Here is a 144,179-nt window from a genome sequence, read left to right on the forward strand (position 1 = left end):
TCTTCCCATGGCCCTAGGACAACTCAACCTGACGGACTTGCTCTGGCCATTTTGCTGTGGCTGACTCACCCCAGCCAACTCACCCCAGGACACCTTGCCACAGCTAACTTGCCACAGGATAACTTGCAATGGGACAATTCAGTGTGGAAAAACCCAAGAAAGGAGCAAGTCAATTGCAGCTGGCTTTGTCTTGCTTTCGGTTGGAACCTTCTCAAGTTAAAAGTCCTTGAGATTGGAGTGAGTCAGAGTGTGGAGTCCCAGTGGCCAAGCCATGGAGCAAGCGTGGGATGCCTGGGTAGTCCCTTAATGGATCGAGGCTGAGGGCACAGTGCCTCTGTGAGAGCAGGCCCACTACCACTGCCTGGACAGCTTGCCACGGAAAAATTCAATGCAGGATAACGCAAGAGAGGGACAAGAATTCCTAATTGGTACAGTGGTATTTTCCTATCTGGTCAATGAAGGATTCCTGGCTTATTTGTTCCCACTCTGCCACAAGGAATCAAATGTGTAAAAAATATCTGACAGCAGCAGCCTTTGGGGTGAGCGCCAGCACATCTGCTTTTTCTCTCTTTCATGACCCTCCTCTCCTCTTTTGGTCTCAGCTCCAACTCTGCCCTTTCCCTTTTTGTGCAAACAAGTTAATCAGCTGGGAAAATACCACTGGACTGATTGGGAATTCTTGTTCCTCTCGTGAGTTATCCTGCACTGAATTGTCCTATGGCAAGTTGGCTGAGGTGAGTTGGTTGGGGTGAATTGGCCGGGGTGAGTTGGCCAGGATGAGATGTTCCACTCTAACTGCTCTGCAATCTAGATCAGCAAACTACATGTTATGGAACATAAGAATGACACTGGAAGACAGGGGGAGGTGGGGGTAGAGATGTTGCCCAGGGAACTATCAGGTAAAAGTGAGAGGATCTGAAACTGAGTAATAGGCAGAGAAAAAAGTTTAGAAAGGATCCACTCTAACTAATCAGGTGGTAAAAAGAAACAGTGGGAGATTTATACTTTAGGACTTACAAGATTCTATTAATATAATCTTTTTTTAAAAAAAGTAGAATTAGCTCATTTGATTGTGTTTTTTGCCTCATCTACCTGGAAAGATTGACACTATCCAACTATCCAGTGGTGGGCTGGGTGGTGGACAGTAAACTCATCTTTACAGGTAACTTTCCACCTAGCTGGCACAAATTTTCATTAGTGTGAAAATCTGACATAGTGTTCCTTTACTATGCATTTTGGATCATGTGGCTGGGCCCATCTATTTCCTCTCCAGAAAGCCAAGATGGGCAGAAGATAGGTGAAGAAGGGCTGACCAGCACTGTGTCAAAACTCACTTTGTCCTCTGTGGGTCACCACACTATGCTGCCACCAACATGAATGATGAAGGATTGCCGATTATCTTTAATTCTTTAATTTCTATTAGTTGCTTTTGACTTAAGGGCAAACAACCACCTTAAAACTGGAACAATTAAAGATGACATAAACCTATCATAGACTAAGAACAAAATCAAGGCTATGTTCTGGGTTGCAATGGAATCAAGAGTTTGAGCTAAATATGTTTGTGCTATCCTTAGATCAGGGGTGGGTTCCACTTATCTTTACTACCAGTTCGCAGTGGGATCGCACATACGTGCTTGCTTGCTTCTGCACATACGCAGAAGCTTCCTGATGACGTCGGGATTGGTGGGTGGAGTCTCCGGTTTTACTACCGGTTCGCAAGAACTGGTCTGAACCGGGGGCAACCCACCACTGCCTTAGATAAAAACTGGGTCTTGATTCTTTTCTATTCTCTCCATGATCAACCAATTCTCCTGAAGTTGGCACTTCCCTTCAGAAGGCATAGTCTATAACACCTTAGCATCTTAAAGCATACATGCCAATTGTGCTGTGTTTTTCTATGTAAGCAATGTTATGAAAAGCATAAAAAGAGGTAAAATTGTATGCAAAGTAAGTAAAGATATGAAGGTTATTCTTCATAGTTTTATTGGCTTTTAATGTTGTAAACTGCCCAGTTGCCTTGAGATGAGATGGGTAGCAAACAAATCTAACAAATGAAATGAAATGAAAAAAGGAAATGTAATTAAAGATAACATTAACACCATTCATTTTACCTCTTCATATCTTCTAATTCTTATGTAATCATAATATGTGACAATTAGATGGGATCTTGGAAATCATTTGTCTCCCACCCAGTATAGAGATACAATTTTACGTCTCTGGTAAATGACCCTATTCTTGTTGTTGTTGTTAGTTGCAGTTGTGTCTGACCCATCGTGACCCCATGGACAACATTCCTCCAGGCCTTCCTATCCTCTACCATCCTCTGGAGTCCATTTAAGATCATGCCTACTGCTTCAGTGGCTCAATTCAGCCACCTCATTCTCTGTTGTCCCATTCTTTTTTTGCCCTCAATCTTTCCCAGCATTAGGCTCTTCTCCAGTGAGTCATTCAATCTCATTAGGTGGCCAAAGTATTTGAGTTTCATCTTCAGGATCTGGCCTTCTAAAGAGCAGTCAGGGTTGATCTCCTCTAGGACTGATCGATTTGATCGCCTTGCAGTCCAAGGGACTCGCAGGAGTCTTCTCCAGGACCATAGTTCAAAGGCTTCAATTCTTTGACGCTCAGCTTTTCTTATTGTCCAACTTTCACAGCCATAGATTGCAACTGGGAAAACCACAGCCTTGACTAGACGCACATTTGTTGGCAGGGAAATATCTAACAACAATGCCTTTCAGCAGATGTTATCACACACTAAAAGTATATATCATTTCTTAATCCAATTATTATTTAGATATTTGGAAACCTCAAACAACCTCTTGCCAACTCATGTCTTGATTGATGTATACTTATTTCATTCATTTTAAGGCATATTCTGCCTGAATTGGGTATAGTACAGTTTTTGTTTCATACTAACTCATATTTTAATTATGATTTATGGAATAATCAAAAATTAGTTGAATTTTATCTGCATTTCGACTTGCTTTACTGTTTTCTGTTTCTTAAGTTTACTCCTGTTTCTTTCTTTATAGTCCCCAACTTTCTGCTATCTTTCTTTCCCTAGCCATAGTCTTTGCATTTTTATCGCTAGCTATATTTTCATTCCTGTTCCTAGTGCTTCTTTTTCTATTTACTCCTTCTCACTTCAAAAAACACTCTGCCTGCTTACTTTTCAGGCCTCCGTTTTTTTATTTCTTTCTATCCTTTTCTGTCCCCAAAGCCTGTTTTATCTGGTTCTCCTGTATGCCATTAGTACATAAGCTTCTAAGTCTACCAGCAGTTTACTATAGTCTACAGTTTATTGTGAACAAAGCTACTGTAGGTGAAAAGACATAAGGAGATGATAACAAACCCATAATCAGCTAATTTCATTTCATTACAATATATTAGTATTCTTTTACCTTTGGTTTTACTTCTGCTGATCTTGGGCCATCCTTAGCTATTCCTGTAAGAACATGAGAATGTTTTTGAATTTTTCCACAAATAGTCAGGGAAGAGGCCATTTTATTATTTTTCTTCTTCTTCTTCTTTTACAAAAAGTATAGCTGAATTATTTAATGGCTTATCATTTTATAGGCATCTCATTTTAGAACTTATAGATACATATCAGGAAAAATGAGGCTGTTTTCAGGAAAAATACACAGTTTTCTGCGAATTAGACTTATTTAACATGACTCATTACAGATAGTTGGCGCTTACTGGCTGCTTCTTTAGTGATTATTTATGATTTCAATAAGTAATTAAAGGATTTGCAAGCCCATCCTTACATTTACAACTGTTGCAGCACCCCATAGTCACATGATCACGTTTGCACTCTTCATAACTGACTTGTGACAACAAAGTTAATATGCAGAAATAAAATTGTATGTTGCAGTCATGTGATGTTTCACTTAGTTGATTGCAGTGCTTTGCTTAATGACTAAAGAGGGAGTAAGATGGTAAGCCTTGCTTTTCCACTTAGTAACTGCATTACTGTTCCCAGTTGTAGGAGTTAAGCCAGGGCAATAGGCATTCAGACTGTTATCTTATAGTGAAGTAGAATTTGGAATTGTGCCATTTTATACTAAAGATTAGGTATGTTGCATTTGCAAATGCTCTTCTGTGTGAAAAGCTTCCTGACTCATTTTCTTACTAGGATTTCTAATGGGAAATTGCAATGTACCTCCCAGCTTGATGTACTGGAAATTTTATATGGGCTCATTAAAAACCAATGAGCCTCCATCTCTTTCTTTCTGAAATATATCTGCAGTTTCAAAAGATACAATCCTGCATTTTGGTGTAAAAATGCTACATTTTGAAAGATTTTCCATTTGTTTTCTGTAAAAACACATATTGCAACTTCTTTGTTATGAAATAGCTATAGCAAAATTAAATTCATCCCTGCTGCAGACTTCACACTGTTATGAATGTTTGGGGATTAGCCAGCTGTGGTAGTATCTGTGCTGACTTTCACTGTATCGTTTATTCTGATCAGCTTTCAGTCTTTTGCTCTTTTGGTGATTCAGATTTTTCCATGATATAATAGTAGTTGCTTACTACATTGTGGTCTTTGTAATCACTGTAGGAAGGAAACCATAGGAAATTAATTGATCTAACATGCATCACCTGAGTCCATGTTGGTTTCAGTAATGATTATGATGTCAGAACTTGCTTTCATATGAGGCATTTATTGTAAGTTCATCTATGAATCATTTACTCACATTTTATACGAGATAGGGAATTGTAACAAAAACATATTTGTAATCATTTTGCTAATGTTAGAAACTGTCTAGAAATTTCCCTTTATCAATAGTTACTATTAGCAGTATGATGAAGCAATGCAACCCTGCTGCAGCCCTCAGAATATTTTTACCATTTGCAGAATATTTTAGAATTAGGCTCACTCGTTAATCTTCCCTATTCTTTTCATCTTTACTTACTTTTGGGCAGGCATGTGTTTAATGCCTGAATTTGTAGGGTATGGGCAAAAAACAACGTATAAGGCTACCAATCAATAGATCAATCAATCAATCAATCAATCAATCTATTATTTACTTGTTCCTCATTTAAGGCAGATAGAAAAGAACACTACTACTACTACTACCACCACCACCACATAGCTAAAGGCAAACTGCTAAGCATTTAGTCTGTATGGAAATTGTGCAGAACCAAAATTTGATTAGCAGGGCTAATTTGATCTAAACTCCTTCAAGTCAAATCTGTCTTTTAAAGCCTTATGTAGCAAACCGTCAGACAGTCTGATTTTAGAAAAAAACAGTGATTTGGAGTGAGCATGGATATGCATGCCACATTTATCTAGAATTCTTTAAGGTAATTGCATATTCTCCTGAACTACTTGTGTGGTGGCATGAATCAGAAGAAGACACATTTGATTTAAGGAAGTGCCAGTAGATGCAATATATGTCCACATGAGTGCTTCAAATCATCTTTCCCCTTTGCGTTCTTATTATTGTTTGAAACTAGTGTGCGTACGTGTGTGTGTGTGTGTGTGTGTGTGAAGAAAAAATAGGAAAAAATGCAAAATTAATTGGAATTTCAATGCTTAAAAAAAGATTTATTCTGAAGAAAAAACATTGAAGTGGCCTTTAAAAATTATCCTATTTTCCTATTAAATCTCAGACTAGTTTCCAATAAAATAAGAAAAGCACTTTCAGCACAAAGGAGAAAGTTGTTTTGGTCACAGACAAGTATCAGGAATATTGATAATTTGGAGTAAATATTTAAGTATAACATTCTAGCTAGTTTTGTGAGGCCAAGGCTTATTTGAAGATAGCTGAAATAAGTTCATTTTGGGGAGGTTGTTTTGTGGTACACAGTATGGATTCAATAATGTCAGTGATGAGGGTTTATGAGTGAGAATGGATAGAGTGGGAGACAGTAACTTGGCTTTCCAGCTCAGTGATTCTGAGATGAGCAAAACAATTTATATTTTAGAGTCTTAGTGGCTGATTTTCTTTGAGATCAGTTACTGCTGAATAATTTCAACCAAATGTGGAAACAACTAGGAAGTGTACTGTTGCCTGATATTTAATCCTATTCTAGCTCTTCCCACTCTGCAATATATTACCATTTTTAGTTTTTCTAAAATTAAATTAACTCTTGCCCTAACTTTAGTTTTGCTTGGTTTCTGTTTGTATTCAGGATTCAATTCTAAATTTGAGTTTTCATCCTTACTGCAGATTCTTCATCCAAGGGAATGTAGAGGGAGACTTCTATAAACCCAATACAAATAGTCCTTGATTTACAACTGATTTAATTCTGAGGCCAAAATTACTGTAATAAGTTGTTGCAGCTGTAAGGGGTAATCATGTGACCAGACTCAATTTTACGGGATTATTTGTGGCTGTCATTAAGTGAATCCATTATACCCAATGGGAAGTTTTTGCTGGAAACCAGAAGTGAATTTTGTAAACTGGCAAAAGTAGTAAAAAATTGTGGCCATCTGATCACAGAATGGTGCAAGTGACCATAAAAGTTTGATCAAAAACTTGGTTTGCCAAGTGTCCAAAATGCAATCATGTGACCTTAGGGCAGTCATAACTTTGAAATAGGGTTGTAAGTAGCTTTTTTGGGGGGGGCATTGTAACTTTGAATGGTCACTAAATGATCAAACATAAATGGAGAACTATCTGTATTTTTTTTAAAAAAAATATAAATTGTATGTTTTGGTAAATAATTTCTTTTGCCTTTGTTTTCAAAACAAAGAATATAATGGTCTACTACAAGAGACCATTCTCCAAGATTTCATTGGCCTTAGACAAAATGTATTTTTATGTGGGGGGGAAATATGTGTATGCAAATTATGATATTATCTGAGTATTGTGGGTGCTTCATGTACCTTGCACTTGGCTCTGTTTTTGGTAACATGGTTATGTAACATGTGTTGATGCTTGAATAAAAACCAATTTACTGCCATCTGGAGATGATCCTAAAATTTGTTAAATTGTTAATTAATATAGTATATTGAATAATGTAATTATCACCATTTTAGAATAATTTAATTGTGAATCGTCACAGAATACATTTATTTATTTCATGCCATTCAATTCTATCTATGTGTATGTGATAATTGTGGATAATGTACTGTATTCATCTAAGGCAGGGATCTGCAAACTTGGCTCTTTTAAGACTTGTGGACTTCAACTCCCAGAGATCCTCAGCCAGCTTTGCTGGCTGAGGAACTCTGGGAGTTGAAGCAGGGGTGAAATGCTCCCAGTTCGGACCAGCTCGCGCAATCCGGTAGCGATGGCGGCTGCTGGTTTGGAGGACCGGTAGCAAAAATCCCTGGCCCCGCCCCCCGCCTCTGCTGAGCCGCACCATCAGCAGAGGTTTTTTTTTTACTTTTAAAAGCCAGTTTTGCTTCAGCCTAAACATGCCTTTAAAAGTAAAAAAAAAGCCTTTGAGGATCCCACCCCTCAGCTGAGATCGGCAGAGCCTTTAAACTTAAAAAATAATAGTTAAAGTCTCCTCTGGCGATCTCACCTGAGTTCCTCATCATCAGAACCTTACTTGTACTCTTACTTGTAGAAAACATGTTTTCTACAAGTAATAGTAGAGATTCTAAGGAACTTACCTGATTACTGATGAACACATGGCTTTTTTTCCCGAAAACCACAGTTTCACTTTCAGCCAGACAGAATCAATTGCTTAGCTAATCTATTTCCTCATGATCAACTAATGCTGGCTGGCTTTGCTGGCTGAGAAACTCTGGGAATTGAAGTCCACACTAAAATAAAATAAAATAAAATAAAATAAAATAATAAAATAAAATAAAATAAAATAAAATAAAATAAAATAAAATAAAATAAAATAAAATAAAATAATAAAATAAAATAAAATAAAATAAAATAAAATATTTGTGCAGCTTTCTGAGATTTGGTGTGTTTCTGTAGTGTTTCACTCTAACTACACAAACACACAAAATCTCAGAAAGCTGTATGTGGCATTTTGTGTGTGTGTGTGTGTGTGTGTGTGTGTCAGTTGTGGTGTGTGTGTGTAAAGTGTGAAAGTTGGTTTTTGAGCTTTTTGCGGCTGTGTGAAGTGCGAAGTGCAGCTGCTTTTACATTGTGTGTGAGTCAGTTGTGTTGTATTGTGTTGTGTGTGTGTAAAGTGTGAAAGTTGGTTTTTGGTACCTCTTATTGTTTTTTATACTTTGTTTATTATTTTTATTATTTATTGTTATTGGCCACGCCCACCCAGTCATCTGACCACCAAGCCACACCCACCAATTAAGCCACGCCCACAGAGCCGGTAGGGAAAATTTTTAGATTTCACCCCTGAGTTGAAGTCCACAAGTCTTAAAAGAGCCAAGTTTGCAGACCCCTGATTTAGAATAGAATAGAATAGAATAGAATTTTTATTGGCCAAGTGTGATTGGACACACAAGGAATTTGTCTTGGTGCATATGCTCTCAGTGTACATAAAAGAAAAGATACGTTCATCAAGGTACAACATTTACAACACAATTGATGATCAATATATCAATATAAATCATAAGGATTGCCAGCAACAAGTTATAGTCATACAGTCATAAGTGGAAAGAGATTGGTGATGGGAACTATGAAACGATTAATAGTAGTGCAGATTCAGTAAATAGTCTGACAGTGTTGAGGGAATTATTTGTTTAGCAGAGTGATGGCCTTCGGGAAAAAACTGTTCTTGTGTCTAGTTGTTCTGGTGTGCAGTGCTCTATAGCGTCGTTTTGAGGGTAGGAGTTGAAACAGTTTATGTCCAGGATGCGAGGGATCTGCAAATATTTTCACGGCCCTCTTCTTGATTCGTGCAGTATACAGGTCCTCAATGGAAGGCAAGTTGGTAGCAATTATTTTTCTGCAGTTCTAATTATCCTCTGAAGTCTGTGTTTTTCTTGTTGGGTTGCAGAACCGAACCAGACAGTTATAGAGGTGCAAATGACAGACTCAATAATTCCTCTGTAGAATTGGATCAGCAGCTCCTTGGGCAGTTTGAGCTTACTGAGTTGGCGAGAAAGAACATTCTTTGTTGTCCTTTTTAATGATGTTTTGATGTTAGCTGTCCATTTGAGATCTGATATGATAGAACCCAGAAATTTGAAGGTTTCTACTGTTGATACTGTGTTGTCAAGTATTGTGAGAGGTGGAAGTATGGAAGGGTTTTTCCTAAAGTCTACCACCATTTCTACGGTTTTGAGTGTGTTCAGTTCCAGATTGTTTTGGTTGCACCACAAGGCTAGTCGTTCGACCTCTCGTCTATATGCGGATTCGTCATTGTCTCGAATGAGACCAATCACTGTTGTGTCATCTGCGAACTTCAGTAGCTTAACAAATGGATCATTGGAGATGCAGTCATTGGTATACAGAGAGAAGAGAAGTGGGGAGCACACAGCCTTGGGGGCCCTGTGCTAATTGTACAGGTATTTGATGTGATCTTGCTTAGCTTCACCTGCTGCTTCCTGTTTGTTAGGAAGCTTGTGATCCACTTACAAGTCTGTTCCGTACCTGTAGCTGGTTTAGCTTAGTTAGAAGAATGTCTGGAATGATGGTATTGAATGCTGAACTAAAGTCTACAAAAGGACCCTTGCATAGGTCTTTGGAGACTCAAGATGTTGTAGGATGTAGTGCAGAGCCATATTAACAGCATCATCTGTTGATCTATTTGCTCGGTATGCAAATTGCAAGGGGTCTAACAGCGGATCCGTGATGGTTTTCAGGTAGGAAAGCACTAGCCTTTCAAAGGTTTTCATGACTACAGATGTTAGAGCAACTGGTCTGTAGTCATTCAGTTCCTTGATGGTGGGCTTCTTCGCACTGGGATGATGGTAGAGCGTTTGAAGCAAGAAGGAACATAGCACATCTCTAGTGATTTATTGAAAATATGGGTGAAGATGGGGCCAATTGGTCAGCACAGACTTTTAAGCAAGAAGGAGTTATCTTGTCTGGGCCTGGAGCTTTTCCTGGCTTTTGTCTGTGAAATAGGTCCTGCACTTCCTTTTCTGTGATCACTAGGGGTTGTGAACCCAATGAAATGGGGTCAGTTGTAGGAGGCTTGGCTGTTGTTGGTGTGTCTGAGATGGGGTTGTGGAGATAGGTGGCTGTAGTTTCCTTTCAAACCTGCAGTAAAACTCATTCAGGTCATCTGCCAGTTGTTGATTACCTTCAGCCTGGGAAGGAGGTTTGCCATAGCCGTGATATTTTTAAGAGTTTTCCACATGTTTGCTGGTTCATTTGCTGAAAATTGATTCTTTAGCTTTTCAGAGTAGCTTCTTTTGCTGCTCTTATCTCCTTGTTAGTGCATTTCTGGCCTGATTGTACAGCATTTTATCACCTTTTCTGTAGGCTTCCTCTTTGGAATGTCGAGCTGCTTAAGTTTAGGTGTAAACCAAGGTTTGTTATTACTGTGTATTCGCAAGTTCCTTGTAGGTACACATAGGTCTTCACAGAAGCTGACATATGATGTTACAGTATCTGTGAGTTCATCCAGGTCTGCAGAGGTATCTTTAAAATATTCCAATCAGTGCAGTCAAAACATGCCTGTAGCTTTAATTCTGATTCCTCCGTCCAGGTTTTCACTGATTTAATTATTGGTTTTATGGCTTTAAGTCTTTGCCTGTAAGCAGGTACAAGGTGAATCATGCAATGATCAGAGTGTCCTACAGCTGCACGTGGTAAAGACCGATAGGCATCTTTTAGTGTTGTGTAGCAGTGGTCTAGAGTATTCTTGCCTCTGGTGGGACAATTGACATGCTGAAAGTATTTTGGTAGTTCTTTCCTTAAGTTTGCCTTGTTTAGATCTCCCAAAACAATGGCCAGTGAATCAGGGTGTTTGGCTTCAGCCTCCATGATTTGGTCAGCTAGAGTTCGTAATGCCTCGTTTACACAGGCTTGTGGTGGGACATAAACAGCAATTAGAAGAAATGAGGAAAATTCACGAGGCGAATAGTAGGGTTTGCAATTGATAATTAGAGTCTCTAAATTGTTGTCACAGAATTTGTAAATTATGTTAAAATCTTGACACCAGGTTGAATTAATATATAGGCATAAGCCTCCTCCTTTCTTTTTACCAGATGTTTCTGGAACCCTGTCTGATCGTTCAATTTGAAATCCTGGAATGTTCAGGCTGCTATTTTCAATGGATTCATTTAACCAGGTTTCAGAGAAGCATAGGACTGCTGAATTGCGAAAATCAGAATAGTATTTGTTTAAGAGGAGTATTTCATCCATCTTATTTGCAAGTGAGCGTATATTTGTTAGGAAAATTGAAGGCAGAGGAGTTTTAGTGCGAGTTCTTAGCTTGATTAAGATCCCAGATCGTTTACCTCGTTTCCTTCGTTTCCGCTGCTTGGTTTTTAGTAATCCATGGCTCCGTGGGAATTGCCTCCTCCTGTGTTAGAATCTCCTCCGTGTTTGTAAAGACAGGCGGGGGTGAGATTAAAGAAAGCTGCTCCTTAAAGAAATGTTCCTTAATTTTTAGCAGATGGTCTCGTGAGTAGGAAATCCGTAGTGAGTCACAGAGAACAATTAGAAATAAACAATTAGAGAGCATTTCACCGAGGCAGCCTTCGTCGGCGCCATCTTAGGTAAAGGACATTTAAGGAAATGAATGGCGATGGAAAGGTATAGTATAATAAAAATTAGTATTTAAAACATTCTTTGTTGCAGTTAGTGGGAATTTATTTATATATACTTATCCTGCCTTTAATATTTTTATAAACTCAGTGTGGCCCTGGACAGCTAGTAACGTGGCCCTACTGGATTGTAAATATTATATGATTTATATACAGTAGGTCTATTATATATTTTATAAGCAGCCTAAGACAGTTCTTTGTTTAATGTGGCTGAGGCTAAAAGGTTGGACATCCACCCACTAAACCAAATTGGGTATCATAGACTCTCTCTGTATAAGATATACTGCATACTAGCTCCCTGATTCCACTGTCCAAACACTTCAGTTTAATGATCTATGATTTTACTACAATATTTATGCTACAAATAATGTAATATTTTAATTTTTGACATTGTTCTAGAATGGGTGTTTCAACAACAAATTGTTTCAAAACATTTTTGAGTAGAACAGATTTGTATGCTACGACCAATATGGGAAAGACAAATAACATTTGGAAGAGAAAGCAGAATTTGGTTACTGGCTGGAAGGAAAAAGTTACATCCACCCAGATTTTTAGGGAATTAACCTGAGTGCCTCATTTTTTTTTCTAGTGTAATATTTTATTATTTAGTATTTATTTATTAGCTCTGTAATTGTAATGCTTTACAATTTAAGCTTCAGGAGTATAAACTAGCTTTAAGGAGAAGAAATATTGTTTTTCTAATATACTGAATGTTAAGGATATAAAACACAAATGTGGTTCATAGAAAGCATGAATATAGCTGAAATGTTCTATCATGAAGGCTCAGAATAATATGCAAATTGACCTGAAGCTATTATACGGCAAGCATTATTTCTCTGAGAGTGAAAATCTCACAGAAATTAAATGGCACAATGAAGAACATATTCAACAATATAGTAAGCACCATGGTAGACAACCATGTTGTTCATGAACTATGTATCTGTCAGCACCGTAATAACTTCAGAGTTAGTAGCTGTAGTTTGTTTCTTGTTCCATTGAAATTCCACCTGCTCTTTTCCACTCACACCATTGCTTGTTGATGTATCTTCTTTGTTTGAAATCAGTTTATTTAATTAAGAAAGAAAAAAAGAATATAAGATGAGTGGTCCCCCCCACACTTCATCCTTTCAATCTTACAAATGTTCGGAAGGATAGTAAAACTCAATGTGCCAATAAGAAGCAGCAAGACCAAAAATTTTTAGGGGAGTATAGGTAGGCTTTTTCTTATATCTCATTTTTGGTCAAATGAGATATAATGCTGGCTTCTGCCTACAGTTCTGTATCTATTAATTGTGAGGTATGGATCCAAATTGATGCAAACTTATTGGGGAGTAAATACATTAGGATGGAATTTATTTCATACCATACAGACTCAGGATAATATTTTATATCAATGAATAGATTATTTAAACCTGCATAAATCTGTGTTTCATAACCAGCAATCTAAAATTAGCCTGTTTGCTCTACCCAGTAGTAATTTTTATATAGGAAATGATGCTTTGACAGTTATAAGCTTTGTGGAGTGCAAGGCCCTTTCGTCCTGGGAGATAATTTTTGTGTGTGTTTGTATGTGCTGGATTAGCATCCGGAAGGTTTGCTTTTCTAAAAAAAGAGGTGAAATAATACCCATTTCTTCTTGGATTATTTTTCAAAATAGCAATTATGAATTGTATCATCTCTCAGCAAAGTCACTGTTTTGAAAATTGAATTAGTATTTTTTCAAAATGCAAGGAAAACAAATTCCCCTAACCAAAATGTCAAATAATCCCACATTTTCTCATTGAAAATCTTAATTTTTTCCCTGTTTGGCCGGAGAATGAAATTCAAATAAACAGAGGGGAGAAGAATTTTCAGCATCTCTTAAAAAATCTTTGTTTTTAAATAATGCAAATATATACCAAAACATGTGTTTTCTTAAATGAGATATCTTTTCTGTCACACTCAAAAAAGTAATAACATTTTTGTGATAGGGCTATCAGCACTTTTTGTTAAAACAGTGAACATATTTCTATACTATATGACTGACAAATTCCATAAGAGCTCATTTTTAAATGAGTTTAAGAGCTGTGGTGGCACAGTGGTTAGAATGTAGTATTGCTGGCTATTCCTGCTGACTGCCAGCTACCAGCAATTTGGCAGGTTGATTCTCAGCGGCTCAAGGTTGACTCAGCCTTCCATCCTTCCAAGGTCTGTAAAATAAGGACCCAGATTGTTTGGAGGCAGTATGCTGAGTCTGTAAACCGCTTAGAAAATTTGGCTATAAAGCACTGTGAAGTGGTAAATAATTCTAAGTTATTACTAAATAAAACAAATATTTTTAAAGTTACTGATAGTGCCATGGACCGGTACTGGTCCGTGGCCTTTTAGGAATTGGGCCGCACAGTTGGAGGTGAGCAGTGGGTGTACAAATGAAACCTAAACCATTCCCCCCGGTCTGTGTCTTCCACAAAACTGGAACCTATGCCAAAAAGGGGACCACTGTTTTACAGGTTATCCGTGACAGTTTCCATTCTATGCTATGTATGCAGCCAAATTGCTGTGGATCCACTTAATCCATTTTCTTCAGAATTTTTTTAGCACTTCCATTTTTTGTTACTGAAATATAAATTTACAGTACATTGACTGTTTGCTGTGTTTTCCGTATCTCCTTACATATAGGAACTTATCATTTAACTGCATCATCTTGCAAAGTTTTAAACAGTTTGGCTGGTGTTCATCAACATCTCCATTGTTGGCAATATTTTCTAGGATCTATTTTATTTCACTTTTTGTAATGTTTAGCTCCAGCTCATTATTCAATGTTTTATCTGACTCCTCAGTTTTCAAGTCTTTTTTGTACAATTCTTCTATATATTATTATACAGTTTTCCCACATAATCATGTAATTTCTTATTAATATCTTCTTTTCCCAGGAGACATTTACCTTACTTGACCTTAAACATGCTCATTGCATATAAGGTTCTCCTGATATTTTTTTTAACTTTAGTAAATTTCATAGCCTTTTCCTTCAGTTGTTATCCTCATTTTTACTTTATTGCTCAGTTAGATATATATCCCCTCGGTTTCCTTGCTCTTCTTTGTAACTCAGGGATTCCTCAGGCCATTTTTTCATCTGTCTGTTGTCTTTAGTTTTCTGAGTTTTTTCAGCAATATCAGATATCAAAGACAACCATTTATCCTTTGATTTTACTTCTTTCATTTTGAGATGTTTTTATTTGGGCAGAATTTTTTTTTCATCATTCAAGTTGAGGCAGAGTTCTTCAGATAAAATCTGATCATTTTAAATCTTTAACTTCAAAATTATGTGGAATATTATTCAGATTATATGTTGTTACACTGATAGGGTCCCCCTCCCCTTAATTTAAGTTATAAATTGAAAGAAAAAGCTCGTGCTCTGAGCTACAACTGAAACAAGGTGTCACACACACCCCCTCCCGCTGATTAATGCTTCTCTACCTTTGTTTACATAGTATTTATTCAATTTGATCTCAGTGTTGACCATCCAGCAAAGTCCAGGTGTAGAAAGATTTTTTAGATTGTGGAAAAGGTGTTTGCCACAAACACTGAATTATCTTGGGAAAATTCTATAGTTTATCTCTTGATTTGTGTCATACAACAAAACTAAATTTCCTGCTATTTCAGATGCTGTTTCTAACTCTAGCATTCTAGCCTCATAATTAACAGTTTCCTTACAAGCAGGGGTGAAGTGAAATTCAGCAGGTTCTGACAGGTTCTGGAGAACCGGTAGTGGAAATTTTGAGTAGTTTGAAGAACCAGCAAATACCACCTGTGGCTGTGGGGTGGGAATGGAGATTTTGCAATATCCTTCCCCTGGAGTGGGGTGGAAATGGAGATTTTGCAGTATCCTTCTCCTGCCATGCCCACCAAGCCATGCCCACAGAACTGGTAGTAAAAAAATTTGAATTCCACCATTGCTTACAGGAGCTAAATATGACTGAAACTAGAAGGTGTTGCTTCTCAGTAATAGCATTAGACCTTGGGAACAACCTTCTAATGGAGATTAGATCGGTCTTCTCCTGATTGAATTTAGGTAAATATTAGAACTTAACTGCTTGTAATCCAGTATTAGCTGAGATGACTATATTGAATGTTTTTTGCTTTGTAAGTATAATTATTTTGATTTATTTACTTTTGATTGCTTTATAGCTTTATTGATTTTACACATTTTTAGTCACGTTTACCATGACCTCCTTAGTTATTTTCAGTATATTGTACAGTCATATTTGATTGTAGTGGGATAAGGGAGGAGGGAGGGCGGGAGGGAGGGCGGGAGGGAGGAAGGTGCCCCCCCCCCTATTGTAGTTATTAGAATGTATTAGAATGTATTTGTCTTGGGATTGAGGTCTTTCATTTTGTAAGATATATCCAAACATTCACTTTGATATCCTTTTGTTTTAAAGATTCCTACTGTTTCTTCTATAATTTTTCTGTCTGCAGTTGTCTGTCCTTGCAGGTAAACCATACAGAGAACAAGACTAGATGAACTAATTGTACTTTATTGAAAGACTAGTGGCAGTTAAGAAGCAAAAAGAAAACAACAGATAATATTAACAGAATCTTATAAGTCTGAAGATTCAAACTTCCTGCTGCCACTTTTAATGCTTGATTCATTATGGAAGGTCCTTCCTAAATTTCTTTCTGTGACTGACAATCCACTGATGGCTCCTGATTGTTTCCTAGGCATCATCTTTTCCTCAGCTTCCCAATGGTCATCCACACACATTCCATCAGAGTAGTAGATGGTCTGATGCCAATGGGACACAGCTCATTCACTTCCATTTCAGTTCATTGATTATCTTTGTGTGTGTGTATGTGTGTGTGTGGGTGTGGGTGGGTGAGTGTAACCCTAACCCTAACCAAACCTATTTCAAATTTAATGCAAGGATGAATATATATGCTAAAGGAGATGCTTTTTTGTCGAACACTCTAGGTGTTTGAAAGCAACATATAGTACATCAGCTTCTACCTCAACCTTTGTTCCCACATCAGCCAATTTACAGTATATGCTTGTTGTTCATGCTTGATATCTCTTCTACTGTGCTTTAAAATTGTTCCCCCTTGTTGTGTATTTGTTCTTTCTGCAATTTGCTGCCTCACTGCAATATATCTCATCACTTGTGTGTTCTCTCTTCTGTTAGGAAATACCACAGCCAAATTTTTGAATCTAGGAGATATATGTTCCAATTCTAACTCTTAATACACCTGAAGGAATATTGGAATTAGTTTCAAAATTAGTCAAACCCATATCCAGTATTTTTATTACAGAGCTAGGAAACAATAGGAAAACAATTCTCCAAGTCTTCTATTGGCTTCAGTTTTAATTGCTTTAACTTTTTTTTGGTAATCGTCCTGCCTCATTTAACATAATTTACAGGGCCCTAGACATTGTTTTTTGTTCTTACTCTCCTGTTTTTACAATAAAAATGCACTAATGGAAAAATATGAGATAGTTGTTTGGGGGCATAAACTGATGATTTATATTGAAATGTTGTTCATTACAGTATGTTAATCTAAGCTAGTCCAATTTCAGTCAATAAGCATAAAGCAGTTATGTTGAAAGATATTAACGCAGATTTTAATTAGTCAAAATGCTGATTTTTTTCATGCTATACTATACTTGTTCAATTGTTTATGAATGCCCCAGCTGACATCACAGGGTTATTGTTGCAGAGAAAAAAAGGAGTAGGAAGGATTATTAGGCACATCCGCAGCCATAATTTATTTATAAAAATAATAAAGTAGAATAAAGATCAATAAATTTTAAAAATGACATGTAAAATAGAGTATGCAGTAAAGCCACCATTGTACCATAGTTAGCTTGTGTTTTTCCCCCCCAAAGGGATACCACAACAGAAAATCTGACTTAATGAAACACTTTAGTTTATCTTGGCCATCCTGCCCTTAATGCCTTCCAGAAAAGTTGCACATTTCCATTATGTAGTGCAATGGGCCATGCTGATTATGGAAAATGAGAGTTGTAATTGAAAAACCCCTAAGCAAATTCTTTGAAAAATCTTTCAGGACCAGCTCTCTTCTCAAACTATGGTCACTAGCCATGGTCATCCCTGTTTTCAAAAAAGGAGATCCCAGCCTAGTTGAAAATTACAGACCAATTTCTTTATGCTGCGTCACCTGCAAAGTAATGGAACCAATCATCAACCAATCCATCACCCTCCACCTAGAAACAAACAACCTACTCTCTAATAAACAATTTTGTTTGAGAAAAAATTATCCTGTAATTTATAACTTCTTCACTGCAAAAATATATGGACTACAAATCTTGATCAGGGCAAAGCAATAGATGCAATTTACATAGACTTCTGTAAAGCTTTTGACTCACTGGTACATGACAAACTTCTTCTAAAACTAAAATCCTACAGCATCTCTGGACCCCTCCATAATTGGATAACAGCGTTCCTGTCAAATAGACAACAAGTGGTCAAAATAGGCAGTGCTCTATCAAATCAAGCGCTCCTGTCAATAGTGGTGTTCCCCAAGGCAGCGTTCTAGGACCAACACTCTTCTTATTATAAAATAACGACCTCTGTGACCATATTATAAGTAATTGTGTTCTCTTCGCCGATGATGTTAAACTATTTAACACTACCAACAATGCGGCTACCCTTCAAAAAGACCTTGACTTTGTGTCGGAATGGTCAAAAATTTGGCAACTCCAAATCTCAACCAGCAAATGCTCAGTCTTGCACATTGGAAAAAAGAACCAGAATACTAATACAAGCTTGATGAACATTACCTTGTAGATGACCCTCACCCCATCAAAGACCTTGGAGTTTTCATATCAAACGATCTAAGTGCCAAAGCCCACTGCAACTACATCGCCAAAAAGGCTTTAAGAGTTGTAAACTTAATCTTGCGTAGCTTCTTCTCCAGAAAGTTTACACTACTAACCGGAGCATACAAAACATTTGCTAGACCAATTCTCGATTACAACTCGCCTGTCTGGAACCCGCACCTCATTTCGGACATTAATACAATTGAGCGTGTCCAGAAATATTTTACAAGAAGAGTTCTCCACTCCTCTGATCACAACCAAATACCTTATGCCACCAGACTTTAAATCCTGGGTTTAGAAAATTTAGAACTCCATTGCCTTCAGCATGACCTGAGTATAACTCATAAAATCATCTGCTACAATGTCCTTTCTGTCGAAGACTACTTCAGCTTCAACCACAACAATACACAAGCACACAATAGATTTAAACTTAATGTGAACTGCTCCAATCTTGATTGTAGAAAATATGACTTCAGTAACAGAGTTGTTAATGCCTGGAATGCACTACCTGACTCTGTGGTCTCTTCCCAAAATCCCCAAAGCTTTAACCAAAGACTGTCTACTATTGACCTCACCCCTTTCCTAAGAGGTCTGTAAGGGGCGTGCATAAGAGACCAGCGTGCCTACCGTTCCTGTCCTAATGTTCCCTTTGATTGTATACAATTCATATGGTTATTTCATGCTTATGCTTATATATACTGTTGCGTTTGACAAATAAATAATAAAACAATTGAAGAGTACTTGGGAAAGGCTGGTAAGCTGGTTGGATAGTTTATTTTTTTAATATAGTTTTTTATAGTGTACCCAGATTAAAGACTCTGACAGGTTACAGCACATTAAAGAATTTTAAAAACTAAGTCAATGATAAATCAGTCCTCCTCCAAGACAGATGCCAGTAAATTTAACTAAGATTGAAGGTTCAGTAAAATAACACTGACTTTGAATGATGCTCTACATCAGGGGACCCCAAACGTGGCAGCTTTAAGACTTGTGGCTGGAGAATTCTGGGAGTTGAAGTCCACAAGTCTTAAAGCTGCTGAATTTGAAGACCTCTGCTCTACATTAATGCAAATGAATGCTTTATGAATCCCTCAGAATAGAGAGTTCCAGTGTGGGGCTGCCACAGAGAAGGCCTGCCAGGTCATTTATGCTCACCTATTTCAGAAGGGGATGTCATTTATTCTTAGGAGTTAATTAGGCAAAATATTGCATGCAAGATATTTCTTATGGATTATTTCAGTGGGTCTATTTATTCCTCCTATTACAAGGATAAAAATTTTTCCCATGAGATTGACTCTTGAAGCTAGAAAATTTTGCAAGGGGCAAAGGTAATGCATAACAACAGAGTTCAGCTCCTCCTTCTGGCATCTGCCTTCCAAGAAGATTGGAATGTAGTGAATTCCTAATGGCCTATTTGCTCTACCATTTCAAGATTAACTGTCTCCTAGCCTGTAATATAGTATTGTTTCTGCTAATATAACAGTATGCTTATCCTAAGTTGTAGCTAATAGCGTAGCTGTGATTAATTCCCCGAAGAGTAAATCAAGGACATCAATTAAAACTAACTTGCCCATGCCTTACAGTTACTTCAACCCCTATGTTCTTTTCAGTGATTTCTCCCTCTGGAAATTTGCACCAGATAAACACGCCACATCTTTCTCCTACCTACATAGCAATTTCTATTCCACCTGCCCTCCAGTGATCTTGAATTTCCTCAAACCTGCATCTCTTCACAATTCAAGTGCACAATCCCATCTTTGTTTTCTTGCCATTTTTCTTCTTCTCTCGGTCTATGTCCAACAGTACAAATTTCCTACCAGTTATTCTGACTATTTCTAAACCCTATGAGAGCCTCTGCTTGGGTGAAAAAACATTTTCTATTTTTTTCTACTGGCCCTTTCCTAGCTTCATGTTATCACCCACAAGGACAATTTATATGTCTGGGAGATCACATGGCAGGAAGGCAAATGGTGTTTACTTTCTCTAACAGGCTTTCTTGACTTGTTCTCACTGGACAGACAGATTCCGTTCTATAAAGTAATGCCTGACATAACCAGTGCTATGCTAAGTAGAGCGCTGTAGGACATTACCCACACTTTGATTTGGATAGTTAGGCAATCAGTACACCAGCATATCCTTATGGTCCTGTTGTATGTAAAAGCACTTGCAACCAGTTGTTTCCAAGCAATATTACTATCACTAATATCTCACAAACCATCACAACCATCCTCCATTTCCAATCAAGGTGATATTATGTATTGACATTTGTGCCTATTGGAATGAAACATGCTGCATTCTAATGAAATCTATCATGCTTCCCTAATCTCATAGTTCACTTCTACATTTTCATAGAAGTAATTGAAACTATAATCTGTAGTATAATACGTGTGTGTGTGTGTAAGAATTTTTAAAAGTCTGTACTACAACCTCTGTCAAAAGCAAAATATATACTGATTTGTCATGGATTTTATTCAAATAATGGCAGAAAATAATAAGAGCAAATGCTTCAGATAATTCAACTCAGTATTCACCAATTTGTCGCAGAAGATCACAATCCAAAATAAATTATTGCTTACCCATAAATGAGTGTTCCACTTAACCTACAAATTTTTCCACATCAGTTGATCACTTTAGTTTTTTGGTTTCTGGGATCACTCTGGAGATAATCAGAATCATAGAAACAACAGGAAATTGCAACTAAGTGGTGGCAGAAAAAAAATCTGAGTTTTGAATATTCCTAACATACATACATACATACATACATACATACATACATACATACATACATACCCAGTGTGAATTCATAGCTGAGCATTCAGAGTTTCATTAACAGATAAGTAACCAGCATTTTTAATGGCTTTCAGAATTTTGAAGTAAAGTTTGGATATAGCTGTAACTAGTTCAAAGGACTAAATTGTAGTCTATAGTATATCTTTATTTCTTCTACAATCAGCTTTGTTTTATTCCTAGCCCTGATTAGTAAGGAAGTTTGGAAGTTATTTTTTTGCCAGCTTCAACCTGACACATGCACTTTCCTGGTTCTCCTTTGTAGTATTTCAGTTTTTCTTTGTTGTCACTGAAGACCAAATAACATGGATTATCAATTCTTGAGATAGCGAACTGTTTAATCACAGTTAACTAAGATATCTTGACATACAACAACATTGCTTTTGTTTTTTGAAAACTTTTGTTTATGCTTATTTCATTCAGAATCCACATAAAAATATTTGCTTATAATTTTGCCTGGGTGTCTCAATATGTTATACTGTGGGAAAGTGTGAAGATTTAATCAAGAAAGGAAATTTTAATTATTTGAAAGATATTTGTTTGTTTCCAGCCTTTAGTAGTGAAACTCCCAGTGAAAATACCTAATACTCCTTCCTCCTCTTATTTTCCCCATAACAAACAACTTGTGAAATGAGTTGAACTGGGAGAGAGTGACTGGCTCAAAGTTATCCAGACAGCTTTCATGCCTAAGGCAGAGCACAATCTCCCAGTTTCTAGCATTCTGTTTTAACCATTAAACCCTACTAGACCAGTAAAATAATTAAAATTAAGGAACTGGTCACTAGATCAAACTAGTGACCAGTTTCTTAATTTTAATGTTTTTAATGATGTATATAGTACAGTAAGGGTTTTTTTTTAGCGAAATTTAGAAATGTTCCTCCATATACTGAAAAAAACAGTGTAATTCCTTTATTTATGAAGACCTTTAACAAGTATCCACAGACTAAAACACTAGAAGGTTTTTAATTGCTTGCTGAGGTCCCTGTGCTCATATTTTTTAATCTATAATTTTTTTCTATAAAATCCTTTAAATAGGTCGAGAAAAAAGCGCAATAGATTAGCATATACATTACTACTGAATCAATATAGAAAACCCTTGAATTCCAAGAGAATGAAAGCAAAGGGGAGTATACATTCCTTTTTCCTCTGAACAATACTTTGTCAAATGGGCCAGTGTCAGACAAATTAGAAGGTTATAGTTCAGAAGGAATATTTTTCATTTTGCCTGTATGTCTGTAATGCAGTTGCTCCAGCGTATGAGTAAGGAATCATATTACATGTTGATCATGAAGGATGTGCAACTTAAATATTATGACCTAATTCACAGGAAATGCTAAACTGTAGCATGGCTAGATTAACCATGGTTTCGTGTACTACTCATCTCTTTTGGCCAATGGACAAAGAGAAGAGAAGGAAAGCAGGCATGAAAGTATACAATCTGGATTGCTTCTTGCATGCACAAACATACACATACACACACATACACATATATACACCATACACCCCTCTTTATAGGCATGTGGGATTGTATATATGAACTGAGAACGGAATAGCAAAAACAGATAGACTTATATACCACCCTGTAGTGCTTTACACCATTCACTAAACAGTTTACAGAATCAGCATATTGTCCCCAATAATCTGAGTCCTCATTTTACCGACCTCGGAAGGATGATAGACTGACTCAACCTTGAGCCGGACAGGATCGAACTGTTGGCAGTTGGCAGAATTAGTCTGCAATACTGCATTCTAACCACTGCTTCATGATGACTCATGAAACCAGGATATGACCGTGGCTTGGGATTTATAAAAATAAAAAATAAAAGTGGTATTAAAAAAATCAAAGAAATAAATTTGCCAGCCTTTATACCCAGTGGCTTTAGAGCTACTGAACACTTCTTTCAAAAAATATGCAGGAAATATTGGCCAGCAAAAGCAGCAGATGTGATTGAATTACTGCCAATATTGAAAACAATTAGAAAATCACTGCTGAGTATAAGCTGCTGGGTCTTCTTATACAGTATCGCAGGAAATAAATGTACTCTAGTTCCAAACATGGCTTAATTTGTCATGTGCACACATGCAGTATTGTTGAACTTATTATCAATTTATTTTTTTAATGGAAAATCTATTTCTAGGCAGTTTGCAACGTATCAATAAAGCCATGAAAACACCATTACTTTTATTATTGAATTGAAATGCCTTGTTAAAATCAAACCTTTAGACTTTACAGACCATTTTCCGTGGTGATCCTTTTTTCAGAACAAGTCTGAAAACTGAGTACTAATCATATTAAATTGCACACCTTTATTAGTTTGGTGAGATTCCTTAATAGCAATAGCACTTATATACTGCTTCACAGTGCTTTTACAGCCCTCTCTAAGCGGTTTACAGAGTCTGCATATTGCCCCCAACAATCTGGGTCCTCATTTTACCCACCTCAGAAGGATGGAAGGCTGAGTCAACCTTGAGCCTGATGGGATTCGACCTGCCAAATTACAGGCAGATTGTCACATTGTAATTCCACTTCAAACAGTACATGTTAACTCCTCCAAAGTTCTTTCATACTAACTTTATAGCCACAGTATGTTTCTTCCCCCCATTCCCAATTTTTTTTCTAAAGGTGCTTCAGATGTTGCGTGTGAAACACCTTTAAAGCATTTTACTACAGAAACTCTCCATACTATTAGACTATTAGGCTTCCTCTGGTGATATTGCTGTATTGTGTCTACTATAGAAAGGCTGCAGATACTGAAACTTTTCTCAGTTATGTTTTATTCTATCAGGAACAATAGTATGTTATATTTTACTATTGGAAAAGGTTGACAGAGGCGCTTCAGAACTTGCAGGAATGTGTGTATAAAATACCTTTTTTATAATTATTAGAACAGACACATCATGTACAAAGCTTGTGCAACTGTTGCTGCTTTGGAAATTGCCCCAGGCTGTTTCCATATATACGTATTCATGCATGACCACTACACTTTCTATACTCATACATTCAGAAAAAGCCAAGAGCAGCTTCTAAAGAAATCCTGCAGATCCTGAACACAGCTGTTTTAATTATTTAAAAATACTATTTTGTTAGACCTCTTTAGAATACTTTGCCTAAATATCATGGAATATATATTGCAGTACATGTCTATATGGCTTTTGGGCTAGGGCAGACTTGCGAAGAGGTAGAAGGCTTTTCCTATATTCTGCTTCCTACTCAAATTTCTTTCCTATTCTGCTTTCACCTCTAGCTGTTCATGTTTTTTTCCAATATGGGAAAAGGACAGTTGAGGGAACTGGACTAGGAAAATGGTCGGAAGGGATTGGGTTAAATGATAGCTCTTCTTACAGGACAAATATATGGAAAATCTGATGTGCTGATGGATTTAAAAACTAGAATTATTAGGACGATAGGTATGAAAAGGATTGAATATTGCAGAGTACAACGAAATGGTAAGCTGTTATCTCATGTTAATAATATTTAATTAGCTAGCACCTAAAGATCTAAACAACTGATGATGAATTTAATGCATCTCAGTTCTTATGTGCAATGCTATGTCAGTACTAATGGGGTTTCTGGAAATAATAGCCTTATTTTAGTAAAAGAAATTGGATTTTTGTATTATTTGCAATAGGTAATTGTTTATTGATGCTCAATTTAAGTCATTGGCAGTGGCTGCTAAAAACCCAAATAGACTAGGATCTTTCCATCTGAGCCTGGTTCTCAGCATTCTACCTGTCAAGCAGCAATTTAGTTTAGCTGAGATGTACTACTGTTTGTTCCTATGGTGAAATCTTTCAGTATGGATTTCTTGTATGAGAATCTCTGCCTTGGGAATTCATTTTCCTCAGGCAGTTGCTACAGCAGATTCCCACAGCTGACAAGGGTGAATACCAACAGAAGTTCAAAAAAGAGACAAGTGTTGTAACATCTTTTAGGAGCATCCAAATATAAGGACAATATAGAAGATAATAAGAAAAAAAACAAATAATAGATTTATTTAGACCACTGTCTGAAGTAGTTTAATCCTAAAGGAAAAAGATAGTTCTGGTATGTGTGTGTGTCAGAGAACACTGGACAAAAGAAGCATGGGTCAATATCAATAGAGTATGTACTTTTGATTCAAAACTAAAGAGTTGCCTTCATTTTAAGCAACAGTGACATGAAAATTAGGCTTCAAAAAGCAAGAAATATAATAAATACATCAGTGCAACTCCTTCCCTCCTAACAAATAATTCGTCTGGAAAATCAGGCAAGACTGTGTCATATGGAAAGGAAAATATTATTATGGGATTATTCTGCAGAAAGCTGTGGTTCTGTTTTTTCATTCCCCACCCCCACCCACAATCTTATGACCTCATAAAATATCCCTCTTCTGAGGCTCATGCCAATCTTGGAGAATGATTTTTAATGGAATTTCACTGGGTAAAAAAGATGAATAAAATTATGCTACGTGCATTCATCCCAGTCCTGCTTTCCCACACACAGCTGATACTGCTGAAGAAAAAATACGTTACATTCAAACATTTATTGTTAGACCATATTTATATACATCTTTTCCATTTAACTCCTAGCTTTCCTGCTGGTGGTAAAATAAATAAATAAAATATACTTATCACCATCTGCTTATACCTTTAAAACAAGGGTCTACATATGTCCAGCCCTCATTTCTGGCTACAAAAGTCCAGATGACCACAGGGTAGAAGCAGATATTTTTCTGGATCTCTTTGCTGCCATAGGTCAAGTATAATACCTACATTATAGCTGTGGTGGGATCCACCCAGTTTAACAACTGGTTCGGTGATCGTGAGCACCCACGCTTAACGTGTGCTGCGTGCACATGCACGCTTTGAAGAAATCTTCATTTCCTGATTTCTTTGGAGGAGTAGCACAGCTGATTCGTGCAGCAATTCGCTCTACCATGCGAATCAGCTGAGAAGCTAAAGATAGGAAAATAGCACGGGTGGGTGAGTGGGCCCATCTGATCGTTGGGCGTGAACCAGTTCGCTCCCAACTGATGATCGGAGTTACCGGTTCACCTGAACTGGTCCAAACTGGTAGAATCCTACCCGATTATAGGTAAATTTAGAATAACAATTGAATTCAGATACTATTGAGATAGCTTATCTAACTATGGTTTAACTAAACTAAAATTGACTGAGATGACCTAGCAAACCATAAATAATATTACAAGCTATAATACTTATTTTTGTTTTTAATATTTTTTATGAATGTAAACTACTTTGGCTGATAAAGCTGCAAAGAGATTGAGGAGGAGATTAAGACAGAACCCATGCTTTCTCTTTCCGACATCACTGATAAGCACAACTAATGTTGTCCCCACTCTATATCCCAGCATAAAATCTGGTTGAAGTGGGTCCAGATATTCTATTTCCAAAGTCCTCTGTGATTGTTGCCTAACAACTTCCTCCCTAGAAAGGGAAGGTTGAAGTTGATAGTTATCTTGAATTTTTTACAATTAAATATTCATGCCCTTTTGTATGTTATAATTACTTCTTTGCATAAAAGAACATCCACGTATTTATGAAAAGCTCAGGTCTATAAGATAATATTAAAAGTAATGATCTGGTACTTTACAGTATTTTTTGTCTATGAGCTGGATTTCTAAAATAAGCAAAGACGTTACATGTACATTTTTCAATTCAATTCTTCTGGGAAACTCAAGACTAGTTTTTGCTTTGTTTTCTGAATCATCGGCAGTTCCATCTGTCAAATATTAGCATATAGTATTTGGGACATTATCCAGGAGTGGATTTCCCCTCATTCCTATACTCTAAAATAGGTTTTGGGCTTGGCTTTAGTAGTTCATTTGATTTAAATGTTCTTCATATGTTATGTGTGAACTAGGGAGATCTAGGACATCATCAGGAAAATATGGTTTTCACAGTTTAGTAACCATGGGTCTGAGAACATCTAGTATCAGAAAGCAGTGGAATTTCAATGCCCAATTTCATTCTCAACTTTTTTGCTAATCTTATTTTTTAATCTTGGGTTTGATAAAAGAATTTATAATGTTTTTCTTACCAAGTAGACAGTGATCCCAATTCCTTAATAGTTTAGTAATTGTTTTAAGTAATTATGTCATCTTTCTGAAAGGTATTTGTCATCCACTTTGCACATGGTATAAACCTCAAAATTTTATTTTATTGCAGGATTCTGGGTTCCAATAAAAAGTAGGATTGAAGTTTCATACTATTGAACAAGCTCCGAGTGCATAAAATTAGGATTTTTCACTGAATGTTGCTTTACAATTCCATGAAAAGTAGCAAATGGATAGAAGACTGAAATTTTTATAAAGTGAATTGTTCTTAAGAGGGAGTTTTTAGCTCATGCTACTAAAAGGATTATTCTAAATTTTCATCTTTTATTTTCCTTAGAGTCTTCCTCATATTCAAGTAAGCTAGGATGAGCGCGCTTGGATTATTGTAATGCTCTCTACATGGGGCTCCCCTTGAAGTGCACTCGGAGGCTTCAGCTAGTCCAGAATGCAGCTGCGCGGGTGATAGAGGGAGCTACGCGTAGCTCCCACGTAACACCGCTCCTGCGCAGACTGCACTGGCTACCTGTGGCCTTTCGAGTGCACTTTAAAGTGTTGGTTATGACCTTTAAAGCGCTCCATGGCTTAGGGCCTGGGTACTTACGGGACCGCCTGCTGTTACCACATGCCTCCCACCGACCCGTACGCTCTCACAGAGAGGGACTTCTCAGGGTGCCGTCCGCCAAACAATGTCGGCTGGCGGCCCCCAGGGAAAGGGCCTTCTCTGTGGGGGCTCCCACACTCTGGAACGAGCTTCCCCCGGGTTTATGCCAAATACCTGACCTTCGGACTTTCCGTCGCGAACTGAAGACACATCTTTTTATTCGCGCGGGGCTGGCTTGAATTGAATTTTATTAATTTTAAATTTTTATTAATTAATTTTAAATGGGGTTTTTTAGCCTAGTATATTTTAACCTATCAGGCTAATTTTAAAATAAGTTTTTTAATCTGCTTTTTAAATTGTATATTGTATTATCTGTTTTATTTTTGCCTGTACACCGCCCTGAGTCCTTCGGGAGAAGGGCGGTATAAAAATCAAATAAATAATAAAATAATAATAATAATAATAAGTAATAGCATAAATATACTGTTTCCATTAAAGCTTACAAAAATAATTAAGAGCTTGGTCCAAACTATTATTGCACTGAGCCATTAGCTGTGTTTGCATTACATGTGGTAATGGGCTGTGAGAATGATTTTGAGGAACATGAAGAAGAGCTGTAGCCAAGACAAAGATCATATAAAAGAGTCCAAAGCAGAAATATAATTTGAGAAATTATACTTGACCCTTTCTAGTTTTCTTGGAAATGAAGGCTGGCAGGAGGAAGACTTTTTCAGACTTGCAAAGATTCTGTTAACTGTAACTGTATAATAAAATTAGTTTTAGTATTCATAACTTTGATTTCCAAGTCTGGTCAACCTTTAATGGCTGACAACAATTTTGCAAATCTGAAAGCATCTTTATCTACAAGAGAATTAGGGAAGGTAAAATCTGAGACATTTTCTTAAATTACATTTCTGCTTTGGACGCAGATTTCTTTTATCTGACCATTGTTTTGGTTGCAGCTCCTTCCTCTTCTTTGTCAAGGTTTTCCTACCAACACATTGCACATGCTTACTAATAGTAACATATTAATGGATGATTCAGTTAAACATATTTTATGGGATAGCACAACATATTGAACTAATTAATTATATAGACTAGGGCTAACACAAGACCATAAGTTAAAATGTGCTTTCTGGGTTGTGGTTTAATGCATTGTACAATACAATGATAATGAGATTTGGTTATTTTACTTTGGTACTAAGTACCAACTCACCTGGCCAAAGTAATCTGGGGTGACTTAAACTCTCTAATCTATATATATAAAAGTGAAAACCACTCACGCCATAATCATGAAATCTCCAGAACTGTAAAGCTTACAAACTTATGCTGCATATGTTCCTTACAAACTTATGCCACATATGTTCCTCTTGGCTTCTAGGTGCTCACTAAGAAAGGATTTTTCGAAATGACCATCAGAGCATTTGTATTTCATATATTATGATTAACACACACTGATGCTAAGGAGTTCGACTCCCCCTCCCCACCTGAAAAGAAATCTGTTCCAAATGCAAAACAAATAGAGGAGTTTCACTTTCAGTTTTACTTTCACAGCAGCAACCAGGGGATAGGATAGGGGAAGCTTCTGTAGGGCAAGGCTGAGGGAGAGAAGGGGATAGGATAGGGGAGGCTTCTGTGGGGCAAGGCTGAGGGAGAGAAGGGGACAGGATAGGAGATGTTTCTGTGGGGCAAGGCTGAGGGAGAGAAGGGGGATATGATAGGGATCTGTGGGGCAAAGCTGAGGGAAAGAAGGGGAGAGGAGAGGCCAATCGTAACTACTTATTAATTTTCAAGCTGTAAGTGTCGATTTATCAAGCCGGATCACATAGTTTCGTAGCGAAGCACAGATATCCAGCTAGTTGGTACAATAACTTGGATTCATCAGCCTGTAGATAAAAAAAGATTAAGATTCAATTATATTGAGTATATTAAGTATAAGCAAGATTGTATCCTGAAACGAAGTAGCAAATAAAATTAAAAAGACAGGAATTGTGTCTTTTTCTTTGGCTGTCTTCTCACAACTTATGAAAGTGAGAAGTGCCAACACAATTCCTCTTGCCAGGCCCTAAGTGCGAAAGATCAAGAGATATGAATATATGCATCTGAAGTTAGATAAATGAAACAGATTAGGAATTTTGTTGGTAGATTGGATACTTCCTATTCATCTCCTATCTAGTGATGAAATCTCTAGTTTATTGATACTTAGAGAGTTCAATATTCATGCTGAGCCTAATTTTTATAGCCTCCATAACTTCTGTAGAACTCTTGTAATTGAAATCTTGTTCCATTCAACAGGCTTCAGCATATCTTGTATTTGGATGGTTTGTGAGCGAGTCAGAATCCTCTACATCAGGGGTGTCCAAACTTGGCCCCTTGAAGAGTGGTGGACTTCAACTCCCAGAATTCCCCAACCAGCATGAGCTATAAATATGAGCAAGTTGCTGGCTAGGGAATTCTGGGAGTTGAAGTCCACCACTCTTCAAAGGGCCAAGTTTGGACATCCCTGCTCTACATGGATAGATCACTACATGATTAGGATAACGTCCTCCTATTCCTCCATTCTGTGGTGCAGCAGTTTATGGATCCGAGACAATTCCAAAATGTGGAAATTTGTAGTTATGGTTTTCCATTAATTTGAAACAATGAAATGCAGGTGGTGGAAATTTCAAAACAAACAATTAATTGGTAATTGCATTTTCTGTATAGATATAATTAGAATTGAAGAACCCCATAAATTTTTCTAAACAGTTTATTTTCTGAAAATATTTTTCAGATATTTGAACAAGAACACTTCTCAAGCTTTTTAAATTAATAATTAAAAACAAAAATCCAGAGACTTCTCATTCTTAAAAAAAGATATTAAAAGTTCTCCTTTTTCTTCTGTTCCACCTCAGTTTTAGTGCAATGTTTTCCATCTATTCTCTGTGTCTCTCTCCCCACCCCCCATTTTCTAAGTTCTTGTTTTGGACTCTTCCAAATTTATAACATTAAAATTTTCAGAGCCCCACTTTCATGTCAGACCCTGGAATCAAGAAATCCTTCTAGTCTGTGGCCATTTTGTAAACAAGTGTTTGTTTATCTTATTTTATAGACAAGTAATATCTGCATTTTTATTCCTTGTGTCACAGTTCTTTGTCTTTTATTTATTGCCTCTGCTTTATAGAGGCAATTTGTTTGTTTATTGCTGTTTTATAAAATTGCTCTGTCACACTACCATACAATTTGATATCAAACTTTCTGATATCAGCTTGCTTCCCTACATTCTTGCATGACAAATTCATGTTCTCTATATTATCCTGCCCATCATATGCACTTTAACGATTTTTATCACCCAATATCTACTCTTTCCTTATAGGTTTGGTTTATGCTCTGTGGCTAATTTTTGTATAGAATAAATGCAAAGGTTAACTTCCCTTGATATGCCTTAGTTTTAAACCAAATGTTTAAAAAAATGTCATATAGAAATTATGGATAGTGAGGGCATAGAAATATTGTAAAATAAGTAATTAAATGATATACAACAAACTTCAGGTTGAAATCAAGAGTAAGCTGATAAAATTGGGAGGTACCACAGAAGTCACCGAGTGCAAATTCTATTTTATGTTTTATTATGGTTTTGTTAGAGACTGAGATCAAGGTAGATTTTGTCTCCAGTATTAAAGAATAAGTCTGGCAAAGAAAAAAGTTAAGTTTAGACTGATACAATTTGCCAGAAATGCATGCTAGCTCATAGTAGGTAGAACATTCTTATCCAAGTGCTCATACTTAACAATCTATATAAGGACTATGAGGGATGGTGCCTAAGGAGTGAGAGGTAATGTCAGTGGTAGGTTTCAATTTTTTTTACTACCGGTTCTGTGGGCGTGGCTTGGCATGGCAATGCTTGGTGGGTGTGGCAGGGGAAGTATACTGTAAAATCTCCCTTCCATCCCCACTCCAGGGGAAGGTTACTGCAAAATCCCCATTTCCTCCCGATCAGCTGGGACTTGGGAGGCAGAGAATAGATGGGGGCAAGGCCAGTCAGAGTGGTATTTACCAGTTCTCTGAACTACTCAAAATTTCTGCTACCGATTCTCCAGAACTAGTCAGAATCTGCTGAATACCACCTCTGGGTAATGTGATGGACTGCAGCGAACTGGCAGTTTCCCAGGAGGGAATAGATTCCAAGGGGAGGGCCCAGAGATAACGTATTCCAGAGCTGGATAGGAGACAGAGGAACAGAGTTATAACAGCCCCTCCCCAGAATCTCCCAGGGCACATCTGTTGGGGTGAGAGTAGGTTTAGCCTGGCAAGAGTCTGTCTATTGGATGTAAACAAATAAGAATTGAACTTTGACTGGATTATTCTATGCTATTCTTGGACCTGACATCATGCCTAGCGTAAAGCAGATATCTAATAGACAAGGCTATAATTTTCCAAGTCTTCCTTCCTCCCTTTTTGAGGAGGTCAGTCTGAAAATCCCCCTCTAAGACCTTCTCAGGAAAAATCAAAATATATGCAAACGCATGTTGAAAAATAATATTAAAATCCCACCAAACAGCTGTGAGAAGCATTAGTGGCACTGAATGTGTCAGATTTAAATTTTAGCATGGTAAATATTGATAAATATAATCCATACAACAAAAGCTGTTTTGGGATCCTCAATATTTTTTAAAAGAGGAAGAGGTCCTGAAAGAAACACTAGGAACACTAATATAGGTGATACTTTCTCTCCCCCAGACTTCTATGGCATCTCAATCCCTCAGAGTTCTCAAAGATTATGAGAATACAGGTAGTCCCATTCATTTATTGACTGTTCAAAGTTGCTTAGCAACTAATATGAATTTAACACTTATTGCATCCTGGATTCACATGATTGCCATTTGCAACCTTCCCAGCTGGCTTCTGACAAGTAAAATAGTAGGGGAAACCAGATTCGCCGAGTGACTGCATGCTTAACTGCAGTGATTCACTTAACAGCCATGGTAAAAAAAGGTTGCAAAATTGGGCGTGCCTCATTTAACAACTGGCTTGCTTAGCAGCTGAGATTCTGGTTTCAATTGTGGCTGTAACTGCATATCCCTGCAGGTACCTATGCTAGTGCTTTCAGTATCTTGGGTGATAGTCTACCTAGCCTGGAATCTCTAATTAATTAAAATTAGCTAAGGGTAAATTCTTTCTTATCATCTTCTTATCCATCCAAAGCTGCAGTTCCTTCCTTCCCCTAGTGGTATAATCTTCGTCTTCAAAATAGGTTTGCCTTTTTACTTTTCTTTGCTTCATCATGTTTTCCTAGTAGTACATCTATACTTCCTATGGCTTTCCTTCTATTTCTAACATAACTTAAGAACCCTGTTGTTATTATTGTTGCTAGTTTTGATATTTCTTGCAAGCCTCAGCTCATTCTTTGCTTTAGCTTTTCTGTCAGAGATCCTACAGAATATGTTTTTTTCAGTTATGTTCCCCTTCCTTTATTTCCCAACCATATTCCTTTTTCCCTTAAAAGTTTAAAAATCTTTTTCTGTATTCATGCTGGGCTCTTTATATTCCTCCCAATTGTGCCTTCAAAATCTCATTTTGTAGAATCTCTCATCCTGTATCTGTTTTGTTTTTCCTATTCTTACCCAAATACTTTCAATAAGATTTTCATGTTCTGATTATTATCTTTGTAAGTTTGCAAGAAATATAAATATTTCTTTATATCTAATACAATATCTGTCAGGGTTCCAAGTAACACCTCCAATGAAATCAAACTCCAAAGCTTTAAGTTCTTCAAAGCCATCTTTTATTAGAGATGTCATATTGGCGCATCTGGGAAAACATGAATCTGGAAGCTTCCGGGTTTTCCACACCCAAAAAAAAGTTCAAGACCTTGCTCACATCTCCCACATGTCCACCACAGCTCCAATCAGTTCTTTCCTGAACAGAAGACATCCTCCAATTTCTTCTTTGCACAGCTGCCGGACACCATGGCCTTGAACTTCTACAGAGAATTTTGTTATGGCTAAATCTACTTCACTCTTGCCATCCCCCCTCCCAGCTTCCCAGGGTAGGATTGTGGCAGGCTGAAGGCACAAATTAATATGGCTTCCAGGTGTGGCAATATCCCTCACTTTCTCTTTTTTTCCTTGTGAATAAATTATAGCCTTCTAGTGCTGTGTGTGAGAGCATCATTCCACCAAATTTCCTTTCTCCACCATATTTGTCTTCCTGATTTAGGATCTCTAATTCTTAGGGCATGTTAGAAATAAAATGAAATCGAAGGGGGAAAGAAGAAACACCTGAGATTTTGATTACCACCAGAATGTATCTTGTACTGTCCTGCAAAATTTTGAAGCCCCTTTCTGGCCTCCTGCTTCTTGTTTTGGGTCCTACTTTTTGGTCCTACTCTTGGATCCATATTTGATCCTGAGCTTTTACTCCCTTCCCTATTTAGTTCTAGTTTAACATTCTGCCAAAAAGATTGGTGAAATACTTGCCATCATTTCCTTCCCAGTTTTTATAACATATATCCAATCTCTTGCCAGGAAATCTTTGGGAAGGTAGTATAGGTCAGTTATCAAATCCAAGTCACTTCTCAATGATACCATTTACGGTAAATAGCCAATTACTGACTTTCAGGATCCTCTTTTTTCTTCTTGCACCATGACCCTCAACTAGTAGGATGAAAACATTTTGCTTCCATTTTCTTTATCTTTTTGCCAACACCTCTTACAATGCAGTAATTCTTTCATGATCAGTTTCTGATTAGGTTCATTTATCCACACATAGGTCAAGAGGAGAGGATATCTGTTTGGTGACTGTCTAATGTTGGCAGTATCTGTCATATCTGAATTTTTCCTGTATATAGAAGATAGTACATGTCCTGAAGGGTCATACTGAGTCTGCACACAACTGCTTTGGTTTTTCTTAACAGAGAATTACTTACTACACCATAGCATGCCTCTCTTTTTTCTTTTTTTCCTAATTTACTCTTATAGGACTTCAATCCATTGAAGTTTGTTCTACACTGATGACATGATTGATTCAAGATGGCTGTCTAATGTCCTTTACAATGAGAACCTAGTATCAATTCCAGAATTCTATTGTTACTGAATGTCTCCTCACTTTTTTGCTTCTTTTGGGCACATTGTTCCACAAATCTGCATCTGCCAAAGATTTTTTTTTCTCCTGATGTTTTCTTTACTTCTCTCCTTTCTTGGAAAATACTTATGATTTATTAGGAAATATATTAATAAAACTTGCTACTATTTAACAAAGGGACAAATCCCTAGTTTCTGAACATAACATAAAAGAGGAAAATGATATAGAATAGGTAACATTATTCAACAATAAAAAGATACACAAAATATAGGTAGTCTTCAACTTTCAATAGTTCGTTTAATGACCATTCGAAGTTACAACAGCACTTGTAACATGACCGTTTTTCACATTTATGAGTGTTGCAGCATCCCTATTGTCAAGTGATTAAAATTTGGATGCTTGGCAATTGGTTCACATTAATGATGGTTGCAGTGTCTCAGGGTCATGACATCACCTTCTGTCAAGCAAAGTCAATGGAGAAATCAGATTCACTAAACAACGATGTTATTAATTTAACAACTGCAGTGGTTCACATAACTATGGCAAGAAAGGTTGTAAAATAGAGCAAAACTCAATTGTCTTGCTTAGCAACTGAAATTTTGGCCTCAATTGTGGTCATCCATTGAGGACTATCTATCTATTTATTTACTTTATAAACTAAATATATCTGAGTTTATTCTTTCTGCCTTCTAATTGGCAAAAGAAGCTTGGCACCTTAAACAGGTTCTCTGAATGGCATTTGTGGTAGGACAGCAATAGTTCTGCACCATTTTTATCTCTGTAGGGTGGGCTCAAACATGGCTTCTTGTGAATAGTCATTCAAAGAGTCCCAACTCTTTTTTATATCATTCTTGTTGTAAACATATATTTGATTACTTCCTTCTCCAGAATTCCTTGGTTTGAAAGACTGTTCAGGGTCCATCACATCCAACATCTAGTTGACTTAATTCCAGAGGTCAATGAGGCATATGATGAAACTGCCCATCAGTCTGTTAGGTAAATCTGACTGGATCCATAGCTACCTGAACAGACCATTCTAACTGGTACCACTCCTCTGTGGAGGTTAAAGAGTTAAGTTCCATAGCAACATGAAAATTATTGAATGATGACATAAGATTGGAGAATCTGAAAATGGATGACATTCCCACCTAACTAAAAACTAGTCTGAGACCATATGTCTGATTCAGGCTGGAGAATCTGATACTATTATGATGGCTGTGAACACCATTCTTGAACTTACTCCCAAAATACAGAGATTGGGAGCCTTCAGCACCTGTAACTGGGTAAGAATCAACCCCAGCCTGGCTACAAGATTGAGAAGCCTGGGAAATATACTTTCAGGTATCATCATCTTATAATTGTACTGAAGAAGTATGCATATATTTACCAAAAAATATGCCCTTCTGATATTTTAAATCAAATCTTATCAGCACAGGATGGGAGAAGTTGCCCAAGTCATTTGGAGCAGGGGTCTCCAACCTTGGCAACTTTAAGACTTGTGGACTTCAATTCCCAGAGTTCTGGGAGTTGAAGTCCACAAGTCTTAAAGTTGCCAAGATTGGAGACCCCTGATTTGGAGGATACTTATATTTGCAAATCCTACCCTCAAAATTATACTGTGGGTTATGGGCAAATGTAAAGAGGAAAATTACCATTAGAAGATGAAAGTGAGACAAGGAATTAAGGAAATATATAATAAAGTGTTTTCCAATCAGGGACCAGCAAATGTATTGGATAATAATCCCTGCTAACTTGATGGAGAGCAAACAGCCCAGATAATAGTTAATGGTAGTTTGACAGAAGTTTTTAAGATTGCAAAAGAAACAAGACAGGGGTGCCCCTTATCACCATTATTGTTTATTTTAACTCTGGAGCCATTATTGGATAAAATAAGAGAGGTAAAGGAGATAGAGAGAATTAAAATTAGACAACGAGTATAAAGTGAAAGCGTTTGCTGATGATTTGGTGATTATTTTGTCAAATCCTATAAATTCAAGTGTATGTTTGTTGGAAATAATTGATTAATATGGAAAAGTTTCAGGGTTTAAAGTAAATCAGAATAAAACAAAAGTGCTAACAAAAAATATGACTAGACAACAGAAAGAAAAATTAGAGGAAACAACAGAATTTGAAATTGTAAAAAAGGTCAAATACCTAGGGGTGTATATTACTTCTTCAAATGTGAAATTGTATAAGAATAACTTTGAGGTATTATGGCAAAAAGTTCAGAAGGAAATGTTCAGTTGGAAAAAAATTACAATTATCATTATTGGGGAGAATAGCAGCCATTAAAATGAATGTTTTACCTAGATTTTTATTTTTGTTTCAGATAATACCAATAATTAAGAAAGATAAAAATTTGGAAGAATGGCAGATTGGAATTAATAAATTTATATGGGAAGGTAAAAAAGCGAGAGTTAAAATGAAAATAATTCAAGACATACGGGAAAGAGGAGGTTTAAAAATGCCCAATTTTAAATTATATTATGAAGCAGCTGCTCTTTTGGTAATAAGTGATTGGTTTAACTTAACAGAGGAAAGGATTTTGAATATAGAAGGTTGTGATTTATTATATGGATGGCATGCATATTTATTGTATGATAAAAAAGTGGATAGAGCCTTTAAGAACCATGTGTTAAGAATTGCTCTTCTGCTTGTCTGGAAGAAATACTATTACAAGTTGAATTATAAAATTCCTATTTGGGCAAACTCCAGGCATGCAATAGAAAATATCTAGACCCGTTCCAGTCTGGCTTCAGACCTGGATACAGCACTGAGACGACTTTGGTCGCGTTGGTGGATGACCTCTGGAGGGCTCGGGACAGGGGATGTTCCTCTGACCTGGTTCTTTTAGATCTCTCGGTGGCTTTTGATACCATCAACCATGGGATCCTGCTGCGGCGGTTGGAGGGATTGGGGGTGGGGGGCACCATTTATCGGTGGTTTTCCTCCTATCTCTCGGACCGTTCGCAAACGGTGTTGGCAGGGGGCAGAGATCGACCTCAAGGTGCCTCACTTGTGGGGTGCCTCAGGGATCGGTTCTCTTGCCTCTCCTGTTCAACAGCTACATGAAGCCGCTGGGTGAGGTTATCCGTGGTTTCGGAGTGGAATACCATCTGTACGCTGATGATACTCAGCTGTACATTTCCACCCCGAACCACCCCAACAAAGCCGTCGAGGTGATGGTCCGGTGTCAAAGCCGTGCGGGTCTGGATGGGGAGGAACAGGCTCCAGCTCAACCCCTCCAAGACAGAGTGGCTGTGGGTTCCGGCATCCCGGTACAGTCAGCTTACGCCTTCGCTGACTGTTGGGGGTGAAGTATTGGCCCCCAGGGGGAGGGTGCGCAACTTAGGCGTTCTCCTGGACGATCGGCTGTCTTTAGAAGAACATTTGACGGCCGTCGCCAGGGAAGCATTTTATCAGGTTTGCCTGATTCGCCAGTTGCGCCCCTTCCTTGACCGGGACTCCTTACGCATGGTCACTCACGCCCTCGTTACTTCCCGCCTGGACTATTGCAATGCTCTCTACATGGGGCTCCCCTTGAAGAGCACCAGGAGGCTCCAGCTGGTCCAGAATGTGACTGTGCGGGTGATAGAGGGAGCACCGCGTTGCTCCCATATAACACCTATCCTACGTGGCCTGCACTGGCTGCTGGTAGCCTTCCAGGTGCACTTCAAGGTGTTAATGACCACCTTTAAAGCGCTCCATGGCTTAGGACCGGGCTATTTACGAGACCGCCTTCTGCCACCGACAGCCTCCCAACGACCTGTGCGCTCCCACAGAGTGGGCCTTCTCAGGGTGCCGTCAACCAAACAATGTCGGTTGGTGGCCCACAGGGGGAGAGCCTTCTCTGTGGCAGCACCGGCCCTTTGGAATGAGTTGCCTCCGGGGTTACGCCAACTCCTCGAACTCCGGACCTTCAAACGGGAACTGAAGACTTTATTATTTCATTGAGCGGGACTAGCCTAAGTGTATTTTAATTGTAAATTTTAAGGGGTTTTATGTTGGTCTAAGACCGTTTTACTTGATTTGGCCTACTCAATCTCAGCCTTTTTGAAAGACATTACACAAGAAAAATATCTAACTGATTGGAAAAAATGGATTGAATATACGCAAAATAGATATCAGATTAAGAGATATCAGATTACTTTTGAATGATTAGGATGTATTTATCTTTGATTTGTATGGGGGAAGTTAGGATTTGAGAAGAAGGGGAGGATTATAATTTGTGGTAGGGAAAATTTAGCAAATGATTGTTTTGTCTTTTGAACTATACCTTGTGTTTGTTCTGGGAAGTCGGGGGAGGGAGGAGGGTGGTTTTGGAGGGAGGGGGGAGGGGATGAAGAGGGGGGGGAAAGGGGGGTGAATTTTTTTGTAAAAACTTTTTCAATTAAAAAAAAAATCTCTGCTAACTTCAGCCAGCATGGCCTTTTGCAAACCTAGCTAGATTTAGTAACTCAGGGAAATGACCTTGAGCAAACTAGGCAAGGACCATTATATAAGCCAAAGGGCTGAAACATTCCCTAACTGCTGGAAAACAAGGTAATATTCAGAAGACACTCAGGAACCTTCTCTCTGATTAACTGATTTTTTTTTTTTTTTGAATTTATATCCCGCTCTTCTCTGAAGACTCAGGGCGGCTTACATTGTGTTAAGCAATAGTTTTCATCCATTTGTATATTATATACAAAGTCAACTTTTATTGCCCCCAACAATCTGGGTCCTCATTTTACCTACCTTATAAAGGATGGAAGGCTGAGTCAACCTTGGGCCTGATGGGACTTGAACTTGCAGTAATTGCAAGCAGCTGTGTTAATAACAGACTGCTTAGTCTGTTGAGCCACCAGAGGCCCTGATGACAAACCTTTGGCATGCGTGCCCGAAGTAGCACATGGAGCCATGTTGCCTGGCATGCATGGCGGCCCCTGTTCCTCTTCCGGGTTTCTGGTGTGCATGCACGCATGATGATCAGCTGGCCTTTGTGCTTGCGTCAGAGCTGGTCTTCATTTTCCGGCGTATGTGTGCTGGCTAGCTGATTGGCGTGCGTGCATGTGTGGCAGTAACCTGAAGATTTGCCGGCCAGTGCACATGCGTACACCGGAAACAAGAAGTACATTTTCCAGTGTGGTCTCGCTAGTTGATTGGTGCTTGCGCATACGCAGCAGTAATCTGAAGACTTGCCAGCAGTAAAGAAGAAACCTGAAGAAACTACAAGTACATTGTCTGGTGCGCGCACGCCCCTGGGCAAATCCTGTTCCTGATCTTGGCCCAGATGCGTGCAAAATGCTCCCTTTTTGCCATTTGGTGCCAAAAAGGTTTGCCATCATTGGAATATAGTATAATGGGAGGAAAGATAAAGCCCAGTCAAACTTGCAAAATTTTGTTGTTATGGCGAATCACAATAAATTATAGTTCTAATCTTCCTGTAGTCTGTTTCTTGATTTGGTCTGCCTAAAAGGGCTGACAGTAATTGTAGTCTTGCATATACCGTAGGCATTCAAGTTAGGCTGGAGAGTTGAACAACATTTCAGTGGCAGATGCACAAAAATATAAAGGATGAAAGGTACCTCTTGAAAATTCATTTTGACCATTGTAGTTTATGGATCACTGTAGCTATATTCAATTAACAGGCTAGAAGCTGGTGTATTAAATCAATGTGAACAGGGTCCCTCCCCCACCTTTCAGTTTTTCTGTAGTGGTTTCACTTATAGTAACAATGGGTGAGGTCGACATGTCTATCGAAACGAACATAATTTTAAAAGGACTGAGTGAAGCTCTTGACATGAACATTTTAAAGATTTGTATGTCGCAGGATTATGCGGTAGGTTGGCGAGTGTACCAGAGGGTGAGGACGGTGCAAGAGAAGGGAAACCGATTCGGAAATGGGAGTAGTGGGAGGGGAGGGATCCAACATATGGGAAGTAAGTCCGGAGTGAAGCCAGGGGCGGATGCTTTTTCCCTTTAGGCAGCCACAGCTTTTCAGATTCTGTAAATTCCAGTCTGTACTGCCGTTGAGATAAGTGACGCGCGCACCGTTTTTCATTCAGGTTTGCTTTATTGAGGCGGGGGAAATCCAGAAGGAGAAGAACGCGTGCTCACATTGTGCCGCACTGCTATGTTCTGCTGGTTCTTTAGGAATCCTCTCTTTTTGCGGTAGCAATCACAGATGGGGTTGTCTTACCTGGGAGTTGGGAGGCCTTGAGGTGTGGGAACCGGGCATGCTGTGTGTGCCCGGGCTGGGTGTGGTTTAGGCTGGGGAGGTGCTCCTCAACCTCGCATGCCTCTCCTAGCAAAGGAGCTTTCGGCTTGGGAGGTGTTAGCCAGCCCGCCTGCCCGCCCGCCCGCCTGGGGTCCTTCTACCGAGAGAACCAGGAACTCTTACTGAAAAATCTGCTATGGGTCTCACACGAGACTTTTATGGCTTTCGATCGGTTACAGCGAACGTGCTGCATTCAGGGTGATGGTGAGGAGTTCCAGGAGGAGATTGGCGGCGGGCGAGAGGAATAGCAAAGGCTGTGTGTCGCTTTAAAGAACGCGATTGGGTGGTTGTATCTTTAAAAGGAAGAGGCGGTGGAACGAAAACTACCTTGAAGTATGGGGTTGGTCTATGCTAATTGGAGAGGCGGTGCCAGGATGAATGGAGGGAGGTAAGGGCGGTACAGCTTACAGCCAAGGAAGGACCCGTGTCTTCTGCTCTGTCTCTTTAAAAAACCAGTTGATACCATTACCGGGGGGGAAAAAAAGGGGGGGGGTGGAGCAGATCTTTTCCCGTTTTCCTCCTTTGAGACAATACCATTCCCACTGCTGGGAGAAGAGGCCCTATGGGTTGACGAGTGAAAGCGAGTGAGTAAGAAGGGGACGTTCCATTGATTGGGTACGGCGGGGGAGTGACGAGAGGCGGTTTCATTCGATGAGGGGGGGGGAGGTAGAGGGGAGATGGGCGGTACCATGTGGAAGAGGAGGAGGGAGACTGACTGGCGGACAATGGAGCCTGTGTGTGTTTATGGGAAGGGAGCGAATTCACCCTCGCCGGGGAGAGTCACAGCGCCGCCCCCTCCTGCCCGGGGGTGAGGGGTGCCCCCTGGCCGGGCCAGGCCAGGCCACCTCCGCCCTTGTTCAGGAGAGCAGTGAGTGTGAGAAGGAGAAGCAGAGGAGGCTCTGCATGGTGCCAGCTCCCCTGGAAACTGTGGGCCATGGGAGGTGAGAAGGGAGGGGGCAACGCGGTAATAACGGGTGGGTGGGTGAGTGGCTGGGGGTGGGGGGAGGCACGGAATAACTGCGGGCCTGTTCGGGGGAAAGTTTCGGAGTTCGGGGGGCTGGTCAAAAAACCCGGGGCGGGCTGGCGAGCTAGCGCGGAAAGCGCGTGGGGGATGGAAGAAAGAAGACTCCATAAGGCGGGAGGGTCGATCTTAGGTAAAGCGAGGCTGGGGGGCAATTCCGATTACTCTCCCAGAGCCTTGTTGTGGGGGGGGGAGGAGGAGAGGAAGGAAGGAAGGAAGGAAAACAGGCTTTGGAGGAGGCCGAAGGGAGAAGGCGTGACCACTGGCTGTGAGGGAAGAACAAACGGGCGGGTGTGGGGGGGAGTGAACGTTAATCCTGGGAAAGGGGGGGTTGTCTGTGTTTTGAGTTTGTGTGTGTTTAGGAGACTGGCAGGGGATCTGGGTAGTTAAAAGACGGGAAGGTATCGGTGATGGGGCTACAAAAGGGAGGAGGCGATTATTGGCGGAAAAGTGCAAGAAACTAAGCCTACCTGAAGTGTGCCTGGGACCGGGATCCTCTCTGCATTCCGGTCTCCTCTTCCCTTCTTAACCATCACTGGACGGGGGTGATTTGTGGTTGTGGAATAAAGGAATGGAGACCATCTAATGGATGGTTTGGAAGTGAGGAGCTCCATAATTCTGGGGTGGAGAGGAATGTCTGTTTTAATCTACTGTCAACTGCAAACCAGTTGGAAGAATTACCGATATAGGAGTGTATGAATATGTTTTGAGTTTTATGGGTAAGGATAAAAATGTTGAATTATTTGATGCCACTCTATTGATTTCTTAGGAAAACAAATTCTGTGTTTGTTTCCCCCCTCCCAATGCAGGTCATAGTATTGGCATAAGAGGAGGCATATACCGGTATATGGTGAATAGTCACTATAGTGCTAAAGAGAGTAATGTATTTTATCATCATTATATTTATAACTATCTTTTCATTCAAGGGCTCAAAAAACTAACCATGTGAGGTAGTTGGCCTAAGAGAAACATCCATCAAAAGTCATTTGGTTAGACTGGTTGAAAGTAGACTAGAACCTGGGTCTCCCCTAGAACATTGGCAGATTGCATTCATTATTCAACGTTTGTGGTTAATATCTATTATATCTATGGCATAAATCTTTGGATATATAGATATATTGTAGATTTGGATAATGTTTAATTCTACAATTAATGCACTAGTACTACATCACAATTGTTTTTAAGGTAATATGTTCATTCCTGCATTAACAAGTTTTGTGAAAGAAACTAAAATTGCTTCTAAGTTTTGGCCTGTAAGCAGTCACTTTTTTATAGAGTAACTAGTTTTAATGCTTCATTATGTAGAAGAGATTTCATATAAAATAATGTAGGTTTTTTTACTTGGCTATTCTGAATACAATATGCTCTACATGGATGGTATAAAATGGAAGGATAAAATACACAATTTTGATTTTTTTTGAAGTGTTGGATACTTCAGATTAATCAAACTTTACATAGATTGGCAGGCCCTTTTCTGTTCCACTGACAAATATGGGATTAAAAGACAGAGCAACATGTCTAACATTCATTAGATGTTTTAAGATTGTAATTTAGTTACAAAATAGAGAACATGTAATGTAGCAATAGTTTAGAAAGTGTATTGGGTGAATTGGTAGATAGCTGGGACATATCACATTGTCCCATTTGTTTTCAGTTTTAATTTATATAATTCTTTAAGTGTCTACTGTTTACAATTTTTACTGCAATTTTGAGAGGAAACTCAATATCTTCCATTAAGGAGAATTTCAGGGTGGTAATCAAATGATACAAAGAATGGTCTTACATGTCATTCTGAATATTGTTGTCTATGCTTAAAATCTTAATACAAAGCAAATTTGTGTATTAAAAGGCAATATTTTATAATTAGAATCTTCCATTTACTATGCAGTTATATAAACGTAAGATCATTTAAAAATGAATTGTGTTCATACCTATCAGATAAATTTAATAGAGTTGGAATATAGCATGCCATCCACAAGGTTACACATATTCTGTATTTCTGTTTAGGTTAACTAGTATGATGGAAAATCCATTGCTGGGCTGTCTGTGCCATGTATCAAAAAGTTTGCATTTAATTATCTGTGTTAGTTAAATGTGATCAGTGTAATTTGTCATGTAACTTAGGTGTAAAGTCAAAGTCAGCTATGTTACATTTTTTCTGCACTGATACAGACAGAATAAGACCACAGATCCAGAAAGCTATTTGAATGAGCTTTTATGACCTAAAAACAATAGGTACTGATAAGAGGAGATTGGGTGGTGGGTGGGGGAGAAAAACAGATAGTGATTCTTTTTTTTCTTAGCTGAAGACCAGTATATCTATATTAAAATATGGGAATGTTGATTAAACATATAAGTCCGTATGATCAGCATGAATTTCTCTAGGTATCTTGGGACTTTATTTCACACAATTCCCTATCATGCAATCTACTAAGCACACAGGTTTTTGTTTGTTTGTTTTTTACATTCTATGCTTATGAAAACTGGAGTCACTGTAGAGATATTTTGTCTAAGAAAGCTGCTTAGTTGGCTAAAGAGCCTCTGATAAACTGTGGAAGTAGACCTGACAAGGACTACTCAAGTCCTTTCTCCTGGCTGTGGTAGTTTATGGGGAAGCAAAAATTATGAGTGGAGATTTTACAAACTCGTCTATTTTTATGTAATTTGCTGATACATGGATCAGGCATTAGGATGGTCCCAGGCCATGTTTTGGTCACTTTAATAAAGTTTATGACATATTATAGTGCGGGAATATACAATTTATATCACTGCAACATCTTCAGTAGTTGTACATATTGAAACTAGAAAATAATTAGATTTGTAGAGAAATTTGGCATAAATATATTAATATACTTTTAGTTCAACTTCATAATTCGTTTTTGACTTCTTGTGGACATTTTCCTAATATAACATCAAAAAACCAACTGTGGATTTTGACATCATGTTTCAAACTGAGTGCAACATTAAAGTGCCTTGTTCTCCTTGGAGCTGAGAAAGGAAGCATTTCTAGAAACTGCAGTGCAAGAACAATTCATTGTTACCTCTTCTCTCTCTTGAACGAGGGACATGCTTTGTGTCTGCAATATTTATTAATTTAGAAAATTCATATCTTACTTTTCAGCTGGAGAAGCTTGCCATTTGACTTAAGAGATAGATTACAAATTTATGCAATAATATTACAATATAAAAATTGTAGTTATTAGCAAACAGCTACACTAAGCCATGTGTAAATTTATGGAATGGGGGAAAGCGACAGATGATATACAGCTATTGTAGTAATTAACTTGAAAATTAAGTGAGGAAATCAGCTGAGGTCTAAAGGACTAGAATTCTAAAATGTTGAAATTGCAACTAAAAAGAACCTTCCTGGTATTTAAGATACATAATCCTCTGCAGATCAGGGATGTGGTATGCAACTACTGTCAATTATTATTGAAAATTTTATCCAAACAGATTAAAGGATGATGATTGCCAAACAGATTTATGAAGAATCATTGAGATATTTATAGGTAATTATAACACCTTATGCCTAGAAACAAGAGACATCTAGTGAATTTGAGTTAAGGTAAGGACTTCCACTGTTTGCAAGGTTAGTTTTTGAACATGTAGGATCACAATAAAGTGGAGTTGAAGAAAACAAATGTGACTGTAGTCAAAGCATTTATGAGGCATATAGAAAATTGCAAGTGGGTCCAGAATGCAATAATACACAGTAATGGTTCACCCATTTAAACCTTTATTGTGCAAACTGCACTGGCTCCAGATTTCTTCCAGCTGCAATTCAAAGTGCTGGTTATCACATTTAAAGCATTAAGAGAACACATCCATTCCACTAGACCAGATAGGGTGGGCATGCTCCAGATCCGCTCCCTGGAATCTTGCGTTCTGCTGTAGTGGGGTTTTAGAATCATGCCATTTCTGTGACTTCCCCTAACTTGTATAACAACCTCCTACTGGTGATTTGACAGATGTCCACTCTTAGCCTTTTGGAAGACTGTTAAGACCCAAGATCCAGCTTTTTACTGAGATATTGGGATTGTATAGGCTTAGGGTTGTGTGCAGTCCAAAGGGAACAATTACTGCAAATGGAATTTTGTTTATTGTTTCATTGCTTTTATTGTTTTTAACTTGGTTTTATTTATTGGTTTTACTGTTATTGTGAGCTGCCCAGAGTTGTTTAATATGGATGGGCTACATAAGTCTGAGAAACAAACAAACAAAACAATGGAGATACTTATTTTGTCCCTTTTCAGCTCTTCAGAAGAATGTGGTATTTACCTTACTTACCTCAAGGTATGGGAGATTGGAATTTTACAACACAATGTTAATTTCTGAAAAGTACTCTACTGAAAAGAGTTTATTTAAATTTGCAAATCACTGTTATCCTTATCTCTTATCTTAAAAAATGGAAGTAAATCCAATTAATAGCAACTGCTGGACTCAACCATTTGCAAGAATTTTATTCTAAATATTCAGCAGACCAATTGTTTTAAGCTTAAAAGCCATATGGAATATTGACAACATTTGTGTTAAGAGACTATCATCAGTAAGAGAAGGTTTTATACATTCATTTGCAGGATATTTGAGAGAAAACATGGATTTTGGCTGTACTTCCCTTTTCTTCAAAGGAAGAGGATGTTGGATAATTTGGATGAGAAAAATAAAGCTGATTTATTTGGTTTTGTAAAAGAGAAAATTGATTTGTGAGTCATAATTACAATTACTTTGAGGGGGAGGAGATGGGTAGACTGCATACGAAGGAAGAAAGATTAGGCTGTATCTTCTTCTGCCACCCCAATTCACAAAAAATAATGATTTCCAATTTCCTATTCTTACATATTTATTAATGGTAATATCGTTTCAATATAATGTCTGTAGGAACTGGATGAATTAGTTATGATGGCTTATATTGCCAATATGACTCAATGAAGCAACAGTTTGTGAATTGCTGAGTACCTATAATTGAGAGAAGATGGAATTCATGAAGAAGCAGAATTACTTGATACCACTTTTTTTCACCCTGTGACTTATTTGAGAAATTTTGCATTAGATTCACACAATATCCTGAGAAAATAGGATTTGTTTTTTTGTCACCTATTTGGGTGAACCTAGCTATGAGCAACAGCTTAAGACCACTGAACATAGGCAAATACAGGTGTGTTTTTTTAGCTAACCACAAATTTGCATATTGTGTGATTACAGCTTGCATAAGTAAAGTTTTCTTCCAAGGACAGGTTAAAGATAACCTCTTGTTGGGCTGGTCTTGATTATATCAGCCCTAGCCAGCATGGCTAGTGACAAGAAATTGTAGGCTTTGTAGGAGAAAACATTTATATATCATTAGATTGCCTATTGCTGGATTAGGGATTCTATTAATAAATTACCTCCTGACTGTTTTATTGATTGCTCAGCTAAATATACAAAGGGTTCCGTGTCCAACACAATTGTACTCTGAACTGGTTTTATATTATTATTAAAATCCCAGTGTATTTTATTCTAAATATTTTGGCCTACCGTTCGTATTTGTTATAATCTTGTATTCCTTGTCATCTGAAGATCTATAGAGCTTCAACTACTAAATTTGAAACCAGAGGTAGTGACTAGTTAGAGGAGAGCTTTATTTGCAGGTTCCAATTAATGGAGTAGTTTTCCTGAAAAACTTAATTGATACAAGTTTTTAATGTTATTATAATGGGCTAGGCTTTAAGAATTAATGTTGTCAACACCCGCCACCCCCATGCAGCAAGCATGCTGCTATTTTTTCTTGCAAAAAATACCAGTGGAGGTCCTGTACAAGTTTGTTACTCAGAAAGATAACCTGGAACCATAATAAATCACACATCTTTCTTTTTTGAAAAACTGACCAGATCTAGAATCTGCTTAGAATCAGCAATTTGGTTGTATCCTGAGCTTTCAGATCTATTTTCTGAGCAAGAGGTCATATTCTTATGTGGTATATTTCATTGAATGAGAAGAAAGTTCACAAGTTATTTTGCCCACTATTTCCAGTTAAAGTGAAAACAGACGCTATTAATACTATGGGCTTTCACTTTAGCTTTCAGATTTTTATATTTACTTACGTTATTGCTTTGGTTACTTCCTAGAAAAAAACCCAAACATGTGACATGATTTTTATTGGATATATTTACTCATTAGATAAGAAGCAATTCTGATCTTCTAGAGAGTTGGCACAAGTCAGATAATTAAAAACCTGATGGGAAAAAAAAGTCCAGAATAAATCTGAGTTGCCTCCTTCAACAATTGGTAACCACCTATTTGATTCTATATAGAGGTCTGGTCACAGGATGATCCTAGCAGATTTAAAGGAGGCAGTGCAAGACAGTGGGGCATGGAAAGTGCTTATCCATAGAGTGGCCAAGGACTGAATGGCTGACAACCATGATGAGCGGTGTGAAATGATAGAAAGTCGTCTGATCAAATATGGTTTATATATGAATAACAGCAGTGGCAATAGCAATGAAAATCTAAGTTCTTTGCTAAAACTACATTTGTGCAGCAAGTAAAATCTGTCCAAATCCTTCAACTTACACTTTGCACAAAATCACCTACCCTAGATCATGGCCAACCTTGTTACCATGTTTGTAGGAATTATCCTGATATTTCCTTGGCCTTCTGAATTTGGACTTTGTGGATGAATCTTCCTTAATATTTCCTGAAACTGCTGACAAAATATTTGGAGAAATCTGAAACATTGCTGAAAAAAATAGATTATTTGATGGGCAACTTACAACCCAGGGTAAATTGTGTGCAGTATTTATTTGTTCATTTGTTTGAATTTATTAGCTTTGTATCCAGTGTGGATATTCTTTCTTTGTTATTGGCCATTTTTTTCCTGAATTCATATGACCACATGTGCTCAAGAAACCCCATTCAGTAAACAAGATGGCAGTAGGCTGCAGCTGTGTGCAAATGTGTGTCTGACATCCTATCGCTAACACCTAAATTTAAAAAAAAATCTAAATCTATGGGTGCTGGTAGCAGGGGGGAGAATCTCTGCTTATTGAAGGAATAGGTGACAGAGTGAATGATTTCCAAACTAGATCCAAAGCACCTTGCTCTTTTTTAAAAGGAATCTGAATATTACACACTACTACTAAAGATGGCTTCTGGATTTTTATGTAGAAGTTGTAGCCTCTAGTAATGTTCATAAGCATCCATAGTTTTGTAGTTATTTTACTTATTCCCGCATAGGAAGTTTCTGATTAAATTATTAGAATGTTTGTCCAATTATTAATGGAAATTATTTATTTATTATATTTATAAACTGCCTGACTCCAGAATGATTCTGGGTGGCTTACCCTTAAAGTAGGAGAACAGAGAAGCTAAGGAACAGATAAACTACAGAATAACCCAGGGCTGTACAAAATTTTATCTCAAATCCTAGGAGAACAGTCAGATTTTAAAGACCTGTTGAACACCGTTAAGTAAAGAGCTAAATCATTTTAGTAATGATTTAATTTAATTTAAAAGTTAAAGAGGCATCATTTCAGGTGGCAGGTGATCACAACAATGAAAGGAGGCTTCCTGGGCATGATAGATGGTATTGTTGGATCCTGGTGACAAAAATGCACCAATTTTCTCTGATCTTGCCAGACTACATAAGATGGATGGTCCATCAAATAGTCTGGCTGTATGCCATTAAAATTGCTCCAAATAGTTCATCAATTTTACTATGATTTAAACATGTTAATATTTATTCATTTAGTAAGCATTTACTGTAAATCCTAAGTGTTTGGTGTCTTAAATACTTTCTTCACTTTGAAATATGTCAGCAAGATTGTATTTCATGCTTAATCCTTGCTAGATTAAAGATTAGTATTAATCTTTGATTTGCAAAAATTCTGGCATCAGTTGCATTGGTTGCCCACTTTTCTTGTGAAATATTATTGTTAGACTGACCTTAGAAGAAACATACTTAAAAAGAAATACTGAAGTTACTTTTGTTTAAGAAGTAGGGCATGTATGGTATGTCTTGGATTAGAGAAGATACCTTGAAAGCTCTAGTGTACTGTGCCTTTGAAGGGAAATACAAATAATATGTATGATTAGACAAAATGTTATCAGCCTCAGCTAATTAATGTTATGCTGTTTATGTACAACTACCCTACAAAAAGTTCAAGGACAAATATCTGAATATGTTTTCACTGCCTTTTTTTCTTGTGTTAAGAAAGATTAGCCTGGGAAATGTTATCATCTGTTGAACTCAGGGTTGAGTAAGGAGTTAAGCCGCTATCTGCCTATTTTACTATCACTCTAACCAAACTTTCATTGTCTTTCAGAAGGGAACATTGTTATTCTACAAAACATGTTAAATTTTTAGAATACTTTATATATCTCTGAAGTCAGTGCCATTCTGAACTTCAATTGTTCAGAAATTACTAGCTTCAAAGTATTTCTCTTAAAAATAGGTTTAGAAATATACATATTGTTTTGTAAGGCAGCTGAGATATTTGTTACTAGAAATTAAAAATGCTTGCTGGTTTTAACTATTCAAATTTGCTATGAAGAAAAAATCCATTTCTTTTCGTACATGTGAAAAACTAATCTTACTTTTCTTAACCTGTTCAAATTGACCTTAAAACTTTTCTAAACATAAAACAACAAGCAAAATATGTTGCTTCAGAAGACTTTGTATCCATTGTTCCTAGACTTATAAACAACCAACAAACCAAACAAAAGCCCCTACATTGGTGCATCTTTTTCCTCATAGACTACTGAATTCTGGAATTTGTCAGATGAACTATCCAAAGAAATCCAGAACTGATGCTGTCACTTGTCTAATACTCTGATCATGGTAAGAGCACTTTTTTTTGTTTTTCAATATATACTGTTCATTAGCATGTTTAACATTATGAGTAGTATGTCAGTATTATCTATTAGATTAATAATTCATTTTTCATTAGTTGCTCAAGCAGGTATACATAGTTTTTCCCCACCCTGTTTTTCCATTTAGCAATAACCCCGTGAGATACCTTGAGTTGACAGAGAATAACTGGCTCAAAGTCACTGAATGATTTTTAACTAGTGCTCCCTATTCCTAGTCTAATACCTTAGCCGCTATAGCTTGTAAATCCCTAGATAGTATCAAAGATAGTTGAACTATGCATTTTGTTCGTCTTTTTGTTAGTAGAATTATATTATGTTCACTGGTGGAGAGCATGTATCAGGAATACACTGTAAAACAAGAAAAACTTAAAAACACATTTTAAGTCTTCTGGCTGGAAAAGGTGTTCTAAGAATATGAAAAAAAATGTAACACCATATCAATATAACTAGTTATCTCTGCTATAGAAGAGTATGTGTTTGTGTGTGTGATAAGAATTTTTATATTGTGATTTAGATAAAAGTACACAACAATGCTTCCAGTACTTTTTATTTTAATACCAAATCTTATTTATATCTAAGAATACTCAAGAGTGTATCAAATGTTTCAAATTTAAAATATTTCTGGTTTCAAGCAGGTTATTCTAATTGTATTGGAAGTGTTTTAACACTGTTTTGAATTTGAAACAGATGTTTAGAGTTTGAAAGAGGATTGTTTTTAGCTCCAGATACTTCTGAAATGTTTGGAACAGCACAGAACATTTCAGAACCAGACAGAATGGAGCATTTGAAACATTGAAGAGAGGTATTTTAATTCAAATATTTCAAATTCAAGATGTTTTGTGCTCCATCGACTCAAAATACGTTCACATCTTTCAGTAACTCATTCTAAGTATTATCTATTTCAGTTGAACCATTTCTAATGGTGAACATTTAATAACTTCTAAAATAAAGTTTAATCTACTACCAGAATCATGAACTAAGGTACTCTTCAAATATTTAAAAGACTAAAATGGCTTCTGATCAAGTTAGGATTAATTCATAGACTAAGGAATCTATTGGTTCCAGATCAGATATACTGATTTGCATATAAAGCATGCTACAGTAAGTGATGTTGCATTCAACTATTATTCATGCATCATGTAGTGAGTATTACTAGAAATTGTTGCACTAGTCCTCAAAGCTGACTTCTCAGCTACCAGATTAAGTTTCCCAGTGTACATATGGATATTGTCAGAGTCTTTCCAGAATTCATGACTGGAAAAGTATATAAAATGTTATGTCATTTACATATTTCTGAATACACCATCCATATTACTAGATCTCTTCTTCATTGTACAAACTTTGTAGAATATTTAGGATTAGCTTAATTATAATTTGGTAATGATAAAAGAAGGACAAGAACATTCCTAAATTAAGGCCAGAAAAATATGATTGTGGACTGAAAGGCAGCTACTCTCTCGAAATAAATTAATTAAGAGTCTTGAAATGGTCATTTCCCTCCCTATCTCTTGTCTTATTTTCTGTTTCTAAATAGAGCAGGCTTATAAACTGAAAACATGTATCTTCAAATACAGTCTTATCCATAGGTATCTGCAAATGCAGATTAGATGGCAGTGGCAAAAGTTAATAAAAGTGCAAATGGCTCAATCTAGTACTTGCAAAAATACTGCCTGATAGACAAAGTTCTGTTTTTTTTATTAAAGTAATTGATTAAACCTCCAATGACTTGATAATACTTCATAACTAAAAATTTCAAAAGTAGTCAAAGTTAGTATTTTCTTTAGCAAATATTTTGCTTGTTAGTATCTCCCACAAGATTAGTTGTATGTGGTTTCATCTTTTATTAATTTAATCTTTGGTATTGATATCATATTATTAATTCACAGTTTGGCCCTCTAACAGTTTACCCTGAAAGTTACCTTTCTGAAAAACATGAAGCCTAAAGTGGCCAGGAAAAATTAGATTTTTTAAAAAAAGTCTGAATATTGAATCTCCAGTTGGAGATAGGAAATAGCAATACTGACTGTCAAATAACACTTGTTCAAATATAGCTTGGGCAAATTTCATTTTCCTTTTCCAATTTCTGTAAATTGTATAAATGACATACAAAACAAAACTGATGCATATGTTGCATCTACACATATTACTGTCGGAAAATTAATTTGCTTCCAATTCCTTTGTCTTATTCTTTGTTGTCAGCCATGCTGATTAAGTGTATCAAATTCCCACAAACAACAACAAGAACTATGTTAGTAAATTCAAACGTAAGCTGGGAATTGGTAATATTGGTACATCGGTCAGGTTTCACCTATAGTTTCACAAATAATTGTTACATAAACCATTTCCCTATTATGAATCCTTCATCTTTGGTACTAAATTAGCCATGGTATGGGAAGCTCTTGAATGCATCTCCAGCATTATTACATTATGGTAACATTAGTAGAACTAACTGAAATTACAATAAAGAACTTTTCATGTACATTTCCAAACTTTGGAATAAGACCGTATTTGGAATTATAGTAAATTTCTTATCCAGCATTTATATATCTTTACATCTTAATTATTTTAATTTTAATTTTTTTATCTTCAAAGAGATCTTCAACAGTCATCAAGTCATTTTTAATGACTATGATTATTTTTTTTGTTTCTGTTCTTTTATTTTATTATACCTTTAGTGTTTGCTGCAGTATCTTATATTATAACTTATTTAGTTTATTTAACATTTTATGCTATTGGTGATTTTACTAGTGATTAAGGATAATAAATGAACCTAATTTTGTTTCCTGAAGGTGATTTACTCTGATCTTTAGAATTCTTCCAGTTATTGGTCTAAATTTGTCTTTCTAGCCTCTTGTCTCCCCCTTTTTAAAAATTGGGACATTTATTGTCTTCAAGTATTCTTTATTTCACTCAGGAAGCTGATGTTATGATACTTTTATTTTATTTTGAACAAAATAAATATTTTGTAAATGTTTTTTCTCATAATATCCATTGCTAGTGAGCCTTAGTCTTTCTGATAAAATTGCTACAGTTTTAGGTTACATCTTTGTATTGATTACTCTGGAGTTGGTTTGGAGGCGAATGGTGCCAAAGTTCATTCAAATAAATATTCTGATTTAAAGGGAGACTGTTGATTCAAAATGTATGGCAACTTTTATATACCACCTACTGTATTGGCAAGTCCTTAATGCAATTCCCTATTTCTCAAGATCCCGTTACAGATATTAGAACTTTCTGCTATATGTACAGAAGTATTTTTTGACTCTGAAACCCTTCATAATCCTATTTGTCTCCATTTCTACTTCCTACTGTCTTTTGTTTTTCAGATTGTGTTTTTCTTCTATTTTACATTTTTACGTCATCAAATTGCTTATAGTTGTGCTTTTAGTTTCTGTCTTTCTAAAATCTCTTGCCCATCTTCAGTTCCATTTTCCATTATCTTCTCCATGGAAAATTATTTACCACCACTCTATTAGAGTTTGCAGTATTGAAGTCCAAGATCCACTTTCAACTGTGCTATACCCTCTTAAAATCAAAAGAATTCCCGAATTATGTGATGATGATTATTTTTTACAAAAATTGCTGACAGTTTCACTTTTGGGAAGACTCGTGTTTGGTAAAAATAATCTCCCAACAATGTTTAGGTAATTAAAATCTCCAGTTATCTCTATTTCATAGCTCTTTGGAAACTCTGCAGTTTCAAAATGGCTCTTTTTTATTGTGCAGGATCTCTCACTTTGAAATAATTTGAGTAGGTTCTCACATTGTTATTTTAATAAGACACAGTTACTAAGTAACAAATTGTGGTTTATAAACAATCTACTTTGCTTCACTGTTAAAAAAATAAAACCATTGTGACTTAGTGTTCTTTGTTGAAACAGTTATAGGCAGTTCATGAGTTACAGCCATTCGTACAGCGACCATTTGAAGCTATGGTACTGCTGAACGAATGATACTTATGCCTTGTCCCTAAAATGTTAGCCATTGCAGCTCCTTCATGGTTATATGATGAAAAATTGGCCTTTTGGCCACCTGCCTGTATTTAAGATTTCAGGAATGTTTCAACTACTCCCTTCCACCTATTATCCCCACATCTGTATCCTTTTTGCCAATGCATTTTGCCAGCCTTGCTGTCTTGCACATTGCCACCCTAGCTGACCTTTGCTGTCTTCCTGTTCTTACTGCAGATCAAGCATGCCCAGCCTGGCCCTTTGCAAGGTAGTTGCTGACTGCACAAGGCTTTCTCCTCCAAAGTTGGACACTGCAGTTTCCTCACAAGACTAGGGAGAAAAGGCCTTCTATGGCCAGTAGTTGCTTTGTGAAAGGTCAGCAGCAGGAACAAGAATATGGTAAGGGTCATCCGGGGTGGTGGATTGCAGGCCAGCAGGGGCCTTGGAGTGCAGGGTAATGAAGGTTTTGTGCCATATTACTGGGCCAAGCAGAGGTGGCTGGGGATTCCCAGGGTAGCTGAGGCTTTGCACCATTGCAGCTACCTGGGCAGCTGGGCTTCACGCCATGCCATATTTCATTGCTGGGTCAGGCTGGAATGGCTGCTGCTTCACATTACACACCAGTTTCTGGCATATCAAAAATCCCCTAAGCCACAGTGTCGCAAGCAGTCTCAGAGCTGCACAGTTCTGGGACTTCTTGCTACCTCTCAAGGCACTGTGCAAGGCAGCCAAAAGGTGTGTGTGGGGATGTGTGGGATAGGCGTTTGGAGGAATTGAAGGGGGGGAAAGAACCTTACCTTAGAACAGGTATGTACAATTATTTTTCCCAAGGGGTGACCTGGGACTAAGTCTGTATCTTCAAAAAAAATAAAAAAGGTTAAAATAAACAACTTTCAAGTTTGGAATACACAAATGCAATCAATTTATCATTCATACTTATTTGTTTCAGATTTTTTGAAATGTGGTCTTTGCTGATGATCAACTAAAATATCACTGCAATCTAGCTTGCTTTTTTGTGTTTACCTTATCAACTGAATAGAAAATATCTGCAGTGTGCTTTAAATAAGAATGTAGCAATTTTCTCCTTGCTAGCAATATTAATATGCTTCATTAATGGAACGGCTTTCATGGGCAGATCCACTCTGTAGTTTGTGATTGTGAAAAGCCACCAAGACAGAACCTTACAAACCTCAATGTATATTATGTAATCAGCTTAAGTCCAAAATTGATGATCCTTTGGGATTTCTATGGATAAGACATGATCCCATTTTATAAGTAAGCATTCATGTGGATGCAAATATAGAAAGTATTTTGGGATAATTAGCTTGTAAGCCCCGACATTCCCAGTATCCCTCTTTGTGTGGCCAACTGTCAGGTTTTTATACATTTATTATAAGAATTGAAAAGGTTATTTAAACATGCTCAACTTGTATAGCTTCAGCAGAAACATAGTTGGGAATTCCACCTTATAAAAATGTGTGATTGCACAGACCCAGTAATCCATTTAGCTGAACGATCTTATGGAATTCTTTTCAGATTTTCATATGGAAAGGATATCGGATATTGCCACAACATTGAGGGATAGAGGTTATCTGATAAAGGCTAACCTTTATCACATAACCTCCATCCCTCAGTGTTGTGGCAATACCTGTTATCCTTTTCCTATGAAGATCTGAAAAGAGTTCTACAACATCTCTTAACAGATTACATTCAGGCATTTTCTCTGATCCAAAAGTTTTACTTAATACTGTACTCTCATTAAGTAATGAGAAGGCCCAGAGGAACTCTTCTGCCATTCTTAAATTCTTTAATACAAAGTTGCATTATACTCAAATTATTCAAAACCAAGCCGATAGCACAGCTTTTTTATCTAGGTGAGTGCCTTGTCAATTTCTTACCATTAGAACTTGTACAATCCAGATTTCTAAGATCTACAGTCCAGATTTCTAAGATCAACCTGACAAGTCCCAAAGTGTGTTTCTAGCGCTAACCTGCAGTTAGAGATGGGAGTTGTGAAAATGGAGGTAAGAGTGGATGACTATACTCAACTATTTGCTCAGACTGTTTTTCTCCCCACTTGGCCTTGCCGCATTAACTATGAGAGGTTATTTTTAATTTACATGGAAACAGGCAGTGGCATCTAAAAGATCGTCCTTGGGCTTCTTTCCAAGTCTTCTACTCAGGATGGATATAATCATGCCAAAGCACTTATTAAACAGATTGTAGCAGATGCAAAGCACCAATTGGATGTAGTCAGTATCCCAGTCTTTACATATTTATCTCAGAAAGCCTAAACACCTGGAGGTCTTTAATCTGACACAGTGCCGTACCTTCTTCTCACTTTTCCTTGAAGGCCAATACAGTTTTGCACCAACTAAACAGCACTCTCCTTCATCCATCTATTGCTCCTATCTTTTTGGATTTCGCATGTATTTTCTCTGCTTTTTAATTGAAAGTACTCTTATTTCCTTATGTGGTTCTTTGACTATAATAAAGATTTGATATGTATAGAATGTAAGGTAATTGGATAAATTATCTAGGTATTTAGTGTCAAAAGCTAGATGATTTTTATTTTATTTAAAACATTTATAGATGATGGACATTCTGTTTGCCTAGCCCCAAATATTGGGAGTTAAAAGGTATTTGTACTATAACATTAGCTATGTGAGCTTCAGAACTAGATGATCCAGTTACATGATTTCCTAACTAAAGTAGAAAATATTGTATTTGTCAGGTTCCAGGCCCCATATGGCCCTAATATTATTATTTTTAATTTTAGAAAAATATAGCGAGAAGCTGGCATTTTGTAAAGTATATCTAGAGTAATTTTATTTATGTATTTATTTACAAGAATGCTTGCGGGTTCTTCATCAGGTCCACAGGCATTTTTAGAAAATAAAAATTAGTGAGTATTCAGTGCTTTGGGGGGGAAAAACCCAGAACAAGCTGAGGTGATAAAGACATCATAGATAATAAAGAGAATAGGACAGACTGGTCTCACCAATTCGGTTTTTTTTCTTTTCACTTTTTATATGACTCCAACTTTGGCTTTCTAAATCTCAAGGTTATGATCCTATTCTGTATTTCTACTTGGTGTTTGAATCTGGATTGTCTAACATTGTGCTTTCTGTTTGGTTATACGATGATGCTTCTGTGGAGGTACTGTTGCTAAAATAAAGATGGTTTGTATGTACAGTCCTTTTGGCTGCTGCAAGCTATCGTTTTGGAGCGTCAATGGTTTTTTTCCTTCAATGAGAGTGCATTGTTTGGAGTTCATCCCTATTTAATATTCTGAGTTTTAATTTAATTTTGTTAAGTTCCTCAGTCCAAATCCAATTTGGATTTCAGTATGCATGTCGAAAAGATGCTTTATGTTACTGCATTTTTTCTTTTATTCCTCCCTTTTTTAATTGAGTAAGAAGTTTTGCTTTTAGAACACAAGATAACGGTATTCTTTGTTCTTTCTTAACATCTCTACAAGTTTGTTTGGATTTTTTTAATTGCAGGGTGGATAATATGTCAAGTAATGCATCCTGCTGTTGTTTTCAGGGTTATATTGAAATTATTTCTCTTTTTTTTCATTTTACTGTGCATTCTTTTGTCTCATTTCAGAGAATCTTTATATATGTGCAGAGGGATTCTGAACCCTTCTCCTGGTTGATCAGCACAATGTCGTGACACTGGAGTTTTGGTGAGCTTCTTGTAGAACTAAGGAAAGTGATTGAAAGAATGGCAAAAACACCAAGTCCAACTAGTATTCCTAAATATCATGTCAAAGTAGAATAAGAATATTGAACAAGAGTATCATTCTTCCTTTTATTGTCACTTCAGCCCAGTGTCTCTACGAATCAGGCAAAATACATCAACAACAATTATATTGTAGGGACTTAGTTTTATAGGTAGGAAAACTGTATATTTCATTAAATAACTGGGGGAATGGGAAGTGGTGCCCTATATTATGCTTTGGTTAGCATTTCTAATAATTGTCACAATTGTCTGTATCATCATCTTTATAACCTGCTTTTTGATTGTCTTGTATCCTGAATCATAACCAATTCCAGTGGCAATGTAACCAAGCATATTATAAATGGGGGCAGAGCATATCTAGTATAAAAACCTTATGTGCCCATTTTGACTCGATAGTCTTATACTTTGAATTCTAAATAATCTAATTAGCTGTAGGAGAAGGACTGGCAGAGCCAGAGAGAAGAGTGAAAAGAGGGCTTAGTTTAGATTTGTTACCTAGCCACAAGCCAATTAAGAACCTTGAATGCCATTGATCCCTATCTGACTCTAACCAGGGGCTGACCATTAGATGGGAAGATTCCTCAGCATAGACTTTTAGAATTAAATCAGTTAATTTGAACCTTCACATGTGAACCTGGTTGTTCATGCTTACATTGATGGAAATTAATGTATTTTGCCAAATATATTGAGTGAAAGAGATGTCAGTGTATATGTGGCCTTGGAAAAAGAAAGAGAACAATTCCAGTACAGATAGTCCTTGTTCAATAACCACTTGTTCAGCAACTGTTTGAAGTTACCACAGTGGTAAACAAGGAGACTTACAATAGGTCCTTGTACTTGCAGCCTTTGCAATATTCCTGCTGTCCCCTGATTGTCATTTGTGACCTTCACTGCTGGCTTTCAACAAGCAGAGTCAAATGAAAAACTGTCAGGAGGTTGCAAATGACGATCACATAGCTATAGGATGTTGCCAACCACATGGAATGCACATTACAATGGAAACTAGGACTGCCACAATTGCCATTGCAACTTCATGTGGTCATGTGACTTCTGCTTTACAACCACATTGCTTAGGGAAGTAGCTGCTGATCCCACTGACCGTAGTTAAGCAAGGGTTAGCTATCTGTATGTCATTTCATTTAAAGCATTTCTGTACACTGAAAATGAGATTGCATATCTTGTACTATCTTAAACAATAGAAATATAATGACCCTAACACACATTTCTTTTTTTATACTGCAATCAGCAGCTGAATCTTAAACTTAGCCTATATTCCCTATGGTGATTCTTTGTCAAATATGGAGGGAATAAGGGATAGGTTTATGAAGAAAAGACACTGGAAAGCATTAGAAGGAAGAATGATGTGCTACAATCATTATGAGATGTTGTTTCTATGCTGCCTTGTAATAATATAGTGATACAGGGTCATAAAGTATAACAAAATTCAGTATTAATAACTGTCATCAAGCAAATATTTATATCTGTAGCATGATTGTAGAGATGTTTTAAGTTGGTACTTTGATAAGAATGAATCATGCCTCTCTAAATATTATTTAAGATATGTGATTCTTGATTGCATGTACAAACACACCAAACTGGAATTTGAATAAATATATTTTTAATCAGATATTTAATTGTTATATTGGGTGCAAATTTGCACTGTTGGGAGACCTAAACAAACAGGTTAGGGACAAGCATTATGGAGAAAATCTATATGAAATCGAAAATGACTTGATGGCACAAAATGGCACATCATTGTTTGTGTAGGTGTGTGTGTGTATATACACATGTAACCTGAAGGGACAAACACTACTTACATTTATTTAGTAATTATACTGACAATACTGCAGTAACAATATCTTTCTTTCAAAATCTACCCTAATATTATCATGCGTGATGTGTCTAAATTTCTGTACTAATTTACAGCATTTGGTGTTGCAACTCTAAACTTGGCAGTTTCACTGGACATTGTACACATTTGACCAATATCAGAGAAATTAGTACTATGGTTAAGGCTGGTTTTGATTATTAAGAAACAATTAGGAAGTGTTCCTACACAGGTTCTCCCTTTCTCTTCCTCTTTTGGCGTGTAAGTTTTTCTAAAGTAATGAGTACGTCTTTTGAGGTAATATGGTCCAATTTTGACCTTGTAAAGCAATCCTCCACATGTGTTAGAACTCCAGGTATTCTGTCTCAGAACATACACTCACAAACATGCAGAGAATTGCAAAATTTGGTAGGAGGTTTTCAAGTAAATAAAGTGTCAAAGGAAATGTATGTGTGCAGATGTGCACACATACTCACACATAGGAAAAATCAGGTACCCCCAAAATACATCAAGTTTGCCAAATCCAAAATAGCAGGCAAAAGAGTGGTTGGGCAAAGTCCAAGAGTCCTAATGTTGTAGCAGAGTCATCAGCCAGTCCCAGTCCAGAATCATGGTCACAAAATTTCAAGTTGAGAGGCAACAAGAGTCTAAGTTAATGAATATTACCAATGGAGAGGTTTGGGCTCGCTATGCTTCTTACAAACTGGGTATTGCTTATAGTTGGAAAGGCAAAGTTCCTTTCTTGAGAAGAGCCTGGCAGAACCCCTTTGCTATCCTCCATGCAGAGCAAAATCTTGCTCTCCCAGCGGCTGGCAGCTCAGACTCCTCATCTTCTGAGATTAATGACAGCTGGTTAGTGAGTGCATCCTCCTCTGCCTGCAACTGCTCAGGCAGCAGTTTCTCTGGCAATGCCTGGACTGGCTGCTCACAGTTAGTACCGAGTCTGAGCTGGCCATGACATCAAGTCCTTTGACTGTGCTTGTTTGGGTTTTGAAAACTGTAGTTCCAGTACGCTGAGAGATTGTCTGATTCAGGAAGGTTCTTGAAAATCTATAGTTATATGAGTATTGTAGGCTGTATAGAATTTTTTTATTTCAAGTTGATACGAAACAAGGCATAGATAATGTATTTTTTTCCTAAAAACTTACATTTGATTGCAGAGAAACTCCCTTCTTGGTTAGAAAAGGCACGCCTGATTTTTGCTTTTAAATATATAAATATTTCACTTAAGGATGGAATACGTGATCATGTTTTATCTGATTAAAATCTTTCATTTCTCCCTTTCAATTTAAAGATAAATGGGCATGTATTGATCTCAAATAGTTTAGACTATTTTTTTACTCTGTTTGCTTTTGACTGGTTTGTGTAGTTTGCCCTGGAGATGAGAGACTTCCTTACAAAAGCAGGAGTCACTCATTTGGAGAATGCTGGATTTGCAAGAGGAAAAGGTCCAGTGCAGCAGAAAAGAGAAGCACGGAGGAGAAAGACAAGTAGGCCAGTGGCACTGAGGAAAGCACGTGGCAGAAAGTGTTTCACAACAGCCAGAAGCAACAGAAGGACTTGACAAGAGCCTGTCAGTGTGTGTAATTGTGTGCTTAGGATTTCTGTCAATGCATTCCAGTAACCCCAAAGTGAGAAATTCCCCGTCAGGAAATGCCCAGAGGTAAGAAATGTTCATTGGCCTTTTGATAGGACATGATTATGCTATGTAATTGCTAAATAATTATTGAATATTTCAATATATGTTTTATATACTGAGTACTATTAAATTTTATTGAGCTCTGTGGATCACAGTGAGATCTATGTTCATTTCTTCTCAAGGCCTTTCTACTTTTGTTTTGAATTTCATTTGGAGAAAGTTATTCAGACATAAAGTTTGGTTTTTCTTTTTAGTCTTCATTGAAAATCTCTGCTGTAATTTTTGCTAGGTATATTTTAGGAGAATTAGATTTAATCAATGTGCTAGACATCATGCTATTCTACTCTACTCTACTCTACTCTACTCTACTCTACTCTACTCTACTCTACTCTACTCTACTCTACTCTACTCTACTCTACTCTACTCTACTCTACTCTATTCTATTCTATTTTTGTTCTGTTTTTTGAGAGTGGGAGGGCAGAATAAATACCAGGAAACATTTATATTTATATTCATAGATATTTGTAAAAGCACAGTCTATTTAAGACTGAAATTTACTCTAAATTTAATAAAAAGAGAAGAAGAATAAACCACAAGTAATTTGTTCATTGATGCCTATTCTGCAGAAATAATATTTTTTTAATGAAAAACCATGTAGATGTGAGCGTAGAGAATTTTCTCTGTCTTATTGCTGATTCTAATTTCAACATTTGAGAATTAATTGATACGTTGTATTCAGTGGCTGACTGAATTTTATAGCTCCAAAACTATTGTACTCATATAAAAACTAAAAATTTAAGAGAACTTAAATGGTGTTCCAGACTAATTTCCATTATCGGGGACATTTTCTCCAATCTGAAATATCTCTCTGTAAAAATTATTAAATATAGTGACCATTGGGTGTAGTTTTGAAACCATTTATACAATAGCTCCATGAAGAGTATATAAAGTAAGAAATGTGGATCCAATCTCTTAATTATTACTGTGTGATATAATACTTGCATTTATCAGTTAAAAAGTAATTTAAGAAATTTACAATTAATGTAACTTTCTAAGTAGAACAATCATTTCTGAGCTGTTTTCTGATGGTTGAGCTGTTTGAACCCAGAGGGGTGGTTTTGTGAACTTTATGGTGTCTTGTTATTTACTTTGTGCTGATCTTAATGTGAGGCACGTCTTTGTACATAGAAACCATTGTCTTTATTGACAGAAGTCAAAGAGGTACATCCTCATGTGACTGACTGGTTCCTAGGATCTGGGAGGTTGCTATCTTGCTCTTTTCACTAAAGTAATAATGCCTCAAACAGATTAGTAACTCTCTCAAAACACTTTTTAAAATAGGAGCTGAACAATAAGCATATAATGAATTAATTTCTTGGAGTTTCTACACTATATAATAAATGTCAGGGTTCCAAGTAACACCCCCAATGAAAGAAAACTCCGAGGCTTGGATTTCCTCAAAGTTACGTTTTATTAGAAATGTCATATTGGCATTTCTGGGGAAACCCGAATCTGAAAGCTTCCAGGGTTTTCCCCACCCAAAGGAAAGTTCAAGTCCCTGCCCAACGCCCACAAGTCCATCACATGGTCCAATCAGAGCACCATCCCAACTGGAGATACCTTCCAGTTCCAACCTCCCAGGTACAGGGCAAGATGTCCTTGAACCTCTGAGAAAGGAATGTTATTATGACTATATATCCCCCATGCTCTACACATTCCTGCTTCCCAATTTCCCACAGTACTAAATGTGGAGGTCTGAAGGCCCAATACATAACATGGCTTCCAGGCCTGACAGGCTGCCCCCCTCGTCAGAAAAGCATTCCCTGAAACGAGAGTAGCAGAGTGGTTAATGATACAGTATACTAACCACCTCTTCCTCCCCCAGGGGGACCCTTTGGCTTATCAGGGAATTTATGGAATTGTTTTACTATCCTATTTGAGTCTGAGTTAGAAGCAACTGCTGAGTAAATTGGTGTGTGTGTGTTTTATGTGTTGTGTTGTATTGTATATTATTCTCTTCATCTTTCCTTGCCAGTAGTCCTAAGTCAAAACAGGAGGTGATGGTCCGTCCCCCTACAGTGATGTCCCCATCCGGCAACCCGCAACTGGACTCTAAATTCTCCAATCAGGGTAAACAGGGGGGTTCAACAGGCCAATCCCAGCCTTCTCCATGTGATCCCAAGAGTGGGGCCCATACACCAAAAGTGCTTCCAGGACAAGGAGGAAGCATGGGGTTGAAGAATGGGGCTGGCAATGGGTCAAAAGGGAAAGGAAAGAGAGAAAGGAGCATTTCAGCCGACTCGTTTGAACAGAGAGACGGTGGAACTCCCAGTGATGAATCAGAAATCAAAGGTATGTTAATATGTAAAAGTGCAGAAATATGGATAACTTTTGATTTTGATTGAGAGCTTCTATTATTGATCCTCTTCCTTTGCTTTAACAATGTACTAACCCTGAGCTGTAAAAGCAGAGCAAATTAATAGGAATATGTATTAGTTATAAGGTGAATTGTTTCATAGATAGGATCCTAAAAGTGTACACACACACACACACGACAAGACAAATGTCTAAGTTTCTTAACAACCTTTTTCTTTTTGATATACTTAAATGGAGGGCATATTCCCTTAGCCAGTAACATGAGAGTCTCAATGGGTTCTTACCAGAGGACCCTTTTGTCTCAGAAAAGAAAAGGTTTCTCTTTCGGTATATGTGAGGGAGAAATGTTTCTTCCATAAGTTGAAAGAGAAAACCTTCATTTTAGAAACATTTAATAAGAGCAGTTACTGAATTCAGAACTAATATATTATACAAGAAATTCATTTTATAGGGTCTGTTTATATTTATCTCAGGAATACTGCTGCTGAATTTGTAGTAGTTCGGTTCGTGTGTGAATCCTGTGACCTTTTCTGTGGAATTATTTTTAACCCAGTATAACCTGTTTGCTAGTGCGCTCCTCAAATACAGTTTGCATTCACACAATTAGCCCAATTAAGAGTGTTGATGCTGATCTTTAAAACCCTAAAGGGAATAAGGACAGAATGCTTAAAGGCATGTCCCTTTTCATTCTAGGCTGCTGTTTCCTTAAATTCTAATGGAGAGATCTTCTTTCCACATGTTTTGTTACGTTTGGGTAAATTATATTCTCAGAATTCCCAGTTCCAGAAAGCTTAACTGGTAGGATTTTATAAATGAAGGCTTGTCCTTTAGGAAACAAATACACAAAGTACGTTGAGTGGCTTCAGATGTTACTTCTCTGCTTGTGATAGGCACGTCTAGTAACTAAACAGTATGAGTTTGGTTGATGGGACTAATTATACTGCCCATTAACAATTAACTGTGATGCTGGGCATGCTTTTTCTGTTGGCTCTTTCATTGATATTCTGTGGCTTCCAGCTCCCCATGCTGCACTCTATACAACTGTGTGAGCTAGGGACATTTCTATAATAGCAGCATAAAATCAGTATAAATCCTATAATAGCAGTATAAATAGGCTTGGCCATTATCCAATACTTTCTTGTATTGAATATCTTTCTAGAACGTATTCATGTGTGCAGGGGTATTTCTCTAATTATATCAAATATATATGTTTGTTAGATTGAAATCCTTTTTCTTCTTGGAAGTCACATATTCCGTTTTTCCTTCTACAGTATTAGAATAGATTAGGATAATTGATAATGTAACAACCATTAATAGTGATACTTTCCTTGAGTGCTGTCTAGTTTAATTGTTGTATCTCTGATGAGAATTTGTTTTTAATTTATTTAAGATTGTTCTGCACCCAGAATTATTTGCTGGGATGGATGCCCATACAAATTAATTAATTAATTATTGGCCCAAAGTCAACAAGCTACTATAGTAGATTTGAGCCTGGTTCTCTCAAGTCCTACACAGGACACCCTACAGTGCACATTGGGAAGTTGTTTCTAGTTTGATGCCTCCAGACTTCATTGCTTTGAACCCCTTTGCCTGTTTGAGGCTTGGTGCTAACTGTAGTGTACAAGACAAGATATGCATAACTATGTACAGAATCAAAACAAGGCTGAATTATTTTTATGTATATATGGTAAATTTGTAAGTTATACTTGGAACACTTGTATTTCACCTTAAATTAATACTTTAGAAGTTTTTATCTTCTATTAGGCTTCTAATTAATTTTTTGTTATTGTGTAATCGATGTGAGAATGATATTGACAGACAGGGAAGAGATGGTGCCTAGGAAATGATCAAACAAGATAGGGGAGACCCTGGAGTTGCTTAATACTCAGAAACAAACTTAAGACCCACCTTAATGGATCAGGTGGTTAAAAGTGAGCACAGGAGATTTCTAATTTCAGACTTGCAAGATTCTGTTATTGTAGCCTTAGAATAAAATTGAATTAGCTCATCTGGTCATGTTTCCTGTCTGGTTTACCTGGGAGGGCTGATATGTTGTTTATAAATCTTATCTTTGGTTTATTTGACTATTTTAAATTTTGTAGCCATTTTAAATGTTGAAAGCTGTTCTTTAATAATGTGTGCATTAGAATGTCTGAGTTGAATTTTTAATATTAATTGATCACAGGTCGTCATCAACTTACAACCAAATTGAGCACAAAATTTCAGTTGCTAATCAAAGCAATTAAGTGAGGTTTGCCCTATTTTATGCCCTTTTTTGCCACAGTTGTTAAATAAATCACTGCAGTTGTTAAGTGAATCATGTGGTTGTTAAATGAATCTGGTTTCTCCTATTGACTTTGTTTGTCAGAAGCCAGCCTGGAATGTTGCAAGTGGTACTTTTAAGATCCTGGGACAGTGCAACTTTCATATATACATGCCAGTTGCCAAGCACCTAAATTTTGATCATGTGAGAATGGACTGCTGCAATTGGTCATTAAGTGTTGAAACTGGTCATAAGCCATTTTTTTCAGTGCCATTGTAGCAGTCACTAAACTAATGGTTGTAAGTTAATGACTGCCTATGATTTGCTTAAGTGCCAGCTATTCACAAGCATGTTAAGACTGTGCAACCATCTTTCCCCAGTGAGATTGGCCTACCCACACATGCTGGCAAAAGGGCCTTCATTAGCCAAAGAATGTCAGCTGTGGAATTCAGGAGAATAGCCTTCTCTACCATAGCTCCTGCCCTTTGGAACATCTTGCTACAGGAGATAAGATCCGCCTCCTCTTTTAGCCTTTAGGAAAACCCTGGCTATGCCAACCAGCATGGAATCCTTAAGGAAAAATTACTGGCTGGAGGTGGTTGGTACACTAACAGAAAAGGTTAACTCAACTCTCTCCTCCAAACCTTTGTTTTAGTTTGTTTTAATTTTTTGTATTTTTTGTATTTTTTTAATTTATAACTGTTATTATAAGTTGTTTCATCCTGATGTAAGCAGCTCAGACTTGCCTGAATTGCGAGATGGACGACAACTAAATTTGATAAAAAATAAACAAACACAAATGTTGACACAAATGCCCCACCTCTTTAGGAACTAGTAGTAGCAGTAAAGGAAACTAGAACTTTGCATTTTGAATCTGTATTTTCCCCATTGACCTATTTGCTTTATTTTCTTTACTTTGCCACTTTATAAGCCTGAGGCAAGAACCATGTTGTATACTTAATTTTTTGCAGTATTTTATAATCCCCCCGCTTTAATATTTAATAATAGTTGAATGTTAGGACACTGTCGATTCCTTACACAAAATCAGTATTCAGTTTTTCAGTGAGCCAGGAATTTTTTTTGTACTTAGGCTTTAAAAAATCCTGTTGATTATAGTAATATCCAATATATATTTATTATTTGGTGCAGACTACAAAGAGCAGCTGCTATCTTTGTTGAACCATGAACCTTGTTTTGTGTGTTTATATCCCAAAAGTTTTATGAAATAGTTATTTATTCCAAAGCTTTCAGCTAGATACCATATTGCTTGGGGTGTTCCCTTGCTTCAAGGCTTCTACTAAGTAACATCAATAAATTATTTTGTAGAAGCAGGACAGCTCCCTCCCCCCCCCACCCAAATTCTGTTTTACTTAAATTAAAAGTGGGCTATTGAAGGAATTAAAACCTACAGTCTACTTTTCAAAATAAAATTCTCTTCACTTTTTTCTTTCTAGATCTCGGTTCTGCTGAACATACAAAATCACAAGATGCATCACATACAACACACTCCATGGTTCCGTCAAATAGTTCAGTTCCCCGGTCTTCCACCCCTTCCCATGGTCAAACTACAACTTCAGAACCAGGAAGCATACAGAAGACGCCATCCAAAGTGGTCTATGTTTTTTCAACAGACATGGCTAACAAGTAAGTGCATCCATTTTTAAATAATAATAAATAAATAAAAATTATAATGATAAAAGATTAAAGTAAAAAATGGAATAAAAAGAAAAATAGAATTGCAGAAAAGAAAAAGAAATAAAAATATAATGAAAAGGAAGAAAAAATAATATGGGAAAGACAAAGAAAAAATATATAAATTACTTCCCCCTTCATCACAACAAACGTAAGCAATTTTAGTGGCTTATTTTAAAATACAAAACATGATCTCTGTTTCCCATATCCTATTTCTTATCTATGAACAAATCCTTAATATCTCATCATCAAAACCTGATCAGCAAAAGTCCATTCAATATTACTAGAGATAATGTATCTATTTTAACCTTGATCAAGTAAATCAATTTTATATATTCCTTTCTTTTACTTTCAGCAATCTGGATTTCCTTTCATTTTTTTGGTCCCTTTTCACAGAATTCTTCAGAATTATGACAAGCCTCCTTTGTAAATTCAATACAGGAAAATTATCAGGGTCTTTGTCAGGCATAACCCCAAATATGACAATAGTCCAATTGAATTCTATTCTTTATTTGCTTATACCTAACGAACATAATATTGCTTGAACAAAGATGTAACTGTCTAACATTATAGCTATATCCTGAGAGATTCTGGAATGTGAATACCCTGAACATCTTTCTCCCTCCTCCATTCAGCTCAGGACTGCACAGACTCATAATTTGGGCTTCTGTCTGGAATGGACTGCCTCTTCCCTGGGAAACTGGTGCTACTGAGACACCCCACCCCCAGTGCACATTCCAAGACAGGTTTCTTCACATAGGATAATCTTCATATTTTGATTATTGCCGTCCTGTAGAATAATGCCACATTTGTCTTTTTGCAGGTTGTTCTTAATGAGAAGTGACGGTCAGTCATAGCTTCCTGTTATAAATATATCTGGTGTAATTATTATCTATAAATCTATCACATCATATGTGTGGTACATATTTTTCTCTGAGTTGAAGTAGGTTTATTGTAAGAAAGCTAAACATTCTCTTCCTATGATAGTGAAATATTTGATGTCCCATTCTATATCCCAGTGCAGGATTTAAACTGATAACTCTACCAAGGAAGGACAGTATCAGTTTAGATTATCATTTATTATAGAACTTGACTTTCTGAGGAATGTGTGGATGGATGAAAGCACAAATGGAAAGGGAAGAAGGCCTAAAGAATGGAGATTACTGAAGAAAATCGAATTAAATTAGTGAAAAGAAGATTTGATTAAGATCTATACTATAAATGACTCAAGACAATGGGAGGAAGGCCAGCACATCCAAAATTGTGCTGTGTCAGTTGAATGTCCTAACCATTATGGATTGAAAAGTCAAGAGTTGAGGCTTCAGTTATTATGATTGTTGTCCTCAAGGTGAAGCAGAATCTTTGCATCTACAGATGCCAACATTTAGAGATTGATTAGCAGTCAGCATGAGAAGCAGCAGATACAGTGGCAGAAATATACAGTTCTCTTACCACTATTCAGCAAGAAGGCTAGAAAGTGCAGCAAAAGAAACCACATGAAGAACTGTAAAGGCAAAGCAGTGTGGAAGGATCAGGAAATGGAGGAGTATGGCCAGGCTTGTACCAGATGCGCTGGGAAACAATAGGAGTTAGTAGGCAGGGACTGGTTCAGCCTGGTTTTGTTCAAGTACTGCAGCTCAGAACATGGACTGCTGGGAGGAAGATTGGAGGGGAAGAGTGATAACTCCCTGAGTAGAAGTAGAAAACAAAGATTTCCCATTTGATTGAGAAATGTGGAGGTTAACTTCAATCTGTGTGAGTGCTGGATGGAAGAGATTGGTCAAGGGAAATTATATTAGGTAGAGATAGATAAATTTAAAGGTTAGGTCAATTGCCAAGTGAGGGAGATTCTCTGGAGAGATATTTGTAGTGGCATGTAACTCTTGGGAAAACTTGAGATGGGAGGGACTGCAGAAATTAATAGAGGACCTGGTAAGGAGGAGAGGATTATGGTTGTAATGAGAAGAGAGGAGTTTGATAGGATATGAGTGAAATGAGTTTTACAGGGCATTGGAAAATTATGGCCACTTTCTACTTCTTTCCCAAATGTTAAGTCAAGATGGTTAGAACTTGTGATCAAGTCAAATGTCAGATCCACTTTCAATAAATTTATCACTATCCATGATCTAATTATGAACAAGAGGGCAGATATATATATTACTGATAACTGATTGGTAAGGATATGTTCTGTGTCTGAGATATGTTCATTTGAGTTTCTGGTGCTACATTAGCCTTCATATGTAGGCAAGGTAGGAGGAGTGGCAGTCATTTTATGTGAAACTTTGTGAGAAGCACTATTTTGTATGTGACTGGAGATAAGACCTTGTTTGTGTGGTAAGGGTTGTGAGAGAAGCTAGGAATGCTACTGCTCTACTGTTGAATTCCAGTTCAAGTTGCTAGTACTTAACAGTGAGTTGGTTGTTGATTCCCTTGTCCTCCTGATTCTGATTGACTTCCATTCACTGTCAATGAAGCTAGACTCTAAACTTCATGGCCATAACTGGTCTAAGTTATCATGGCTCTAATCAAAGTGATACACTAGATTTGGTTTTCAACTCAGAACAGATAGTATGTGTTGGTGGAAAACATTTCCTTTCGCAGCTTGCATTAGATTATTCCAATAACTTGTATTGGGTTAATCAGGCCCAACATTTTCTGCAGAGAGAATGGTCCAATTAAAATGGTCTCTATAAGTTCCTAGTGGACTTGACAGGTTTATAAAGGCATTTGGAAATTTATGAATGATTGAATGGAAAGTTCTGTTGGGCATATAGTTAAGCTTTGGAATACCAAAACAATGCAAATGCTTGATAGGATTGCTCCTGAGTGACTTCTTCTATTTGTTGGTCCTAGGGGATTACTTTGTACTTTTAAGGAATTCCCTGAGATGAAATGGCAGAAAAGATACCAAGAATGACAATGTAGGGGGGAAAGTGAACATAATTGAATGTGGATATAAATTTAGCTCTGAGCCATCATTGCAGTACTAAAGGGATTAAGTATTGTTACTTCTCTACCATTCTGCATTTTTTAAATGACTTGAATCCTGTTGAGTAAGGTTGGGTCAGAACCAGGAATGAGCTACTGTGAAGGCATTTGTGGATAGAGTTACTCATTTTTGCACAGTGTTGGGTTGGTAACCAATCTAAAGAGTTGACCGAGTTGATGTCCTTAAAATTGTGACTCTCCAATTGACTAGAATCCTTGGTAAAGTTACTTCTGCTACTTGTGAACTTGATCCCATCTGGGCCTGTGTAGCTACTGTGTAGAATGAAGGTCTGAAAGTCAGTAAATGCTTTTTTAAGAAATGTCTTAAAAGATGTGCTGGCATGACTTCTGCTTAAGAGGACTTCCCACCCATGTTAAATGACTATTGCCTAGTCATCATCCTTTCCTTTTTAGAGAAGTTTGTGACAAAGGATTCTGGAGCAAGCAAATTATCTGCCCCTGTTTAGCTCTAGTCATATAAGTTATTGTCTGATCTCTATGGCAGGATTTGGAAGCAGGAAACATCTCTCTTGTCGTGATGCTTCTTTCATCATCCTTCAATACCACTGATCATGTATTATTCTAAGTTGCCCAGTAAGAGATGTGATAGAAGTCTTGACCTGACTGGGAAACTGTCAAGATTTATTTGTATGAGGGGAAACATAAGATATGGCAATGGATTTGTAGAATGATTTGATTGTTTGACATTATTCAGTTGGAGCAGCATAGTGGTTATAAATAAAGCAAAATGTGTTTTTGGTATATTTATCCTTTTGGGCTATAAGAATTCAGTTACAGAAGGAAACTTGATTTTTTATGGCAGAGAAGAATGTTCTAAATGATGTCTTAGATGCATCTGTTTTGTTTTCCTCAGGGCTGCGGAAGCTGTATTGAAGGGACAAGTAGAAACCATTGTCTCTTTTCACATTCAGAACATCTCTAACAAGGCAGAACGAAACAGTGTATCCTTGGTAAGTAACTTGATAAATGGAGAAGAGAATGGAGAACAGAAAGCTGGTCAGAAAATTGTTATATATTATTTGCACTACCGTGCATTTTTTCCAGCTATGAAAAGTGCTGTGCAGTTTTGTCCTTATTTGCCAAAAGAGTCAGACTTGCTTTTTATAGCTTGACTTGGGTGGGTTACTTTTTGTTTTGGTTCAGGTAGAGAGAAGGTTCTGGCAGACAGGAGGCATAAAAATGTTGTAGTTCTAAAATAAATTTCTCCCCTTCAGAAGTTGAAGAAGATCAGATGATAAAATCTTATATTTGTGAAAGCCATCTTTGATCAGTTTCTAATTAACAAGAGCCATGTGAAATTGTTTTCTTCAGAACACTCAGCTTCCGCCTCTCCGAAATGACACAAAGCCTCAAGTTCCATCACAGCTGCCTACTTCTCAAGAACAAACTCCTCCCCAGAATGCAAAAATGCAGCAGACTCCTCCCATTCCAGTTCCAGCACCAGCACCTAAATCTACTAGTTCTTCTTGCCCTGTTGACCAAGACAATCCTGGCCTAGAAAGTAATGTGATGCCTGCAGGAAGTCCTGCTAACTCTACTCCTCTACAAGCTGAAGGATTTGGGCAAACTTCAACCCCCAATAATCGAGCAGTTAGTCCAGTTTCCCAAGGAAGTAATAGTTCCACTGCAGATCCTAAAGGTCCCAACCAGCAAGTATCTGGAGGAGATCCACCAAACATGGGTGAAAATCCAGATGGGCTATCCCAGGAACAACTGGAGCATAGAGAACGTTCGTTACAAACTTTGCGAGATATTCAGCGAATGCTTTTCCCAGATGAAAAAGAATTTGCTGGAGGCCAAACTGGGGGGTCCCAGCCAAATTCTGCAGTTCTGGATGGTCCCCAAAAGAAATCTGAAGGACCAATACAGGCAATGATGGCCCAATCTCAAAGTTTAGGTAAAGGGCCAGGACCCCGGACAGAAGGAGGGGCTGCATTTGGTTCCCAAGGGCACAGAGACATGCCATTTTCACCAGATGAAGTTGGACCACCATCCATTAATTCTCAATCTGGTCCTATTGGACCAGACCATCTGGATCACATGACCCCTGAACAAGTAGCCTGGCTGAAATTGCAGCAGGAGTTCTACGAAGAGAAACGGAGAAAGCAAGAGCAAGTTGTACAGCAGTGTTCCTTACAGGACATGATAGTTCACCAGCATGGACCACGAGGATTAGTTAGAGGCCCCCCACCTCCATATCAGATGACCCCAGGGGATGGCTGGGGACCTGGAGGCCCTGAACCCTTTCCTGAAAGCATAACAATGTCTCACTCACTACCTCCAAGAGGCATGGCCCCCCATCCCAATGTACCTAGCAGCCAGATGCGACTGCCTGGATTTTCTGGAATGATAAACCCTGACATAGAAGGTCCCAATGTCCCAAACACCACAGGTAGACCTGGGCTTTCAGGTGTTCCTTGGCCAGATGATGTGCCAAAAATTTCAGATGGCCGCAATTTTCCTCCTGGGCCGGGTGTGTTCAGTGGTCCTGGACGAGGAGAGAGGTTTCCAAATCCTCAAGGCTTGCCTGAAGATATATTCCAGCAGCAGTTAGCAGAAAAACAACTAGGACTTCCTTCTGGCATAAGCATAGAAGGAATTAGGCCTGGCATGGAGTTGAACCGGATGATTCCCCCTCAAAGACACATGGAGCCTGGCAATAACCCCCTCTTTCCACGTATGCCACTTGAGGGACCCATGAGCCCTTCTCGGGGGGAATTTCCAAAAGGAATACCACCTCAGATGGCAGCTAACAGAGAGTTGGAATTTGGGATAGGCCCCAGCAGCATGAAAGGGGATGTGAATCTGAATGTCAACATCACTTCCAATCCACCAATGTTACCTCAGAAAATGAGGGAAGCTGGAGTGGGTCCAGAAGAAATTATGAAGATGCGCCCAGGTATCTCAGAAATGCTCCCCGCTCAGCAAAAAATGGTTCCCTTGCCATTTGGTGATCATCCTCAACAGGACTATGGAATTGGCCCAAGACCTTTTCATCCTATGTCTCAGGGCCCAGGTGTTGGTCTCCGGAATCATAGAGAGCAAATAGGGCCTGACCAAAGGACTAACAATCGTCTTAGCCACATGCCACCACTACCTCTGAACCCCTCCAGTAACCCAAACAGCCTCAACACGACTCCTCCGGTTCAACGCAATCTTGGACGCAAACCCCTGGATGTCTCTGTTGGTGCCAGCCAAGTTCATTCTCCAGGCATAAATCCACTTAAATCCCCCACAATGCGCCAGGTTCAGTCTCCCATGCTGGGATCTCCTTCTGGAAACCTTAAGTCTCCCCAGACTCCATCACAGCTGGCGGGGATCCTTGCTGGTCCAACTACAGCAGCCGCAGCTGCTTCAATCAAATCTCCCCCAGTTATGGGTTCTGCTGCCGCTTCACCTGTCCATCTCAAATCTCCATCCCTCCCTGCACCTTCTCCTGGATGGACTTCATCTCCAAAGCCTCCATTGCAGAGCCCTGGAATCCCCCCAAACCACAAAGCATCTCTTGCTATGTCTTCACCAGCCATGATGGGAAATGTTGAATCAGGTCAGACTTAATTTTTCTTATGTCTTTTTGATCAGTAGTGATCCTTGCTTGTTTCTAAATTGTTTTGCTCTGATACTGTTAACAATTGCTTAGCAGTTGAGCAGGTCATTTTTTTTCTCTTGAAAATGTAGTTGTGAGCATACAATGTCTTTGAGTTCTACAGTTTTATGTATCAGGACATAGTAAAAATCATCTGGTCTTTAGCAGTTCTTAAAAGTAGGTAAATACAATCTCAGATGAATAACACATGACATATTACACCATGTCATCATTTATTTTACAAAAAGAAATCCAAAATGAAGAAGCTATGTGTGAAAAACTAAGTACACTTCATGATAGAATAGCTTGAGCAACCACCTTTAGCAACAATAACTTGAAGTAATCATTTTCTGTATGACTTTATCAGTTTCTCACATCATTATAGAGGAAATTTGGCCCAGTCTTCTTCGGTTTCTTTTCAGTTCATTGAGATTTGTGGATGTTTATTTTATGCACAGCTCTTTTAAGGTCCCACCACATCATTTCAATTGGGTTGAGGTCTGGACTTTGACTGGGCAATTGCAACATCTTGATTCTTTTTCAGCCATTCTGTTGTAGATTTGCTGGTGTGCTTTGGGTCATTATCCTGTTGCATGACCCAGTGTCAGCCAGGCTTTAGCTGTTAGACAGGTGTCCTCACATTTGACTCTAGAATATCTTTGGTATACAGTAGAGTTCATGGTTGACTCAATGACTGCAAGGTGCCCAGGTCCTGTGGCTGCAAAACAAGTCCAAATCATCATCTCTGCACCACTGTGCTTGATGGTTGGTGTGAAGTGTTGGTGCTGATATGCTATTTTTGGTTTTCACCAAACATGGCACTGTGCATCATGGCCAAACATCTCCACTTTGGTATTGTCTGTCCAAAGAACAGTGTTCCAGAAGTCTTATGAATTGTTTAACTTTGCAAACCTAAGCCGTGCTACCATGTTGTTTTTAGAGAGAAGAGGCTTTCTCCTGGAAACCCACACTTGTTCATTCTTTTTCTAATTATATTATCATGAACTTCAACATTTAACATGCTAACTGATGCCTGTAAGTCTGAGATGCAACTCTTGAATTTTTTGCAATTTCTCCAAGCATTGCATGCTCTAATTTTGGGATGAATTTGCTGGAACGTCCACTCCTGGGAAGATTGAAAACTGTCTTGATTGTTTTCCACTTGTGAATAATCTTTCCTCATTGTAGAACGATGGACTTTAAATTGTTTGGAAATGGCCTTAACACCATTCACAGATTGATGGGCAGCAACAGTGGCTTCTCTAATATTAACCCCTTCTTACCTATGGAAGCTGTAAAGCAGGGGTATCAAAATCAATTTCATTGAGGGCCGCATCAGGGTTGTGTTTGACCTCCGGGGGCGGGGGGCGGGATGGGTGTGGTCAGGATGGGCGTGGCCAGCTCAACACCACTCATGTCAGGGTGGCCCAAATGCTCTGCCAGCAAAAACGGACTCCCAAGCTTCGTTTTCGGCTGCCACAGCCTCCTGCAACCCTCTGCCAGCAAAAACCCTCTGCCGCATGCAGCCCTCCTGAGTTCCATTTTCACTAGCAGAAGCACAGAGGGCCAGTCCTTCGCTGTTTCCAAGATGACCCCATAGGCCAGATCTAAGTACCCCATGGGCCGGATCCAGTCCCCGGGCCTTGAGTTTGACACCCTTGCTGTAAAGAGTATACTTAGTTTTTTACACATGGCTTCTCCATTTTGAATTTCTTTCTGTAAAATAAATGACAAAGTGTAATACGTCATGTGTTGTTCATCTGAGGCTTGTATTTACCTATTTTTAAGAACTGCTAACGACCAGATGATTTTTACTATGACTGTATCTTCCCTCTCTAAAGTTCAAACTAAAGCAAAGGGCTAGGGTTCAGTAATCTAATAACAGAGTTGGTGGAAACTTTGAATTGATAATTGAGCAAGCTGTTTAAATGTATGTTCCTTGTTTAGCAGCCTGATATACCCATCTAGTTTGATTGATTAAATTATTAAGTAGAAATATTGAGAACATGGCCATTAGTTAGAGAACCATTTTGAAATAGGATTTCTTTTATATCCATATTGTAATAATATTGAAATAGTTTGTTATTGCTGCCTTCTGGGAACTTTGAATTCTTGGTCAAATCTATACTCTGATGATTTCTGGTGATCAGCCCTGCTTAGCGTTTTGGTGTCAGTCAGGGTTGGTTAGGTTCTGCCACCAAACTGGGTATGGCATAAAATTGTCACTTAAGGAAATTTTTGAAAAAGACCCAGAAGTTAGAATAGTAACCACCATCTTTGTATTTTAGTGGATTTTAAGAGTTTTCGCACAAATGCTCTCTCTCACTATACACTCACATGGAAGTTAGTTTAGTAGGATTTGAGTGTCTATTATGTGTTGTCAGAGAAATGTCAGTTGAAATTTTCATGGATTTTACAATTCCACAAAATGGGATTCCTTGGTTTTGATTCACATGACCTTGTTTTCCCTGCAGAATTGCAAGTGCCATTTAATCTTCCAGATTTATAGTTTAAAGGCAACGGACTATTCTCACCCTGTAAGATTGTAATAAAGCAAGTCTCCAGTGTGCAATGTTTGCATGCCAGTTGTTTGATAGATCCAGCCTTGGGAGCAATTCAGACTATGAAATCATGTTATTCTGGGAATTAGGAAGGCAACCAAGTCAACTATTTGGGTACACTGTCCTCTAGTGTTTCAGAGAAATCATTGCAATGGAGCAGCAATCTGCTTTTGTTAATAGTAGGGATCTCTTGTACTTCTGAGGCAAACCGAATTTTTACCTTAATGGTGGTCAAACATTTGAAAGTTTAGAATAGAATAGAACAGAACAGAACAGAATAGAATAGAATAACGTTTATGAAGTTTATAAAAGTGTTGCTAGTTTCCTATCACTCTTCAACATGAAAAAGGTGTACATAAATCTTTCAAGCTCCTATATACTTTGCCCTTTAAGTAACCCAGGCAAAGGAATATGGTTTTATAGAATTATGGAATGTAAGGGCAGGGGGAACTCTTGGAGACCTTCTAGTTCAGGGGTGTCAAACTCGCGTCATCAAAGCAGACATATCAGGACGTTTTTCCCCTTCACTAAACCGGGCATGGGCTTGGCCAGTGTGTGACACATCTGGCCCGTGGGCCACAAGTTTGACAGCTCTGATCTAGTTCAGTTCCCCTGCCCAGTATAGGAATTAATTCCTACATGTATTACACACAAAAGTATATAATAGAGTTGATGTTCCTAGGGATATTCGTATCATGGGAAATTATTTAGCATTGCTGAAAAAATTGATCAAAAATGTGAAAATGCAGTCAATGTTTCTAAATGCAAGATCATGCACTTAGAGAAAAAGATTACCTGCAAATTTGGTGACCTTCTAGCTCTCCATCTAAACAACTATATCACCACTGATGTATACTCTCTGGGAAATATTGTTCATTTAGATATATATCCAGCTAATGTAGTATTGCACAGCCTGCGTTTTTGTATATTCTCTGCTAGAATTTCCTGGGAAATCATGTCAAACGTTTAAATCAGGGAACTATGCCCACTGCACTACCACAATCTCTTAAGCTGGTCACCCTATGAAAAAAGGAGATTGTGTTGATTTAGCATGATTTGTTCATGATAAACCCACATTGGCTTCTGTTAAGCAGTCATTCTATTCCCAATGATCCCAAAGTTAAGCTATGTTAGAGTTTTGCTAGTATCAGAGTTAAGGCAGCTCATCTATAGTTATCAAGGAGGTGCGTCTCTTTTTCCCTTTTGAAGATTTGACCTTTTCTAGTCATCTGGGACTATATGTTTCAGGCAGGGAGACTTTGGAATGACATCAGCAAGCTTTTTCAAGACTCATAGATGTGATTGACCTGGTTCTACAGACTTAACTGATTTATAGTAATCAGGTGTTCTCTACTCATGAGTGCCACATTGTCTTTTCGGTTTCATTCCATCAGGAATCATGCCTTTTTCTTATCACCAGTTACTATTTACCTTATTCAAGCAGTTTCTTTTCTTTCTTTCTTTTACTCCTGACATGGCAAAAAAGCTGCTTTGATGTCTTTAGCTTGCCTATTTCCCCTTTATGCTTAAGCTTTTATAACTTTTCTGCAAGTAGCTCTGTGATGATACTCCTCTTCAATGAAGTAAAATACTCAGTTTTCATTTGAATGTGAATTAGAAATGGTTTCTGAAATTCAAAAGTCACCCTCTGAAATAAGATTCTCTTCCTCACTTTCTGATTATTAATCTGAGATTAATAATCTAACCAACACATAAATCCTTGACCATTTATGTTTCCTATCTGAATACCAACAAAATTTAATTCTAGAATTATTAAAATAAAGCCCTATACTGTATGCAGGATGTGGTTTAAATTCTAAAACAATTTTGCCTAGAATTTTTGTTATGGTCACTAATTACACACTATTATATTAGAATATTAGAGAAAAATTACAAGCTAGTTAGCCTTTTGCATTAAAAACAGTTTATAACAGTGTGTGAACTTCTAAATGCTTCCTGCTTGTTCAGCTTTACTTCGCATATCCTCCGAAAAGGAGCTATAAATGCTTGCATTGGAATTCCCATTAGTAAGGTAACTAATATTCAAAATAAATTTTTAATTAAAGTAGGGAAGATTGTGAAAGTGGTATTTTGTAGGCATTCATTCTCTTCCAAAGCCACCTGCAAGTACTGTACAATATCTCTTGCCCTGGCAATTCCTAATGGTATAGAATAGATATGGTACTATGGCAGTGGTGAAATTCAAAAATTTCCCTACTGGTTCTGTGGGCATGGCTTAATGGTCATGTGACCAGGTGGGCGTGGCTGCACAACTGACTCACACACAATGCAAAAGCAGCTGGACTTCACACAAAATGGCCCCTGCAACAACAAGGAACCTCACAGAGTCACAGAGAGCTCAAAAACCAACTATCACACTTTACACAAAAATAACACAAAAGCTGCACAACTGAATCACATACAGTGCAAAAGCAGCTGGACTTCACACAAAATGGTCCCTGCAACAAGCAGGAACCTTACAATCAGGCACAGCTGATTGTATCAGAGCGGATCGTCGGAACTTGATTTGGGCAAATAGGTAGTAAAAAAATTCTTAAAAGATTAAAAAAAGTTCCAAGGATCACGTGACACAGCTGATTGTTGCACAGCTGATCGTCAGAACTTTTTAAAGCATATTTTTACTACCGGTTCGGGCGAATGGTAGCATTTTTTACTACCGGTTCGGGGGAACCGGCCCAAACCAGAAGCATTTCATCCCTGTACTATGGTACTACCACTATATTCATTAATGTCAACTTGGGCAGCATGGGCAGCAAACAAATTTAATAAACAAATGCTTGCTTTCAAACTGCTTTATAATCCTATGTAGTACATCTATCATATATAATATAACTCTTAACACTTGCCGTACATTTCTTGTAATAAAATATCATCAAAAGCTGCAGTTGTTTCAGTTGAAATAAAGCCCATCTTCCTTTCTTCCTTTCATTTAGCCGCTCCTATGACTCAGTAGGGCTGTGTTGAAGACAAACCTAGCTATCACAGAAAGCAAAATGAGTAACAAGCACAGCATTTGTCTCTTCAGGGTTATTTCCTGTTTTTACTTGAACATTGATGGACTAATAGTGGGAAGATCCTATTTTTACAAATTAGCTAAAGGTCAATTAAATTATAGCACCTTTCTCTATCCCATCAAAAGAATTCTAGAACACTTTGAAGCTTAATTAGCCTTGAATAGTTAGAACTTGTAGTCTCCTGTAATCATTTATTCTAAACACAGTGTGGCCAAAGAATGGTCTTTGGAGAGAATGTCTGTTGTGTTCAATTGTTTTTTAGTAGACAAATTGTAGAACAGTTTCCTGATAATAGGATTTTTAGGCTCATCATAGCTCAGCGGGCGTTCATGTGCTGTGCATACAGGAGATTCTAAGTTCATCCCTCACATGTTCAATTTAAAAGGTCTAGCAATAGAAGTGATGAAGAATGCCTTTTCCTGCTGAGGGGAAAGTATTCTATAAGTACACGATAAGGCAAGATTAGAACAAACAAACAGTGACATGGTATTAAGTAATTTCAAATAGCTACAGGACTTCTAACTTGGAAGCCAAGAACTCTTGGCAATGCATATTTTTCTAACGAAGTTCATTAAGTAATGTACCTTTAAAAATATTAATTAACCTGCATGTATTTGTTTCCAGGTGTTGCACCCCCTTCAACAGTTAGTCAGAATGCTCCTGTGACTCTTTCTGGAAATCTTCCTTCCAGCAGTCCTTATACAATTCCTCCAGAACCCACCCTGTCTCAAAATCCTCTTTCTATTATGATGTCCCGGATGTCCAAGTTTGCTATGCCCAGTTCAACACCGCTCTATCATGATGCTATCAAGACTGTAGCCTCATCAGATGATGACTCTCCTCCAGCACGGTCCCCAAATTTACCATCAATTAACAATCTTTCAGGTAAATAGAAAGAATCCTGCAAACACTGTTAATCACATACAGTTCTACCATCTGTCTGGAGATAATGTAAATAAAAAAAAACAGTTATCATGTGGGAAAACAGGATTTTCTGAATTTTGCTCACTGAAATTATTCCAATAAATAGGGTGGTTTGAGAGAAAAGAATTGTCTATGATTAGCCAGACATGAGTTCACAGTGAGCATAGTAAAAGGCTTGGGGTATTTTAATAATACTTTTCATAGGACACACATGCTATAAGCATACATGCAGGGGCTTCCCCCTTACTTACCTTTCCTTTTTTTTTTTTTTCTTTCTTACCTTTCTGCCATAAGTACTTCTCTGAATATATTTCTTTATATTTAGAATGGAGCACGGTGACTGCCAGATTTCTTTAAATTATACAATGGTGGTTAAAGGTTTATGAACCTTTTGAATTTTCAGTATTGCTGCATACATATATAGATCCACACAAGTCTAAACTAGTTAAAGAAAACCCAGTCAAAAACATTTTGCTTGTTCATTTGTTTACTGAGAAAAATATAAGTGATATATTTGTGTATGGCAAGAGTACTTCTTTCAGTAACTGATGTGTCCATCGTGGACAACAATAGTTGGAACTAAATATTTCCAATAACTGTTTTGCATATTGACTTGGAAGAATTTCAGCCCTTTTCTTCTTACAAAACAATTCCGGGATATTGGTGGACTTCCTTACGTGACATGCCCACATACAAACCTTTCACAATATTTCTATGGGATGAAAACCAGACTTTGATTTGGCCATTCTCAAATTACTTTCTTTTGCTTTAATCATTATTTGTTTGGATGACTTGTGTGTTTGAGTTGTCTTGCTGCATAGCCAACTTTTTCTTGAGCTTCACTTAATGGACAGTTACTCTGACATTTTCTTGTAGAATTTGCTAGTATAATTCCAAATTTCTGTAGAATTTGCTGATAATATTTCTTGTTAATTATAACAAGCCATCCCTGCACAAAGGCAGCAAAGTAGGCCAGAATTACCATGCTGTCACTACCATATTTCACAGATGGAATAAGGTTTTTATGCTGAAATGCACTGTTTGTCTTTTGCTAAACATAATGCTTTTCATGCAAGCCAAAGCTTCTAATTTGGTTTCATCTATCCAATAACATTCTTCAATAACCTTCTAGCTCAGTGATTCTCAACCTTTTGTCCACCATGGACCACCTTTAAATACTTTTTGTGGCCACAGAACCCCAAGATTTCTTGAGAGGCCTTTATTTTCTTAGACGTTAACCAGGATTTCTGAGTATTAGGCCCTTTGTCCTTAGTTGGTGAGCTTGGCTAGGGTAACAATGGTGTTGAATTGCTTCTATTTGTACATGATATGCCTGACTGGGCTGGTAGAGTCCAAACTTTTTTTTTTTTAATGTAACTTTATCCAGCCTGGTGAGTATCGATGGTAGAATCCAAACTTAAAAAAAATTAAAGCCTGGGGAACATCAATAACTGATTTTAGAGATTCTCAGGAATGTATTGTTGAAGCCATGACATATTTCCGCATGCTTGTGTTGTGAAGATTAGACTTCGATAGTGAATGCCCAAAATTCTATTATTTAAATAAATTCAATAAATAAATATATAGGTGTTCACAAACTTTTAAGCCCTATTATAATTTCTAGTATAAAGATGAGGAAAAAAAGGATTTTGTTCCTGTCTCTCTTTGAAATAAGTATGTTTATCATATATCTGTGAGTTAGTTCCAGTCCAGGAACCATATTCATGTGGATGCTATGTGTTTCCATAAGTAACTGTTAGAAAACGTGAAGTAATAATGCTGATTGATATTTTAGAATAGAACAGAACAGAATAACAGAGTTGGAAGGGAACTCGAAAGTTTTCTAACTCTGAACTCCCTGCTCAGGCAGGAAACCCTATACCATTTCAGACAAATTGGTTGTCCAATCAATTGGTTAATTGGTTGTCCAATCTCTTCTTAAAAACTTTTAGTGTTGGAGCATTCACAACTTCTGGAGTCAAGTTATTCCACTTTTATTTTCATAAAAGCTAGAAGCAGATTCTACAAGAGGATTCTTGGTAACTATTTTGCCTTTCTTTATCAGATTAAGTGTTATTTTAGAGAAGTTTATCTAATGCAGTTAGATTTTTCATCCCTAAAATGCTAGGGCTTGAGTTGAAAGTATACTAAAAGCAGCTCTTATATTTTCAACAAGATAGAATTTTTTTTAAAAAATTAGATGATTGTAGGCATTAAGGTTCATAGAGACTAGTGTGGCTAATAAGATTGTGTGAAAGTTTAAGTAATTTGATTTGGAGATTAATTTGAAGTACTTCTTTGAATGAAATCATTGAATCAATGATTACTTCAAATTACTCAAAAATTTCAAGTGAAAGCAAATGATTTTCAGAATACTTTGGAGAGCATTCAAATGACGGGTTTTCTGACTTCAGAGATTTTCAATCATTTTTGCTTATTTCCTCAGACTTGAAGTAAAGAGGGGTTGATGTGAGTGTGTGAAGGTTGAATGTATGAAGGTTCTTTGATATATGAATTTTTTTTTATTATTTCTGCAAATAGGAATACTGAAATACATCCTGCTTTTTGTGTGTCGGTTTTAGCTAGAATTTGTGTAGGCAGATTTGCTTGGAAGAAGAAAAAGAATTCAGATTTATTCTGTTTATGTTCCTTATGTGGTTTGCATTTTCTTGTATAGGCTTAGATCTTTTATCCTTACTCTTGTTTGCTTCTCACTATATGTAGTGCAGTGCCTGTTGGTTTCTTTATTGCCTATCTGGAATTCATTAGCACTTTTGGTCCCCCTCATTCATATCTATTTTTAAAAATATTTTTTTCTGTTTGTAATCTATGTCTTGTCTGGTTCTGAATGAGTTCTTTTCAATGCCTGAGTGAGTTTGAGACTGCGTCTTGGCTGTTTGACTATTTTGTATATAATTCAGATTAAAAAAAGTCTGAAAAATAATGTTACTAGAAATTAAGTTGCAGCATACAAAAGCGTTTTCCTTAGAAGAATTTGCTTTGCAAATAGCTATGCTTATGCAGCTAGAAAAATATGTGGTTCTTGAGAGTGAGATTGTTAAACTGTTGTATGATTTTATTCTTTAAAACAGTTTTAGAAGGCTTTTATTTATAGGTTGAGTTTTCCAACATTGTTTCAGCAGTTTTTATAAGCTCTTTGGAGAAATTTGGAATCTGGTGCTGGTGATTATTAAAATTCTGCCACAAAATATTATAAACCTGTCTGATCAAACTCTGCAGGATTGATGTTATCCTATGTTCTTTTGAGTCTTGATGAACATATTTGATTTGATTCTTGATGAACGTATCTTTTCTTTTATGTACACTGAGAGCATATGCACCAAGACAAATTCCTTGTGTGTCCAATCACACTTAGACAATAAAAAATTCTATTCTATTCTATTCTATTCTATTCTATTCTATTCTATTCTATTCTATTCTATTCTATTCTATTCTATTCTAAAGGGAAGGCTGGAAAAGCAGGCAGAGCATGCATCTGGAATTTTTCCAACTATCAGTAGCTATAGGAGGCATCTGTATTTTCTCTTAGTAATAAAGTAATATGGTATATTTCTGAGTGTATATTTCTTCTCTTCCATCGTGTTGTGTGTATACATGCGCTCTGGAAAACACAGAATATTTTTAGATGTTTTTTTATTTCAACTTTGATTTTTTTTTTATAAATAACTCAATGCAGTTCCTAATGAATGTTCCTAATACTGCTTCCTCCTTCTATTTTCCCCACAACAACAACAACCCTGATGTGAATTGGGCTGAGAGAAAGTGACTAGCCCAAAGTCAATTAGCTGGCTTCCATGCCACAGGTATGATTAGATCTCAGAGTTTCCTGGTTTCTAGCCTGGTGCCTTAGCTACTAGACCAAACTGGCAATCTCTCCACTCTGATGACAGGGAAGAAGAGACAGAAGTTTAGAATGGAAGAGTCAGTAATGTTTGAAGGTGCTAACTTTCCCATAGTATTGAGTTTGAGAAGATGGGGGTGGATATTTTTCTCCATAACCCCCCTGGTCTATTTTTGTACTTAAGATACTTTCCTGGCTTTGCCTGATATACCAGATTGGGTCCCATTACATGCAGTTTTCAGAATTACTATACTAATAGAGTTACAAACTCTGTTATAATGGACATTGACAGAAGCCAGTTGCGAAGGTCACGATGGTGGTCATGGGAGGCTGTGCCTGTCCTAAATCTGTACCAATTGACAAGCACCCAAGTCACAATCATTTGATGCAGGGATGCTGCAGGGGCCATAAGCCAAGGACCAGTCATAAATCTACATTTTTATTGCTGTCAACACCTTGAACAGTCACTGAATGAGGCAGTCATTAGCCAAGGACTACCTGTATGTAATTTCTTTGCCAGATCATACTGGGTTGGAAAGACTAGGCAAGATAGGGAAAGAATAGAGACTATTGTTTTCAGAATTCTTTTCACTCTTGATTGCTGCCCAATTTCTGGTTTTTTTCTCTCTACAGTTTCTAACTGATCTAGCCCATTTTTGAACATGATTTTGTTTGTTAGCTTCTTCCAAACAATAATTTTGTCTAATTCTATTTGGTTTTTAGAAAGTTATCCTGCTCACAAACAAGTTCCGGGCTCCTTTATCTAATCTCTGTCCAGCATTCTGTAGAGCTAGAAAGAGTAAATTATAGAGACTGAGAGAACATGGCTTTTTGGAACCTTTCCAGCTACTTTACCAGCAATGTATGAGGTGTTATCTACATCCCCTGTGTTTCTGGGCTAGAGTGGATAAAGCCCTTTGTTGAATGTGTTTTTATGTGTTGTTTTACTGGATTTCCCATCTTATTCATTGTACAGTATTTATATCTTGTTCCTGGTAGGTGAGTTAAGCCATAATGTTTCAAGCATAGCTAGCAGCTCCACCTTTCCTTTATACACAGGGGATATTTTTTATTGAAATTCTCCCCCCATCCCCAAGATCATGGCTCACGAGCCAAACTAACATAGCAAAGCAGGCATACAGCTCAAGTCTGGGCTCAGAAGCACTGAGGAAGAAGCTGAGGTGTGTTCTAGAGATACTGTAATTATCTGTAAAACAGGAAAGGATAAATCTCCGAAGTAAGAACATTGTAGGCATTGTAGTTGGATGCTGCTTCAGGCTATATACTTAGGATCAAGCATGCTTATGTAGCATACCTGCAAGTTGTTTGCACAAGAATGGCTTTCTGTGGAATATACTTTGAGAAATACTGCTCTGGAGGTCTATAACTGTTTTCATCTTGTTTTGTTCCCCCAAAACTGATGTTTCTGTACTTCCCCATTATAGGTTACGGTTGAATTTTGTTGATCAGATCAAATTCGTTCAATTCTTGAATAATAGTGTCAGCTCAAAACCTATAGTCATTAAATTTTACTCATCTCTTAGTTGATCCAGAAACCCCAATGGTTATTAATGCTTAGAAAAGAGCAATACAACAGCAGATGGTCTGTAACTGTCTTGATTTCTTATTTATGTTACCTTAGGTGATTTTGCTTGTAATTGTTATAACTTCCTGAAACAGTATAGGAGACATATTACCATTTTTCTTTCTAAAGCATGATTTAATTATTGTATTGATATTTTCTGAAATGTATTGAGTTTGGGTTTCTCCTATAAAAATACTGATGAGATTGTAAGTGGTACTGAAAATACTGACTGCATAAGTGATATATGGCCTAGATTATGTCTTAGAATCCCTTACACTGCAGCATCCATGCTTTGGCAGAGAAGCCAAAGTTTTAAAAAATCAGTCACTTAGATAGTCGTGAGACAAGCATGATCAGCATGGGTCTACATCTATGTTTTCCTACCTCTGTGTTTTCCTTAGGAGAGAAATGTTTCTCAAATAACAGAGGAAACAAATATGTTGAAAAACTAGGTATATAGAAATATCTTGCATGAAACACTTAATATAGTAATGAAGAAAAGTAGTTTTGTGTCTATTAAATGGTTTTATGTTTTTACTTATTTTGTTCTAATGTGCTTTTTTCCCTTTTCTCCAGGAATGGGCATTAATCCCCAGAATCCTCGTGTTTCTGGTCCCAACCAAGCAGGCTCGATGGCAACTCTTAGCCCAATGGGAATGACACAGCCACTAACTCATAGTAATCAATTGCCCTCTCCAAATGCTATGGGAGCCAATATACCTCCTCATGGGGTTCCTGTAGGACCTGGTTTGATGTCACACAATCCAATGATGGGCCACAGTTCCCAAGACCCACCAATGGTACCTCAAGGACGCCTGGGCTTCCCACAGGGATTTCCTCCAGTACAATCTCCTCCCCAGCAGGTGCCATTTCCTCATAATGGTCCTAGTGGAGGACAAGGCAATTTCCCAGCTGGAATGAGCTTCCATGGGGAAGGACCTCTGGGGCGACCCACCAGCATGCCCCAAAGTTCAACCGATCCAGCACTTTGTAAGTCTGGAGGTCCAGGGGGACCAGACACTTTCACAGTTCTAGGAAACAATATGCCTTCAGTTTTCTCTGATCCAGAGCTACAAGAAGTGATTCGCCCTGGAGCCACTGGAATACCAGAATTTGACCTGTCCAGGATAATTCCATCTGAGAAGCCAAGCCAGACATTACAGTATTTCCCTCGTGGAGAAGTACCAGGCCGCAAACAGCCACAGAATGTTGGGCCTGGCTATTCTCATATACAGGGAATGATGGGAGAACAGAATCCAAGAATGGGGCTGGCATTACCTGGCATGGGAGTCCCTGGTGGCACACCTGATATTCCTCTTGGCACAGCATCCTCTATGCCAGGCCATAACCCTATGAGACCACCTGCCTTTCTGCAACAAGGAATGATGGGACCTCACCACCGGATGATGTCACCAGCACAAACAGCAATGCCTGGCCAACCCACCCTAATGAGCAACCCAGTAGGCATGATTCCAGGCAAGGATCGAGCTGCTGCTGGGCTATACAGCCATCCAGGACCTGTAGGTTCACCTGGTATGATGATGTCAATGCAGGGCATGATAGCACCTCAACAGAACATCATGATTCCTCCACAGATGAGGCCACGGGGCATGGCTGCTGATGTAGGAATGGGAGGATTTAGCCAAGGCCCTGGGAATCCAGGGAATATAATGTTTTAAGCTGCTACATAAAGACTGGATGGTTCCAATCCTTGTTGATATGAGATTCCAGGAGCACAGTTTGATCATGCAATAGGTGAAAACAGACCAGAGGATGCTTTGGAAAATCTCGAATGTATGGAATTTCCTGAAAACAAATGAATTCATTTTAACAGGTTGTTTTTTTAAAATTTATTTTTTAAAAATTATTTTTGTGTACTTGGGTATCCTGTGATGGCACCTGCTTTGAAAATCTGTAGCTGTATTTTGAGAATTGCCATTTGTCACGAGTTGCACCATTCTCTGTATGTTTACGTCCTTCGGACTGGCTTCTCCCAGGACTCACTTATCTTTGGGGATTATTTTTGTGTACTGTACTATATTGTAAAAGGGATTTTAGCAGAGACTTTAGTCTTGGGGGTGAAAGGCTGTTTACTTTTAGGTGGAAAATCCATCTTCAGAACTTTGGACTATTTTCCTTCAACTCAATCTATAGAAAAACCAAACTACAACCTCAGAGCAGAGTATTAATGAAAAGCACAAAAGGAACTGAAGTTCAGTGAGGGGGGTAAACTTTAAAAAAAAAATAAGTTAAGGACATATTTTTCAGATTATGAGTGCTGTCCAGCACTTTGTCTCTCCCTCCCACCCCTTTACTGTCTCCTCCTCTGGCAGCTGCAATACATTGTATTATTTTGGGGAGCATATCTAGGAGAGCCCCTTCTTGTGCTGAGAGTGTTACCACTTTCAGAAAGAGGCTGGACTTGGACACTGTTACACTTGAAAGTAGTCTTACTGTTTCTTATTTTCTCAGCACCCCTGCCTCCTCCCCACCCAGTGACATTAACGTGGGAGTGGAACAGACACTAAAAGTTATCCTGACTTTTTTGTGGCTTTTTTTTTTGTCCCCAGCGTAAAACGTTCTGTGTAACCTCCATTAAATTTGGTACAAAACCACTTGCCAGGGCTGTGGTGTCAGAAAAATAAAATATATTGTTTCTTACAAAAAAAATAGAATGAGTTTCATAATATTCTGCCACAATCTATAGCTACCTTGTATTTTCACTCATTTACAAATTTGCCTTGTATAATTTTTGTACTTCTAGAATATTGAGTAAGGATTTATCTAAAATACATATTTCATCTTAAACTATAGACTACCTTACCATGCAAAGTAAAAGAAACAATATTGTGCCCTCAAAAGGTTCTTGAAGAGCTACCATGGCATGCAAAAACAATTCATTGAAGTTTCCAGTGAATTCCTAAGCAAACAAACAATTTCTAAGCTTGCCTAAGCAAACAAACTGACAGAGCAATTTCTGCTTGGTACAAATTAAATACAGTGCATGGTCCTTAACATGGAAGGGAAAATATATATCCTGGATACAGGGCCCTTTATGATTTTTATAAATGACTTACATGAAGAAACATGTATTAAAATTTTTGATGACACAGGTTACCTCAGATGGCAGACTCTAAATTTAGAAGGAACTTGATTTGAATAATGGGCTCTATCCTATAATATGCAATGGGAATTGAACAACGATGGAAATTGTTACAATTCTGCACTTAAGTAGGAAAAAAAACCCGGATACAAGATAGATGCTACCTAATTCGATAGTAGTATCTACTTATTAAATCTTGTGACAATCTTTATTAAATCTGCTATTCTGATAAAGCATATCAGATCGTTGCATTTACAAATGTATAATGTCATGATCACAGGAAATGACAATTTCATTTTATGCTGTACTGGTTAGATTACACCAGAGTGATATGTTTAATTTTGGTTGCTACAATGCAGGAAGTGTGCTAAGGAACTAGGAGAACTGCAAAGAAACAACGGTGGTGTGAAACCAAATAGGGACTTGAACTCTAAATCCTATTAAAGGAACTGGGAATGTTTAGTCTAAAAAAGAAAGCTAAGAAGCAGCAGTCTTTGAAAGACTGTCATAGGGAAGAGGTGTGGATTCATTTACCATAGTGCCCAAGGATAGGACAAGAATCCTTACAGAAATCCAAACTCGCAGTAAGGTATAATTTTCTGACATAAGAATTACTTTGCCTCCTTGAGCTGGAGGTTTTTAAGCAAAAGTTGTACAATTATTTGTCTAATAATGGTTTGATAATGCTGCTCTGGGCAGCAGGGTGGATTAGAAGATCTTGAAGAACCCTTCCAACTGATTCTAATTCGTCTAAGAAAAGCGAGTCAACTGGTGAACAAACACCCTTCTTGGCAAACCTCTCAGATTGTGGTGTTCTTTCAAGAAGTTTGGACTCCTCTAACTGTTTGAAATATATGCCTGTCAGTATTGGTAAGAGTGGCAAGCCACTGAAATATAAATTGAAAGCAAGCCCTACTCCTTACTAGCACTGATGATGTTATCTAATCTGGGTAATGAAATGTCAGTTAAGAAAGCAACCAAGCTCAAAGAGCATCAAGGACCCTTCATTTCAACTCTGAGCTAATGTCCTATAGTCAAGTGGACAAAAGAAACTAAAGAGAGGCTGGGTATTTCAGCAAGAAAATATGCCTCAAAATTAACAATGAAATATACTAAGTTTTTTGAATGGATTTCACAGTTCCCAAACAATACTGAGTATCTCTGGGAAGAGTTATTTCTGAGCTACAAGACTTAGGTAAGATAGAGTGGGGAAAAATCTCAAAAGCAATAGCGCGTTTCCTAGATCACTACAGCTAACATTTGATAATTTAGCCAAAGAAGTGTTACAAAGGCTGAATGAGATGCCCAGATTTATGCATTAAAGTAATACATACTTCTGTATGCATTACTTTTATTTTGAATCTATAAACTAAATATAAATTGTAATGCATTCAAGTTTGCAGAAAGATTCAGCTGTTCACTTAATATTCACTGAAATATTGATTAGAGCTGCCTAAACTTGCAGGCAATTGTATTTTGAATGGTATGCATATCGCTGTTAGTGTAACCTTCCTAAACATGAGCAGACTTCCCACATTCTGGTCTGCCAGATGTACAGACTTCTTTTAAGAAATCTCACCGATTGCCATGTGGGTTGAGGGATTCTGGAAACTAAAACGTATGCATCTGGAGACGGCCTTGGATGGAGATGGGACAGTTTCCTTTAGTGAAGCTAAAAAGGAGGAGACTGACTGCTAGTCCTGCCTTAGGCCTGAAAGCTGGCTGGGGAATATCTCAGCCCAGCCTGCCTCACAGGATTACTGTTGGGAAAGTAGAAAGCGGAAGAAGTATTTGCTGCCTTGAGTTATTTATAAAAATGATAAAGGCAGGATATTAATAAATACCTGGTAAATGACCTGTTTTCTCCAAAAATATGTATTTTGTACATTTGGAGTAGCTATTAATAAATCACCTAGATTTATTACTACTGCTTGCTGACAGATGTCAGGTTAAATATTCACAGTGATTATTCTTTTTTTTCCTTGCAGAGGAATCTTTATTAAGTCACCCTGTGCCATGTGTTTATTGCCTAACTCACATTTAACTTCGATACATTTAGCCAGGACTGGAACAATATTTACAGTCCTAGGCTAACTTGACCAAAGCGAAAGATATAATGAATTGCATGGAAATAGTGGGTATGACCAATCTACACAAAAATATTATTTACCATTCCACCATCTTAACTATCCATGCAGATCTGCAGGTCAAATGTGAATTCTTTCCCTATTCAGCTGTGGAGCAGGCTTGGAATTAAGGTTTGGCAACTAAAAAGGTATCTATAGATAGTGAATTTAGGTAGCCTGCTTTGCTATAACCCATAACATTAAACTATTTGATTTGCACAATCAGATACAAATACTATTACTATAGTAAATACTTATTAGTAAACACAAATACTATTAACAGTTAAGAGCCACATGGAATGTCCATTGATTTCACTACTTCAGCAATCAACATTGTCTGCGTTCTTAAAAACAGTAAACATACACAAACATTTTCTGGCTCAATGATACAGCTAATTTGTTTAACCATTTCCTCTAGGATACAATATCTAATGAGCTCTTGCATTTTAGGTTTCAAATGAGAAATTATTTTTTAACCTTAGTTTTTATTGACTGATATAATAAGGACAACGTGACTGTTAAAAGAAAAAGTTTATTATCCATAATGCAAGTAGTTTCTAAGAGCTATACTTTTAGGCAGGTTCTTCATTTAAATTAATATTAATTAAAAATATGTAGGAAAAATTAGTTCTGTGATTATACCTTAACTTCAAAATTTTTTATACAAAGATGACTATCATCTCAAGTTAAAATGTTTAGTAAGAGATTCAAACTTTAAAAAGCAGGCCATGTTCTTTAAGTATAAAAAGAAACTTAAATATATTACTGAAGGAATATATTATGAAGAATGATATTCTAATTGCTCTTTGACATTAATATCTGCAGTTAGTAATGTATACCCTGTCTAAAATAATTTACGTTCTACTGCAAATGCTCATTTCCAAAATGTAAAACCATGATTCATTTTCATCATTATAACAAGCTTTTTCTTGCTTTTTCAACTACTAAATTATAACAGTGATTATTACATTATTTTTACAATATTTAGAAAGAGTAACGTGCTTTCCAGATCAATTGTGTTGTAAAACTGCCTCTTCTGTTTGGGAACAAATCATTTTATACACCAGTGGCTTTGTGCTATATACTGAAAGAGCATTTAAAAAATCTTCTAGTGGACACAAGCCATCTTTACATCCTCTGGGAATCAGCTCCTATAGTAAAAGAATTAATAAAGTTATTTTTTAAAAAGAGATTTGAATAGCCATCCTTATATAAAATAACTCTGGAAAGCTAACAAATAACAAAATATTAATTAAAAAAACAACCACTCAAACCACCAAGTGCTGTAACGGGCATCAAACTCGCAGCCCACAGGCCAGATGCGTCACCTGCTGGCCACGCCCACCCCCGGTTAGCAAGGAAAAAAGTTGCGATACATCACTTGATGACGTGACACTTCGAGTTTGACACTCCTGCCCTATAACAATCTCATTGCAGAATCACAAATATCGGGCTCTTGTCCCCTCCTGACACAGCTACCTAAAGTAAAATCCAAATCTTAACCAGAAGGTAAGGAGGAAAGGGGCTCTTGCAACTCAGAAGGCAGGCTGTACCACAAGGAAAGCATAGCTATGGAAGACACTTGGACTATATGGCAACATTTAAAAGAGGCAACTTGAAGCAAACATCTACCAAACTAGTAAGACAGGTGGAAACAGTTCCAGGGGTAACCTGGTCCCATGCCATATAGAGTTTAAAGATGACAATCTGTACCTTGAATTGTCATTGGATCTATTTTTGAGTACAACTCCCCAACTTTTTGGTAAATGGGCTCATTTCAAATTCCAAATGCATTTCATGGATGTGTTAATTGCCATGAGCAAAAAGAAGCATGCCCATTCTTAAAAGAGTTGCCCTGAGCAATGAAAAAAATCTAATGAGATACAGAGCCGATATGGCATCTAGGGGAAAGTGACACATTGATACTTGCAATTATGGCCCTAATTTATAGGGCACATCAATTATTTAGGGCACATTACTTCTTCGAAAGCATTGTAGTATAGGAACAGTACTGATTGCCTCAATTTTTAACAAGGCAGAGATTGGAATACACCAGCATGGTAAAGATTCAATATACCATTTTTAGAAAGTGATGTGATCTGTTATATTGCTTGAATATTCATATAAAATGTGCAATCTGCTAAGAGGACCCAGGTAGTGGTAGTGGATCAGAATTTGTACCTCTCCATTATAGATCAATCGTATAAACCAATCCCTGGAATGCTGATAGAGTTCCAGAGTCACATCTGCTGCATATGGAGGCCACTTTGAATTGAAGACTCCCATCGCCACCAGCAACGGGAAGAGTGTAACATCATGAACAGCATAGAGGATGAGCTTCCTAAAGGCAAAATTAATACATTCAATGTATAAGTAACATTTTAATAATAATTTTATTATTGCATGTATATTCCACTTAGGATTAGTTTTCATTAACAGTGAACTAGTATTTTAAAACACCATCCTTTTGCAAGGATTTCATTCTCAAAGCAATTTAGTGAGGTAGTTCCATTTGAACAGGATAGCAGCTCTATAAATAACATGATTTCACACAAGCAGAAGTGGCTGGATTAAATTAATAATGCTTTTTCCACCTAATGGAAATATTCAAGAATCTCACGGTAGCTGTTGTAAAAGACACTCATGTAATCTATATTAAAAATAATTCAGGCGATTTTAAAAATCCCAATTTAAAGCATGTAAAGAGAAACCCAAAATATTAAAATTGTAATAGTTTCTCACAAATCTTGCTTGCATTCCTTATCTAACAAAGTTTCCTTTAACCCAAAGTTAATCACCAGTGTTTTCCAATGTTTACCCATTTTTCTTACATCTATGTAATACAGAAGGCCTCTATTACACGTAAATGTCATTCTAGCATAAAATTTCCAGAACAAAATAAAAAAGACTGAATCCATGAGAATTGTGTTACGAAACCTATGCTCCTTCTCCTTTTCTTCTTCCAAACATAGGGTGAAGGATCTGCCCTTAAATAAGCCTTGCAGTCAAGTATCCCAAAATAGGTTTTTAAGAAGATAACAGTATTGAGCATGCAGGATCTAAAATAATAATCAAATAGCAATTGCCTAATGATTGTCCCTTCTACATCCTACTAAGCAACCCCAACTTTCTTTCTACTTTCCTAACCCATTAGTGATTAGCCATCACAGTCTCATTCAGGTTTTCTGAATTGCTGGAGGGGACTATGATTACAGAACTACTCAATAGAATTAAAATAGACAATTGTCTTGTCTATTCAGATGCTTTGGACTGAGACTAGTATTTCACAGTGCAGAATTTAGGTACAGATAACACATACAACATGTAAACCTATAGCTTTATACTAGGTCTGGTCTGGTCTCTATCAATTGCATGTAAGATCCACATGTACAGATTTTTATTAGCAAAATGTGCCTAAAGGAATAGTAATCTTTGAATATTTCTCAATTATGTGTTCCGTTGCAAGTGAGGACAAAGAAACTAATATCTACAATTTACCTACCTGGTCTTAATCTCAGAAGAAGGAGGCTCTATTGCCTTCTTAATGTTGTCCTCTATGGCATTCAGGAGAGGACCAACAGACATCTGAAGAATCTCCCTATGGGAAAGAAAAATATTATATACTTTCAGAACAAGTCTTGAATATATAGATTCTTTATCAGTTCTACACAAGTGGTTTAACAGGTAAGAGAGCTTAAAATATTTCTAAAGTACTTCTTCATTTAAAGTTATTAGTATCAAACTGATGCTGCCACATCCCATGCTCACCTTGAATTGTTTTTTGTAATATAAAAGAATGAGTCAACAGCTCTCTGCTCAATTAGTTGCACAGAATTCTTCAAAGCAGGGTAACTTGGTAGGTCATGTGCCTGAAAAGATAACATTGTGGAAATTAAATAAAGTATAGGTTTAAGAATGACATATCTAAGCTTAGATCACTAGCACGGACGTACACCTTCATTTTTACTTGATGTCTGGAGATTGATAACTAATAGCAAAATGGCACATTTCCTTGGACCAAAATAAAATTATATGGTCAGGAATCCAGATATGCTGACATACCTAAATATAAATTAAACCATAGTATTCAAAAATAGAAAAATGCTAGATAAGAACAAAACTTGAAAAGTCTAGAAATTTGTGTAGAGCAAGGATATGTTGCAAGGAACTCTTGACTTTTCAATGATAAATGGTATTCATACCATGCCAAGATTCCTTGAAAAACAATTTATCTTTGCTGCATAATAAAATGTGCAATGTGTGTTCTGGTATTATTACCAATCTATGGAAATGTTACAAAAACCTGAGCCATTTCCTACATTCCTATAGACTTTAATATAGATCAGCTGACCTCCAAGTCTATCATTCAAAGATTTTGTCAAGAAATCAACATAAAAAGTGAACCTTAAATATAGAGAAATAGAGCTTGAATTTTAAAAAGGTTACCTTAATCTTACACAAAGACCTAATTCATATTAACTACAAATGGGAACTGCATACATATTATTTCCTCCTATATTATATTAGTAAAAAGCTGGTCCAAATATTCCCCTTGCTGCCGTCTTGCCATCTAAATTTAATTCCTGCAAATATTCAGACCAGGGATTATGGGAATTGAAGCAGATGAATGACATTAGCTGGAGAAATTCAGCATTTACAAAGAGGTAGATTTAATATTAATAAAGTTTTATGCAAAAATAATGGAAATACATCGGATGAGGGGAGAATAAAGAGCAACAGACACGATCAAGCATTTAGACAAGATACAGCTGGTTAGAGAATAAAAGGATTAAGTTCAGACTTGCAAAAGAATGCATTTTGTGTTGTTTAAAGGAAGATGAACAATTGCCTCACTTGCTGGACTGTTTACCCATCTTCCTACTTCTGCAATGAGGAATCTTCCATGCTTGATTACAATTTCTTGAGTGTGGCTTTTTCCACAGAACTGCATACAACACTTTAATAGTTGAAGAAAACAGGAAGTTTACCTGTTCTGCAAAAATGTTGTCAAGGAGAAGAATGAAGTCTATTTTTTGCTCATTACTAATGCCCAACTTTTGTTTAATATTTTTCAGATCTTCAAAGAGGCCTTGCTGCAAATTCACACTAGCCATTCCATCTCTGTCAAGGAAAACAAAGTGCTTCAGGTGCTTCTTAATTTTTGCTTTGCAGATCAGAAAAATCAACAGTAGATGTATTTTTAATGTTTTTATGCTTGCATCTCTCAAACATAAAGGGTATATGTGAAATGCGAAATTTAGAGGCTGAAAGTATCATTCTGCATGTTGCAGAATCTGTAAGTATAAACCTATTTAGACTTATGCTTTAATGTCTTTTACTGGCTTTCTGCAGTAAAAAGACGCAATTGCTTTAAGACTTATCAGTCAAGTCTGAACCACTCTTTCTGCATCATTTTCAAACATACAGTTATAGAAGATACTAAATTCAAAATCAATTTCAAATATCAAGAGCTCATTTAAGCAGATGTTTAAATTTCTAGTTATATACATTCAGAAAAATAAAAAAAAGTGTTTGCAACATTTTAAGAAAATACCAAAACCTTCAAGATCTAGCCATACAACTACAGGTAGCCCTTGAATTACAAAGGCAAATGGGACTGGAATTTCTACTGCAAAGTGGTGTAAATTCTAAAGTGTAACATTGCATTATATTCTCACTTAGTGATGGCAATCCCGACAGTCCTTTTTGCCATTGTTAAATGAGGATTGTGGGTCATCAAGCACCTCGTTGCAATTTCATGTTGGCTTGCAACAACCAAAGTCAGTAGGAAAGTGACAAGTCCCAGATGTTAAGTGGCAGCTGTCAGGTGGAGGAGGGGATGCAAGCAGGAGACTTGGGGGTAGCTGCTACTTGTATATAGACTACAATCACTATATGGGCATCATCAAGAATGGCAGAACTGAAACCTACATTATAATTCTTTTCTTTTTTGTACAACAGGATCGGTAATCATCAGTTTTCTTAAGCATAGACATTGAATGTAGATTATAGCACTCGTAACAAAAGGGCCATGGACTTCCATAAGAATACAACAGTTTTATTAGACAAGATATGGATGAAACTTTTTACAGCTGTACAGGATGTTCATTACAATCCCATCTCACTTTTGCTTTTGTAGGACATGAGATACTTTAAAATTTAACATTGAGCAGCAGCCTTCTATATTATTTTTTTTCTCCCCAAGAAATTCCCTGAGTTAAGTAGAGGGGCCAGAGGCATTTCTTGAATAGGGTTGTATACCAGTTCCCGTTTAATTTGGATTCCATGTATATGGAAAAAATAGATCTTGTGACACATGGAATCTAGTAGCTACCATTGAAGGACCCAAGAACTAAATATGTTTCTTTGAACATCAGCACAACATATGATTGAGTAGCCATTGTTAGATACCATATTTTTACTTTTTTTTTCATTTCAATTTCAGGGAACCTTATAAAATAATTTTATTCATTTTCTAAACTGCATATAGATTATTTGTGAGGCTGTTTAGAATAGCTTCCTGGGAGGCTTAGTAGTAGGTCATAAAATACAGCTCTGATCTGAACAGCTAATGAGCTTTTTTCTATTTTGCATGAGCTTTTTGCAGTTGTTCTTATTACAAAAGTTTGAGACTCTCACAATAATTATTACAACCATTTGCTGAAGGCTTTCATACCTATCTACACTTACCCTATATTGATGACAGAAAAAAGGCAAGGTAGAACTTGCTCCATGCATAAACTTGGAACGTGGCCACATTCTTTGAAGATAACTGCACACAACAAGCCAAATTTAACTACTATTCCCAAAAGCATAACCAATGAATTTAGGAGAATGCATGCTGCTTTTGATAATGAAGCTGTCTTATATCAGTTGTCATCAACCTGGAGCCCTCTACATACATTAAAATTATTCTGTTCAGAAATCCAAATTAGAAACCATGGCTGTTGTACACAAGGCTATTATAAGTTGCTTTTTGGCACATTACAGTGTATTCTATACATATTAAATATTCAATCACATCAACCAAAAATACACTGGCAACTCACCTATGCATACGTTTAAGTTGTTGGCAATTCCCTGGATTGGGATAAAGGATTTCAGATTCTGCATTATCTGTGACAATGGTAACAGCTCCTAGGTAATTAAGAAAAATTGCTCTTTCACAAATTGTAATATCAAAGATGTAAAGCAGGGTTGTCAAACTCTTAGATCTGGCCCATGGGAATCTGCCCTGGAAATAACAAAGAACTGGCCCTGAGTGTTTCTGCCAGCAAAAACAGAGTTGAAAATAGAGCTCGCAAGGGCCATGGGCGGCACTCCCAACTCAGTTTTTGCTGGCAGAGGGTTGCAGGAAGCTGTCACAGCCGAAACAGAGCTCGGGAGCCACACAAGTGATATCAAGCTGGCCACGCCCACCCTGGCCACGGCCATCCTGCCACCCCAAGGTCAAACAGAATCCTGATGTGGCCCTTAATGAAGTTGAGTTTGACATCCCTAATGTAAATGATTCATACTAAGATTTCTTGCATCCTGAAATATAAAACCACCTGAACTACATTTTAGTTTTTAAGTATTTGTAGTATCCTATCCATTTTATTACTAAGCAACCTCAGTAAAGAACTTTTTCTACTCTTCGAAGTCTACATGCCTCTATTCCTAACTACATTACTTTCTTCATGGCTACAAACTAAAAGGACCCCATTGGACTAAATGCCAAATAAAATCCAGTATTTACTAACATATTGTCAGATATTTACCAGAGATAGATTCAGCTCTTGCATTTAACAGCTCATACCGTGAGATTTTTTTTGTAAATTAATTTACATCACATATGCCTCGATGTCTTAAATCAAAACCTTAACAAGTATAAATACTGGGGATACCAAATCAAATCTACGCTCAGAGGCTACTATCACTCCCTATAATTTCATGACTAACATCTTACAAGCTTTAAGACAAAAGAACATTTACTTCTTGGTAACCTATAAATCCTCTAACATCTTGGATCCCAGAACTTTCATCTGTTCCAAACAGAATCTGGAATTTATTGGAATGCCTTTTTAGTGAGGTTTTGGATTGGATTTTGGTATTTTTATACCTCATTTTATGATAGAATTTTAGTTAATTATTTATGGGGTTATCCACTAGACAAAGTGACAAAATAGGTAGGAATCCATGATACAAAGCAGAATAGAAAACATAATAGCGAAAACCTTCCACTGCTAACCTTCTTTTTGTTGTTGAAACAGCCCAGCTAACAAACATCGTGTGGATTCTAGATTCCGATCAATATTAGTGGACCGGACTCTGCAAGATATAAGATAGCCAATGAAATGAAGCAGATATGGCCACTGCTTCCAACACACTCCTACAAACATTATGGATGACTATTATGAGACTCTTGAAATCAAATGTGGTATAAAGGTTAAGATGCTGAATTATGAGGGACAGAGATACAAGTTCCATTCCATCCTCAACAATGGAAGCTCACTGAGTGACTGAACTAGTCGATTTGTCTTAGACTAGCCCACTTCAGGAATATTTTGGAGAAAAACAAGTTTTGCATTTTTCTTCAATATTAGGACCTACATAAAATAAACTACTAAATACTAACTTACAAGATCTCAGAAGATTTGTAGGATGATGACAGGAAATTGGTATCCTCAATATAACGTTTCCTTAGCCGTTCCCCCAGGGTGAACATTTGCTGCATGCCAACTTTGGTCAACTGTCCCGCAATTACACCTCCCTAGAAAGAGAAATTTTTTTCACTTAAAGCTGCTCACCAGCAGGCAGGAAAATACAATGTTTGGAAACCAAGTACCTTCAGCACTGTTTTTTTGTAATTCTCTTCATAAGGAGAAAACGGTCTTGGTCCACCAGTGAGATTAGTTACTATGTAGGGAAACTTTGTTTGAGCAGGGATCTCCAGAAGACTAGGATCCCAGTCTACCTGTTTCAAAAACATGACAAAGGTTTGATTTTAAAAAAAATCATAAGTTCTAAACCACTTATATACTTTTTTCAGTTATTACTCAAGGTACTTCTTAGCTTCAGTTCAATCATCAATGATTGGAATAATAGGAATTAGAACTAACTAGATCATTACATTTTACTTAGATGTAGAAATTTTTACAATCAATGCAAAACAATGTACCGGTATTTATAGACCTTAACACTGAATATATAATACAATAAAAATATTAAATATCGAATTATCTATTACCCTTCAGATATTTCCAATCTTGGCTGCCTCAACATATTGAAAGCTGCTGGTGGGAAGGGCTTCTTCGGATCATTAAGTTGTAGTCAAAATCAAAATACAAATGTACCAATCATTAGCATTCATTGTAAGCAACCATTTTTCCAGAAAATTTCCCTTGCTCACGGACCATCAATGCTTCATGCCCTATGAAATAGATGCAGTGTACAATGTTCATCTTTGAACCTATGGATACTGTAACTTGTTTAAGTGTCATTTGGGTATCCCAAACGACACAATTGTCATTGTGGATCAGGATGCCATTTTTGTTTCCTATCAGATTCACTGGGAGCAAAAATCATTATTCCACCTCAGCAAGTTTGAAAAAAATGTTTCCAATTCTATAGGAGCTGGAATTCTCTTAAAAATATTTTATTAAGCTGCAAAGCTTCCATTGGAAGATCTGTTATTTTTCCTAATTTGATCTGTGAAATGCAAACTCACTGAAAACTTGATCTTGTACAGTAAAAAATACTGCATGCTTGATCATAACTTGAGCTGTACGAACATGTAAAAATGAACTTTGCCACAAGCAAAACAGCCCTTTATCTTAATTGTGTTGCAGTCATGATTATGGCTGGGCCACTTCCAGAGATGGCAACTCAACTGAAAAAGAGCAAAGTTCTTGAAAGCAACCCGCACTTCTCTGTTTCCAAGAGGAAATCACCCAAATCAGGCACCCTCTTTTACAACCAATGTTCGTAAAACATGATAGCCCACAGCTATCAACACAAGGAACATGAATTTGGACAAACTCAGGGGGACAATGGAAAGCAGGTGGGGCTGATGTGCTATGGTCCATGGGATCATGAAGAGTCAAAGACATGACTTAGTGATTGAACAACTACACTGATCTCTAACCAACATCCAGGCTAGTGTGTACCACATATAGAGCCAAGCCGGTCGTGATTGACATCCAAAGTTCTGAAGTGCATTAGGAAACACAACTAAGAGTCTCCTTTACAGGATGGTTATTAAGTAATCTAAATCTCCAATCTTGGCAACTTTAAGCCTGGTGGACTTCAACTCCACCAGGCTTAAAGTTGAAGTCTGCCAGGCTTAAAAGTTGCCAAAGTTGGAGACCCCGATCTAAATTCCCTGGCTCCTTTACACGGTGGTTAGTAAGTTATCTAAACTTATATGGTGGTTACTAAATTATCTAAACTGGTAACTGTTTCCTAATTGCACTTCTTCGGAAATGTGGGTGTCAAGCACGGTTTAGCTCGATACGTGGGTGCACGCGTATAAAAAGTCCTTGGAGGTTTTATTATTACTATTAAGGTTTTATTAGCGCTCCCACCCTCGATACCACCAGCGCTTTCTCTACCGACCGTCATCAGCCGCTGCTAATCCAGTCGGGTGCGGGAGAAAGGAAAGCGTCTCTCCTGCTCACCTGCTCGACGCCCGGGATTGGCCGGAGGGGCGTGCGAGCGCCGTGCCGAAAGAGAACTTGCACCAATTTCAGCTCTGGCCGGCCGGAGTTGCCGCCGCTCTCTGCCGCTTGGGCCAGGACGCTCTTCTTGCGGTGCGCGTAACAAGACAGAGCGCCGACCATGCCTATCCGAGCCCATAGATCCATGCTAAGGAAAAGTCTCAAAAAGCCAGAGGAGGTAGAAGCTCAACCCGCGTCTTTCCCTGCCTTCGCTTGGGAACGCAACGCGAATCATGGAGCAAACACGAGGCCCCGCTTTTTTCTCCTGCTTTACAAAGAATGCATCTGAAAAGACTTCCCGAAAAGAACTTTCCAAGCCGTTAAGGATGGAGGCGGATCATGGGAAATGAGGTTTCCTCTTCTGTTCCTTCCTCCCTCGGCAAATAGCGGCTAAAAAAACTACGATTCCCAGAGCACACCAGGGCACTTAAATCTCAGGGCGGGAGCTGCAGGTTTGGGGTTTTTTTTTATCTGGTGGCGGTGGCTGGTCCGCGGTCGGGAAAAAGAGAGTGGGACCTGGAAGAGTTTGGCTTTGATTTAACTTAGTTATGGCATGGCGTATTCGCAATGCAGCAAACCACCACCAACAACAACAACCCTCAAGCCGGTTGTGTATTAATTTCGTGGTATTAATCACTGATAGATGCAAATAGTGCCAGTTTAAAATATTCTATACGCTGAAATTCTAGTAGTGATTTTGTGAATAGAATAGAATAGAATTCTTGATTGGCCAAGTGTGATTGGACACACAAGGAATTTGTCTTTGGTGTATATGCTCTCAGGGTACAGAAGGAGAATAAAATATATTCACCACAGTGGTGAAATCCAATTTTTTTACTACCGGTTTTGTGGGCGGGGCTTGGTGGGCGTGGCAGGGGAAGGATACTGCAAAACCCCCATTCCCACCCTACTCCAGGGGAAGGATATTGCAAAATCTCCATTCTACCCCACTCTGGGGCCAGCCAGAGGTGGTATTTGCCCATTCTCCAAACTACCAAAATTTCTGCTACCGGTTCTCCGAACTGCTTAAAATTTCCATTACTGGTTCTCCAGAATCTGTCAGAACCTGCTGGATTTCACCCCTGATTCATAAGAATTCACAAGAATAAAAAGATACAACACTTAGTGATAGTCAAGGTTACTTACTAACAAGCTATCAAAATGTACTAGGAAACAAGTAAAAAACAAAGAAATTGAAAGATAAAAGCACATGCTATTCTTATTTTATTCATTTCATTTTTATTTAATAAAACACAGAAATAAAAAATATTATTTTTTCTGCTGTAGAGAATGCAAGAGCATGTCAAGAGGAATAATTTTCCTTCTGAAAGATAATCACAAACTTAAAATACTCTTGCTGTAAATTCTCCTAGTGAGAAAATCAATTATTCCCCATGGAATCTGTTCACATCTGGACTTATTAAATGATGGCAGTTGGGTAATTGCTTCAGCACTTGGAATGTGTATTGCCTAAATATTCATTACCAGTATTTTCTAAGATGTTTTTATTTCATGTCACTGAATCAGTTAAAAAATAATGCCGGATTTAATGAACCTTTCAGGTTTCTCTCATGCTTTCAATTAATAGACTACTGTCTTTCCAGTGGAGAAAAATCAATTATCAAAAGTCCATTAATGTGAGATACTCCAATAAAAGAATGGGGAGACAGGCATGAATCCTTGGATTTTTAAATAGGCCCCAGTTCACAATTTAGGTAAGTCACACACTAATTAAGACAGAAAAACATCAAGCAATTTATACATGTGAATTGTCACAGGAAGTTAACAGCTGCTAGATGATCATGGCTGATTTTGAAAAAGCCAGACAGGGTTGGATTTGGTTAGTATTTGGATGGAAGACCATTTGGAAAAATTGGGACTGTAGGGTACACTTGGAAGTAACAGTAACAAAATTCCAGAAAAAGGCAACATTCCTAGCATTCCATACACACATATTTGTGTCATCATTAACAGTTCAGCTTGACTTGAACCACTTTTAAAAATTAAAAAAAAATTCCAACAAGAACTATCCAACTATCTAGTTTCTGCCATCAAAATGAGAGACTTTTTAGCTAATGGTGCAGTGATTATTCATTTTTTCCAGGCAAGAATATCTAGAGAAGTCCTCCAGATGACTTGGATAGAAACTGCCACTAGGATTTCAGGAAGTTGCATACCAACCTATCTGGAAGGTGGCAAAAACCGAGGTAGAGCATCCCAGAATATGTTGAGAGACCGTAAATATAGATAAACCTGTGAGGTTCTGCTGAGTAATAGGGAAAAATCAACACATATATGAAAGTTTGTTTGCTCTTGCCTTGTCTTAAGATGTCAACATAGTATTCCTTTAAATTAAATTAAAGTTAAAAGAAGCCATGATTTATATCAGTTGAAAATATGGCAAATGAGCAAGTCTTTAATTCTCTGTTGTAGCTTTTATCAGCACTTTCCAGATATGTTGACTACAGCCCTCCCCTACTTTGCTAGTCAGCAGGCAAATGGATCTACAGACCTGAATTATAGTTGTATAATGTAGAATGTGTAAATTGCAAAGGGCTGCTACTGCATATGACCTTGAAATGAGAAAATTAGGGCAAAGAAATGCATACCTTAATGGGAATATCCTCCATCACTAATTCTATTCATTTTGAAAATTATATATATATAATATATATCTCACAATACTTGACAACACAGTATCAACAGTAGAAACCTTCAAATTTCTAGGTTCTATCATATTGCAAGATCTGAAATGGACAGCTAATATCAAAAACATCATTAAAAAAGGACAACAAAGAATGTTCTTTCTGCGCCAACTCAGTAAGCTCAAACTGCCCAAGGAGCTGCTGATCCAATTCTACAGAGGAATTATTGAGTCTGTCATTTGCACCTCTATAACTGTCTGGTTCGGTTCTGCAACCCAACAAGAAAAACACAGACTTTAGAGGATAATTAGAACTGCAGAAAAAACAATTGCTACCAACCTGCCTTCCATTGAGGACCTGTCTACTGCACGAATCAAGAAGACTGCACTGGCTGCCTGTGGTTTTCCGGGTGCGCTTCAAGGTTTTGGTAATGATCTTCAAAGCGCTCCATGGCATAGGTCCGGGTTACTTACGGGACCGTCTACTGCCACCGAATGCCTCCCACTGGCCCGTGCGCTCTCACAGGGAGGGACTCCTCAGGGTGCCGTCAGCCAGGCAGTGCCGACTGGCGACACCCAGGGGAAGGGCCTTTTCTGTGGGGGCTCCCACCTTCTGGAACGAGCTTCCCCCAGGACTTCGTCAACTTCCTGACCTTCGGACCTTCCGCCGCGAGCTTAAGACACATCTATTCATTTGCGCAGGACTGGACTAGATTTTTTAAATTTTTAAATGTCTAAATTTTAGATTTGGTTTTAAATTGGGTTTTACTGTTTATATGTCTATTTTAAATTTTGGCCTATATAATAAGTTTTTTAGATGAATGTTTTACTTTGTATATTTATGTGTTTTTTATATGGCTGTACACCGCCCTGAGTCCCTAGGGAGATAGGGCGGTATAAAAGTATGAATAAATAAATAAATAAATAAATAAAAGAGGGCCGTGAAAATATTTGCAGATCACTCGCATCCTGGACATAAACTGTTTCAACCCCTACCCTCAAAACGATGCTATAGAGCACTGCACACCAGAACAACTAGACACAAGAACAGTTTTTTCCCGAAGGCCATCACTCTGCTAAACAAATAATTCCATCAACACTGTCAGACTATTTACTGAATCTGCACTACGATTAATCGTTTCATAGTTCCCATCACCAATCTCTTTCCACTTATGACTGTATGACTATAACTTGTTGCTGGCAATCCTTATGATTTATATTGATATATTGACCATCAATTGTGTTGTAAATGTCGTACCTTGATGAACGTATCTTTTCTTTTATGTACACTGAGAGCATATGCACCAAGACAAATTCCTTGTGTGTCCAATCACACTTGGCCAATAAAATTCTATAACCTTTTAAAAATCCTAAACAACAGAAATAGCCTTCTAGCATGGGATTACTTATACAGATAATTAGCCTACAGGATTAATTATATGTGTAACCGTGCTTCAGTGGATGTGGTTAGACAAACATATCCTGGAAGGTAAAATTAGGATCTGAAGATTTAGCTATGGCTTATGCTTCCTAGTTCTCTACCCAAGCTTTTCCACAAATCTTGGGGAAAGAAAGGGTTAGTCAATATACTGGATACAGAAGTTTCATACACCAACTGATATAATATTGTGGGAAATAAATTGTTAGGCTAGTGGAGGTTTTTTTAGGCACAGCATTCCCAAAATGCAGCCGTGTGAAGAGGGGAAATCCTCTCCTGAATTTTTATTTGGAGAATGAATATCTTATCAAGCTGGATGTTTCTGTCGTATTCATAAGACAGTTGTATCCTGGTAGAAAAGATCACTCAGGGACTTGTGTATGTTGTTCATGCCACCTCTGTATCTGTTCTCTCCTTTTTCTTAAGCAAAAATTAAGAGAAATTAGTGGCATGGACGCTGATGAGAACTCCCTTTTGTGTTTTATTCCATTTGTCACATTAGATTGGCTATTAGCATTTAATATGATGTCAAACTAAGTTTCGATGCATTAAATTTCATTGACCACTAGAGGGCAATAGAAGGATTTGGAAGTGAATTACAAAGTCATAAAATTCCCAGCTGAAGAAAGAAAAAAATGGCCCTTCCTTTTTATGCAACAGTATATAGTATACTACCTCCTATTTGTCTAAGCTAATTATTCATGAACAACATCCATGAGTTTAAGAAATTTATAAGGTTATAATGAGGGATAAGGGTTAAAACCAGGGATAAGATACAGACAGAGAACTGCTTGTTCTCTGATTTTTCTCCCTGTCAACAAACAAGAAAAATACTTTCAGTTTTACAGTAATCTTGTAATGCAAAACACAATTATCTTTTTAAAATCTTTTCAAAATCTTAGGAATAAGTATAAGATAAGTTTTCCTCATGAATATCCAAAAATCACGTAAGCATTCTTCTTCACTAATCTCTTTTGCAATAGTGCAAAACAAAACAAAACCCAACTTAATTTACTATCAGCCATTAAACTGAGAAAAATTAAATAAGTGTCTGGCAGAAAAGATTTTACTATTAACATCTTCTCCATCCTTGATTGGATAAATACAAGATGAAACTGTCCAAAGATTTTATTGATCACAATCTCTATTTGCTCTTCAAGCAGGATATGTGAGTCCAGGAAGACCAGAGATTTTGAGTGGAATTGTTCATTGCTAATCTGTCAAAGGTACATATAAGATGAAAAAAGCCTCTGTGTGTGAGAGAGAGGGGTGGGGTGGGATCATTTTAGAAGGGATCTTTAATTTTATAACATTTAAGAAATTAAGATGGAAGGTAAAAATATCTTACAGTCTGTACTGTTATAAAAACAAGGGCTACTTTCTCATCACATTAGGATAAAATGTATTTGGTTAATTTAGGTCTCAGAATGTTATGTGAACCCAGCTATTGTGATTAATTTATTTTGCTTCCTAAACATTTTGGGGTGTACCTGATAGATTTTTAGCTGCTAAACCCAAAAATAACCTGTAATTTAACCTATCATGTACTATCTTATAGAAATCATTTGTTTTTGCAATGTATATCCTTCAGTATCATTTGGCTACATTGCACACAAGAAAGCATACAAATATATGGAACTGTTGTTAAGGCACATCCAGTATACCAAGTACAACTGGAATATCTGTGGAGATCAAAATGTAATGTTTCTGCTGCTTGAAATGCAGCTTGGATATTCCAAGTATTGTTGTTAAATACGTGAATGAGACAGCTGTACAAAAAACTGTTATATTAAAAAGAAATTACCACTCCAAAAGAATTTGTTTCCAGGACAAAAAAATGTAGTGCATGAATACCTGTTGACTTAGCAAATATATTTTTGCCTCCGCTTCACATGAAAGTCAAGACTGATGAAAAATTTTGTGAAAGTGATGAACAAGGAAGATACTTACTACTACTATCTACTGGACATAGATGATATAGTATCCCTCCCTCCCCCTCTGTTGAGAGAGCGATGTTCAATTTTAACATAGATGGCCTCTTTGACCCCTCTTTCATGATGACACTGATGGCAACATCTATCTCCAATCTACCACACAATCCTTTCAGCAGTTCCAAGAAGGTTCCACACACATTTGCATTACTCAGGTGACCCTGAGGACATAAATAAACCTTCAAGAGGCCTCAACAACTCTCTAAAAGAATGCAAATGAACAATTGTCTGCAAGGAATATAAATTCTTAAATTCTTACACTGTCCAGTCAGAGCTGAAGAAACTTCTTGGATGAGAAGTGAAACATCTTCAAAGAAAAAAACAGAAAGTCTGGTTGCCTCTTGAAAAAGCACCTTTTTTTTTGTTTGTTTACATTTATATCCCGCCCTTCTCCGAAGACTCAGGGCGGCTTACAGTGTGTAAGGCAATAATCTCATTCTATTTGTATATTTACAAAGTCAACTTATTGCCCCCCCAACAATCTGGGTCCTCATTTTACCTACCTTATAAAGGATGGAAGGCTGAGTCAACCTTGGACCTGGTGGGGCTTGAACCTGCAGTAATTGCAGGCAGCTGTGTTTAATAACAGGCTTCTTACAGCCTGAGCCACACCGCGGTATCTTTGGTATCTTTGGGACAACCATGACCTGGTTGACTAATAATCTCCATAGACACTTACGTAATTGAATACGTTTTATAAACAAATTGTATTAGTTTAATAAACTGTAGTTCAATTTAGTAAACCATGATTAATGGCTAACATTTTTGAGAAGCCCAGCTAGTGATTTATTATAGTTGTATCAAGCATTTTCAGCATTTGCATCACATCTCCAGATCTTATTTAATACACTGCTGACCTGAAAGCATTCAGTTATCTTCAGGACAAATCTTAAGTATTATTTTAAAACAGAAATGAATGAAATTATTATTTAAAATTGATTGATTGATTTATATTTCCATTTATATTTTGATTTTCCAAACAGCTGCTTGATATGGGAAGAGAAATCCAGGAGAGAGAAGGATGGTGGGGACGAGCGAGCAGCTTTAGCTTGATCTTGGGAATCATGCTACATGCATTCAAGACATTCTTGGTCCACCCAGCTGTTCCATGCATGTTATTTTCAGAAACATAGTAATCCTGGTGGGTGGAGGGGGTGGAATTGTGTCAATAAATTGGGTGAGGTTTAAAAAAACTCTTCAGGAGTCCCAAGTTAAGGAATTCTGGGGAGAGATGATTGCAGCTGCTATTTAACACCCATTAAATAGAGTAAAGATAGAACTTCGGATGAATGAAAGGACATTTTAATAGCAAGGCACCATTTTTAAAAGGACTATTGGAGAGGATTAGTTGCCTGGGAGTAAACTCCACTTTACTCCCAGGCAAGATGTATGTCACATAGCATTGTAAGTATCTACAGTTCATAACTATCCCCTTGGTATCTCATTTCTTTTTCTTGCTTTACCAACATTTGGTTATTACCTCTCTCTTCAAAGTGTGGCACTTTCAGAAGTTACCAGAGAATACCTCAAAAGTAAAAACAGTGATAATCTGTTGGGGCAGTGTTTATCAACCTTGGCAACTTTATGAGATGTGGACTCCTGGGAGTTCTGAGTCCCTGAGAATTCTGACACTTGAAGTCCACATCTCTTAAAGTTGCCAACGTTGACAAATACTTTCCTCCCCTACTTTCCCTCTCCACTAGCAGATTGTGATCCTCATGGGCCAGTCTCTGTCTCAAAAATATTGTTAGATTGTGCTCCCTGACAAGATTACTAGATTTCAACTGATCACTTCCAAGAACTGGTGACAGATATAAATTGCAAAGACTTTTCACTTCTAGACTCTATAGACAGCTTCTAGAGTCCCAGTGATCTTTGTTATAATAATTCTGCAGAAAAACAAAAAGTTGTATGGTGTCTTTGAAATTGATATACTCATTATAGCATTATAATTTACTACTGTGTTCTACAAATTCTTGCTTGGTCATCAAGTCACAACACTGTGATAGAATTAACACGTTAATCATGAAGCTCTGTTTATAAGCATATATTAAGTGCTAGCTGGTCCTGCTTTTTAGCAACTAAGGAACTGCATGTGGATGGAGAAATCCAAGTTTAAATCTTTGTTCAGCCATAGAACTTGTGAGGTAGTATTTAATCAGTTTTTCTCTTTTAACTCATGTGTCATACAGAATTTGCTGAAATAAATTTTTGGGAAAATCCAGATATTTGCCTTTTCAGCTTGCAGGAAAAAGTGGCATATAGATGTATCAGTAGTGGGATTTAAATCCGGCGCTACCGGTTTGCTATCGGTAGCACATAGTGCTTCGGCACATGTGCAGAGCATTTTTTATGATGGGTGGGCGGACCCTCCCACCGCCACCACTACCGGTTCAGGGCGAACCGGGTGCAACCTACCACTGACATGTATGAATTTTAATATATGTTGCATAAAATTCAGAACAAAGAAGACATAGATATAAGTGATAAACCAGTGCACCATTTTTTTTAGTTACTGGGACATTGGTACTATTTCAGTATTTGGTGTTATAAATCAACAGGAATGAGGTTCATGGAAAAAGGAGGATTAGCAGCTAATGGAGATTTATTTATTTTATTTATTTATTTTGTCATAAATAAATAATAAGCATGAAAGTAACTATATAAATAAGCATAAGCATGAAAGTAACTATATAATATATAAGCATAAGTATGTAATAACTATATTAATTGGATATAATGAAAGGAAACAATAGGACAGGAACGGTAGGCACGTTTGTGCTCTTATGCACGCCCCTTACGGACCTCTTAGGAATGGGGTGAGGTCAATAGTAGAGAGTTTTTGGTTAAAGCTTTGGGGATTTTGAGAAGAGACCACAGAGTCAGGTAGTGTGTTCCAAGCATTAACAACTCTGTTACAGAAGTCATATTTTCTGCAATCAAGATTGAAACGTGATTGTGGGTGAGTAAGAATGAGAACACTCTGTTCAAACTTTTGGTCACCAATAACTGTTTCAAATTCAATATATAGAGGAAACCTTGTAACCATTGATACAGATTATGTGCCAGCAAGTCATTTTCAACACCTAGCAGCCACAGAAAGATTTTCTGTATGAGGATCTGTCACTAGCCTTCTTTTTTTGATCTTCCAATGGTACATTCATCACCATTAACATTCCATCCTCTTTGCTGCTGGTTGTCTTCTTCTAACCTTTCTTTGAAATGATACTGAAACAGCTTTTAAAAGGTCTGAAGAGTCATTAAAGGTCTGAAGACAATATTTATTTGAAATCCCTTCCACACATCTTATGTCAATATCATTCCTCCCCCTGAAATAACATTTGGTATTTCATTATATCTGACTAATTTTACTGCTTGGAGTGAAAAATATCAAACTTATCTGAACATTTCAAATACTGAATTACATTTTGGGTGAGGTCCATGGTAGCATCCCTTCCCCATGACACTGGTTAAGAATATTCTTTGAATTAGCTTTTCTCAATGTGGTACTTTCAGATATGCTTGATTTTAACTCTCCATCCATAGAGGAACTAGAGTTCACCTATGCTTGATTGTATCAAAACAACAACAACAACAACAACAACAACAGAGAAGCAATGCCTGGTGGATACCAGAAGGGAAAGTTTCCTTTACATGTCGAAGCTTCAGGGCTCAACAAGTGCTTTCTCTTGATGAAGATGATCAAATTATCAGAATGATTTTTTTAAAGGATTCATGATTTCCAGGTGCAAGTTTCAGCAGTCTCTTTTTCATTATTTTGTTGCCTCATCCCTGGCTACTAATCACTTGAGGAATATGGAATTGCTCTAGGGAAGGTAAGGGTTAAAGTTCCCTAATTTAATTCATTGTAAATGACTTTCAATTGCTCCCCATATTCAATTTTGCAATTGTTTTAAAATGGTTTACAATAATGATAAATAAATGTTTTGGTGCAGCCTGTTTGATTTATATGGTGACACTGTATTCTCTGCCCCAAAACCTACTTTTGAAGAAAGAAAAATGCACCAGGAGTTTGGTTTACCGAACTTCAATATAACCTCTAATTCAATGGGGGGACAAAACGGCTTGTTTCTGAATTTCTTGCTGATGTAGCTGAAACTCAGCAATGGCATTTGAATCTCAACAGCTGATCATAAACAGCTTTAGCATCAATGCTGCAAAATTGTTCTGACTGTGGTAACATTCCATGGTGTAAGGAATACAGGAATAGCCACAGCAAAATCACACAGTACAACAAAAATGGACACATTTCCCTCCTGTTCCCATACCATTATTATCACAATCTGCATTATATTTTTGTTACATGTTATATTTTTCCTATGCTGCTTCCAAGGAGTGTTGAGTAGTATGCATGTCTTTCTCCGTATCTCCCTTATCATCTTCATAACAGCCCTATAATGTAGGTGAAGCCGAGAAAAATTGGCTGGTCCAGGATTACCTAATAAATTCATGGTGGAATTGAATTTGAATTTTTCCAGTCACATTCTATAATCAACAGTATTAATTTTCCCCAAAGGAAGGGAAAGGTAGGATAGGATTCCTATGTAGCATAGAGTACTATTTGCCAATTTCAGCAACTTTTAGATGTGAATTTCCCAACCAGCTTGTAATATTTTAAAGTTGTTGTAGTTAAGAAACACTGGGATAGAATAAGGTGGTTCTTCACAGCAAATATGCATGCATGGATAGATAACACTAATTACTAAGGTATTTATTATGCAGTTTGGGGGATTCTATGACTCTGTTTCTGAACTTAATAAATATTCTTAACGTTCTTGCTAAATGAGATTTCTTGTGTGTGTGTATATTTTTTTATTATGTAACTCTGAAACATTTGAAGGGCTACTCAAGGAAGAGTAGGATGTTTTTCTGTGTCCCATGTTTAAACATGATTTATTTCATTATTTAGGCATCACTGGACTTTAAAGGGACTTTGGGCAGCTCACGAATGTAAAAAAAACATTCTAGAACAGGGGTGTGAAACTCATGTCATAGCAGCAGCGTCACATGACTTATTGCGTTTTTTCCCCTTTTACTAAACTGGATGTGGCCAGTGTATGGGCCTGGAGTTTGACACCCCTGTTCTAGAGGATAAATGTCATGACAAATAGATGGGTCCAATAGATAATTTTGTTTAATTGAGAGATCTAAAGGATACAAACTCTGCCATTTTTTTCCAGATGAGTAGAAACAATGGGAACTAGGCAGGCCCTTAAATGACCTGACCCTATGTCATATAGAACTTTATGTGTAATGATCAGCCCCTTGAATTGTATCTGCACCAGCAACTAATGTAACTTGTGAAATAGTGTGGAGTGGTCCTAGTGAGGTATGCTTATCACTGTCCTTGATTTACAACCACAGTTGAGACTGGATTTCTTGTTGTAAGACATACTCTTACAACAAGAAATGTTGAGTTGAGGCACCTACATGATCAAACCTGATGTTATTACATTTGTGGTGGTTATTAAATAAATCCATGGTTGGTAAGTGAATACAATGATTGTAAGTGCAAACCCATTCTTCCAAATGGGCAGTTTTGTGGGACATTGTCAAAAAATGCTGGAAACTGGCAAAAAAACTTTTTTAAAAAATTGGAAATGTTGTTTCTGAAAGAATAAGAGATCTGGTGATTTGGAGCCTGGTTGTAAAAACAGACCTTGCTAAATTTGTCTTTAATATGCCTGGAGACAGAAACTGGGAGTCTTTGTTGAGTTTGTTGTAACAAAAACAAATGCAGGTACATTGTTAGGCTTTCCTCATTCCAATGATGAAACAGAACAGTTTCCATCATAAATTAGAACAATGATGGAATTTGAAGGTCTGATTCTGGGGTGACGGGGATCCAAAGAGGGCAACCACCTAGGCAAAATGTTACTCTCCAGTTAAGAAGAGAAATGTGAATAAGACAAGTTTTAACCCAAACTTTATTAAAACATAACAAGCACAGTACATGATCAAAGATAACATGCATCCTCCCATCTTGGGTTTACATTACAGAGGAAAATAGACCATAAAGAAAGGTAGCTTAAAAGCAAACTTTTTCAGTCTTCTATCAAGTCCTTTAACACAAAAACATACTCCCAGTGCCCTTGGTTTCCTTCCCAGAAACAAGAAGAAAATACTTACTTGCCTTGAAAACAGTGAGAGCATTAATTTCCTATCTCTTCAATCATTTGTACACCATATATAATGCTCTGTAAAGCAAATATTTTTGGAAATGAAGTAGAACACATTTTGACAACTGGAAAATGAAATATTTCCTTCACTTAGTTCTCTATCGGTTTGATGCTTAAACTATTCTGGTTCAAATTTATTTATTTATTTATTAATCATATTTATAAATGAGCGAATTAAACCTTAATTGTGTGATATTGGGTGGAACATCTACTCGAAATTACAGGGTTCACAGGCTTGTTAAAGGAGAATGTAGCAACCATATTTGACCTAATATCCCATAGTAAAAAATAATCCCAGTAAAAATAGACAAGTGTGAGTGGTTTAACAAGTAAAAGTGATTCAAATGTTCTTAGAAGATGTTCTTAGAAAATCTTAGGAGAAGGAGCAGAGCCTTTGGCTTCTTGTAAATAAATTCAAATATTTCTAGCCCCTTTGCAACTTGAAGTTAAATGTTTGAAGACCAGAAACAGGTGTTTCTACTTCTCAAAGCTGCAAAAAACACTACTATTACATGAGGATTGTAGATGTTGCATGAATTTAGATTGTTCTAGAAATGCTATAAAATCGTTTATCTTTCAGTCACTTCACAACTCCTGAACACGAATCTTCTGATTTGGTTGCTTAAATATTTTCTTGACTTCTTTAGTTGCCTGACAATGCCTCCTGGTGCTACCCCAGTTCTCATTTTCCATCAGTGTCTCCTGCTTACCTCTTTCACCACAGCAATTATGCAGCAACAACCAGAACTGACTTTGATCTGACTGTTAACATCTTAAAAGAGATCTAGCCAACTTTTTAGGCATTCTGTGACCTCAACAGGATCATGTCCATAAAATTCCATCACTAACTGCTGAAAATCAATAGTATATTTCTGGCTATTAGCTAAAAAACTGCAGAAGTCTTCAGAGTATGCTTAACACATTTTGGTTGAGAGAAAATGGTCCACACCTGAAACTGTAAAGAAATTTCCTCAAAACTTCATGAAATTTAAAAACTCCATTTTCCAGTGGATGTTACGGCATAATTAACAGCTATCTTCCTATGATTCCCTCATACTGAAAAAAATTACTAAAGAGAAACATTATGTTTGGATGTGATAAGATTGTCTGCCTCTGTGATCTTGTTTTCTTTTTTGTTCCTTGATGTATTTTGGTCTAGTGGCTATGTTCCCAGCAGCAGTAACTTAAAAATGGATATAGAATATCATATTTAAAAAGCCACAATTTATTAGTGTTCCACAGAGTATTACTTCATGTTTCATACAGGAATATTAATTTCAGTAGAAAACTTTTTATATCAATATTTTTTTTTGAAATAACAAAGTATTTTTAATTGCTGTCCCCCTGAGGTGGTGTATGAGGCCATACAGAATTCAAGATTTATTATAGACAAATACATCAAAAATTCAAGTAGAATTCATTGCATTTCAATTAGTACTAGCATGGTTTTCTATATAGTTTTGAAAAAAAAAGAAAAAGCAATGTTTTAGTTTTCTAGAAGGGAGATAGTATGCTGTGGTTCGAAATGGTCCAATGATTTTAAGAGAGGCAAAGAGGCCTTGGCCCCATGTTTGCACTATAAGAATTTGAAGTTACACTAACATTCGAGAAGCCAGTGCTTGAGCTTCATCTCGAAGGAGAGAAAAAACAGTGCTATATACCCCACCTTTCAACTCCTTTGAACACATCTCACAACATGATACTAGCTGCAAATTTAGTTTGCAAATTCCACTCAGTAACATTCCCACACAGCCTACCCCAAATCCCTCACAAAGTGTTTTCAATCTGATCTATTGTCTTCACATCGGTTGTCTTTAAAACTCAGAAAATGGAGGACCCCCCATGAGTCAGTCAATGCTCATCCTCTAGTTTATCAAAATGAGAATATCAAATGTAATTCAAGTGCTCCATCTCCTGAATTGCTATCAGCTGTGGAATAATGGAATCCCCTCACCTCCCTCCACACAAAGATGAAATCTCAGAAATTGTTACAGTCTTTTTATCCATGTGTTTTTAGAATATGGGTTTATGTGCTGGCAAAACAATCTGAAAAACAGCAAAGCTGAAACAGGAAAGTACAATCAAAAGAAAAAGAAAGAAAGTAAGCAAAACATCTGAAGTTGTTCAAAGACTTCTTATCTATTCTGCCACTGTTCCATTTTTGTATTTAAATGCCCCCATCACTTGTTAAATTTCTTTCTAACTTTTTCCAATAACTGTATCCATGTTTGCAAGGGGACCATGGTGGTTGGATTTGATGTGGGGAAGGCATAAAGAATAATGGATAGTGAAGAGTCAAGGTCAGTGAAGGTTGAACTTCTGTGACGATTGGTAACAATAGCTAACCTGAGCCCAGGAACTGAGAGGAAGGTTAAGACAATAGTTATCACAAGTGAGAAAACAGACTGCCCAGAAAGTCTGCAGAATCTCTGTGATCTAAAAAGAAAAAAAAATTCAAAAGATTTAAATACACCTGAGAAGAGTCATAAATAACCAAACTTGATTCACAAAAAGAGATTACAGCATGAATCCATTCCACCTGGAACCAATCTCACAGAGGATTGTGGAAATGCCCTGAGTTTTTCTTCAGAATTATAACTTACTCCTTTCCTTTGTCCAATCAAGGATTCTTGAGAATTGTTAATTCTGTGCAAGGGCTTGGAACAGAGACTCCTCAGCATTGTTCCCAAACTGTAATTTCCAGAGTTCTTGGAGAAGTTGCAATGATTATACTGTTTTAACAGTGCTGGATTATGAGATAATCACCTGAAGTATAAGAACACCATGTAACTAATAAAGTTACTTTGCTGTTTTGAAATGAAAAAGTTTTTATTTTGGAACAGTAATGGATTCAGAGCATGCAAAAAGACATTTTGGAATATGTCAGCTAAATGTGAGTTAATAAGCTAATTGATCCAGAGTTTAGACTGACAAGATTTCAAAAATTTAACTGCAGACATTTGCCATAACAACTGCTTCCCTTCTTCTAGCTCTATTAGAAGCACCTCACACTGACAAATCATCAGACCTTGCCTTACTGCTTGTGTGGCTAGTTTTGCTGAGTCTGCGTTTGTTCTGAAAGTATCCATTTGGTATCAGATTCAGTGCAGAATTTACAGTGGCTTCTGGATGTTGCATGTAGTTTAATTGGATAAAGGGGGCTTCTCCGCCTGAATCATCTGGATTGTGAACCCTCTCTGTTGCAAAGTTGACCGTGTTTTGCTCAGAGGCCATTTTGTTACTGAAGGGGCTGATATATTTCCCCGTAGGGTTGGCTAAACACTGATTAAAATCTGGAGGAGGGGTGCAGTTTTCATCTGTCTTCACTTGAGAGTCTCCCTCCAGTTTGCCAATTGCTGGTGTAGGGCTGATTTTCTGAGATAAGGTGTGCTTAGCTTTCTTCCATCCTAAGTGATACAGTTCAGCCAGGCTTAAGAAGAGAGAGAAGGCTGCTACCACAAGCATGAAGATGATAAAGATGTTCTTTTCTGTTGGCCGAGAGATATAACAGTTGACTGGATTAGGACAGGGCTGCCGGTGACAGACATAGAGGGTCTCCAGAAAGATTCCATACAGCATATATTGCCCAACAATGAAAGCAATCTCCATGGTGGTACGGATTAAAATACTGCAGACATAGGTGTTCAGCAAAGTGCCCTGAAGAATTATTCTCCCACTGGGTTCATCCCAGCAGGACAGCTCTACCTTCTCTGGCGCTGGGTAATCCTGCTGGGAAAAAGAGTCACACTTGTTCTGGATTGACTTTGCTCCTTCCTTGGCCTCCTTAAGTTTCCTCTTCTCCTGCATACGGACAGTATGCATTGCGTGACCCATGTATAACAAGGATGGTGTGGAGACAAAGATAATCTGAAGGACCCAATACCTGATGTGGGAGATTGGGAAAGCTTTGTCATAGCAAACGTTCTCACAACCGGGTTGCTGGGTGTCGCATTTGAAATCGGACTGTTCATCTCCCCAGGAAGATTCTGCAGCTGTGCCCAGGACAAGCATCCGGAAGATAAAAAGGACAGTCAACCAGACTTTTCCCACTACTGTTGAATGTTTATGGACTTCTTCAAGGAATTCTCCTAGGAAGCTCCAATCACCCATGTTTATTCAATTGGGAGACTGGCGTCTGAGGGCAAAAGAGAAAAAAGGAGTTACAGTGAACAATGTGTAGGGCATGGAAATGTCTTCCCTAACTGAATGACCTCCAGATATGTTGGATTCTAATTCTTTTATAGATGGCCATTAGCAATGCACTGATTATTAGAGTTGAAGTCTTTCTTCAACTCTTTCTTCATTATTAGAGTGAAGTCCTTCACATCTAGATGACATATTGTGCAAAGCAGTCAAGCCTTTGCAAGTGGCTTTAAAAGACATTAAAGGCATGAAAGTATTACCTTAAAATGCAGATTATCATAAAGACAATAAAGGAAGCATGTTATTTGTTTGCCATGTTTTAATTTAAATCAGTGCAGCATAGAAAATAGGTTCAAAATATCTTCAGGGGGTAATACACCCTTTGATGTTAACCTTATTTGTTCATATTCCTAAACTTTTAGACCACGGGTGGACATACTTGCCAACTTTAAGACTTGTGGACTTCAACTCCCAGAATTCCTCAGCCAGCAAAGCTGTCTGAGGAATTCTGGGAGTTAAGGTCCACAAGTCTTAAAGCTGGCAATTTTGGACACCCCTGCTTTAGACAGTGTTTCTCAACCTTGGCAACTTTAAGATGTGTAGACTTTAACTCAGGGGTGAAAGGTAAAATTTGTTACTACCAGTTCTGAGGGTGTGGCTTGGGGGGGGTAATGTGACTGGGTGGGCATGGCCATTTTTTTTTAACTTTTAAAAGCATTTTTTCTACAACCTCTTTGGCCGAAGAGGTTGTAAAAAAATGCTTTTAAAAGCCTCTGATGATCAGGCAACTCAGCTGAAATCGCCAGAGGAAGATGTTGTAGAAAAAATGCTTTGAAAAGGTTCTGACGATCCCAGCTGAGCCCCGTGATCATCAAAGGCATTTTTTTTTTACTTTTAAAAGCATTTTTTCGGCCCAAGAAAAAATGCTTTTAAAAGTAAAAAAAATGCCTTTGATGATCACGGGGCTCAGCTGGGCATGGGGGGGGGATTTTTCCTACCGGATCTCCGAACCACCTCCGCCATCGCTACCAGATTGGGCGATCCTGTCTGAACTGGGAGCATTTCACCCCTGCTTTAACTCCAAGAATTCCCCAGTCAGCCATTCTGATAAACACTGCTTTAGGCTATCCCATATGCACCATCATCCCACCGGTTTTCTCTAGTGGCTACAACATATCTGGATAGTATGGGAAGTTAAAACAATGGTGGCTCTTTTTCTCTCACTATAGCAGGGTTTCTCAGCCTTGGCAACTTTGGTAACCCCCAGCAACCATGGCTGGGGAATTCTGGGGATCAAAGCCCTCACATCTTGCAAAAGTTGAGAAACTCTGAACTACAGAAGGGCCAGGTTTCCCTGTGGAACTCTAGTGAAGAAAGACTCAATTCTTTCTTAGCACTGTCCTCCATGAGGGCTTTTCAAGCTGCCCATCTCTGATTCATTAATACAGTAGATTTGTCTTTTCTTAGTTAAAAGAAAAATGACAGAAGATGAATAGGAAAACATGAGTTAGCGTTTCCAACTGAATCTATTTTATACCGTTTGTCTTATTTAAAGGGTTAGATGTTGCAGTCTTCTCTTACACACCCCCATTTTCCATTGCTTCTGCCATCACCGCTTCTTCAAAATGAAGAGAGAATTAAAAAAGCAAAGATACAATAGCTACAGAACATCATTTGCTTGGTAGCAGTGGTAGGTTGCTACCAGTTCCCCCCGGTTCAAGTGAGCCAGTAGTGGTGATGGTGACATGAGAGCGAACTGGTTCGCTCCGACTGTCAGCTGAGTCCTCCCGCCCCTGCACTATACCTCCCTATATTTATTCATTTTAAGCCCAGCTGATAGGCGCGGCAGAGTGGATTGCCACGGCTCAGCTGTTCTGAAATGCAATGCGCCTGTGCACAGCGAACCAGTGGTAACACTGGTTGAAACTCACTGCTGCTTAGTAACACTACACACTCTCCATCCAGAGAAACACGGCTTATTGTTTTTAATTGACTGATTTTTCAGCTGCACTGGAATTAGAATGCTCGACAGGTGTTCTGTTTCCAGATTTATTTCAAGCATTTGTAGCTTTAAATAAATTTCCGACACTGAAGTTCCAATGCATGCTGCTGAATACTTGAGAAACTAGCTTCAGACTCTAACCAAAGGATAATGCTAAGTGGAGATAATGACCTTGGGTGTGAGTGTACAGAAGGCTGCTGCCCAGATGGGTGTTAGATCTAGTTTTGCTTGTTTGTTATCAGTGACTTCAGTGTCAAGTTAACCAGTATATGACTAAGCGTGAAAATCTTAGGGCTGGTACTAAATTGGGAAGTGTTGTGTATGTGAGGACAGCCAAATAATTTTGATCAACCTAGAGAGATTAGGACATATTGACATAGTTTTAAGGCAGTTGAAACAAAAGGCTACAGCCGATGTTGCTGAATTTCTCCAAGTTTTACTAGTTTGCAGCCAGCAAAAGGGTCTTTTGCTCTTTTAAGAATACATTTTAAAGAGGGAGGATAATTAAAAGACAGCAAATAGCAAAAATACAATGCAATCTTTTTCCTCAGAAGAAATACTTGTGTTATGTGCTTATATGCTTAAGCTTTGCAGAAAAGTGTCACAGAGTGCATGTCTTCTGTCTTTCATGTGATACTGTTTGGTTAATTAAAGAAACAACTCACAGCTTAAGATAAACAGTAACTGCAACTTAAACTAGATTTTTCCAGAGCAGTAAGAAAGTCCCCACTCTCTTTGTGTCTCTAATAATAACCTTCATTCCTAACTCTACCTTTTAGGATCCCTTTATCTCTTATTTCTCCTTCAGAATCTTCCTTGATTTTATTATCAATTTCTATAACCATTGTGGCTGGTCTATAATATCTGCATCCTTCATTTTTCTCCCTTTTCTCTGACCAAGGTATCCCAACTGGAAATAATATCTCATGCATAAAATAAAGTAGGTTCTAGTCCAGAAGAAACCATTTAACAACCTCCAGAGAGCCAGAAACACTGGGCTGCAGCTGGTGCACACACTGTCAAGTGTGAAATATATCCACATTTGTATAAGGATTTTTTTTCTTGCATTATTGTGTGAAGGATTGAGGATACATCCAAGAACTAAGGAAGAAAAATGTCAGTCTCTTTCTGTCCAATCTCAAATGTGAATTTGCAAAAGAGTGACGAGTACAATATTTTTGGAAGTTTATTCTTCTAGATTCAAGGGTCCCAAATTTATACCAGATACGCTTTGATTTATGATATAAATTGGGAATTGAAAGCATTGAGGAAGGGCTGGGAAGGGATACTGCAGTTGATGCTTCAGTAGCATTTGTGCATGTGTTCTGGAGCAGTGGCAACACTAATTCTGTATAACCAACTACATTATGAATAAAATTATGATCACTCCATTAATCACACAGTGTAAGCCGCCCTGAGTCTTCGGAGAAGGGCGGGATATAAATTCAAATTTAAAAAAATCCATTGAAAATATACTTTATTCCCACCTCTGGTATGTTACATACCTGGACAGGTATATCTTCATTATATGTAACAATAATTCCATATTTAAATTCAATTGCAACTTTGCTTAGTTCCTAAGATTTTTATTTATTATTTAATTTGCTGCTAAATGTCGGAACAACATGATCTGCAATTTATACATTCTACCCAGCATTATGGCTCTCCAAAAATCACTTCCCCCCTCTTCTTTCTTTAGGAGGTCAGCAAATTTATTGGTTATGTTAATATAAACAAAGAATTCATTTGCTGCTTTACCAAAGAATGAAACACAATTGATTCTTCTTTAGGACATATAAACTGTACATTGTTTCTAATTTTTTTTTTAGTGCCATGTGACAAAGAAGACAAGGACAGTGGAAATATATGTGTGAAATCTGCCCTCAAGCCAGATAGAGAAAGAAAATAAATAGCACATTATGTCATGTTTCTGAATCCTTCTAGCTTTAGTATTCCAAGAGCAAAATAGAGGAATAAAAAAAGAATGCAATATTTGTACTTGGCTTAATTCCCAAGTGATCTTGAATCTCATCATTCTGAACTTCTCACACCAAATTTTTGTTAAAGCTGTGAGAAATAAGTTTGTCTAACTAGTTATGTCTTTTATACTTCCTTATTTTATTACCTAAGAGGTGATCACATTTTTCAATCATTGTTTCATAATGTATATATTTCAATCAGTGCTAGGGCAAATGCTATATTTAAAAATATTTTCAGAAGAATTCATATATGCTGGCAGGAACTGGCTAACCATGTGTAGTTTCTAAAGCTGGGGCTAATCTTGGAAATTGAAAAAAAAATACCCAGAAAATATCCTGTCCCCACCTCTCCAATTATATGGAGCCATATTTGATGCTGAGAAGAATATTTATCTGCTAACAAGCTTTTGACTGATTAAGCCTTCAATGCAGTCTAGTAGTTGGAGAAGCATGGATGCTAGAAAAATCCTCACTATTTCACGAAATTAAGCCACACCTTCTTCAATTCCTGCTCTTCTTTCTTAGATTAATCTAATCTGATATTTAAAACAAATAAAAATGTCCTGGAAATTCCAAAATTATATTTTTATTTATTAAATTTATTTGCAGCCCATCTCATTTTGAAGCGGCTCAGAATATTTTATTTGGTATTTGTCATTTTCATTCTTTTGGTTTGCTTTTTTTTATGAATTGCAGGCAATACTAATTCAGTGGAACTTTTGCTTCTGATGAAGCAAACTCTAGCACTCTAGAAATACCAAGGGAAAATAACATTTTAAACCATACCATACCACATACCAGCAATGTGCGTGTATTAGTAGCAAATCTTCATTTTCTATGTACATTTTACTATAAATCTGATGACATAAGAATACAGTAAGAAATTATTGTATTCATTCTAGAGGATAAAGCTTATCTCTAGCTTGCAATTAATAAACAGTTGTGCTTCCAAATCACAAGAGAATGTGCTTATTGCTATCCTTACTGCTATTTCTAAAATTAAAAGCGTATGGGACAAAAATCAGCATGCAAATAGACTATTTAATAGTATACCTCTCTACATCATTAAACAGAAGTAAGCCTCAAATCAGGAGGCAGAAAGCTGTAGTCCAATCTAACCTCCTGAGCAAAAATGTATAGGACTGCACCATTTCAGAATTCTGCAAGCAGCTATACGCAAAATTCTATAAAATGCTTCCTTGTAATATTAAAATCCCCCCTCCAATAAAATTCATTAGCAACAAGAATCCATTTCTACAACTGCAAAGGATGGATCAATTGTATATTGCTATGGTTACGAAATATCAATAAGAGAATATATTTCAAACTTTACAGTGTGTTGTGTCTCCCAGTGTTCTGAAAGTACAGTTCTAAAAATATTATGCGATTTCGCATTGACTAACAAAGGGAACATAGAAATGAGAAATAAACAAAGTTAAAACATGTTAAATTACAGCACTGCTCTTGCTCATTTTTGAATTGCCCAAAGTTGCATCCCAATTTAGAAAGTGGGTTCCTCCAGTCATTCTGATATAAGCTTAAATATACATAATGAAAAGTAACCTGTTGTATTGCTAAATTAATCATGCTAGTGTACTTTAAAATATTCTGAGTGTAATATAAAAATGTCAAATTCTTATACTCTAAAAAGCTACCAGTTTACCCTCTTAATTGTATTTTAGAAATATAGCTTTCTTTCTCAAGACAGATGTGACTAATTTTTACCATCTCATTGCAATCCAGTTTTCTGTTTGTAATGATTTTCAAATAATATTTTTACTTACCTAACTTCTTATTTCTTGAAATTAGCTGTTCTTTTTATCCAGCATAGCGCTTCAGGAATTTGTTCAATATTTTATTCATTTTTTTCCCTCCATCTGCAGCTTGTCAGACATTTACTGTCTTCTCTCTTTATATGTGTATTTACTTCTCCATAATGTGTTTTGCTCACCCCTTTCCTAGACATTTTTTTTGGCAAAAGCAAATCATTCTATAGGTTTCTTTCTTCCTCCATGGTCTACATTTGCAGTTGCTCCTACATAAATACTGCTGTTTTGCAGGTTTTCAGTTGTGCTGTTTTTGGTTGTCAGGAGAGCAAGTACAGCTTGTCAAGTGTTCTTTGTAACTGAAGAACAGTGTGAATCCCTTTGCAGTTGCAGCTTTATGAAAAAAGTTTTCACCACTCATAAAGAAGAAGAATGGTTGATGTTAATGGGTGGGGCAGAAATATGTTGCCCCTAGTTATTTCTGAAAAACTCAACCAATGAGAGAACAATCCTTTATTCAGCAAGTCCTCATTTATCAAAGATGTGTTTCTCAGGGGCAGAGATAGATAAGACATAAATTAGACTGCATTGCTGGAAAGTTAAAAACAGAATCAGAAGTTTGTGGACTTCGCTGGCAAAGCAACCAGCTTAAGGACAATGAATGAGGCACCATTCATACTGAATCTTATTGCACCAAGATTTCAATATATTCCCAATCCCCTTCAACATAGCTTGCTTTTCGCCAACTGAAGTTTGCAAATGGTTTCAGGAACTTGTTATCAGCACCTGAGTGAACGTGAAATGTACCTACATATTTCACCAGATAACTTCAGCAGGGTCCTTTAAGATCATCTGGGATTCTTCAGACCTTGTGAAAACTGAGGAAGCAAAAGAACCCTCTGAGGCATGAACTATGTTATTGATGGACTCGATACATGTTTTTTGTAAGCTTGTTTGTACATCTGGGCAGTCATAATTGACTGGATTTAGGAGTGGATCAATCTTCTTTAAGGGAAGGGTTAAAGGGGAGGTGGTATGATATGCCTTTTCTAAAGAGATCACCTCTAAGTCCACCTATTTCTGACAACTATCAGCCAATTGCCAATTTTGTGGTGGTCTTTTTTTTGAGGAGAAGATGGTTCAGTGTCAACTCAAGAGGGTTCCAGAGGAAATGGATTTTATGGCTCTTTTGAGTAAAGATTCAGACTGGGATACATTCCCAGTTATCCTTATATTTCGTGATCTGTATTATGATCTAAGTGGAAGGTGTCATTCAATATAATCAATTTGCTATGAGAGTTGGGGCTTAATAATAGTATACTACTTCTAAATTTCCAGGTGCTATACAAGAGAAAGAGTAATCATGTTAGGCTTTGCTTCAGGGTGGGGTTTCAAAGTTCTTGATCCTCTCCCCCATGTTATGTAATGAAACTACACATTGTTATGTAATATAGATGTTAAGTAGTGAAGTTACATGAAGCTGCTGGGGAAGATAATCCATCAAGTTGACTGAAGTAACATTAGGTCAGACTAGAGTTATCATTCAATCCTATCTTGGTCCTTTGAGGCTGTAAGGGACTTGAGCCCAAAACAAGCTTAGGCTAAATCCCTTGAGGATGAAGTTATTGCATTTCAGTGATCATTCTGGCTCAACATTGGCTTCAACTTTGAATATGAAAGGAGCTGCAATCTTCCTAAAGCAGCAAAGTCAATAATTTTAGAGAGATCCTGTATTCACAGCTCCTGTTAGAGCAGCAAATGGAACTGGTAGTCAGGCAGATGTTTCCCATTTAGAGGACCTACCTGGGAAGCTGATTAGAGATTGTGCCAAATGCAGGACCTGATTCTTGCAGACAGCATTTAGCCCAAAGCCCAACAGTTTTAGAGGTGTAGGTGGCTTATTTGTGATCTACAGTGGACTGGTTAATCAGAAAAGCATGTGTGAAAAGGCATATTAAGAAGTGAACACAGGAAGAAATGTATAATGCTAATAACGGGCAAAGGGAAAAACAAAGGAGAGGAAGATTTAATATATTGAATGAAATTGATTTTTAAAAATGAATATCATTTGTTTTTAAATATCTTATATTCTAATTAAAAAAGAAAAAACTCTTTGAAGCTTTGACAAGAAAACAGAGTTAACAAATAAGCTTTTAAACCTGATGTAAATATAAAATAGGAATATTCCTTTTATGGCACTTTGAGAAGAACGAGCAAGTTTGTGCAAAGCTGAAATTTAGAGCTAATATGGAAGTCTTAAAGGAAGGAAATGGTAAGGGGTTCATGGAACCAGGTAACAGATTCAGTGACATTATTGCCAGGCACAACTTTGATATAAGAGATTGTTGGTAAAATGACCTAAGAAAAATAGATCACATCACTCTTTTTCTTGAGCCAATTAGAAGCAAAATGTGAAAAAAGAAAAAAGAAAAGCCTTTGTATTCAGGCTGTGTTTATGGCTGAATTAGGAAGATAGGAAACTCGGCAAAAATTGGGAGGTGGGTAGGTGGTTTTTTTCTTTGCAGATCCAGTGCAGGACAATTGATTTTGCTCAATCTGTATATTGTTAAATCTTACAAAACGTGATGATGTTCCTTTTCAAGACAGTCCATGCAAGATTTTGATACCCAGGAATACCTTCTCACCACTTGAAAGAATGTCTAAAAGAGCCTACAATTTATCAATTCAAAAAATAATCTTACAAAACTATTGATTTGCTTATACCTTTCCCCCAAACCCAAGCCTATATACAAGACTATCCCCAGCTGTTTATCCCTTGTGACAGCCATTCACATCTATCAGACTGAGAGATAAGAAAGTGCCAAGGACACACAGTAAGTGGGGATATTCTATCCTGAGCCTGACTAGGAGGCTCAATGGCTAAGACACTGAGATTGTCGATCAGAAAGGTCGGCAGTTCAGCGGTTCGAATCCTTAGTAAAGGTCTCCTGCGTGAGCAGGGGATTGGACTAGATGACCGCCAAGGTCCCTTCCAACTCTGTTACTGTTAAAATCCACCTGTACTTAGATTGCCTTGCCTGGCATCTTAACTATTTTTTATTATTTACAATAAATATGCAGTATGATCCTATGCAAGTTGCTAGAAAGTATGTATCTTATTTTAATGGGAATGGTCCCTGATAATGTATCCTATTTATTGGTCAATTGTGCCAAAATCTGAAAAAGAGACAAAATGTGAACTGCTATATAACTCAGAATGAGGTTAATTTTGCACTGCAGTGTTGAGTTGCTTGTCTTTCATGCAACCATTTTCAATTGCCTTTGCAACAACATAATATGAAGTTGGTTAAACAAGACCATGTCCATACTTCAAGTTTTCATAACGAATCCAGTCAGGTGTTCTGTCAGAACAACAGATATGGCAAATATCTATGGAGATTCTCAGTCATCCAGGTCATGGTTGTCCCAAAGATCCTTTTTCAAGAGGCAATTGGACTATGTTTTTCCTTGAAGATGTTTCACTTCTCATCCAAGAACTGAAGAAACTTGTTGAATGAGAAGTGAACCATTTTCAAGGGGGAAAAAAGTCCAGTTGCCTCTTGAAAAAGAACTTTTGGGATAACCAGAATGGCAAAGGCCAATTTGTGTATTCCCTTGTTTCTTTGCTTCCCCCTCAGAAGCTGAGAAAGTAAGTGCTATTTACTTTCTTTTCTATGGGAAGGTCTTTGTGACAATGTGGTTTCCATCCACATGGTCAAAGAATTATGCAATGGAAGGAGCTTTAGAAAACATCTTGTCCAATCTCTGCTCAGTATAGCAGTTGCTTGTTTGTATTTCACTGGTACATTGATGGATTGGGGGGGAGGGAATCCATGTCATCATTTCATTGTTCTGTCAATCATTTGAACTATAAGGGAAAGTGGGAAATTTGCAATTTCAGAAATTTTTTGTGAATCTTGATTTCAAAACTGAATCAACATTCAAAATTGAACTGATTTGACATATTTATTTATTTAAATTTGTTGGCTGCCCAGCTTCAGTGGACTTTGGGTAGCATACAAAACTAGAAAAAATATATTACTTAATACTATATCAATTTATGAATATATTCATCGGCTTTTGATTTCTATTATGTACTTTTTCACTATCAAGTGATGGCTGTTCCTGCTAATCAACTATCAAATTTGTTAGTGCTGCTGGTCAGATGTCCATAAAAATTGTAACCTAATGAATCCTAACAGCCCTATCCATATCCCTTGTGTATTTAGTATTCTGACTTGTTAATAGATTTGTAGTCTAAGCATATTGCACATACTCACATACATACCCTATTAAAACCACTGGCTATAATGTGTATTACTCTTCTTACAGTATTATAATTATTTGGTAATTAAAGTTTTGAACTCTAAAGGAGATGAAAGAAACATTGCTTGATATGAAAATTACTTCTTGGTGTTAAAATCCAGACCGTTATCTTTATTCTATTTTCACTCTACATGCTTCTCTAGTCAGTCACTTTGCATAGCAACAGGAAAACAGACAGAAATTCCAAGTAATAGTTCAGGAGGTTCTGAAACAATTCAGATGATCTATTTTGTGTTATGAGCCAATATTAAGGATTTAAATAATAAAATGACAGGATACTTACTGGTAAGTAAGGGAAAACATATTTCTAAATATGCTGTCATGGTTTTTATAATAGCTATTGAACATAAATTCATTTTCCTCACTAATCCTCAGTCTTTTTATCATGCCAATCTCATGAATATTTGTCTAGTATAGGCAGTGTCTGTGCAGTTATTTGAGTGTAAATCCCACTTACTATTCTAGGACATGGATTCCTTCCAGAAGAGGCATCCATCATCCAGGCACTCCAGTTATTATTATAGTTTTAGGGGATCTTGCATTGTTATTAATTATGTTTCCCATAATTAATTCTATATGCATTTTTAAAAAATCTACAAAAAAATAATAATCAGAGAATTTTTTCTGGATTGGTAGGGCTAGGAGCCCCCCCCCCCAATCTGGAAGCCTCCCCCCCACAACTGCAAGACTGCAATGACATCTAATTTATCAGATTATCTTGCAGAATATACATTTGCAATAATACATTACTTGCCAAGCATCATGTAGCAATGCCATCTTTCAAAACTATAGAAATGCATATTTGTATTCAACAATATCTGCTAATTCTTGGATTAAATGTAAGTATGACATTATAGAATGAAATGGAATCCTGGACACATATATAAATACAGTTTTTTAATGTATTTTAAATATATTACATTTAAAAATATATTTTATATATTTTGACCCTGACAGAAGAAAACCATAACCACCAAAATTTTAAAAAATGCTAATAATAAAATTACTAATCTATTAGCTTTCAGATCTCTTTTAAGAGTTTGCAGGACTGTACCTTTTCTATTTATATCCAGTACGGATTTTTGTCTGATGTGAGATAAACACAGTTCAGGTGATTGCTGGAGCTCCAAGCCTTCTACTCTGGGATCAGCCGGCTGGCTGAAGGATCCCAAAAAATCTGAAAGAAGCAGAGTGGAGGGTCTTCCAGCTTCTGCGTGATATATGACATGTCCCAGCAGCTGTCAGCCTCCTATAGAGCCATCGCCATGAATCGGGATATAAATGTGGTCCCAAAAAACGTTATTGTAAGCAGTGACTTGGCTCCAGTCAAGCACTTCCTCTGGCTCTCAGCCTCTCTATTTTTAATGAAGGAATTCAGGGTTATCGCAAAGGAAGTCAAATTGTTTTCGGAAAACAATAGCAAAGTAACTAAATGTTTATTAGTTCCTCCCCTGAGGTCTGGGATAGACTTGTCAATTGGACTAATGTGATGTATGGATTATTTATTTTAAAAAAAAATACAAATTCTTAGGGCTCGCATGCCCAATTGGTTATACTTTAAAAAAACAACAACAACCCAGAATCTAAGCCATGCAGCAATTTAGCACTTCAAGTAAAATGTTAGCGACAATAAAGTGGCAGTATCTACACGACTGCGATATGATTTCCTCAAAGGCTAAGTGTTTACAGGCCCATAATGCTCACTTTTCTACAGTGTTTTCCCAGTTAAGCAATTCAATTTTGAACTAAATGTGTGGTAAAAGTGAAAGAAAGTCTTCCCAGAGAAAACACTAGTCTTCTGCTCTGCGTCACTGAGCACAATCCACTGGGAACTTGTTTATACAGGCTGCATTGAAATTTATGATAACTATTTACAAGAATGTTCATAAGTTGTTTTTAAGCTGTAAGTACAAAACGTTGAGAAGAATGTCCCAGGGATCTGGGCTCTTGATGTACATTTTTCTCGTTATTTCTTAAAAGAAAAGTTCACCACTTTGTAATCTAAAACTTATTCAGCATTTTCCCAAATAGGACAAGTAGTTTCAAACTTGATTGCAGAAAATATGACTTCTGTAACAGAGTTGTTAACACTTGGAACTCATTACCTGACTCTATAGTCTCTACTCAAAATCCCAAAATCTTCAACCAAAAACTGTCTACTATTGACCTCACCCCATTCCTAAGAGGACTATAAGGGGCGTGCATAAGAGCACAAATGTGCCTACAGTTCCTGTCCTATTGTTCCCTTTCATTCTATCAAATTAACATAGTTATTGCATACTTTTGCTTATATATATAATTTTCTTTTATGATATGTTGTTGTTTTATGTCAATGTTTGTGTATACTGTTGTAACAAAATGAAATTAAAAAAAAGTAGTTTGCATTCTAACAAATTACTTGAAGTAAAATAGTATGATGGCTAAGCATTATCTCTTCTATTTAATCATCTGTAGCTGGAAATGGAGTGTTGAAAGTCTTAGAACAGAGAGGTCTTTTCCTATGATGTGTTGAGTTGCTCTGCTACTATTTCCTGATTGTTTTTGCAAGTTTCTGAAAAGCCCACTACAGTAATGGGCAAAAAAAAAAAAAGTTATGTGTGCACAAAGAGCAAACAAAGAGCAAACAACGATACCTCTCACTTTTCACTTTCAACTGTCAAAAAGAAAAGAAAGAAAAATGTATTCATCTATGACTTAATTATAGTTTTGAAATCTGATAGCTTGAATTTCAACTCAGTGTCATGTACCAGTTGGAAACTGATAGTTGACAAATGCTACAAGACTTTGGAAGTGAATGAGACTAACATTATGGTGCGCATGGACATTAATGGAGAATAGAATGGGAAAGAGTATTTTGTCTAAACAGCCAATACATGTAAGCACATGATAAAAGTTTGGATAGGTCAAACCAAAAGTTTACTGAAGCTGTTTCCTATTGTCCCACCAGATGTCAGAGGAATAGCAGCCTTTCACTTACACATCCCAGCAACTGGTTTTGAGTTCTATTTCTTCTAACAGTAGATGCAGTTTGCTTACAATCAGAACAGTTGTGTAAGAAGGTGTAAGAGTAACCCATAAATAATCTGTTTATGGAGGATGAATGAGTCAATTTTTTGACTAGTCAGTTTCAATCAGATTCTTCTATTTTTGCAAATAAGATTTGGTTGATCAAACTGGAGAACTTCTCTTTTCAGTTCACAGAAAATTTTGGTGCACATTTCTCCAGATTTATAGATTATTGTTTCCATTGTTATTGTTTCTATATTATTGTTTCTATCTGTCTGTCTGTCTGTCTGTCGGTCTGTTTGTCGGTCTGTCCGTCCATCCATCCATCCATCCATCCATCCATCCATCCATATAATGGATATATAACAGAATATGTGTCTGTCTGTCTGTCTGTCTGTCTGTCTGTCTGTCTGTCTGTCTATCTATCTATCTATCTATCTATCTATCTATCTATCTATCTATCTATCTATCTATCTATAGTGGGGTTTTTCCTGTCGAAGCAACCTGGTCTACCCAAATATGGGAGGGAGCATACTGCTTTTCAGCCCCAATCCAGGAGCCCTCCAGGCAGTCGTTTTCACAACAAACTATTTTGTGTTAAATTTACTGACAAGGAAGTAAAGGGAGACTAGTATAGATCTATTTCAAGCTATTTAGTTCTCATCAGCTAGCCATACCCTTCTGGGATTGGATCCCAGGTTCGAATCCCAGAAGGGTATGGCTAGCTGACGAGAACTAAATAGCTTGAAATAGATCTATACTAGTCTCCCTTTATTTCTTTGTCAGTAAATATATATATATGTGTGTGTGTGTGTGTGTGTGTGTGTGTGTGTAAGAAAACAAATACACACACACACACACAAATAGTGAAGGATTAGCTTATATGAACTTTGGTTCATATAAAAGAAATGCTTTCTCTCTTATAAGTATCAAAAGTTCACACAATCACACTAATGTGAAATAAATGACTAAATAATTTTCTTAATATCAGAGAAATCTTCACTTTCAAACAACTCTGGCAAGAAATTTTATACTTTTAAAAATATTTTGCAGTAGAGAAGTACCGTATATACTCGAGTATAAGCCGAGTTTTTCAGCACGTTTTTTGTGCTGAAAAACGTCCCCTCGGCTTATACTCGGGTCTATACGGCTTATACTCGAGTTGTTTTTTTTTTAAGCCCCTCGGCTTATACTCGAGTATATACGGCTTATACTCGAGGTTTTTTTCTTTCTTTTTCACATTTGCGGACGGTGCAGTGAGAGGCGGGCGGGGGCCGCCAGCCTTCTCAGCTGAGGAGGAGGTTTCCCCAACCGGTAGGTGCCTCATTTCCCACCCTCGGCTTATACTCGAGTCCCCAGTTTACCCCAGTTTTTGGGGTAAAATTGGGGACCTCGGCTTATACTCGGATCGGCTTATATTCGAGTATATACGGTATGTGCTTACTTTGTTAAAGACCCTCCCCAAAGCTGGTGCAGATTTGTAAGCTATGTGCCCAATCAACAACATTCCTTAAATTTAACCATATTGGCAAAGATGATGTGAATTATAATCTTCATATCTGAAGGGTCCAGGTTACAGTTAGCTACAAATTCTATAATGAGTGACGCAAGAAAATTAGAGACAAGTTTATTTATTTATTTATTGAATTTATATTGCTGCCTATTTGGCCATGGCGACTCAAGGCTGCTTACAGAATTAAAGTTAAAGAATCTGTCTGAATTTGAGGGGATAATGTCCATCACGAAATATACCCACTTTATTATTCATGTTTTAATAGAGTCAGAAGTGGTTTATTTATTTATAAAAATAATATAATGTTAAATCTTTCAAACACAAAGCAAAAAATAAGTCAAAAAAGCTGCAAAAAGGTTTTTTTTCCAGGAAACATAAAAGAAAAAAAGCTTTGCTGTCTGCAGAATGAACACTTCTCTAAATAGGAAGATCTTAACCATTCAGATAGGTACTAGAACAGGGGTCTCCAACCTTGGCAACTTTTAAGACTTGTGGACTTCAACTCCCAAAATTCCTCAGCCAGCTTTGCTGGCTGAGGAACTCTGGGAGTTGAAGTCCACAAGTCTTAAAGTTGTCAAGGTTGGAGACCCCTGTACTAGAAGTTAGCCTGGCTTCCCAAAACCGACAGCATTGATATAGCCACTAAAAATATGTATCTAATATTCTTTTTTTTTTTAGTTTACTACATTAAACTTGATTGGAGAACCTCCTTTGTATAAGGAAATGTTGCACTTGTGTTTCTAGAGAAGGTGATTATCTTTTTTTTTAAAGATCAAAAATGGATTTATGGATGACTGATTTTTTTACCAGCATCTCTCCAGTTTGTTTAATGTGTTGTCTGTAAGCAACCTGGTGTCAATTGTAACAGCAGGATGGCTGTGCAAAGATGCTTTGTTTCCTCTTTTTTTCCCTTTTACTAATGACTAAAATTATTCCTTATCAGAGTAAATTAGAAGAGGCATGAAAGCTGCTATTTTAGCACAGTTGCTTACTGAGAAACTGGCGGCATTTTGGAAGACTAAACATTACAGCGCTGGCATCTTGAGAATTTTGTGTTGGAGTCTTCTTTAAGAGTCCACATTCCTGCCTGCCTATTTTGCTACACAAAGTAATTCCATTCTCTTCTCCCTCACAGGAGGGCCAGAAGCTCTAATGACCCTTATTAGTTTAATAGAATTCAGGTTAATGACTGGAGAATATTAGAAGGGAATGGTGAGGAGGTAACATTCTGCCTGCATAAAGTCATTCATGGTGCCATTTTATTTGCATGTAAATTGTCTCACGAAAGCTGGTAATGCCTTTTTGCAACTTAGACAGTCTTCTCTTGATTGCCCCTTCTCATAATTTTTACTCCCTGGTCCTGTTGGAAGAAATATCCATCTGGGTTCAGTTCCAAGTGGGGACAAAGACACTGGAAACATGGAGGCTGCTTGGAAAGATGGTTTAATGGTGGTCAGGATCACATGGCTTGAGATCCTGAACAGAAAAGGGGCTGAGATCCTGTGTGCTCCCTGGCTTTATGCTTTTTCTGAGCTTTGAACTTTCTGGGGCACAGGAAGAGTATCCTGATTGGTTGTCAAACTCCCAGGTGGTCTAGGGGTCTTAGTTAACATTGTAGGTTGTCCCTCAAGCTTGCCTGAGCCTTGCCATGTGGTGAGTTTCTGTTCTATTGTGTTGCAAATGATGGGGGGATTGAGTGAGCTTGGTTGAGGCTTTAATGGCCTATTGACAAAGGTGGGGGGGAGTCAGGAAGCTGCTTTGTCTTTAAAACATGTTTCTCCATTTCTCATCCAGGGAAATATATTCTGCCTTTTAAGTATTTTCTAAAATATTTCGTTCTTCTAGGAGGGGGGTGGGTGCTAAATTCCTACAGTCCAATACTAAACTGAATGTCCTTTCATCTTAATTCCCACAATACCCTCGAGGAACATTATTTTGATGGATTATAGCAGGGGTGTGAAACTCAAGGCCCACGGGCTGGATCTGGCCCCTGGGGTGCTTAGATCTGGTCTGTGAAGCTGCTCTGGAAACAGCAAAGGACTGGCCTGCTGTGCCTCTGCCCCCCGAGCTCCATTTTTGCTGGCAGAGGGCTGCAGGAGGCTGTTCTGGCCTAAAACAGGGCCCAAGGGGTGCACAAAGACCCCTTAGCTCCATTTTTGCTGGCAGAAGGCTGTAGGAGGCTGTCCAGATTAAAAACAAGGTAAACCCAGGTCTCCTTGGTCTCACCTTCCTCTGCTGGAGACAAAGGATCACCCAGCCCTGCCTGGGCCACCACAGGTGCTCCTGACATGAGTGATGTCGAGCTGGCCATGCCCACCCTGGCCACACCCTCCCAGCCCCCCAAGGTCAAACACAGCCTTGATGCAGCCTTCAATGAAACTAAGTTTGACACCTCTGGATTATAGCAACAGCATCAGCACTCAGATTTATATACCACTTCACAGTGCTTTACAGCCTCTCTAAGCAGTTTACAGGGTCAGCATATTGGCCCCAACAATCTGGATCCTCATTTTGCCAACCTCAGAAGGATGGAAAGCTGAGTTAACCTTGCGCCTGGCAGTCAGCAGGATTAGCCTGCAATACTGTATTCTAACCACTGCGCCACCACGGCTCCTTATGGAAAATTAAAATGGTCAATCAATTAATATTGCTGTTAGCTAGCACTTCAAATTCACTGTTCTATCATTAATACACTTTTCTAGCTAGAACTCAGCTGATTTCAGTTGAGGCTTGATTGCAACTCTGCAGGTCAGGTTTTAATCAGGTTTTGGAGGCTGCTGGTGTTTTTAACTCATTTTGTCAAATAGATACCAGTTTCCTTAGGAAAAACAAATAATGGAGCATCTGACCCATGGTGGGCTCATATTCAATCTGTATTGGTACTTGCCTGAATAAAACCTCGTGAAACCTCAACAAAATTTTTACATCCTGATGTACAAAGAAAGAGAACCCATACTTCACATCTCTGCTATATGGAGCTTGTGTACCCTCCCATCACTATTCTCTAATATTTGTATTACTTACTAGTTGCATCTCATAGGAGAATCTACACATTGGAATTTCTGGATACACTTCCCTCAGAGGTTTCTGGATAGATTCAGTATTATTCCTCTAGGACTTTAGTGCAGTAGCTGGAAAAAACATATACTACATTTCCCTTTAATTCCTACAGAAGTCCCAATACAACAGAAACTGGAATATCCCAATTGTTAAAGTGTGTTTATAACAGGGGTGAAATCCAGCAGGTCCTGGACAACCGGTAGCGGAAATTTTGAGTAGTTCGGAAAACCGGCAAATACCACCTCTGGCTGGTCCCAGAGTGGGGAGGGAATGGGGATTTTGCAATATCCTTCCCCTGGAGTGGGGTGGAAATGGAGATTTTGCAGTATTCTTCCCCTGCCATGCCCACCAAGCCACACCATGCCCACCAAGCCATGGCCACAGAACTGGTAGTTAAAAAAAATTGAAATCCACCACTGGTGTATAAATATATGTTTGTAAAAGCACCCTGGCCACTGAGATGGTAGGGTGGCTTTCCCCAACTTTATCAAGTTAACAGCAGCCTAGTTTATCTTTCAACTAGCATTCCAAAGGATATTTTCTTAACATAAGTATTGTGAGAATATGCATTATGTGTGTTCATAAGAAGGAAAAGCAGCTATAGAGCTAATCGGTTATTTCATCTACACTTTCACTTCTGCAATCTTAAACAGTTTGTATGACAGGAAATGCCACAAGAAACCTGCCATCTGCCAGCCAGAAAATTTGGGAGCAGGGAGAAAAAGAAAAAAAGATGTGTGCAGACTGGAAAATGGGTGAGAGGTTAGGATGACCAGCTGAAGCTCTGAGCCTGTCTTTAAAAACAATTTGAATATCTGCCTGTCTGAGGAAGAATGGGACATCAGGGCCACATGTGATCCTCATGTGGGCTTGTGAAAGCCTTTTAGAAAATTATTCTGTGTCCATATAAAGCAAATCATTTAGCTGGTTCTTCAGAGTTCAAAAGAAATTTAAGACTGGCTTAACACAATGCATCCACTATTTGAACATTTTGGCCACAATTGAAACGTATCACGGGATGTTCCGGATCTTTATTTTATTAACAGAATATTAGAAATGATTTGACAGAGCTGTGAAAACAACATTTCAAACTATATTCATAGATACAGCCTCATGAAAGGGAAAATTAGCAGTCTTGGCAAGAAACAGGGCAGACATGAAAAAAAAAACCTATTGAAGCATTTGTATGCTTAAAAAGACAAAGAAATGAAGTAATATAGTTTAGTGAAAGTTGCTACTTTCATACAAAAAATACCGGGTTTTATTAGGGTTTTTTATATAAGAACAGATGAATAATGTCTAATTTATTGAGCCAAAGGAAAATCCTTTTAAATCTCATTGACTACGGTGGAAGAGATAGTTTTCTTATGAGATAATTATTTGTTAGTTTATTTATTTAAAGCATTTGTATAACTGCTCATCCTAAAACCAATCTTTGGATGGCCTGTAGCCTAACCATATCAACAACATATTCAGCAAAAATAAAAAGCCAGCAAACTAAAAAGAAAGAAAGTGGGGTGGGGGGGAAGGAAAAAGGATGCTGCAGCCACAGATACCTGGTACAGCCCTTTGCATTCTCATCATGCTGTGACTTCCCCCTTTCCCAGCAACTGGGGGAAGTGATGATCCTTAAGTGCTCTTCCAAAGATTAAAAGTGAGAAGATATTTTGTAGGGCAGGAGCTGCCATGGAAAACATGTTTCTGAGAAGCCACAAGGTGACAATGTTTAAGGGAAGGGACATGGAGCATGACTATCAATCTATTCTGGTAAAATGGGCAGGTATCCTTGAGGAAAAATGGTTCCTCAGGCAACCTAGTCCCATGCCTTTTTATTGTACCATTGCTTTTGCCTACTTGTAGATGATTAGGTTGCAGTGGGAAAGTCAATAAACATATAAGGCAGCTTTGGTCACATGCTGCTTTGGTCACATGCTGAAATTGGCTAGAAATGGATTTATATTAAGAAATTGTAATCTATATTTTAATAGTTCTTTAGCTTTGGCTGTGATGTTCTCCTGATTCAATGGTTCCCGATTAAGGCTTTTCTTCTTTCTTTAAACTTCTCCCGCATACTGGGAAAATAAGCCCTGATTTTCTTCCTTTTCATAGGTTGCTCTTTAAAGTGTTTTATGAGAGCCAATGTTGAGTGGTATGGTGGCCTAGTGATGAAGACACTCACCTCCCACTTGGATGGTTGGACGTTCAATCCTAAATAGCAGCATATATTTCTCTGGTAGGGTGCAAAGGGGGAAAAAATCTGCTGTAAATTCCATGTAGGCATCAGGAAGGGCATCCCGCCAGTAAGTGCTCAGTTCCATTCAGTCTCCTCGACTCTATCCCCAAATTAAGGGCCTGCAGGGTGATAAAAAGAAAAAAATGAGAGCCAGTGTTGATTCTAGCTTGTACTTGACAGCACATATCCTCCACAATTGGGTGGGAGGGTGGGTGCATGGGAGGGAAGGAAGGACGGAAAGAAAGAAGGAAGATCAATAATTTAACCATTCTTCTTACAGAATGGCCTAGATAGGGGAAACCTTCCTTCCTTCCTTCCTTCCTTCCTTCCTTCCTTCCTTCCTTCCTTCCTTCCTTCCTTCCTTCTTTTTCCTTCTCTAGGTTTATGCCCATTGACACCAAGGAAACTCAACAAGTACTTTTCTGCTAATCATGCACTCTCTCCAATCATGGCACTAGTTGGACAACCACAGATAAAAATGAAATCTACTTATGGATAGAGAAGCACTGGTTTAACTAGTTTGTCATGTCTTTTGGGTAGAATGTGGTTCTCTAAAATGGAGCCTTTACCCACACTAGACTGCTTCTGTGTGAGTGGACACTTTATATGTCTGCTGGCTGTAGACAGTGGTGCTGTATTTCTGAAGGATTTGCTGTTCATCAATATCACTATGGAAGTTAGAATTTTAAACAGCTATTTCCCACTCTTCATCGGTTAAAATCTCACTCAAAGGTTTTAGCTGAACAGAGGGAGCAGCTCTATCATCTTTAGCTTGCAGACTAATATGCTATATTAGTCAAGCCAATTTTCTATAATATTTTTTTTCTGATACATTCTTCAAGTTAACCTCTAATACCTTTGTTTTACAATTGTGTGATGATTTGGGTATGGGGAGTATAATGTCTATTTCCATGGCTGGGGAATATTACATTTCCCAAATACTGGCAGTATGATGACTGCCACTGCAAATAATGCAAATAATAAGTATAACAGCAGGTTTGTTAACTGAAGTGTATCCACTTACAATGGAGTAAGTCTCAGTGATAATGCTTCCTCTTTATGCAAGGATAACTTGCATGAAAGAGACAGCTTGGTCTAGTGGTTAAGGCCCCAGGCTAGAAAACAGGAGATTGTGAATTCTAGTATCACCTAAGGCATGAAGAACAGCTGGGCAATTTTGAGCCAGTCCCTCTCTCAGCCCAACCCACCTCATAGAATTGTTGGGAAAATAAGAGGATGAAAGAGCATTAAGTATCTTCTCTACGTTGAGTTATTAATTAAAATAATAAAAGCAGGATAAAAGTCTAATAAAGAAATTATTTTGTGACTCCTTTAATTTTCTTTCCAGCTTATTATTTAAAAATAATATTTGTCTTTTGTTGTGTAATTATACATAGGGGAAAGGCTCATAATATTGCCTTGGATCTGATAGGCATAATTTTTAATATCTACCATGCTGTTTGCAAGATATGCTGGGCTAGATGTCTTCCAACCTATTTTGTATAATCCTACTGACTGGGCATAATAGAATTTGTAATCCTAAATCTCTAGAAGCTGTCAGCTGTGGAAGGTAGTCCTAGCATTTTGGAAAGTTCTAATCAATATATAATCTTGCCTTCTTTAATTACTTTTTGAAAAATGAATGACATAAATATTGTACAATGTTTTGCTCTGGAAAGGCCTAGACTGATGTCACTGAATATTATTTTATTTTATTGTATATATATTTTATTATATATATATGCTGATCTATGATTGTAATGAAGATTTGAATTGATTTGATATGTATTTATACATGTTTATGCCTGTGTGTGTATACATACACACACACACACACACGTATATTTACAAGCATACATTTAATGAACTGGAGGACTATGTTTTTCTTTTCTTTTAAATTACTTTATTTGTCCACTTTTTCTTACCTAGTGAGAGACTGAACTGGCAAAAAGACCTGGGCTATATTTACAGGATATATGGCATGATATTTCAGGAAAACAACTTATTGTAAGCACTGCCTATCTCCCATTCCACATGGAGGAGAGAGCTTTTACATTTGCCTTGTGGATAATAGAATATTTAACATAGACTCAATCTGCTAGGTTCCCACGATAGAGCAGGGTGAATGCTAAACAATAGCAGAACAATAAAGAATGGCCCTTCTGATCAATATCCTGCCTAGACGCTGAGTCAAGTGGTAGTTCAGATCTATCTAAAACCTCTCTTTTGTCTGTTTATTTTTCATTTGACTAGTGATCATGTCGATCTTTGAGACAATGCAGCAGGAACTATCAGTCAGCCGCTGCACATTCCCATCCTTTGGCTGGCTTATTTGAGCAGAACCCCAATAAAAGCTCATACACTGAAAGATATTTGTGAGTTACAGTATGTGGCAGCATCTTGAGCTGGTAGCAGTTACAGAGTTACAGACATTTTTAATCGATTCTTATTGAAGGATCACAGGATATTATTGATGGAGCCTGAGGAAGGGGGTATGACCTTTGATTTGTAAAATGCTTTTTGCCACCTCTTCCTTCATTATGTTTCTTTTCAGAGAATACCTGTAAAAGAAGAAAAAAAGTAGAATAGTTGAACAGTGCTCTCCAATCAGTGGCCCTTGGGCACTGGAAACAGCATAAATTACACCTTGGTGGCAATCAGAACTGGTTTAAACAATGTTGCCCAGAGCTGTAGCTATTATCATGATTATTCTTGAGAATTTTAGTTATGATAGCTCTTTTTGATGCTGGTTTATGGTTGCAGCTGTTCATAGGCATTAGCAAATTCTACTTCATATCCATATAAGAAGTGAAGTGATCCCCTATAGACAATCAGTGACTTGGGCTGGTGCTAGAAACATTTTGGTATCCTAGGCAAATTCATATGCTGGTGCCCCCCTATGGTTTGGCTCAACTTCCAGTTTTATGAGGAATGTTAAAAAGACACCGTATTCCCCTACCCCACTTTAGTTTTTAGACTTAACAGTTATGATTTTAAAGCCTGTATTTTTTCTTCTTTTTTTCAGACATTTTCAGCCTACTTACACAATGGGTAATTTTAATTACATCAGCTCTCATTGTTGTCCTATGGCAACAATTCTGTGAAATTATATTTAACTCTTGAGTAGGCATAGTGGCTCATAGAATGCACCACTTTGCATTCTTTTTAATTGTGTTTGTTGGAAATCTTTTCAATTTTGGTGCTGACTAAAATTTGGCACTCAGGCCTTTGCGTATTTGGCTTTCGATTAGAGCCACTCCTGTCACTGATATCCGTGGGCCCTCACCATTCTGTATGAGCCTGCTTTCAATTGGGAAAAGATCCAGTTTGCTTCTTGAGAAGATTTGACTTTATATTTATAATACCCAGAAGCATGTAAAATTTAATGAAAGGAAGCAAATTTATGTTCTTTTAAATAGCACAAATTAAGCAGCATTTTTTTTAAAAAAAAATCTGGATAACCACATGCCAAATCTTTGATCCAGAATAAATCATGTTTGAATTTGGAGTATTGTTGAAACATTTCATCATGAATTGCTGTGTTGGTTATCAACAGAACTGCTAAACAAACATGGGAGGCACTGGCTGAGACTATCGTAAGAATAGTCCTTTTTCCCCCCAGCCCTGATGTAGAGTAGATATTTGGCTCCCAAGTGCCACCATTCTGATGCATATCATTGTTGCTACAAAATGATCTAGTGCTAAAAACAAGGGCAAGGAATGCAGGCATAAAATATTTAATGAATTTTTCCATTTCAAAAATATTTCCACAAGACTTTTAGAGGTCAAGTACGGCAATTCAAGTCATTTGATTTTCAACAGACACATGGAAACCTGGCAAAAATAGCACTCATTTACATAGCTTGATAAAATACTGCTCTTTCCCTTGAACCCTGATGTCTACATATAAAATATATTTCATTGCTAATTCATCTTTTGGATTTAGAGTCCTAACATTATAGATTTGTATGGGGCAATTTAAATCATCAATTCTATTCTCTACTCTAGATTTTTTAATTCTTACTAACATAAATGAAACGTTAGATGGGGTTGAAGTTGCAGGAACTTTGTGGCAGAGTGACAGTGTCATGTTGAATTCAATATAACATAGATACAAGCAGTGGTGGGATTCAAGTAATTTAGCAACTGGTTCTCTGCCCTAATGATTTCTTCCAACAACCAGTTTGCTATACTGCTCAGAAAGTTAACAACCGGTTCTCCCGAAGTGGTGCGAACTGGCTGAATCCCACCACCAGATACAAGCAATAAAGCAAAATCAAACTAGTGTGTTAGGCTTTAAAAAAGACCTGATTTCAACAAACTTAGAGACAGCTTGAAAAGGATTTGATGGATGAAAATCTTAAAGGGAAAAACAAATCAAGAATCTTGGGAATCTCTGAAATTATAAAAGCCCAGTCCAGCACAATCACTGAAAAAGAGAAATAAGAGATCCGAGAAGAAACCAGCATAGTTGCATAAATAACTCTGATAAACTGAAAGACAAAAAAGACAAGTATTAAAAAATGGAAAGAGGGACACATAACTAAGGCAGAATATCAGCATATAGCCTGAATCTGTAAAGATGGAAACAGAAAAGCTAGGCTCAGAATGAACTACAACTTGAAACAAATATCAAAAAATAATAATAAAGGTTCAATGTGTAAAAGTAAAAGAAGTCAAGGAAATGATCGGTCCACTAATGGCAGGAAAATGATAGGCAGCAGGGAGCAAGCAGAAAGGCATAATTCATTTTTTTGCATCTGTCTTCATGCAAAAGGAAAAAAATAGCCCAGTCTACCAAAAACAGAACCATAAAGACAGACTAGGAATACAAGTCAAAATTGACAGG

General features: G+C 37.4%; 3 protein-coding genes and 2 long non-coding RNA genes across 10 annotated transcripts; 2 read left to right on the forward strand and 3 right to left on the reverse strand.

Annotated features, from left to right (window-relative positions):
- Nucleotides 1-29,102: 29,102 nt before the first annotated feature.
- On the reverse strand, nt 29,103-41,755 carry LOC131199166 (uncharacterized). Its single transcript, XR_009155283.1, has 3 exons — nt 41,101-41,755; nt 31,894-32,055; nt 29,103-29,743 (listed from the first exon to the last, which is right to left on the reverse strand). It is a non-coding gene; the product is annotated as an uncharacterized LOC131199166 (long non-coding RNA).
- Nucleotides 41,756-41,870: 115 nt separating this feature from the next.
- LOC131199165 (uncharacterized) lies at nt 41,871-58,687 on the forward strand. 3 transcript variants are annotated; one of them, XR_009155282.1, is made up of 5 exons: nt 42,926-46,492; nt 46,777-46,902; nt 48,806-48,956; nt 50,869-51,014; nt 58,609-58,687. It is a non-coding gene; the product is annotated as an uncharacterized LOC131199165 (long non-coding RNA). The 3 variants fall into 3 exon arrangements; XR_009155280.1 differs by having other exon boundaries at nt 42,926-46,902; XR_009155281.1 differs by lacking the exons at nt 42,926-46,492; nt 46,777-46,902; nt 48,806-48,956 and adding an exon at nt 41,871-42,119.
- Nucleotides 58,688-62,030: 3,343 nt separating this feature from the next.
- Nucleotides 62,031-89,420, forward strand: BCL9 (BCL9 transcription coactivator). 2 transcript variants are annotated; one of them, XM_058184606.1, is made up of 7 exons: nt 62,031-62,234; nt 64,246-64,562; nt 68,304-68,493; nt 72,404-72,500; nt 72,862-75,097; nt 81,357-81,617; nt 87,680-89,420. In XM_058184606.1, exons 1-7 carry the CDS (start codon nt 62,182-62,184, stop codon nt 88,780-88,782), a joined length of 4,257 nt encoding a protein of 1,418 aa, XP_058040589.1. In that variant the 5' UTR covers nt 62,031-62,181; the 3' UTR covers nt 88,783-89,420. The 2 variants fall into 2 exon arrangements, with proteins under 2 accessions (XP_058040589.1, XP_058040590.1); XM_058184607.1 differs by lacking the exon at nt 81,357-81,617.
- Nucleotides 89,421-89,670: 250 nt separating this feature from the next.
- ACP6 (acid phosphatase 6, lysophosphatidic) lies at nt 89,671-103,383 on the reverse strand. 2 transcript variants are annotated; one of them, XM_058184610.1, is made up of 10 exons: nt 102,929-103,062; nt 101,160-101,288; nt 100,954-101,084; nt 100,563-100,642; nt 99,382-99,469; nt 97,321-97,453; nt 96,101-96,201; nt 95,835-95,930; nt 94,514-94,673; nt 89,671-93,483 (listed from the first exon to the last, which is right to left on the reverse strand). In XM_058184610.1, exons 1-10 carry the CDS (start codon nt 102,932-102,934, stop codon nt 93,343-93,345), a joined length of 1,065 nt encoding a protein of 354 aa, XP_058040593.1. In that variant the 5' UTR covers nt 102,935-103,062; the 3' UTR covers nt 89,671-93,342. The 2 variants fall into 2 exon arrangements, with proteins under 2 accessions (XP_058040593.1, XP_058040592.1); XM_058184609.1 differs by having other exon boundaries at nt 89,685-93,483; nt 102,991-103,383.
- An 11,649-nt stretch (nt 103,384-115,032) lies between these two features.
- On the reverse strand, nt 115,033-130,808 carry GJA5 (gap junction protein alpha 5). Of its 2 annotated transcripts, none has more exons than XM_058186381.1 (2): nt 130,573-130,808; nt 115,033-119,437 (listed from the first exon to the last, which is right to left on the reverse strand). In XM_058186381.1, exon 2 carries the CDS (start codon nt 119,410-119,412, stop codon nt 118,309-118,311), a length of 1,104 nt encoding a protein of 367 aa, XP_058042364.1. In that variant the 5' UTR covers nt 119,413-119,437; nt 130,573-130,808; the 3' UTR covers nt 115,033-118,308. The 2 variants fall into 2 exon arrangements, with proteins under 2 accessions (XP_058042364.1, XP_058042363.1); XM_058186380.1 differs by lacking the exon at nt 130,573-130,808 and adding an exon at nt 125,211-125,580.
- Nucleotides 130,809-144,179: the final 13,371 nt, after the last annotated feature.

Source organism: Ahaetulla prasina, chromosome 5 (genome assembly GCF_028640845.1).
Source record: "Ahaetulla prasina isolate Xishuangbanna chromosome 5, ASM2864084v1, whole genome shotgun sequence".
Classification (NCBI taxonomy): domain Eukaryota; kingdom Metazoa; phylum Chordata; class Lepidosauria; order Squamata; family Colubridae; genus Ahaetulla; species Ahaetulla prasina.

Excerpts from the sequence above, each read along its gene's own strand:
- GJA5 (XM_058186381.1), bottom strand. The coding sequence starts at position 119,412 with ATGGGTGATTGGAGCTTCCTAGGAGAATTCCTTGAAGAAGTCCATAAA.
- BCL9 (XM_058184606.1), top strand. The coding sequence starts at position 62,182 with ATGCATTCCAGTAACCCCAAAGTGAGAAATTCCCCGTCAGGAAATGCC. Across the intron at positions 68,494-72,403 it reads TCAACAGACATGGCTAACAA|GGCTGCGGAAGCTGTATTGA; the intron begins GTAAGTGCATCC and ends TGTTTTCCTCAG. Across the intron at positions 72,501-72,861 it reads AACGAAACAGTGTATCCTTG|AACACTCAGCTTCCGCCTCT; the intron begins GTAAGTAACTTG and ends TGTTTTCTTCAG.
- ACP6 (XM_058184609.1), bottom strand. The coding sequence starts at position 103,176 with ATGGATCTATGGGCTCGGATAGGCATGGTCGGCGCTCTGTCTTGTTAC. Across the intron at positions 101,289-102,990 it reads CAATCCCGGGCGTCGAGCAG|GTAGACTGGGATCCTAGTCT; the intron begins GTGAGCAGGAGA and ends TTTTTGAAACAG. Across the intron at positions 96,202-97,320 it reads ACAACATTTTTGCAGAACAG|GCACATGACCTACCAAGTTA; the intron begins GTAAACTTCCTG and ends TTATCTTTTCAG.